Source organism: Gambusia affinis, linkage group LG19 (assembly GCF_019740435.1).
Source record: "Gambusia affinis linkage group LG19, SWU_Gaff_1.0, whole genome shotgun sequence".
Taxonomy (NCBI): domain Eukaryota; kingdom Metazoa; phylum Chordata; class Actinopteri; order Cyprinodontiformes; family Poeciliidae; genus Gambusia; species Gambusia affinis.
In genome coordinates this window covers 392,064-536,242 of record NC_057886.1, presented here as the reverse complement: position 1 = coordinate 536,242, position 144,179 = coordinate 392,064, and the positions used below count along the sequence as shown (strand labels likewise).

The window sequence follows — 144,179 nt, the reverse complement described above, 5'->3', positions numbered from 1 at the left end:
TGAATATGATACATTTTTTGTTGCTCTCACTAAATTATATACATTCATACGATTACACCTGTATGAAATTTACACACACACACACACACACACACACACACACATATATATATATATATATATATATATATATATATACACACACACACAACCCTAGTTTTCATTGTGCTGAAGTGAGCAGAACTGCAGTTTAACTGTACCAGAACTGATTTTACTGCCATTCTCAACATGTTGATGTGTATGCTCTTGTTGCACCTAACGTTGCTGGAGACCACAAGTTTCAGCACATTAAAAGATCAAGGAGGACCAGTGGTGAGTGTGTTGTGATACCTGGGGAGTTTACTGTGCACATAAAACCCAGAACTTCTGACTGAGGGCTTTCTGAGTAAGGTCAGCTTGAAACAGAAATCTAGAATTAAACAACTTACCCTAGTTTTCAAATGCAATATCTGTAACTTCTAAGTATTTGTTCCTTCCTTACAACTATAAGTTTTTTCTTCTGTAATCTTCTGCTTTAGAACGGAAATAATAAAGATACATATATTAGTAACATTATGAAAATTCTTATTTATATATGTACATTTTTCTAATATGGGATTTTAAAATTAATTTTGCGATTATAGAACCTACTAATTTAAGGGATGCAATGTGATTAATTAAGCAATCTTAGGTATACATTTTTATATGAAATGACATCAGGTTACTCAAAGACACCTTACAATGAAATCCGTCATTCTCATTCATGCACAGATTCACACTGATGATGGCAAGCTACTGGACTGTAGTCATAGCTACCCTGGAGCAGTCTGATAGCAGTGAGGCTGCCATATTGCCTCACCTGCCCTTCTGACCACAAGCAGCAGATAAGGTGGGTAAAATGTCTCTTGTGCCAAAGGTCACAACAACAGAGACTGATGGGGCAGGGTACTTGAACCAGCAACCCAAAGATTTTAGGACAAACTCCTACCTCTGTCGCTACCATCACCCAGGATGTTCTATACATTTAAGCCTGAAGAAAATATATTATGGTTCTGGTCATTTTAACACTGTTTTGTTTGAGAATGATTCTGACTTAACTTAGAGTTAAATTATAATGTGATTTCAAAATTATCACTGAACGTCCTAGCTTTTAGTTTTAAACTCTGGTTTTATGATATGGTTATAATACCTCTCATGAGCTCAATGAATTCCAGTGTGTTATTATGATAGGATGCCACCTGTGCAACAAATCCACTCGTGAAATTTCCTCGCTCTTAAATATTCCACTGTCAACTGTCAGCTGCATTATAAGAAAATGGAAGCTACGAAATGGTAGCCCACTTAAACTGACAGCAGATGCTGAAGCTCATAGTGCGCACTTTATAAGTTGCCAACTTTCTGCAGAGTCAGTAACTATAGACTTCCAAACTTCACAGGCCTTCATATTAGATCAAGAGCAGTGCACAGAGAGCTTCTTGGAATGGGTTGCCATGGTTGAGCAGCTGGAACTGGGTGATCCGAGCCATACATCACCAAGTGCAATGCAAAGCATCGGATGCAGTGATGTAAAACACGCCACCGCTGGACTCTAGAGCAATGGAGGCCTGTTCTCTGGAGTGACGAATTGCGCTTCTCCATCTGACAATCTCATGGATGAGTCTGCATTTGGCAGTTGTCAGGAGAACAATACTTGTCTTAATCCAGCCTCTACCAAACCTTTTTCTTGGCACAATGGTCAAAGTGTGGGGTTGTTTTTCAGGAGCTTGGCTTGGCCCCATAGTTCCACTGAAAATAATTCTGAATGTTTCAGCATACCAAGACATCTTGAGCAATTCCATGCTCCCAACTTTGTGGTAACAGTCTGAAGCTGTCCCCTTCCTCTTCCAATATGACTGTGCACCAGCACACAAAGCAATTTCCATAAAGTCTGGTGTGGATGAACTTGAGTGGCCTGCACAGAGTCCTGACTTCACTTCACTTTGTCCCAATGGTGTTCTTTCGGGTTGGAGACTGTGCTTGTGTGGCTAATATCGATTGTAGCAACCTGCACCACCCATTGGATGTAGGGAGTTGGATGGGTGAACAACCAACCTAATATCAGAAGGTTGTTAGCAATCAGTAGCACACTGCTGGCAGATGTTTACAATCAACAGTAGCCACACAGGAACACCCGCTAGAAGGAAACAAAAGAAAACAAACCCACCCAGTACAACACTTTCATTCTGTTGGATGAGAGGTTGCAAAGCGACGGTGCATTTTTGTTCCAGAAGCAAGCAGAGAATGTTTCATAAGCGAGCAGAGTCTGAGCAGAGAATATTATGTCAGATCGCGAGGAGACGTTTCGAGTACAAGCATTATAAGTTTTGAAAAGAAAGATATGAAGTCCTGTTTTCAAAATAAAAATGGAATCAAAAGTGTTGAAAGTTTTTAGAAAAAAAGACATGAAATCCTGCTTTCAGACTGAAAATATGTGCTCTTGGATTATTGCAGAAAAATTCCCCCATACAGTTTGGCAAAAAGTTTAGCTGAAAAAGTAACACAACATTTTTAGAAATCTAATAGATATATGTCAGACCACCCTTCTTCTCCCCAAAGAAAAGTTTATGATTGTTCATTAACTTTTATTTTGTATCACAAAGATTGTGATCAACCATGTTTAATTCTGCTATATAGAACCAAGTCAAACACAAGTACACATTCTGCCTGAAAATCAGCAGTTACCTGGCTGCCACGCTGGCTTCTTTCAAACCTCTAATTGTTTTTATGGAGAGATTTTAAAATGACCCCCTGTAGCAGTTTCCTGTATGACATCAGGGGGCCACAGGTCACCTCTACTCCTTTTTTTCTTTGTGTTTCATGTTCCTCTCTTCCTTTCAGCAATTTTTAACAGTTGCTTCTTTCCATATTAGCAGCCCTGAAAGCCAATTAGCGTTACCCCTCTCCCCACCCCAAACTGCTGAACACCTCTAAACCCACTGCTGGTTTCTGTTAGTACTTAGCCTTATTAGCAGGAGGATGCTGATAAAGAGGCTGTACCTTCAGAGGCCATGAGGTGGAACTGCTTACTTTGTATCTGCACATTTTTTTGAAGTTTTTTTTGTTAGTGTTCAAATAGAATTTCTGGGGCTTTAGGTTACAGAATCAGTAGTTTATGGTTACAGCATTTTAGCCTGTTTAAAATTAACTACTTTATTTTAGTTTCCTCAAATAAGGATGTTTTCTCTTGCCATTACATCATAAATCCAACAACTCAAGCTCAAAATTCAAACTTGTTTCACTATGCACTACTTTAAATTCACTATCATGTTGTTTTACATCAATTTTAAGATTAAAAGTGTCAATTTACAAGTTTGTGATTTTTTTGAAGAGTTTTGCTCATCTAGATATCAAGGTGGTAAAGAGCCACCAAAGATTTTCCTGAGTGAAACCTATACTGATACTTCAATGTGTAATTCCACCTATTTAGGTGGAAGATTATGAAAGATTCTCTCTCCCTAGCCACTTGGGCCAGCTCCTCTACAGGAATCCCAAGGAGTTCCCAGGTCAGCTGAGAAACATTGTCCCTCCAGCATCTTCCTCTGGGTCTCCTCATGGTGGTCAGGAGGGTTCCCAGCCATCGTGCCCAAGCCACCTCAACTGGCTCCTCATGAAGAAGCATTGGCTCAACTCCTAAACCTTCCTGGATTAACAAGCTCATACATGTGAGACATTATCAGTAAAACATGCATGTGCAGAATAATTACATAATTAATTTTGCCTTTGTTGCCTTTAATGGCATTAATACAGTCAGAAGAGGATGATGTTGTAGCAGACGTTTTGTATGTTACATCACTGTTAATTAAAATGAAATTGTTGTGTTTTCAATGAAAATAATAGTTGTGGTTGTCAATAAAATCAAGTTATTGTCTCTGTTTCTCTCCTTCAGTCCTCTAACATTCAGGGTTGACAGATGAGTCCGTGATTATGGCTTACAGGACAGAAGTTCACAGCTTTGTTGAAAATAAAAGGGACAAAAGTTGAAATGGTATTAAAACATATTTATGGCTGCATAATCCAGACAAAAACTCCTAAAGTTTTTTTCAGAAATCTGGTTTCCTGATATTCAAATGGACATGTCTTTGTCATTTCTCATTTTGTCTTTTGCTTTCTATATTTAACGTCACTAAAATCTATAGATCCTATAGATTCTATTTAGAATCTATAAATAACTCCAAACAGCCCACAGTAAACTTGCTTATTGCTTTGATGCGGTTAGTCACATGCATGTAAGCCAAAATGTTTGGATATGGTCTCATCTGAGCACATGATTTATTTGTCTCCAATGAAACATATTTACATTTGTGAAAAGGCTTAATTTTCCATAGACCTTAGATGACTTTTTGCAAATAAAACATCTTATGACTTATCTTCTCCAAAAGTTAGATCAAAGGCTAAATTTCAAGTGAACAACTGTCCTATCAATACATTCTCTGATAGGTGCACTTTTTACTTAAAAGTTGACCTTAGAGGTTATTTAGTGAAAACTGTATTTTTAAACGATTTTATTTGTTAAAAATGTTAAAATAATTTTTCTTCAGCTCCACATTTGTGTCAAATACAACTGCTTAAAAAGTTCAGAGTTTTAATGCTCATTGAAGTTGAAGATTTGAAATCTTGCCCGATGTTATGATGCTCATTTAAATGCCATTTTTAACTTTTGAGTTAAAGATTCTTAATTTTCATTCTTAACTTTGTAGGTTGAAGGATTTGTTGGACTTTTGGGGTTTGAAGTGAGAAGAAAGATTATGATGGTTTTTACAACTTTCAGCTGAATGAGAAGCAAATGATCCAAGATTAAATCTTTGTTCATGCTTTCAAGGAAATCAAACCTTCTCACTCACCTTCTCATTAAACTCTTTAAAACATTTACTGTGTTTTCATAACCAGGAATTACTTAAAATTGATTTTATCATTGATTTTAAAAATAGCAGACTTCTTTCACCAGTGTGCTTGATTGTTTCTCACCTTGGTGCTTCATTGTTCATAAGAAATATTTTATTGCATTATTTTCAAATAATGCAATAAAATATTTCTTACTATGTCATCAAGTAGTAAATATTTCTTACTATGTCATCAATAGGTGAGAATAACAGTAAAATCTTCAGAAGGATTTTTGCTGACAGAGAAAACCACAGAAGGTGGAGCAATAAGTTGAGTGGGTGTCATCCATTCTTACTGGTACAGTATGGTTTGCACCATCGTATATAACTGGCTGCCGTGGCAAAGACACATCAGAGCTGCTTGATCCTGACTTGGCTCTTGGTTGGTTGGAGCCACAGGAAGTCATCACACACAGACAATGTGTTACTGATTACTGGATACAGCCTGAGTAGTCTCAGTTTTCTCTCCGTTTTGTTCTTACTATTGTCTTACTCTTGTAATTTGCTCTAAGAGAACAGACTTCTACAGAGGAGTTTAGACAAATTTACATATTCTTACCAACAGAGCACTAATTACAGCTTTCATAATATCAGAAAAAATGTCTCAGGTTTGGTCTTTTGGGACATAGGGGCTTCAAAGCTTAGACTTTCAAATAATTTTTCCAGACTAAATAAAAACAAGGATGTGCCAGCAGCAACTGTTAAAATAGATGTTTAAGGGAAATCAACTATCTGGAAGATAATGCCTTTAGGAAACCAAAATCACCAGGCCACTCTGTCCTGTGAGTCTCTTTTTTTACTTTCTTTTGGTCTGTTCTTGTTTTTCAGGTACAGAAAATACCATATCCATTCTGAATCCCACCTACAAATCCACTGTGAAGATATCCGACTGTAACTTCTTCAAGGAAGTCCAAAACCATTACAGTTGTATGAAATCACAGTAGGTTTTGTAAATTACTTGTCTTAGAAGAAAAAAAGCTTAAAATCACAATAATGCATAATAGATCAGAAAAGTCCCATAGTCTTCATTGAGTCTGTCCCCAGAATTCATTCTGCCTAAAAAGGGATGTAGAGTTAGAATCTGCTTCTTTAAAACTTAGGTGGGGAGTTTGACCAGTTGAAGGAAACTCTGCTTATTACATCAGACATAACTGCTTCAGCATCACCTGGTGGTTGAAATGAAAAACTGCACTTTCCCAACCACAACTCCCGTTCACACACAGAGACCCTGACAAGTCTGGACAAGTCGTCCAGCCTGCTGTCTTACTGGTAATATTATAGATTTAACTTTGGGAATAATACAAGGATTGCAGGAACAACAGCCTACAAATTTTCACAATTAAAAGTATTTAATAATAGTGAAAATATGCTGTCAATTTGGGGTGGAGCAGGAAAAGAAAGGTGACTGTTAGTGGAACAAGGAGCAAGCAGAAGGAGTGGCTCACAAAAAGAAGGCGGGTTGAACAAAAGGAGAGGCTCATTTGTTTCTGCAAGAAACCAGAAAAAGATATGAAGGACAAATTTCACTACGATTGATGCTGTTGACTTCATGTGTTACAAAAAGAGAGTGCCATTTTAAATGTTAACATACACAAACATTGCTAAACAGTATCCATTTTAGATAGTTGAATAGATAAACTTATCTATCTATGTTACAGTAAAGTATTCACACCACTTATTTTTCCTCACACAATTGTTTATTTTGGGGACATAAACAAACTTTATAATATAGTGATATAATATATTATCCAGGTATGTAGTAAGTTTGTACTTAGGGTTGGAGCACAGCTCCCGTCTGCGACTGCAGAGCGTACACAATGTTGCAGCTTGTTTGCTGATGAAAACAAGGAGGCATGAATCCATTACCCCGGTTTTGTGAACCTTCATTGGCTGCCTGATTTTCGGGCATAATTTAAGGTTTCATCGATTGTTTTTATTTGATTGGCTTTATGTGTTTAATCTCTATGAGCTCTTCTTACTTAAATGAGTTCTTGCACCCCTACAGCCCACCCACACCCCTAGGGTCAAATGATCAGATTTTATTGACAGCCCCTAAAGCTAGGCTAAAAACTAGAGGGGACAGAGCCTTCTCTGTTAAGCTTTCTCAGTCAGTCACTCAGTTAAAGTCCAGACTGAAGACTCATCTATTCACCCTGGCCTTCAACACCAGTTAAAGAGAAAAGGTAAAGTTAACCGTCCTGTTGTCCTCAGGTCAAAATAACCCGCCACTGTGTTAAAACTCACCAAAGATCCACAAAATGTTAGTGGATCTTTGGGGAGTTTCACTAAAAGATCCACTAAATGTTATTTTAGGACAACAGGAGGGTTAAATTTAGCATTGTTTTAGTTTTTATTCATGATATTAGTTTTTGGTATCATTGCTGACCTCTAGTCTGTGGCTTATGGGGACCAGCCTGGTCTTCAGTGTCCTCTGCAGCTTCAGCTAGAGAGGACAATGAGGCTGGCCATCTCCCCTGCTCCTCCAGGATGACATGGGAGATACAGCTGAAAAACTCCTTGATGATGATGTCAGCCTCTGATCTCTGCCAGTACTCTGGTGTCAACATTTTTACCTCAGGAAATATCCATAATCAGATCAGCTATGAAGTTTAACAGCTTCAAATACAAATTCAAAAAAAGTGCTTTAACAGTCAGTATACTTTGATTTGCCCATGAGACAAAATTTGAGTCGTGACTCTACTTTGAAACGTGCCAGCTCTTCGTACTGTCCAGTTCAGCGGCTATGAAGTATTCATGTATATGGTCTGTAACAGTCTTCAAAGCTGTTCATAAGTAGAGACATAAAAAGGAAACATTATTTACAGAAATTTACATTTAAATAAGCTATGAATGACCTTACAATGTAACTTCATCTCATAAACAACACATATGATGTTTCTTTTGTGTCTGAACAGAGTTGTTATATTAAAATTATATATGTATAAGAATTCTAATTGTTTTTCCTGACTAATGTATTTCTTATTAATAATTGTATGGGTTTTTAAGTTTTTTAAGTACTTTATTTTGTTACTTGTTGAGTTTGCGTGAGCAAAGGACCATCCATTTTTCAGGATAGTCCTTTGCTTCCACCTAGTGGCCCAATATAGTAATTACACCCTTGTGTTGAAAGTGCAGAATAGAAGTTACGCCAGTTGACCTGTCGGTCTGTCCACACAGTGTGTGTAATGTACCAGGCAGTCGCAGCTCCCTAGGCTAATTGAGAATCATTTCTCAGCTCACTTTTGTTCTGTGTGGATTCCTGGTTTCCCTTTGGCCACCAAATAATCTCCCTATCCATGCTATCATTATTATGTTTGTGAATAAACTTTTTAAAAGTTACTGATGTGCTGAGAGTGCTTTGCAGGTTGGTCAGAAGTCTACCTAAAACTAAATCAAAGACATAATTAATACAATTTAATTAGTAGCATACCCTTCCATCCATGCTCCACCCGTTCACATATTGCATTGGTGAAGTGGATGCTTTATTAATGGATGGTAACCATGGTGACACTAGTGAAATTTTGTCTGTTTCATGCTTTAAGGTGCCACTTTTTTCACAAATATTTTTATTAGAATGTTTCTGTTATACAGACTCAAGAACATAACCAACAAACAATAAAAAAAACATACCTTCTTCCTGTCCAAAAAAACATTCTGTCAGCAAAAAACAAAATTGAGTTTACATGTCACTGTGTTTAACAAGATGCAGGAAGGGTAACCAGATGTCTTGTCTTCAAGCTTAGCTATGTACGGTAAGTCAGTTTTTCCAGTGGCAGGCAGGTTGCTGTTCATTAGTTTTGATTTATTTTTTGTCTTTCTGTGTCCTCTCAGTTCTGAAGGTGCTACTTTGATGAGAAGCTCTATTGTACAAGGATATATGGTCTTACTATCGACATAAATATTTTATTGAATAGATAGTATATATAGTATGCAGTCTCTAACAGTGGCGCAGTTGGTAGAGCTGTTGCCTTGCAGCAAGAAGGTCCTGGGTTCGATTCCCGGCCCGGGGTCTTTCTGCATGGAGTTTGCATGTTCTCCCTGTGCATGGTGGGTTCTCTCCGGGTTCTCCGGCTTCCTCCCACAGTCCAAAAACATGACTGTCAGTTTAATTGGTTTCTCTAAATTCTCCCTAGGTGTGAGTGTGTGTGTGGATGGTTGTTTGTCTTGTGTGTCTCTGTGTTGCCCTGCGACAGACTGGCAACCCTCCTCTCGCCCGGAACGCAGCTGGAGGTAGGCACCAGCAACCCTCCCGACCCCATTAGGGACGAAGGGTGTATAGAAAATGGATGGATAACCACGGTGGGGTGTTTTGTGGTGCAATAGTCCATGGTTACAGCAACCTATAATGATCAACTTATAGCCATAACTGGCTTTTATAAATAGTCTCTACGAGAGTTAGTAGAAGATGTATTAATGATTCGAAAGAAAACTGAAAAAGGATTATTCGTGGGTCTGTGTGCAACGTTTCAGTGTTGTAGTGAACAGAGAAACCAATAGGAGGCAGTAGTAAAATATGATGGATACCATGAGTCTTAACAAACCAAAGAAGAAGATGTGTAGCAGGAGGAAGTAGTAGAAGAAGACGAAAAGGTTCGTTTGTTGCTGAGGCCTGCACATCTCATCTTTTGCATTCTTTCATTTTTCTTATCTATCCCAACAATAAAATAAGAACACAGACGAACATCGGAAGATGCCTTTGCCTGTGCAAGTGTTTAACTTTCAGGTAGGTCAACGTTAGACATTACGATACTCAAAGTGGTTGTATTTGGTAATGCTCAGATGTACTGCATCATACTTTGTATTGATAACTTCTTTAATTTGTCGTAATAATAACTGATTTTATTTAACAGAACCTTTCAGTAAAGCTTCATGTTGAGTGTTACAAAGTACAATTTTTTGGTGCTTGGGTGACAACACGTTGAGCAGATGACATTAAAAATGGCAGCCGACATAGAAAAAAGGAGTCGTTTGTTAACAATTAGCATGGAAAAGACAACCCGTTTCCAGCTACAAGAACAGAAAGAAAAAAGCTGTTCTCATAAGGCATGTTCGCTGCGAGACTCCGATAATTAGAAGATGGGTTTTAGTATATTAAAAACCGAGTGGTTTCCCGTTTGTTGTAGAGGCTGAGCTTAGCTTCTGTCTGAATACAACGTTTACTACCTTGTTAATTAACTTTAACTAGAAATCTTCAGTTCTTAGACTGTTCACCACAGAACTGAATTCTTCTCAAAATTATGCATAATAGAAAATAAAACAAAATAAAATACAAATAAATAATTTGATTACAAAATAACAAATTCAGAGCAAAGGCTTTTCAAAATCTTATTTTTTGAAGGTAACTTGTATATATTAGATATTAAATACAATAACTTCCAATGAAAAGGTTTCCTACAGTGGAAATGCAACTTTTTAGCAGCGGCTCCTCTGACTTTTTTCTTCCTATGTTGGTTTTTTGGATGCAATATGGACTCTTCGCTTATGTACATCTGCAAGTAGGCAATGATGGGCTATTTTTAAAATAACATTTCATATTGTGTAGTAGGGTGATCAAAATAATACAAATTTGGCCATTTTGTCTTAACCCACAGCAATGTTGCAGAAACATAGGAAGCATCCTCTCTCCCCAACTTCCCAAAGGCTCATCTGGACTATAACAGCTGAGAATCAAAACACTGAAATATTGTAACTCCAGTAACATGGCAGGACATCTAAGGAAAGAGCAGTGTTCTATGAGGCAGATCAACAGTCACACCTGGAGATGCTGGGGAAACCCTGCCATTCATTAGTTTGTTTTTTAAAATGATTTTGTTGAACTACAATTTAAAAGCAATGTCTGATTTTCATTGGCTAATTTTCAGTAACTATTATAGGCTTTCCATTCATTTACAGAGCGGTATCAACAATTTTCTTCTTCTTCTTTTATTTAGAGTTTATCTGTTGCTTGAATTTAAATGCTCTGTATGTGGTTTTGTTTTCCAGGGCTCTGTTGAGCCCATGCAGATAGATGCAGATCCTCAAGATGACCCGCAGAATGCTCCAGATAACAGCTACATCGTAGAAAACCCAACACTGGTATTCATCTATTTTTTCTATACACTCCCTTTTTGGGAAGCGTTCATTACAAAGTAGAAAAAAACTTTAATCATTTCATTGCTCACTGATTACAGAGACAAGGAAGATTGAGATTACGGAGTCTTGTTAGAATTGAAGTTTTAAATACTATGTCCATGTGAAACTTGCACACACCTGCATTGCCAGAAGAATTCGATTAGATTGAATTCTGATGTTCCTATCCCTTCCTTGTCCACAGATAGATCAAATCAAACATCTTTGCTTGCAGACTTCTACAAGTATTTGTGATATAACTTTTTGCTTTCAAGTGGGGTTGGGCAATATGGAAGAAACACCCTATCACAATAAAAAAAATTCAAATCAGTTGGTACCAATGTATATCAAAAAAATTCCTTTCTTCTCGCTCTCTGTGTCGGGTTTACACAACCCGCATACTCGTTGCCATAGCAACTGATAAGAACACAACTTTATGTATCAGGATTCAGCACCAAAGATACTCAAACATTACTCTCCCCTTGGAGCAGAATATTCAGTTTGTTACAGTTTTATGTGTTTAGGCTTGATGTGTATTTTGTGATTATTATTAAGTGTTCGCTGTGGTAGATTAGCTGCCGCTGCTATTAGCCAAGATAACACAGCGGTGGGTGATGACCTAATTTAGACACCTGCTCTATTGATGATCTTGTCAGTTTGTGTGTAGGTCGGCTTTTTATTTTTAAGCTGAATTAGAACCCACCTTATTCCACAGCACATATGTGGTCAAGTTTTATCAATGTTTTATTGCGTATGTAAACAAAACCTTCCTCCTTTTCTAATAAAAAAAAAAAAAGACAACTTTTGATTGGATTTGTTTGGATAAGTTTGCTTGGTTGTGGATTTCTGTAGGACCTGGAACAATATGCTACTAGCTACAGTGGATTAATGCGGATTGAGAGGCTTCAGTTCATTGCTGAGCATTGTCCTCAGCTTCGAGTGGAGGCACTGAAGATGGCCCTCACGTTCGTCCAGAGAACTTTCAATGTAGACACATACGAAGAGATCCACCGCAAGCTAACAGAAGCCACAAGGTACAAACGCTAAAATTACATTTGCATTTCAATATTTTTTCTTTTCTTGTTGGATATGAACTGAAACCAAAACTTAGATTACTGCCAGTTTGTTAAATCCATACTAGGTCAGATTCAAAGTTAGTTTAAATATCAAATGTTTCTGCATGGCTTGTTACTACCTGTGTCAGGTTGAGGAAGAGACTTAAGACAAAAGAGAAATCCAATAAAAATCTTGATGCCACTCCATTTTTGTTTACATTTTGTGAAGAAGGAAGTTGTACTTATGTCATCTTCTGAGGTTTTCATGTCATTTTCTTCAGCGGTTGTTGGTGCAGCATCACAAGTTAGTGTGGGAACAGGTTTTTCATGGGGTTTGTCTCAGTTCATAAAGTGCAGTGTTACAGTGAACCACCTGAAAATGTAACAAATGCTGTGATTTTGGTCCCTAATTGAACTGAATGTACCAGACTCGAGGTATAATCTACAAGCTACATAGCTACAATCAGATGCTATTCTTGTGAGTGTATATTTATCTCAGGAATTTACAGTTATCATACAGAATACTTGTTTTGGTTGCTTGGGCTTTAAGGAACAGCTTTGAGTGCAAGTAGAAAAGACATTTGATATGGTGCAATTTGAAACATTGTGGCTCTGTTAAAAAACAGTCTGTCAATATGCTGCTGGACTACAGGTCCTCCATGACCTAACACACCAGCCAACTGAGGAACACATACATAAACTTTACATCAACACGCTGTGCAGTGCTTGGTTCAATGTCTGTGCTGATAAACACACACACAGCATACAAAGTTCTTTGTTCACAAAGATAAGTCATTGTCATTGCACGGCACGCATTCACATCCTTCAGACTTATCCTGGAAGTTTGACCATTCCTTTTCACTCGCTACACTTCAGAGTACAGTGCCCTGTGGTGTTCCTGTGCTGCTGACCACCTGGTCAGACTCACAGTTCTTCAGTCTGGCAAACTGTGGTCTGTTTGTGAGGCAGTCATAGATCCAGGTGATTGTTGAAGCCTCCGTCCATATCTTCTGGAGTTTCTGACATATCAGATGTATCCACTGCATTTAACACAATTTGGCCTAACAACATGATTCTCACAGTAAAGCATCCTTAGCTTGGGGCAGAATGAGGGTCCAGAACTTCGGACAGTGGAGGCAGTGCTAGTTTGTTGGTAGACTTGGAGACAGCGTCTCTTTTGGGGAATCTAAATTTCAAAGATTCTTTCTGGAGAATTTAAAATAAGTCAAGGTCAAAGCTTATATCTTTGCAGGAATACAGTTACCAGATACCCTGACAGTAGACTGAATATTTACTTTGGATCTACAGTTAATTTGAAGATGCAATGCATCTGTTCTCTTTGCCAGGAAAGATACGTTTTGACATTCTTGTCTCCCCTCTTTGTCTCTACTTTGTCACCACTTTATGTCCCTTGCAGGTTGTGAGGTGGAAACAAGAACAACTTCCTTTAAGTTGTTGTTAGGAACATGATGTCACGTAATCACAGTGAAACACCTCTTCCTCCTAGAAACTGAAAAGAGGATTTAATGCAGTGCAACTCTGAGGATTTCTCTTAGTCTCTGTTTGTTGTGTTTAGTTCAGCCCTGCATGGCTGGAGACCCAACAGTACCTAATGGCAGATGGTGCACTGTAGCCAGTTTGAATGGACGTGAAGGGTCATACCTAATGAGCATAGTAAAGGAGTGAAAAATAACGTCTCTCATAGAGGAACTTCCAGCTTCGACTTGGCAAAGTGAAGGGAACTTCTCGAGGTAGCTGACAATAACAGATCTTGAACAGATTATATTCTCATATACACGAGGCAGTAACCAAATGATGACCAAATGATAAATGCATTGATCCCAAGGTACAGTAAAAGCAAGAAGAAAGAGTCTGACAAGCTCAAACATTACTAAGAACTCAGTAAATAAAGATAAGAGTTCTTCTCTTCTTGTGATTTTAGGGATGTTCAGGGCGTGCCTGACACTGTTCCTGATGGAGGAGTTCTGCCTCCACTGGACTCAGCCTGGGCAGAATCCACCAGGAAAAAGGCTCTGCTCAAACTAGAGAAGCTGGATACAGATCTGAAGAACTATAAAGGCAACTCAATCAAAGAGAGCATCAGGTGATTATTGCTATTACAACCAACCTGATTTCATTAACATGAGCACTGTTATAAGAAAACCCTCATGATGAAGTAAACATCTGTCTTGTATCTGAAAGTTACAAGACATCTTCAGCTTTCTCTGACTGAAACATATCATAAATGTAGGTACTAAGTCAATGGTTTCCAGTGCTATGAAGCTTGTTGAAGCTTCGAGTTATTTTTTATAATTATGAAAAATAACTTGAGAATTTGATCAGCAAGTACCGTACTCAAACTATTTGGGGAGAGGAGGGTGGCATTCATGTTAACAAGTTTTACAGCAAACTTACCTTTTGTTGGCTGCTTAACAGAGACCACAGTCAGTGAATATAGAAGTAACTCCAACAGTCCAGCATTACATCAGACAAATGAATTAGAATGGCCCTCATAGAAAGACACTGATCTGGAAAGCCCTTCACTGTTTTCATACTTTATGTTCCAGTCTTATTACAAATTGTATTATCATAATATGACAATGTGGAGAAAAGTTTAAGATTCTTGCAAATTTATTAAAAGTACAAAAAATTAAGAAATTATTTTTATGTTAATATTTACAGCCTTTGTCCAGCGTATAATAAACTCCATGTCCACACTGTCCAGCGTCTCTCTGTTCAGTTGAGATCTCTGAAGAAAAGTCTGGAGTGTGGCTTTTTTTTTTTTTAGATTTACATGTATATTCAAAATTAAAGCTCAGTTTATCTGTCAGTTACTTTAGTCACATGTTTTTCATTACTAATCCTTTATGATTAGTTCTCACATTTGTTTCCTTTTCCCACTTCAGAAGAGGCCATGATGATTTGGGGGACCACTACCTGGACTGTGGTGACCTCAGCAATGCCCTGAAATGTTACTCCCGTGCCAGAGATTACTGCACCAGCGCTAAACATGTTATTAACATGTGTCTGAATGTCATAAAGGTATAGCAGAATGCTGCTGCAAAAACATTGTAGACAATGTCAAAATAATACAATTTCAAGTTTTGAAATACCAAGAACATAGAGCATAGAACATAGAACATTCATTGCCTTTTGTTTCCTCATTTGACCTGTTTGTGGAATGTGGAAGTTGTGTGCAAGGGTAAGAATGAAACAGGAAACAGTGCTTGTTGTTTACACAAAGTTAGATATTTTTTCTATGAATAAGCAATTTTTTTTTATTTAGAAACGTTTGTCTGTCTCCCATCTCGGTTGGAAGCTGCCATTTTGTTGGTTGCTTTCAGTTTTTATCTTAAAGTCATAAAGGTTTTAGAAACAATCTTCTTTATGTGGACATAATTTTAGCATCACCAGCTAATAACACATTATCACAAAGCAAAGTCTTCTCTTTTGTTTTTGCTAGGTGAGTGTTTACCTCCAAAACTGGTCGCATGTGCTGAGCTATGTGAACAAGGCAGAATCCACACCAGAAATTGCAGAGGTACACTCAGCTCAGAGCAATTACATGTTTCTCTTTTCATTTGTGTTCACTGTGCTTCTGTGTTTCTGTTCCTGGGATGTTATTTTTTTTTTTTACTATGCTAAAACTTTGTGCGCTAAATGTATTACCCTGTATCTGTTTCTTTGACAAAAGATACATTTTGTAAAAGAAAAAAAAAAAAAATTCTGCAATTGATCAATTTCCTTTGAAAGCTTCTGGCATTGTAACATAACCTTATTTATTGATTTGTTTTCTTTTTTGTAGCAAAGAGGGGAGCGAGACAGCCAGAATCAGACAGTCCTAACCAAACTAAAGTGTTCAGCAGGTATTGCACTATTTGATTATTATCCATTTAAACCTTAGAATTTATTGTTGCCAATCATGTACATATATTGCATATGTACATGTTTGTACATAGTAAATATTGTATTTAGCTGCAGAAATCCAATGTTTATCTTCTAAATTGTATAAAATGTCTCTAGTGGGCTTTTACAGTAGTAAAAATGTTTAGATTTTAGTAAGAGAAAGTTTCATTTCTCTATAGAAATTTGAATTAAAATCATTTACTACAGAACACTTAACATGAGTAGTATAAATGTGAAGGGTTAGGTAACTTTGCAAATGCATTTTCCTTCAAAGGTTTCTACTAATTTCTGAGCTGTATACCCAGAATAAATAGAATAAATAGAATAAGCTTTTTTGTCACTTTTATACTCAGTCAGGTTTTTAATATCCATTGACAAATGGACATCCAGCAGATATGAGTCATTGTGACCCCTGATTCCTAAGTAACTTCAGTAGATCTCCTGCTGTGAGGAATTCTATACTAACATCACACAATAACGTTTCCTCAGGAGATCACAGATACATACTTACTGATACTGGAGTTTATTATAGGTGGCTGGCGTGGTCAGAGTCAATTTTGTTACATTTGCCTATTGAAAGCGGACTTCCAGATCTTCTGACTTTTGTCATTGCATAATTTTTTATTTTTATTTTAAGGACTTGCTGAATTGGCTTCCAGAAAATACAAACCAGCTGCAAAGTGCTTTCTGCAGGCTTCGTTTGACCACTGCGACTGTCCAGAGGTGAGGTGCCTTTTTCAGTTGTGGAAGTGCTGTGCTGAAAACCGACATATTTTACAAGGTTCATTGCTTAGAAACAAACAGAAATGTGGTTTAATTCCAAATGATGAAGTATGACTGACTGTAAAATTCAACACAAAACATATGTTTCTCTTTCAACCAAATAGGTTTGAGAAGCACAATTATAGAATACAATGTCAATTGAAACCATTTGCTTGTATCATTTGACCAAACCTCGGTAAATAATATGGATGAGAGTTCAATGTTTGGACTGCCACCCTGAGGACCAATTCTAACACTAAGGGTTGACTGGTGTTATTTTGAGAGCTGCTCTACATTCCATTCTCAGCTGTTCTGACATGAATATAAAATGGTAAATGAACGTAACTCTGGGTACCGTCTCCACACAGACAGGCAGACAGGCAGGAACAGTCACTTCCTTTGTTTTGAAGAGCCTTTCAAAACATCCAAGTTAAATTAAAGGTATATTTAATGTGAGGTTTCCAGCTAACTTTATCATCTATATAAATAAATAAAAATGAAGTTTCATGTATTTCATAACTCAAAAATGGAATGCTTGAGTTATGATCTTGCATATTGCTACAAAGTGTCCATTAGTAGTTACACTAATGGTTAAGCAATTAACAAGACAGTTTTTAGTTCAGTTTATATTCTGCTGATTCACAACAGATGTTGTCTTAAGGCAGTTAAAAAACATCCACTTTCTAAGCAGAAATCTATAGTCAATAAACTCCAAGTTCTAAAGTCAATTCAGTTTGTCAGCGTCTCCCACCAGATAAAGCCCTACAGTTGCTTTGATTGATTGATTTTCTTCCCGCTTGAAGACAATTTTTAAAGCGTGGGAGAATAAAAATTGTCCGAGTGTAAATGATACACTAGTTGTAGAATGTGTTCAGCAGTTTTCAAAAAGGATTAAGTAAGATGAAGACTAAACTAGACATGTTGATTACTTAGTTTAAGCTGATTAAAAACATCTGTTGTCTGGATTGTATTTCAGCTCTTGTCTCCCAGTAATGTAGCTGTATATGGGGGATTGTGCGCTTTGGCCAGTTTTGATAGACAGGAGCTGCAACGTAACGTGATCTCTAGCAGGTAGGGTGTTGATGATGGATGTTATCTAAATGTATGTACATATAAATTTGAGGAAAATAAGTGTTATTTTTGTCACCAGCTCCTTCAAGCTATTTCTTGAATTAGAACCTCAGATTCGTGATATCATCTTCAAGTTCTATGAGTCCAAGTACGCATCCTGTCTCAAACTACTGGATGAAATAAAGGTAAGAGCACACAACAGTGTTTTATACTATAACTGAACTGTTGAGAGTTTTGCAAAACTTGCTTCTAACTAGAGATGCACGATTGAGTTTTTAGTTTTCTTTCAGTTTAAACTGTAGTTTCCAGGAAAATCTGAATATCCCACAAGACCAAATCATTTTTATCCAGAAATACACTATCTGTTCAACGACTGTAGGTTAACTGCCTTGTCAAGGGTGACATTGACAGCTGATATTCCAAACTGTCTCTTTACCCAGTTCTGTCTTCATACATGTAACCGTGATGTTAAGAGAAAAGACAAAATGTTAGACAAAGTTACACAATTCGGGATGATTGTGAAACAAACCTCAGTCCAAGACTTCTGAAACTCTCTGAACCTCTTGACTGAGAGGAGTCAGACCCAAGCATGGTGCGGTTTTTGAACAAGTTAATATTTAAATTAATTGCCCTAAGTATCATGCTGCATATTGTCTGAATATGGTTGTCTTTGCTTTGGAACAAATTGTGACCACAATTGGTCAGTTGCTACAAACCTACTGGATTAATTGACAATTGACCATGTAGAAACACACATTTGCTGCACCAAACGGCCCTCATCTGGACGACCTTTGGGCTCAGGATGTCTGAGGGGGATCAGCGGTTTGGCTGCACTAATCTGTCCCACTCAAAGTTTCTGTACAAGCTCGTATGAAACATCAATTTTTTTCTCGCCAATGTAATGTAGCGTTCATCAGATTCTTGGGCTTTAATGTCAATTTCTCTGGGATTCCTCGTAAATAACTTCATGGACCTGATGAATGACTTTAAAATCTTTTGCCTCTTTTCTTTGCTTTAATGTTGGTTGATGAGGCAAAAATGTCTCACCAAATGACTCGTGTAACACATTGAGCTTCACTACCTTTACCATAATGATCCTCCTTTGTTGGAGGTTTGCTCTACCTCAGTTACTCAGTACTTCCACATGGGTTGGAGCCATCTTGTCTCGGCATCATGTCCATTGCAGCCCTCAATGTATTGATTGCTCCCACTGCATCACAGTCTGAAGGATTTACTCATGTTGCTGGCCTCTATCTTAACAGTAGTCAATGTGTGAGTTTGCAAGTGTCTATAAATCCATTACAAATGTTTATTCAAATTACTACAGCAACAATGTTGGCATTTCTTTCAGGATAACCTGCTGTTGGACATGTACTTGGCTCCTCACATCAAAACCTTGTACAGTCAGATCAGAAACAGAGCCCTAATCCAGGTGAGACATACATCATGTGCATTGTCATAGTTGAGTTTTTTAGTGTAAATGTCTTATTTGTTGTGTTTAAGTCATTGACATCTATCAGTCGGTCTTGTGGAGAGCCAATATCCTCAACCAGAGAAAAAAGTGGGGGAATGGTAAGCCTTCCAAAAGTGTCACACCACTGCTCAGTTCACCAAAAACAATTTTGAAGAATCCTAAGAATTTGTGTTGTCAGTGCACGGAATATTTTCACCAAGCTGAACTTTCTTGGTAATGTTTGTTACATTTAGTGTAAAAAACAAAACAAAACAAAAAACAACTTTGTCACATGGTGTTGGCCGAACCGCTCAATGTGACAAAGACCAAGAACTGGTGGATCTGAGGAGGAGGACCAGGATTCCAGTGACCTCTGTTATCATCCAGGGTGTCGGTGTGGACACTGTGGAGGATCATAAATATCTGGGACTCCACATTGCTTTCTGTGTTCGGACCCAGTCCAGCTTATTGTCAGAGGGGACTTTAGCCCTTCCTGTCAGAGGCAGCTGAGATCCTTCGCCACAGACTCATCATAGTGAAGTGGTGGTCAGTGCCATCCTGTATACTGTGGTGTGCTGGGGCAGCAGGCTGATGGTGGAGGACACCAAACTGGTCCACAAGTCCAGCGATGTTGTTGGAATGGAGCTGGACACTCTGACAGCGGAGTCTGAGAGACGGATCCTCTTAAGGTTCAGGTCATCCTGGATAACGAGTCTCATCCACTTCATGTTGTGCTGTCTGGATACAGGAGCCGCTTCAGCCAGAGACTCATTATACCCAAGTAAAGTTATTTGTATTATTAATATTTAACACCTTAGATGGAGTAACTTGTCAACTAATAAGAAATTTCCCCTTGATAAATAAAGTATATTCTGTTCTATTCTGTCCTAAAAGTAACAGCCCCAGATCATCACACTGAGGTTACGAGGTTTCTTTGCTGAAATGCTGTTTTACCAACTCCAGGACTTGGACAAGTTGATGTAGATATGAATTCAGCTGACTGACGTTCTTCAGTCCTTAACCTCAAACACACTTATCTATATATTATGGTTATGGCTGAATCTGGACATCCGCTTGCATTGCTTTGGTATGACCTGAACTATATCTTTATGCCGAAAAACCTTCCAGAAAGGCAAAATGAAAATAATCCTTTAAAGAAGAGTTTCTCTTCTGACAAAACTCTGAGAAACTCTTCTTTTTCAGTAGGGACTGTACTACAAAGGCTCATTGCCAACCAGTTAGATTTATTGGTCAGTTTTATCTCTTAAGGTCAGATTGTCCTGGGTAGTATTTTCTCCTCAAGTTTTGTTTAAAAACTCCATACAAAACTGGAGTTTTCAAACAAAACTTATCTGATATTAAAAGTTGTTCTAAAACATTTAAGTCTGAAAAACCTGAAGTGTTTTAAAATTTATTTCAAGACAAGAAATAAATTCTTGTTTTGAATTTAAATGTCAGAAAAAAACAAGAAATTTATTGGAATTCAACTGTTTTTCACTGCATTTTATATGCAGATGTAAATATATATCTTTTTGTGTTCAGTATTTCAGTCCCTATGTATCGGCTGACATGACAAAGATGGCGCAGGCTTTCAACACCACAGTCGCAGCTTTGGAAGATGAACTTACTCAGTTGATACTGGAGGGCCTTGTTAACGCACGTATCGACTCCCATAGCAAGGTGAACATTTGCAGATACAAAACTTATGATTTTGTGATTTTTGGATCAATTCTGAAAATCTGCTGGTGTTGACAGATTCTATATGCGAGGGACGTGGATCAGAGGAGCACCACGTTTGAAAAATCTCTCCACATGGGAAAAGAGTTCCAGAGACGGGCAAAAGCGATGATCCTCCGTGCTGCTGTGCTTCGTAACCAGATCCATGTCAAGGTAAAAACATAAACTACAAATCAGATTTTTGCACCTACCTGTAAACCACAAGCTCTACTTAAATTACTTTGGAAAAAACGAAGCACTGTAAATACAGTCAGGGTACACACTAAAAAATGTAATAAACATTTAGTTTATTCATACAAAGTTTTTTAGTCTGTTCCAAAATGGATGATTTTTTTCTCTCATGACTAAAGTTTTGAAGTAAATTATTGCAAATATATAAAGCACTGACACCAAAAGCCAGACTGTGGTTTAAGTATTTTCCCCTTTTCAGTCTCCACCCAGAGAAGGGAACCAGGGTGAGCTGACACCAGCCAACAGCCAGACCAGGATGAGCACCAACATGTGAATAATCTCTGGTTATGTACAACCATCCCAGCTCTTCCTAACAAAACACACAAGTAGAATTCATTTACAAGTTATGTTCTCCTAATATGGAAGCTAAAAAATGATGTGGCATGGAAACTTATTGTGATCACTGTTGAAATTAAACCTGAAGACATCAGCTGTATATTATTACTGAATGAAATTCCTCTGGAAACGCTTGATGTTAAACCACATCATCAGAAACAATGTTTTAAAATAAACCCTGTTCAAAGAATCTGTGCCCTGTATTGTTTGAGCTGTTTGTGCTGTAAAGTCATACGTTATAGATGATGAAATATATCTATATCTAATTAAAGCTATATATATATATATATATATATATATATATAGACATACTTAGATATATCTCTATCTAGATCAATATAGAAGGGAACCAGAAATAGCAGGATGGATGTGCTGCATCTATATAGATGAATAGATATAGAAATGAGTTATTTTGGATAACTATTAGAAATAAAGATTTACATTATTTTAAGCCCCAAAGTTAATTTTTTTTTTAACCATGTCTTGTCTGGAAGTGTAGGCGTCGGGAGATTTGTACGATTCGATACCAATTTCTTGTGAAAGAAAAACTGCTGGTCTTCTCATTGGCAGTCAAAAGATTTCCCTGTTTGTCTCCCAGAATGACATGGGATTTCCTCCCTTGCATGAATACAAACAATAAGCCATGAACTCTGCTCTTAAACAATTTTCTTTTAACCCAAGAAACCCAATTTTGAGGGGTCGGCAAAGTTACAGTGAAATGTTGCGTAAAATGTGGTTTAAAATTTTTTGTGTTGAAGCTGCAAGATCAACATTGAAATTTGACTAGTTTAGTTTGCATTACTAAACATTCAGAGACCCATGAAAGTCAAACTGTGTGCCACTGAACCAAGCTCATACCTAGACATGATCTCTGGTAGAACTTAAAAATTTTAAAAGTTTTAATGAGTAACTCTACTTGATACAATTCCTCATAAATATTGATTTATTGTAGTGCTCTCAATACAAGTTATGCGTTATTTAAATTAGAACTTGCTAAGTTCCTTTATGTTTACTTTTTGGTTTTGCCATGACCTGGATGGCTGAGAACCAACAAAGATGTAGACTATTCTTTGAACACCAATGCGTGGGCGCATGTGTCAAGCCCATGGAGCAACTTACTAATACAGCAACTTGATGACCATTAAATGATTCAGTTGGCTTTGATCAATTGGAATCTAGCTGGCTGATATATCATAAAATATTTTTGAAAAGGCTTTCTGACATTGTTCAAAGGCTTCTCATGAGTCTGTAAATAAAAAGTGTTCCAGAATTTATTTTATTTACAAAGTTTTTAAATCAAAGGTGTTCCACAAGGTTCTATCCTACATCCTCCTCCCTGTTTTTGCAATCTATATTAACAGTTTAGATAAAAATTTCTCATATACTCATTTTCATTTTTATGCTGATGATATTCGTATTGTGCTGCCAATACCTTTAGTCCGATTTAGATCACCAAAATCGGACTGAATAACATCAAAAGCTGCTTGTACCTTCTCAAAGCAGCTTGTTAGAAAACGTTAAATTAGTTAGAGTGAGGTTGTCTCAATATAAATATTCAAACTTTCTCAACTTTAGAAGTAATGGGTTTCATAAATCTAGATTTGTGCCTACAGTTTAAAAACTCATTCATTCAATAGGCTGTGTTCCCAAAATTCAACAGCTTGTGAAGAAGCTGAAGTTTTTTTTTTATATTGCAGACTAATCTTTTGAGGCTCAGCTCACAGATCAGTGATTAAAAAAAAACTATATGTTTCTTTTACTCACCACTGTCTTCTGTATACCTGTTTATGACCACTTTGCCACTGGCATAATTTTATTTACAAGAGCTTCATTAATTCCATCTACTTTAGTGATGGGTAAATGAGGCGTTTCCACCCATAGCAAAACTGGATTGATACTTTTACTGAATACTGACACCTGGTGGACATTAAAGATCCCTACAGGCAACGTATTTGACTTTAGTTGGTTCTTGATGAGGGAGGAATAAACATAATTTGCAGTATAATTTTTCAAAATATGCAAAGTTACTTGAGTCTTCAGTGACTCAAATAGTATTTGACCCAAACCCAGACTGAAAGACACTTCAAAGCTCACAGAAAGGCAAAACAGATAAGATTATAGGATTGTTTTTATTATTCATCCAAAATAAACAAATAACCCAAAATACAAAGTGAAAAACACACAAGCAGATATTTTTTAGGTTTTTTTCTTTGCAACACATTTGCTCTTTAACTTAGCTGTTGCAGCTTTAAGCAAATAGTTCTTTACTTGAATTCACTGAAATACTAGAATTAATAAGGCTTGAATATGCACAACATAACCCAAATTATAACAAAAAGATCACAATTCCACAACCAAATAGAATAAAATATAACATGTCACCCTTGTATATATTTGCAGAATCCACTGTGCAGCTTGAAAGAGAAAAATAGTTACGCTACAGCACAAACTATCCTGTCCTAGACATGTTAATTGTATTAAACTTGAAAGTAAAATGTGTTCAATACAATTAAGATCAGACATAAAGATGGAGACAAGTTTAGTGAAAACAATGCTCCTATATAGATGGTTCAAACAAAAGATAATTTGGTTAATTGGTTTCATTGTTGCATCTCCCCTCTAATTTTTATACAAAAGATTCATTCATGTTTCTCTAAACAATCATACTATCCTGATTCCAAATGTAATAGAGGGAAGACACAGTCTTTGAGCCTCTGTAGACAAACACAGTGATGTGCCTCACTGGATTTACATCATGTCCCATGGGATTCAGGCCAGCTTCACACATCTACCACAAGTTTAGATTTTGAGTCTTTGAAAAACCTGGATCTTGGCGAATCTTCCAGTAAGTTCCGTTGTATAGCCACACCTCTCTGCCAGCCTCATCAAGCACATTTCTGGAAAACAAACAAAGATTTTAATACAACGTCAATTTTGGAAATTCATTGCAGTTAAAATGATAAAATTCCCTGATGACTTTGCGTTTTTGACATGAAAGAAAAAAACCTTTACTCTCGGATCCAAAAACTGAAGATGTTAAGAAAGTTGCATCATGATGCGAATATTTACCCATAGATGTTTTCTACATCCTTCTGATGGTAGACTGAGGTGTCAGTTTAATCTCAAGAAAGTATTGCAATTTTTATTTATTTTTTTTAAATGGGGCTACTCCAAATTCTTATTACTACTTTTATTTCTGGGTCTTAGCTTATGAAACAGGTTGTTAAAACCATTAATTTAAATTATGTTTTTTGCAATTTTTTTCTCCGTTTCTTAGGCCTGAGCATTGTAAAATATGAATAATCCATGCATTCTAATATGGATGTTTTGTGCCAGGGCCTAATATGAGCCAAATCTTTAGATTTTGAAAAAGTGCTTAAAATCTAGTTACAACCTGCCAGCTGCTGCCCTTTTCCCCATCTTAAACAAATGTAATTTAGACATCAGAGTTCAGACCTAATCTGCAGCCTTGAAGACTGTCATTAATGAACAGAGAAAAATAAAACATCAACTAGTACCAAATGATTGTAATTAAACAAACTAAACTTGAATGATTATAAATTAGAAGTTTAGTTTCTAACCTGAAGAACCTCGGGATGTGTTCCTCTCCTCTCTTGGCCATTTCCTTCCTCCTCTGCCTTTGCTTTTCTTCCACCTGATCTTTCTTTTTATCTGCCTCAGCCACTTTCCCCTCCTCCAAGAGCCTATATGACAATGAGTGGAATGGAGGTTGTCAAACTGCAGAAAAGAACTTAATATATATTTTAAAATTAAATATAAAAGTTGCTTGTTGGTTACTTCTGGTCTGGGCGGAAGCGTGTGTCTGTAGGGGGGAGGATGACTTCCAAGTCTGCAGTCATTTCATTTAGTTCTCTGGCATAGCGTGAGAAACCATAGTACTGGACGTGGTCATCAGGCTGCACATCTGGACAAAAACACACAAAAAAACATTGTAGAATGTTTAAGAATTTTGATAAATGAAAATGTGTTAAGTTCAAACACAATCTTGAAAGAAGCACTAAGCAGAAAGGTGTCTAAATATCTCTTTATAGCTCTAATATACTTTCACCACATCTTCAGGACTTTATTGCAAACACTTGGTTCTCACTAGGTTTCCAGATGCATGTTGGTGTGGCCATAGTGTCACAGAAAATGCCTTCATGCCAGAAGCCTCCAAAACGATGAACCACCTCTCCAGCCCGGTCCAGAACAACTCCCTGGATCTCATTCTTACTGTTCTCTGAGCTCCAATACCGAGACTAAAGGAACAAGAAGAAAGAGAAATCTGATAAATCACAGATAGAGTCAGTTACAGGAAACAGAAATGTGCATACATGACAACATCTTGCCTTGACAAAGGTCATCTTGCAGGTGCACTCATCACTCTTTGTGTTTCTGATGACCACCTCCCCATAATGCTCCAACCAGCGCTGTTGGCTCAGTACATTGTGGATGCAGGTGACGGCCTTATTCCACTCATAGTGATCCCCATACCTATGTGCATTTAATTTGGTTGTCATTGATATTCCTACAACATTTTTGACTTCATGTACATTTCCCCCAAAATGTGCATCCAATACCAAGATGCTGCACTGAGGATCCATTAGGTTTAAAAGTGCAGGCAGCTTTAATCAAAGTTTCAGAGTCCCTCATGTCTTCCTCCTTACCTGCTAAGTCAAACATTTTCATCATATGAGCTCAGACTTGAGCCAAGATTTTATCAAAACCTGGCATAAAACCCCCCAAAAATAATGGTGATGAGCTACAATGAGAGGTCAGCCATCTTCTGCTGTGGCCCCTTATCTCAACCCCCCCACCACACACACACACACACACACACACACACACACCATTTCCTTGTCTTGTGACAAGACCTTTTGTTTCTTTCAGAAAAGCCTTCAAGTAAAATTCACACAGCAGTTGCCTGTGAATTAGGTTTTTTTTCCTGAATGACCAGAGAGGATATTCGACCCATGAGCGTATGGAAAGCTACTCTCTCCTCTGATTGATTGATATGCCTTGCTGCTGAAATGTGCTATACAAATAAAGTTTGCTAGATGTGGCTCTCCTTGTCGGCTCACCACTATCAATCAAAGTGCTTTACATCAAATCAAACACAAAAACACAATGCAACATGGAATCAACATTAAAAGCACAATATCAAGTCAGATTCCGTCAATAAATTTACAATTGATTACGTTTCAAATACAACTCTAAACAAGTGGGTTCTTAGCTGAAACACTGACTTCCTTAAAATCTCAACTGTTTTACAATTTTCTGGAAGTTTGTTCCAGATTTTTGGTGCATAGATGCTAAATGCTGCTTCTCCTCGTTAGGTCTTCTGGTTCTGGGGATGCAGAGCAGAACCAGAACCAGAAGACCTGAGAGGTCTGGAAGGTTGATACAACAGCAGCAGATCTTTAATGTATTGTGGTGCTAAACCATCAATAAAAATGATCAAGATCTTTATTAACCAATTTTGTATTCACACCAGAATGTTACAAACCTTTTAATGCTTTGTTCTAAAACTGAACTTTACAAACTCAAATATATGCCTAGCCGTTTCAAATGGCAGAACTACAGAACTTCCACTTGCATTCATCACCTGTCCTGTTTTCTACCTGTTTGTTTGACTAACTAAAGTGACCCTACATGACTCACTTGTTGGTTTCAAATTTCTGATCGGCTGTGACTCACTTTGGGAGCGTAACGTTGACCAGACCAGAGGAGATTATCTCCAGCGACTTTCCCCAAAACTTGTTTTTCCATCTCTGATCTATGAACAGACACACAATAAATACAGCTCCTGACATATTAAGTAAACAAACTTTTTTTTTTTTTTTTTTAGGATAAATATACCTACCTTGCCAGAAAGTGAAATTTTCTGACTCTGCATGGCATGCTGAGATTGGCGGATGATGGCTAACCTAACAAAATATAAAAAGCAGCATTTTAATCTTTTCTTAAAGAGACAATAAGTCAATTATCACTTTACTGATTATTACTTGTTCACTGATGTAGTAGAATCCCCTGTCTTCCCTGTGATTCTCGTAGGTTTCTCCAAGGATGGGGTTGAATGGTTTGTAGCGATTTCTCCAAGATGCCCAGGCATACCCAGAAATGGAAAATGCTGCCACATACACCTACGAACATTTAGAGCTATTAATCATCAATAGACTATTGTTTGCTTTCATGAATCAAGGAAAACTAAACTCACCATTCTTTGATATGGGTCATCAGTATTATTGGCAATGTCCAGCAGCTCAGAGTATTCTAGCTCTTCACTAAGTCTTTGAAGCAAAGACAGCGGCTCATTAAGAGCCACTGGCATCGACACTCTGGACAGGTCCGTGCCAATGTTATTGTACAGGATGGTCATGATGCCAATGTGACTGTTGTCTGCGCAGGGGGAAGGGAGAGTGGTGCGACGCCCTGGAATGTTGGAAGACAGGAATAGCAGGTAGCCAGTGACTTACAAAGGGCTACTCAAAAAGAAAAATGTAATTGGAGGTCCAACAATTTGGGAGAAAAAAGGTTCAGTTATATTGACAGTCATGGTATTAAGATTAATAGCTGAATGGATGCAACAGGTTAAACTTTCTCATGACTTTGCTGCTTTTGCTTCTATCCAAAAGCAGCAGTTTCATTATTTTCAATTGTTTAGTGTTACTTCAGTAGTAGTTCATATGAAACAATACATAGGTCTGGGGAAGTTCTACAAATTTCATACCTCTATAATAAAGGCAGCCAGTTGAGGAAGGCGTTTTGAATTTGTGGAGCCATTTCTAATGAGACAAAACTAATTTCATGCAAGATTGAGCCAAATTTGGGGAGTTTTCCAAAAAGTTACTTTGTTTTCAGACAGAAAATCTATTGTAAACTGTGAAAATGTATTTTAAGTATGAATTAAGTCTAATTACTTTTGTTGCTAGGGATCAACTGTGATAGTAAAATTTTACCTGAAAGTTGGTCTGTATTTTTATTTTATCTGAAAATAAAAGCAAAATTTTTGCAATGAATAACTTATTTGTACCAAATGTACAAACTAAGTAGCTGTGTAATAATCAAAACCATAACAGTTTAAACAATTAAAGGTATGGACATTTTTGCACCATCTACTGACAGGTAAGAATATTTTGTAACAATTGTAAAGTACATGTGCATTCAGGTAATTCCAAGGCCAGATGTTTTTCCCAGGTAGCAAAGACATTTCTGTATTCACATTTGCATGCTCTAAATGCACTTCTGCTTTGAAATTGAAATTACAATTGCTGCATTACTTGGCAGAAACAAGAAATTTCAAAGAATTTAACTGAACTTCATCTCCAAAATAGAGAGAATTTTCTGTAAGGTAATTTTATCTGTAGATGACATTTGAATATGTATCTATATTCAAAGTGCTGTGAGCACACATCCTATTTAGAAAGACTTTAGATTAAAACCCGTTTTCCATTTGTCAGCGAACACACAAATATCTCACTATTTTGTATTTCAATTTTTCAACCAAAAATTAAAATGAAAGTATTTTAAGCATTTTGATATGTCTACTGTGAAGATAATTTTTCAGACCTCACAGTTTTGCTTGGCGAAAACCACAAAAATATAGAGTTCTAAATTATGGCCATGTAGTGGTGTGTTTCATTTAAAACCGTTTTTTTTTTGTGTGTTTACATGTGTTGTCTTTGATTTATTTCTGAAACGCTCAAGAGACAATGTGCCAATTTTTAAAAGGAGAAAAATAAAAGCCTCCTTTACCCGGTGTGAAAAGAGTGATTGCCCCTCCCTTGTCAAGACAACTGCAGAGAGTCAAAATGGGTTCGGATCAGGACCCCACCCTCCAAGGCTGAGGCCAACCTAAGACCATTTCGAAACCAAAACTCCTTCTAATTGTTAACTTAAACTAATTGTCACAATAAAGTAATATTTATTAAATGCTGTCATACATTGCACAATCGTGGTATGATTTAAAAAACAGTAAGCTGATTAATTTAGACAATGTAAGAGTAAGCTAATGAAGATTTGTCGTTAAAAAAAAAAAAAAATCTATATATGATAATCTGAATAAAAGCAATGCACAGTAGCAGATATTTATAAAACCTTACTGTTCCTAAACAAATATTCTAGAAATAAATTATTAGGCATTTTAATATTATTATTAGTCCATACAGACATACAAAATGCCTCATAAAGGAGACATTCCTAAAACCATCAATATCTGTGGGATTTCCAAAAATAATGTGACCAAGAGACAGGGATTCTTGACTGTTTTCGGCTTTTTCTGTTACACATGGACAAGAGATGGACACAGATTATGACCATAAAACTTTGACGCAAGAGTGAAATTATGTTTTTGGCGTGATAAAACAAAATTCAATGAGCCAGCCACCGATGAAGACGGACGATGAAGCTCGTTTCTATCGTAACATTGATCAACTTGGAAAGAGCAAAGTTTGACCCTTAAAAACAAGGTCACATGTGTTGCTAAATCAGTATTGCTGTGTGTTTTTTCAGGTTTAGCATACATTTCCATTGTTTGTTTTTTCTTTGAACACTGATTAGTTGTCAAATACTAATTTAACCCTTAAAGCCTGAGCATTGCTGGAACCAGGACAATTCAGCACAATCACCTACAAAATCAGTCCAGTTTCACTTTTGCCCAAAGGTTGATATTAGTAAATTAGGCACTACTACTCACTTTTCAGTTTTTTCCACCATCAGTATCAACAATGTGAACTTGCAAAGTGAGTGGAATGACATCTAGTTTTACTGGGCATTTATAGTGGACATAAGGAAAAGTTGCTCTGCATATTCCATGCTGTAGCATGACCTTAAAAAAAAAAAAAAGAAAAAAGAAAAAGCCTTTTGTGCTTGAAAACGCTCCAATGTCAAATTACAGTAATTCTGCAAAGATGTGTGGAGCAAAATTGCTCAACAGCTGGAAGAGACAAAAACTTGACAGCAGTTGCTGCTGGTAAGGTTGGCCCAAACAGGTTTAGATTTTTTTCCTTCCATTAAAAGCTCCATTTAACAGCTGCACACTTTTTAGTGTTCTTTTTGTCTAATATTTGATGTTCTGAAAACACTGCCCCCTTTTTGGTTTCCAACATATTTTTTTTATTTATTTTTTTTACGTTTTTGTCCCTTGTCAAACACTACCTGCATCATGGACTCGTTAAGAAGAGGCTGACATGTTGGATTAACATCCGGAATCCTCTGCAGGTTGTCAGCAACGAAGCATTAAGCAAACTTTTGCTATGTTTATAACAAAGAAACATTTTAATATGATAGAAATTAAGGTTACAGAAATATTATATTAAAAAGTGAGTCAAACTGCTGTTGCATCCATATCTTTTGGGAATAAAATAGGAATCGTGACAAATGCAGATTTTCCTGCCTTACATTGGGATTGCTGAAAACTTTGCATCAAGTTCCTTTACAACCAATTTAGTCACATTTAGGTCTTAGTTTCATATTTTATGGATCATGAGCCAGCTGTAACCACAGCAACAGAAGTCATCTCATTACCTGTATCTGACGGCACCAGACTAGGTTTGTCAGTTGCTGTCTTTAGACTTTCTCTGTAGTTTAGAGTGGCAGCAGCTACAAAGGGAAGAAAACAAATTAAAGGGAGGGGATATTATACTGTGGTTCTATTCTCATCTATAGATTAGCTATAACATAGCTATAGATGGTAACAGTAGCATTTGTTAGAGAAGAGAGTGGGGGGAAATAAAGAAACTTACAGTGACCTTCTTCAGGCTCAGAGTTGCTGGTAGTAGTGATGTCGCTCAATCCTGACTCATCTGACGCTTCTGCCTCTGAGGAGGTCTCACACATTATCACCTCACTGGCATCAAAATATTCTGCTGTAGATTCTGCCACTGAGGGAGCACGACGACTGTGACGAGCCATAGACGGTGTCCTCTGTAGGAAAGATCACCATTTTATTTCAATTCAAATTTCAATGAAAACTGTTGGACTGATGATTATCACTATGATTTCTATGAACAAAATAAAATCACTTGACATTAAGTGGATGTAACTTTTTCTTCTGTAGTTAAAACAAGTGATGTGGTGGGAGGGAACTAGAAGGATTAGATTTCTGCAATCAGGCAAGTTAGTCTTTCTTTGAGTGAATTGCATTTCACAAAAACCTGTTATTTTTTCTTCAAGTAAATAAAACACAAAATATATGTGCCTAATCTAAGGTTTTCACTTAGGTTGTGGGGGATGAAGAGGGAGAGGCCATAAAAACGTGTGTAGTAAATATAATATGTAGGGTTAACATTAAGAATGGGTTGGACCATTTTTATGGCTTCCAGTGAAATCTAAGGTTTGTACCTATTAGGCGGTAGAGCAGTTTTACTCTTTTCAAAATGTCTGCTCCCATGAGACTGGTCACAAATTTTATTACCAGGAAAGTCTTTGCCATTTTTAGAGGAGTTATGGTAAGAATAATATATACATTGTTATTCACTTTTTTGAATTAATGTTTTATATTTGGAGACAATGCACAATTACCTGGAATATAATAAATACATTCCTAAGTAAGTCATGTTAAAATATATGCATCATATTTGGTACTGCAGGTATTTAAGGTGCTTCATCACTGAACAGTAATGTAACATTTTCATAAAGTAATCCATTTCATGCCAGTTACAATTCAGCCACAAGTTTTATGTTTAATCAATAATTATTAAATGTCATGTCAAAATAAACTGGGGTCTTTCATAATAGCTACTCTAAAACCATAATCTTGACTAGTAATTTATGTCCATTTTATACTAGACAAAGAACAGAAAGAAAGAAAATACTTTGAAAACAACAATAATAATGTAAACAATAATGCAAGGCAATTCAAGCTACATATAGTAGTTAAGAGAAGATGATGAGGACTGGACTCTCCTAACAATGCATGACGAAGGAATTTCAGATAGTATCACCAAGACTATCTGGATCAAAGTGTAGTTCAGACCAATATTGTAGTTGAGGTCCCAACAATGACTGGACACAGAAATGAATCAGTGAAGACCAATATGAAAAGAAAAAAAAAATGTGGAAAAAGTCAATATCAAGCTCTATATGTTGATGTCATTGCCAGTGTGGAGGAAGGCACAGAGAACCATGAATAAATTTGTTCAAACAGTTTGGACAATATTCTCCAGGGAATTGGAGAACATTGTGAGTTGGTGTAACCAGCAGTGAACCTTATTTCCTCATTTGTTGGCACTGAACCTGTGGACAATTATGTTGTTGTTCTGATTCATTGTCCCTCTTTCACTTTAATTCTTTTCCATCCCTCATGGTGCAGTCTTCCATCAACTCCAAAACTCATAAAAATGGTTCCCAGACAAGCCATTCTTGACACATGAGTTCATGGGAGGTGTCAATCTCCTTGATAAGCGATCTGCACTTTTCATTTCAGCTTCAGATCCCAAAGATGGTAGAAATACATCTGGTGACATACTGTTACAGTAACCATCATCAATACTTGAAACCGCAAAGAAGAGTTTAGCTGAAGCTACAACACAAAAAGCTTTAACTGGTACTTCTACAAAGTAGAAAAGGTCAAAATCAAGTGTGGTAAACCACTTTCCTCTCCAGAGGAGACTGCAGCTTGGTCTTCTACAGGCTGCCGTTGTAGTCTGGAAAGTGATCATTCTCTCTCAAGAGGCAAACTCGGCATGTAAATAAGAACTGGACTGACAATCACTTTTCACACATCTACAGTAAAAAAATGGAAGATACATCTGAGCAAGGACAGAAACTATTTTGATGCCTGTTACAATGTGAAACAAATGGTAAGAAGTTGGTGGTAAAAGAAAACAAAAAAAAACTAGGAGAAAAACTACACAAGTGTTCTATACGCTCTAAATGTTATAGGCAAGATTTGTTTTTCCTTATATAATTCACATTGTTGTGAGCCAACATTGATAAGTTTACAGTATCAAATGTCAAACTATATGACCATTTTCTTTTGTTTCAATGCTATAAAAGGATAAAAGTTCTAAAAAACCCCAAATAATAATAATAATTTTCTGGCTATTTGATGAGTGTCTTTAAAGAGTCAAGACATACTTAAAAAGGTTAAATCTTTACATCTAAAAGACATTGTAATTAATCTATTTAAATTTGGCATTCATTTCAAAAAAATAAAACATTAAACGCTTTCATTTCAAAGAGTGAAACATCTCAAATACTCATTTGGTATTTTAGTGATTCTGGCTCACAGAAAACAGCCAAAATATGGTCACTTTAGTTTTCTAAGAAAAAAACCCACTAGGCCCAGTTATACTTTGTTCAATTAAAGCTGCAGTATGCAACTTTTTATAAAAATGTTTCTTTGATTAGTTGTCCCATATTACATTGGGACTGTTTTAACAAATATGTCAGTGAATAGATCAATCTTTTCTACCTTCCCTCTGTGCTGCCATGACTTTCTGAAGAAATGCACAGGTCCAACCAAAAACAACCAATCAGAGCCAGGAGGAGGAGCTTAGCCCCATCAATCAATGCTGCTCAGTGTGCTAATGGTGGAGAAACAACTTAAAAGTTAAAATTTTCCAATAAAACCATTTATCCAGTGTTGTCATGAACATGAATACAAGACAACTTAGGAAAGTGTGTTTGAAGTGATGCAGTGGCCTGGCTGATATCAGACAACATGGACCAGGAAAGTAACTCTGTGGATGAACTGTGATTGTGATGTCCTTTAATCCTGGAAATGTTCTTCAGGTGATAGAAGGCCGTCTTTGTGACTGTCTTTACGTGGCTCTGAAGGTTCAAGTCAGAGTCCATCACTACTGCCAGGTTTCGGCCTGATCGCTGGTTTTCAGTTGTAATAACTGAAGTTATTATTTTTGGACCTAAAGAGGAACGATCTAGAGTCAGTGCACAGCTTCAGTTTTGTTTTTGTTCAGCTGGAGGAAGTTTTGGCACATCCACACATTTAGCTGTTCTAAACATCTGTTCAGTGATTGGATGGGTTCTGAGTCTCCTGGTGACATCGTAATGTAGAGCTGTGTGTCATCTGCATAGTTATGGTAGCTGATATTATTTCCTGTTATAACCTGAGCTAGTGGGAGCATATAGATATTGAATAAGAGGGTCCTAGGATTGAACCTTGGGGTACCCCACATGTGACCTTTGACCTCTTTGATGAGAAGTTTTCAATTGAAACAAAGAAATCCCTGTTCTTTATGTACGATTCAAACCAGTTAAGCACTGGACCGGAGAGTCCGACCCAACTCTCCAGTCGATTCAGTAATATGTCATGGTCAACACTGAGGTCCAACAGAACCAGCACTGTGGTACTCCCACAGTCCGTATTTATATGGATGTCATTGAACACTTTTACGAGGGCAGTTTCTGTGCTGTGGTGAGACCGGGAACCAGATTGGAAGGAGTCAAAGCAGTTGGTTATCGTTAGGAAGCTATTTAACTGTTTACACACAACTTTTTCAATAACTTTGCTGATGAATGGGAGGTTGGAGATCGGCCTGTAATTCTGCAGTAGTGATTTGTCTAGATTGTTCTTTTTTTATCAGTGGTTTGATTACTGCCGTTTTCAAAGCCTGGGGGAAAACGCCTGATGAGAGGGTGGGTAGAACATCCAGACAGCAGGAACTGGAGCTGAGTTGACTTATAATTTCCTCTAGGGTTTTATAATTAAGTAGTTGAAATTGGGTCATTTTTCCTGTATTTGTTTTGTTTGGGCACAGTGTTAGTACTGACTTTATAGTGGATGTGCAGATTAATCCTCTGATTTTTTGAATTTTCTCTGAAAAGAAACTGGAAAACTGGTTGCAGGCAGCAATAGACTGAAATTCAGGTGGTAACGTGATAGGAGGGTTTGTGAGTCTGTCAACTGTTGCAAATAAAGCTCGAGCATTGTTAATGTTTTTGTTTATGACATCTGCAAAGAAGGCCTGTCTTGCATGTTTGAGTGTTAAATGATAGTAACGTAGTTTTTCTTTATAGATGTCATAATGAACATGAAGTTGAGTTTTACGCCATTTTTGTTCTGCTCTACGACAGAGTTGTCTTGCAGATCGAACTGTTTGTGCATTTCTCCATGGAGATTTCTTCTTACCAGACACAACCTTCATTTTAATTGGGGCAATGGAATCAATGATATCTGAAACTTTAGACTGAAAATCATTTACCAACTTATTTATGTCATTACAGCTTAAGGGTGAGGAAGACGAGTAGATTTGATTAAATGTTTCTGCTGTGCTTTCAGTGAGAGAATGTTTTGTGATGGTTGCTGTTTGTCCAAGTGGATTAAAGGATAAAGAACTTTCAAAGATAACAGCGAAGTGATCCGACAGGGCGACATCAGTTACAGAGACATTGGAAATATTCACACCCTTACTGATAACCAGGTCCCTTACTGCAATCTCCTCCTAAAGCTGATCTGGTGGAACATTGCAATGATTGATTCAGTTTTCCGTTATGCTTTTAGTAGAATATTGTGGTTTATTGTTTTGAATATCGAGTATGAATGATAATATTTACAGTGGAATTAGCCAATATGAATGGCCATAAAAAAAAAAAAAAAAAAAAAAAATTCATTCCAACAGACTAAAGGTAAATAGTATGAAGACAAAACGCTGGCACATTTGTGCTTTTTTTTTTGACGAATAGTTTTGTCTGACTACATAACTGCCAAGCACTTTGGCACCGTTTGCTCTGAACCACCCACTAGACACCAGCTGTAGGTGCTTGTCAAATGGTGAAAAGTCATTTGATGATGCATATTTTATGCATTATACCAGTTAAATGAGGTTTGTCTATTGATCCCGACTAACAATAAAAATTCAGACATTTCAATTGACAAAATCTCCCCCAGATGTCCCAATCTGAACATGAAGAGTGGACCTGTCTGGAGAAAAGAGGAATATATATATATATATATATATCTGCAGGAATGCATGTTTATCTCCATGGACTTAATTCTTGGTTGGGCCTCCTTTCAGCATGCATGTGGAACCCCATTTTTCCTGCTGGTAATTATGCCAGTCTTACAACAGGGGTTTAGCTCAGGGTGTTGGCCAATCAAAAACAACAACAACAACAACAACAACAACATCTAAATCACCATCCCTAAATCAGCTTTTGGTACCTTTGGCTATGTGGGCAGGTGCCAAGTTCCAAGTCAAATTTCCAAGAAATAGTGACTCAAAATATTTCACTATGTGAAATTAATTTATACAGTATTTCAGTTTCACTTTCTGAAATGACTAATTAAATTTTTTATAATATTTAAATTGTGAAAAAAATTCCAATTTTCTCCAAACTGATAACTTCAGTTTTGTTGTCAGACTGGCATAAGGAGTCTCAGTGACACATTTCACTGAAAGAGGTTTCATGCTGCTTGGTTGCATTTGTACCAGCTCTATACAATTTTCACATACATATAAATGTAGTGATGTGTATGCAGCAATATCTTCTCAGAAAGAAGTGTACCTGGTATTTTCACAGCAAAGATTTTTGAGATAGAAAATAGTAGAAGCAAATCCAAAATTAAAGACTAACAAAATACAGTACAAACCTGATCAGTACAGACAGTGCAGAAGGAATCTTCAGTAGAGCCAGAGGACAGGGAAACCGAATGGACTTTGGTCAGATGAGACTGCATGTCAAGCTGCACATGCATATAGACACAAAGTCATGGAGACATAGCCCCCACACAGGCAGAAAAATGTCAAGGAAACACAGAAGAAACAATAACTAAATAGACTCCAAAGGAGTTTCAGCAGTGGGTGTTAATTTGGAAGTCAGATATACCAAAACAAACAAACAAAAAAAAGCCCTGGAAAAGAAGAGCACATCCTGCTAAATCACAGATTTTACAAAACAGGACGGGTGAGGGGGACAGTTTCGAATGTAAACTGTACAAAACCTAATCAGTTATACTTCTTTGTATTCAACTTGGGTACATTTCATGTACCCAATTTTCATTTTAAAACCCAGAACTTTTTTGTGTCCTGACATGTCAAATTATAACTAAAATTATGCGCTTTTCCCTGACTGCATATACACAGATAAGTTAAAGAGTAGAAACCCATAGTCACAGCAACAAAGAATGGAAGGTTCCAACATGCAGCAGCATGTACATGAAAAATGAGGGCAGTCCATTTCAATGTGTCACAGTCATGTCTGTTCAAGGAAAGGGAAGAGAAAAAATTGACAAAGGGAGAGGTGTGTTTCTGCCTGGAAACAGCACAAACCTGCTGAACAGTTTCACACAGAACCTCCCAGAGACGAGGAGGGCTTGGCTTCCTTTGTGTCTTTAGGGTCAATACTGTGTGGCTATCACAAGCAGTACAACTGAAACTATATATATATATATATATATATATTTAAAGATGGACAAAATAATTTCAGTTGTACTGAAATTATGGTTTTTGATTTGAAAAAAAAAAAAAAAAAAATCATTTTCCTACTCAGACTATTATAGATCCTCCTCCTGCAGGGCAGAGTGGGGTCGGTGTAGAAAAGCTCCACGGGACTCATAGGGTAACCTGGGTGAGCGTCTCCCTGAAAGGTGCGATTAAAAACCTGTTGGCATGTAAAGAGGCAGGAAGGAGGGGTGCTGCAGAGTCCTGTTGGAGATGAATGGCAGGACGGTCTGCCTGGCTCTCTTTACTGAACTGGCTAGGTTGGTTCTGAACCCTGTAAACTTTGATGTAACGAGCAGTAGGGTAGAAAGGATCCAGGTGCAAGCTGGGACTTCTGGTTATTTGAAGTCCCAGCTAATAATATCAACCCCAAAAACTCAAAGGAAGCCAAGTCCTCCTTGTCTATATATAAATATTTTTTCCTGTTTCCATGTTTGACAGCATGCATCTGCTCTGCGTTTGTGTGCGCCCGTTACCTCAGACAATGTGGTGCACAGTGTCGCCAGCTGCTGAGACGTGTTCTGCCTCAGGTCAGGGTTAGTCCAAACCTGTCTCAGTCTCTCTCTTTCCATGGTCAAAACCTCATGAATGGACTTCAGAGAACCATATACTACAACAAAACATTCACAAGATTTTAATCACACTAGCCTTTTTCAGTTAAGTATTAATATGAAAACAAGCTGCATATATGTGTTGCTCTATTTGAATAAATCATGTTCTCCAGTCAAACTTCTTTAGAATGTGCAACAAGTGTAAATGTTACAGTGAACATTTTTTTAAAAAGTACATATTATGCAACACAAGTTAGGTAAAAGCTCTTACCCCTTTGAGAAAGCATACAAATGTCTTGGTGGAGCTTCTTTGCCTCAGGTGAGGTTACTTGAGGGTTTGACAGCTGTGAGTAAACATAGTCAGGAATGGACTGGACTGATGCAGCCATGTTGGAATTGTTTGTACTCAGGTGGCTTGATGTGAACTAGAAAAACCAAAAAGAGGCAGAGTAAGGATGTATTCTAAACATCACCATTTATTCTAAATGTTTCAGTATTAGTTAGTTTTGAAGATATTTGTGAATTTCCACAGGCAAAGCATATTTTGCAGAGCTTCAATTCTCTTCATCCAATTTGTATTTTAGAAGATTCTATGATACCAAGTTGTGTTTTTTTTTTGTATTTTAACTAGATTCCAGCACAATTGCACACACAAAAACCAAATACTAACCAATTAGACCATTACAAAGCAACAACACTGATTTAAAAAGCCTGTAAAGCATTGCTAATGTGTGTAGTTTTTGGCTCTTCTTTTTGAAGGGAGGTAAGACAGTTGGTCTTGATAACATAACCATTTGATTAGCTATTAAGTGAAAAGATGCCTTAGGAATGGAGGAAAAGTGTTCTGGTGCCAATTCTGAAGAACAAGAGAAACATGCAGAACTGTGGCAACTGTAGAGGAATAAAGTTGATGAGTCAGACAATGAAGCTGCAGGAACGTTAAGCTACAGGAGTCTCCATGGACTATGATGTTTACAGATGACAGTGTGATTAACAGAGCAGAGTGCAGAAGTAAACAAGTACTGGAAAAGACAGGAATGAAGATTACATCATGTACATCAGAGGGACAGCTCATGTTGGGTTAGGGCCTCTTGTCACTAACTCCAAATGTGTTGCTGCTGACCACGCCCCCAACTCAACCTACACACTCTCACTTTATACACATGAAAATGGCTGCAGACAGATGTGCATTTGTACAACAATACATTCTAGACCTCGAGATAAACATGGAAGCAGAAGTAGTAGAACCTCCTGCACAACCATCAGTCAGTTGGCTTCTGGTTGGTAAGTCAACAACAAAACACTCGTCTTTCCATCAGCCATTATGCAGCTCATGGAGTAGTAAAACCAACAGACTAAAACGGCCCGAGCTCCTCTTGGGTTGCTCAGTGAGTTCCTGGGCTCGGCTGTGGTTGCTATAGCTAACAGAACAGCGCCACCCAAATAACTTCATAATTGGGAGGTTTTAGAAATGGCTCATTTTACAGACACCAAAAAACATCAACTTCTTCTCAGAAAATAATTGGATATTTGTTTTATTTTCCTTAAGAACATGAACTGTTTTTAGAAGCAGTAGAAATCTAAATGGAAGTACAAAAACAAAATCTTGGTTAATAGGTCTCTTAAGAAAAAGAAAGTGTGGAGAGGGGAAGGGACAAAGAATGAATCTATTAAAATGGGAGAAAAAAATAAAATGAATATATTGGTTCTGAAAAGGTCTCCTGTTTCATGATTCCTCCTTGCAGATAGCATGCATGTCTAAAGTCTTACCATTCCACCCATGGCTTCAACACGGGATAAAGTTCTTGAGTGACCCACCTTCCCTGACTTCTTCTTGGGTTTCTCTAGAAAGAGATTCTTGAAAACAAAAACTACAAATCATTTCTTTTACTCAAAAATATTGAATCTACAAGAAGAAAAAAAAAAATTAAGTATTGAAGTAAAAGACAAGCAATCTTAAAAAATATTTTTGCATTATCTGTTTAATTTGGCCAAAAGCTTTACCAATTAAGGAAATGATTTTAAACAGATGTATAACATACATCTTAGAAGCTTTTCTATTCAGGTTTTGAATATCAATTGCAAGCAATATGGATTCTGTCCAATTAAAAGGCTGTGCACCAATCTTATCTCAGTCTCTGCTCTCCACTAGACTATTGCATGCATGTAGAGATTGGGATGTACACACATACATAATCCTGGGGTTGTTAGGAGGAAGATGAGAGATACCAGACCCAGTAAGGCAGATGTCCAGAAGGCAGCCATCAAAGTAATCTGGGCCTCCATTACAACTACAGGCTGCTTTGATGCAGTAATTTATGCAAGAGGAGGCCCACTGAGTATGAAGTGAATAGAATTGTACAGAACTTTTCAGAAGCCTGATACCACATACCATCTTATGTGGCATTTTCATTTTCCGAGACACAAAATTTTAAGTTATCTTTACCTATACAGCAACATTTGCAAAACATAAATTTGAAATATTTTATTCTGTGTGATGAATTTCGATAAAATGATTTTCACTTTCAGAGATGACTGGCAAGAAATATTGCACTTTTATTCAACGTTCTAATTTTTTGAGATGTATTGGTACAAAGCCTTTTTCCAGTAAAAAACAAACAAAACAATCACACCACCACTGCAGGAAATTTGACAAGTTGTGATCAGGGTACTGACCTGCATGCTGATGCGCATCTCTAGGTCAGTATTTGTGATAGGGACGCTTCCTTCGAGCCAGTGTAGTCTCTGTACGAGTTGAACCAGTTCTGTCAGTTCTGCTTGACTCCGAGCCAGGTCTGGTTACAGCGAGTGAAGTATGAAAGGTAAAAGATTAAAAATAACCAGTACAAGAATAAAGCCACGTTAAATTCACTGCTGAGGATTCATCTTAATGACGGTGTAAAACACAGGTTTTTTTTACCATTGGCAGTTGCATCAATGTTGTGGGTCTGCTGCAGCCAAGCAGACACTTTGTTGGTTACCCCCGGATACGAGGCAGGAGGAGCAGTGATTCTGATCTCAGGACCTTCTACTGATGTGGAGCTGGGGTAGTGAGGAGGCTGGGCAACCAAACAACATTTAACACCAAGAAGAAAATCTTTATCATGTTTTAAAATATTTAAGACCTTATAGAAATTTTAAACTCAAAATAAAGAGAATAAAATAAATGTATTGAAAAACAATAAACACTGGAACTTAATTGCTGCGACTACTAAGAAAAAGAAATTGCAACAAAAACTTTAATCCAATGTAAAAATTTTTCCAGACCAAAGAATTATAATACAAATCCATCAGAAAAGCTGAATACAAAATGCAATAGGTTTATAAAAAGAACACTATGATTAGACACAAGAATCCTTTAAGAAATCATTCACCTCCTAAACCCAGATGGGATTTATTCAGTTCTTCTGAAACTGAATAAATCCAGTTGGATTAGAAATGTAGGGTTGACTCCTGAAGAAAAAATACCTATGCAATTTGAACAACTGATTTAAATGCATGACCCATGGTAAATTATTTTTGGGACAATCACATTTTGCAATAATTTATACTCACAGTTGACAGGCTTTGTTGGGTCATGGTGCCCACAACTGGCAGGGTACTCTGGGTCAAGGAGAGAGCATGAAGAACTCCACGATGGACACTCATTGCTTCATTTTTTCTAAAAAGACGATGGGCACCCAGCTTCGTCAGCCAGATGTAGAAGATATCACTGCTCTTTGCCTAACATGGAAAACGAGAGAAATATAGAGAACCTGAGGAGAGTGACTAATGTCAGATTAGCTTAAAACTATGCTAATCATTTAGATTTTGGTGAAACATTTTAAAAGGGGCATGTTATTAGTAATTTAGATATCTCAGTTACAAATGTTTCGGTACCTTAAGATGATAAAGGTTGTCTCCAGCATCAAGGTCTATTCGTTTGGACTTCTTATTCACAGACATAACAGCCATGCTGATGTCAAGAGAACCATGGAGCTTTCCTTTTTGAATCTTAAACAAGAACAAATTTGCTCATTCTTTCCACTAGACTACAGTAAATTGAAAAGCAAACAATAATGCATTTCATGGCTGTGGTTCAGTGTGGTGCAAGGAGCTTTCACTCACATCTTGTTGAGTTTTGGAGTATTTAAGAACTCCCCGCTCCAACAGGAAGTACCTCTGAAAGAGAGAAATGAAACAGAACAATATTGAGATTAGCAATTTCAGTGTTCCAAGAAAAAAAAAAGTACAGCTCAGCCTCTTGCATGTTTTCTTTTTGTGTCAGTGTAAGAAAGATGATTTTCTTAGAGACTTTTGTGAATCTAGTCAGACAAGTATTTTACCATGAAATACAAAATATGCATGTGCAAGTTTTACCTAATTTAAATCAAGCTGTATAAAGTCATAAAATTACCAACAACATTTTTAGAAATCATTTTTTCATATCTTGGTCCTGGAGCAGCACAAAAGTTACAAACTAAGTTTCCATGAAGCTGCAGAACATTGTCATTTTCCCCCCGCAGAATAAATAAAGCATTGGTCTGACTTAATCCTCCAACTTCTCTGCTTCGTCATGAAGGATGCAAATGCATGAATGCCAGAAAAATTGTGTCAAACTTGATTTTAGGTTAGTTAGACTTAGCATTTTTGGCAACTGAACACAAATGCACTAAATGGCAGAAACTGAACAAAGTTTTACTTTATGACTGTGCATAAATATGCAACCAACTCACTGCACTTTTACCCTCTAAAACAAAATATTCCTGTGATATGGACACTTTAGATATCTACTGTGAGCTGAGAAAGCCTGTTTATTTTTACTATTTTGATAAATTACAATAAGATCCCTTTTGAATGCATTTGGCTCAGCTTTCTTAATTGCAATATATTCTTAGATGACACTAAAAGGAGCTGTATACACACATTGGAACCAGTAGAGAGATTACCTTGTGCCAGCCTTTCAGTGGGTACTTCCTTCTCTTCATCAGGTAACCCTCACAGATCCCAGGGATGCTGAGGTCCAGAGAGGAACCAGGAACAGAGCAAGCTTCTTCCATAACCTCCCAGTTACGAGACTGAGAAAAATATTTAGAGTGAAGAAATGATGAATTTCACAAAAGTGGAACCTTTGCATTGATTGTGGGTCAAAATTTTGTTTCAAGTACAATTTGGAAGATGCACTTTGAGGTTTGTTGCTACCAATACCATCAATAGTACCAGCTGATTGTGTCACTTTAGTCTTTGGAAATGTTCTAGCTCTGGAGACCTTTTAAATCATATCTTACAGAACTTCTGTTGTGAACAGCTCAAGTGACTAAATCTCACCAGATGCAAAATAAACATGCAAGTCGGATATACTACATCTATTTGCAGTCATGGGGGAAAAAAAAGTAAAGTATATGCTCTCTGGTTCCATTATACTATGGGAGTAAGCAGAAAGCATGGTGCTAATAAATCCCTACCCATGCTTATGGAAGCCATTACCCAGCCGTTTGGTAATGGCTTGGGAAAAGTCCATTCTTTTCCCAAGTTACATTGACTATGCTCCAGATTAAATATAGACAGCAACCAGTATTCCCAGAAGTGTACATAATAGAAAAATTACCCTAAACTCCCACTGTGCAAAACTGCAAAAATGCTAAACGATACAAGTTGGCAGACTACAGCTTTGGCTGCACACTTAGAAATCACCAATACAGCTTGTTTGCAAGGTTAGCCAGAATAATAACAATGTTCTCTAAAACAGTATATGTACTCTGAATAAATGGAAAAGGCATCTTCATAAAGCCTTCTGAAATAAATGTCACTTGGACAGAAGACGTTTATTAATCTTAGAGCAAGATTTTTATTTGTAACAAAAATAGAAGATAGGTTTCTGGGTTCCATGTCTTTCATCAAATATGTTCAAGTCAAAGGAAACATTTATTTTTCTCACCTGTTTTGAATATTTAGATGAACCTGTGCTGTTATTCCGTGAATGGGAGGGTTTGAATGTGCTGGCAGGAGATTTCTCAAAGCTGATGACAGACTGGGAGCTGCTCACCTGATGGTCCATCGGTTTAATTTGATGAAGATAAATTAGCAGAGAAAATATCTTTGGACCTCGTCTTGTTTTATGGAGACTTCTGAGAAACAAAAATATTTGATAAATGAATCTAAAGAAAATTTAAAAAAGAAAAGTTTAAGTAAAATCTCTATAAATCTGCTCTGAAATAAAAGGTTAGAATACCACCAATTTAAAAGGCTCACAAAAATCATTGGAATTACAGAAAAAGGTTTCAAATTAATTTAAAGTACTTGAAATCTACCTTAAAAAAACATTTTTGTGCAAATTTTATGACAGAATCTGATAATACTTACATTATGATATAGCGAATTCTTTAAATGTCAATTTTATTAATGATGGAAATACACTGCATGTAAGTGAATTTCAATGTACTTGCTTGGAAATGTGGATTTTGTAAAAATACATTAAAAAAATAAATCCACATAACTTTCTAGTGATGTTTTTAGATTTTATAAACATTATCCTTGGATATTACTTGATTTACCTTAAAACCACTTGAATACAACCCCTCCCCCTTCACTTTTTGTAACTCTAGTTTGAAAGTACCAATATTTTTCCTGTTCTTGTCAAAGTAATTGCAAAATGCTGTTTTACAGAACTGTATTTTATCTTCCCTGTTCCTAGGTGAATATTCTCAGTCTCACCTGAACTTAGGTGTTTCACAACAGTATAAAAGTTTCAAGTTTTTGGGAATCAACAGGAGTTAATTTAATGGATCTACTCACCAAGTTAAGTTATTAGATCAGCACTTTGGTTCACTAATTAAGAAACAAGGATATTTAAGTATTCCCAGAAGTCCTGAGGGGAAAAAAAAGAATATAGTAAAGACACAGAACAAGAGGTCTTCTATTACCTTGATGTCTATTAAATATTCTTCATAGTTGTATCAACAGATATGCAGACAGTTCAGCCATCAAAAGTTTCAATTACTAATGAAACTCACCTGTGCTGATCTAGATAACTAACAAGCTCCTCCACTCTAGTTCAAAAGGAACACCTCTCATAGAAGCAGTCCAAGTTTTTCTGAGAACAAAAACATCAAACAATAAAATCGTCTGAATTTAGCAAGACCTTTCAACAATTAGGAACTTAGCAGAAAAAAAAAACCTACCATTTTCTTGTCTGTTACACAAAACACTAACTCACCTGAGTGAAAACTTGCTTGTCAGTCTTTCCTAGCAGCTACCAAGTATCTGGGTGGAGCTAAATGAAAAAAAGAAATCTAGCTCCCCAGACAGGCTCATCCACTCTGCCATCACAAGAATGACGAGCTAAGGAACAAATCTTTTATCAGACGACACATTACGGAAACAACAGGCACTGACAGTTTAATAATCAAGCAAAACACACCCTAGAAAGTCTGGATATAGACAACATCACCCCTCCTGACTCCACTAGGGACAAGGATGTACAGAAAATGGATGGATGGATGGATGGATAATAGTAATAATGCATTTTATGTGTCAGTACCTTTTAAAACATCCAAGGACACTTTACAACATTAAAAACACAAATTAAACTGTTAAGAGAGTGTCTACAAAGACACAAAACCACAAAATAGCTAAAAAATTAAAGTGAGAAGGCAACCTTGAACAGATGAGCTCTGAGTTGTCATTTGAAGGTCAGTAGAGAGTCAATATTACAGATGTCAGGGGGAAGAGTTTCCAGAGTTGGGGAGCAGAGGAAGAGAAGGCTCTTTTCTCTGTGGTGCTGAGACAGACAAGAGGCACACTGAGGTGGAATGCCTTGAATGTAAACAAGAGGATTTTAAATTGAATTCTGAATGTAACAGGAAGCCAGCGAAGTTGTAAAATTGGAGTGATGTGACAAAATGAGGCCGTAATGCGAGTAGCAGAGTTTTGAACCAATTTGAGTTTACAGATATATTTATGAGGCAGACCAATAAGGAGAGAATTTCAGCAATCAATTTGAGAAATGACCAGACTGGATGGAGAATGCAGGGAGAGTGATGTAGGAAGTCAGTTAATATTACAGAGGTGGAAGTGCAGAGACCGGATAAAATGTCAAGGCAGTCTTCTCTTTGTATTTCAAAGAAACTTTGTCATAATGTTGGTCTGTGTGGAAGTGATGGCTGGAGCAATTCTTGCTCTTCAACTGACATTTTCTGGAGAAAAATAATTCAACTTAGTCTTTGATGAAACCCAGAAAGCGTTTTGCCGACAGTGCTTGTCTTGTCCCAGTTGACTTGTTTAAAGTAATCTAGGGTGTTGCATGTGTAGTGGCCAGAACGTGCGACCAGCACACAGAGGCTGCAGACGCCCACAAGGCTGTCCTGAAAACAACTCCCATCCTCAGTTCCCTTGCCGCATGTTTCTGCCTCCTTCTCTCCGACCACAGTTGCATAAGGGCCTCTAATGCTAAAAGTACAAACTAAAAAAAGGCAGCTTTAATTAAAATTGTCTATCAGTAAATATCAAATGCAGAATCTATTTTCTATACATTGAAATAATTGCCTCAACATCAAAACTGAATGTTTGAGTTACATTAAAATACCAAATTAAATAAAGCTAACTTTGACTTTTGGTTTATGCTATTTAATATATTTTTCTTTTCTCAATGACTTTCTGATGAACCTTTTAAATGTTTAATTCTAAACTTTGACCAAATTTGAACAGAGTAGTTTTGATTAGTCTTAACATAAATGATGTTTCATTGACTCATGTATAGATGTAACTTTGAAATCAGACCTATTGACAAAGGATATAAGAATACAATCTTTTTAAAGATTTAGAGGGCTAAATTGGGGATGCACGACATTAAATTGTTAGCTGATATCCGATATGTCGATATACTAAAACTCATTTGGCCAATAACTGATACCAATACCAACAATTTTTCCTAAGCCTTCCTTACATTAGATTTGTCAATTTAGAAAGCTACCAAATGCAAATGCTAAAAATGAGGCTAAAAGTGATGTAACACTTTCAACTTGCATTATGTTTTATGTCAAATTTATTCATGACATCTGCTCCCGCTAAGACAATGACAACACTCAAACAGTGCAAAATTGTAAATTTCCACTAAACCCAACCTGCTCACAAGTAACAAGTGAAAAGAACATCAGTCCTCCATTAATACTTGACAGTTTCTTACGATGTTGTGCTGTGCTGTTGTCATCATTCTCACTGCTCTGTCATATAAAAACAACACCTTTTATATTGTAATGGGGAATTATTTTGACAGAATGGCTGATGTCCAATATAAGATTTTACAGGTAATATCGGCTGATGCTGATACTGTGCCGATAATATCACATATCGCTAAGCTAAATCTTTAAAAAGATTGTCAACTCCTGTGAAGTTTTATCTGAAGCCCCACAATGTTTTTCATTGACTATTTTAGAAATAAATGCAATTAATGTCCTGTCCATGTAAAAGAAGTCATTAAATTATGAAGAAGCCTTGGCCAACAAAATAAATCTGCTGGCATGTCATTTCTTGAATAATAATGTGAGCATTATTATTAGTTGCACTGTTAACCTTTTTTTCAGTAATTGCATATTATGTGACACATAGTGTTCTAACAAAAACCCTTAAATTAAATTACCATAATTTGGTCAGACAAATATAGTTGTTGTTATACAGTACCAAAATTTGTTTTAATATAAAAAGTGTTTAAATATTTTACGAATCTCTAACATGAACAAATGTATTGGCTCAGGCACTGCGTGACAAGTTTAACAACCCAAAACTGCACTGCCTGGTTTTTGACTTCTAATGCAATTTTATTTGATTCTCATCTCCCTGTGGTGCTCTGTCTGGGATTTGTCCTATTGTACTTGATTTCTCAGAATTTCATCCTTGTGAATTAGCCAACAGAAAAAGGATTTGCAAACCCTCTCATTAATATATTCCTCTCCTATCCATCAGAGAGTGGAACGAGTTTCCACCTCAATTATGTGACTAGAATGAATGTAAAAGAGTGAACTGACTACAAACATAACAACAGCTGAAAAAAAATATTTGTAAGACAAAATATGGTGGATATTTGGCTATGTGTCATCTGTACAAGTTCATATTGTATTTTTTAGCACATTTACATAATCATTGGTTATTCATTGACATTATTAAGTTCAATTAATTTAAAATATTGTCTCAATTACATATACTTTGTCCTAGATTTAAAAGGAAAATTCCTTCATCAAAGTTTATAAAGTTATGCATACTGCATAAATGGACTTTAACTTTTGTTCTCAGCACATAAAATTAAGTATTTTACCTGTTTTTACATTCATTACTTGAGTTAGTCTCTAGTGGCTAAACAGTGAGAAAACCAGTTACTGTAGTTCTTGTAAGGTGTTCCCCTGCCTATTGTTTTCAAAGAAGCTACAGCAGAAGAAGAAAAAATTTAGTGAAGTCATAGCATTCCTTTTATGTTTGATGCTATGAGTCATTGTCTCAACTGCATATCCTGGTTTGAGAAAGAGCATTATGTCATATCACTGAATGTTTATTCTGGAAAGTTATAGTTTAACGTGTGACTGTTCTTGCAGGTAAGTTTAACTGAACTGTGCAATATAAAGGTGCAATTTCAAAAAGGTGTTTTTTGGAAAACACCGAGAAGAATCCCAAACAGCTGACACGGCGCACAACCCAAAGTCCGGTGGACATCAGAGATGATATGTGGAAACAACATTAATGTTTATTCGTGCAAAGAATATCCATAGAAATGACAAGAGGAGGAGTTGGAGCGAAAGTGGTACTGCAGTTGATAAACCCGTTAACTTTTCAGCTGTTCATAAATAAATGTGACATAAATAGGTTATAATGATCAGGTTATTCATTTAGTCAGGACTTTACGCTGACACTAGCATTGCACGTAGACTGTAGTAAAACATTGATTAATGCCTGGTTTTAAAATTAATTAACTGGACTTGTAGTCATTATTTTGTGCCCATAGTTCTCAATGAAATTTTAAACAGTAAAACGGCAAATACTAATTAACCGATTAAGCTCAAGCACACAAATGGTAAAGATAAAAAAAACCCAGAATAACTCACCTCCACATCATAGTGCAGCAAATAAAGCCCCTTCCTCAGGGCCGGCCCAAGCCTCCATGGGGCCCTAAGCGAAATTTGGTTTTGGGGCCCTCTAGTTCTGCTAACAATGTGGACTGGCAATCAGCCCGATCATTCACACACCTGCTATAAACTTATTGCATCTCTGCCAGTGCTGTTTACATTATCCATCCATCCATCCATCCATCCATCCATCCATCCATCCATCCATCCATCCATCCATCCATCCATCCATCCATCCATCCATCCATCCATCCATCCATCCATCCATCCATCCATCCATCCATCCATCCATCCATCCATCCATCCATCCATCCATCCATCCATCCATTTTCTTACACCCTCCTCCCTATGTGGGGACAGGAGGTGCTGGTGGCTAGCTCCAGCTAACGTTCCGGCCAAGAGGTGGGGTACACCTTGGACAGGTCGCCAGTCTGTTGCAGGGACTGTTTACATTGTGTAATAGGATACATTTATTGGCCAACTGATTTATCAACCAGTTAATTTCTGGGCATTGATCTCCTTAATTTTGGGGGATCGTGATTGGCTGATACTTACATGTGAAGCCCATCTTATCCTCTAATCTTATCTTCGTCAGCAAAGGTTCAAAAGTCAGTCTCTGTCCTCTGGTGCTCTACAGTGAGAGGTTTGACTGACAGACCAGCCCACCAGGTCAGGAGTGAATGTTTGCAGTTAATATTCACCCCACTGTTGCCAACTCACCGACTTTCTTGCTCTATTTAGCGACCTTTCAGACAAAAAAAATCATATCAGCCAAAATCAAAATCAGCAGGTCAAGCTTTTTAAAGATCAGTAACCAGGGATCGTCCAGAAAACTGCAATCAGTGTAGCCAAACCTAAGATGGAATACATACACATATTCATGACATTTTTTGATTTCATAAATTTCTCTTAAGTGTTGCTATAATAGTTAAAAATGTAATTTATACCAGGTGAGTCTTTCTCCCCTGAGAATGTGGATTGGTACTGGACTGATTCTGAGCCTTCAAATGATTGAAGTTGATGTAAAAATAATGCTTGTTTTCGCCACAAAATGATTTTCCTCAGCAACACACAACGTATCCCCAACTACAGCATAGGTCATCAATATAGCCTGACGTAAAAACGTTTTGCTAGACAATGTCAAACATTGAGAAGTTTTAATTATTGTTATCAAACGCTGCGGTTTGAAGCCAAAAATATCCAGAGCCAACCATGAGAATAAACTCATTTGAAGTTTAAACTCAGTTTCACACAAACACAAAGACGCTAGCATAAATGTTTGGCTGTTGAAATGGACCGTTCCAGGTCGCTATCAAGTGACTATTATTCTATTAGGAGCTTTACAAATCTTTTACAGGCTGCACAGCAAGAAAGTCCTGGGTTCGATTCCCGGCCCGGGATCTTTCTGCATGGAGTTTGCATGTTCTCCCTGTGCATGGTGGGTTCTCTCCGGGTTCTCCGGCTTCCTCCCACAGTCCAAAAACATGACTGTCAGGTTAATTGGACTCTCTAAATTCTCTCTAGGTGTGAGTGTGTGTGTGTGTGAATGGTTGTGTGTCTTGTGTGTCTCTGTGTTGCCCTGCGACAGTCTGGTGACCTGTCCAGGGCGACCCCGCCTCTTGCCCAGAACGCAGCTGGAGAGGAACCAGCAACCCTCCCGACCCCATTAGGGACGAAGGGTGAACAGAAAATGGATGGATGGACAAATCTTTTACATTTCATTACATTACCTAGGCACATTAAAAGAAACCTTTATCTCGGCTTTTTTTCTACTCTTCCTCTGTCTTTTCTCCCTCCCTGAAAGATAAGTCCATTTTTGAGACATTGTTTTGCTTAACCTCTGACCAGAGCTTTGGACGTTTGGATGTACATTGCATGGCAGCTCATATTACCGTGGAACCGTGCGCTACCTACCGCAGCCATCAGGGGACCCCCAAGAGCAATAATTTTTCTTTTCTTTTTATCAATAAAATAATTTTTTATACATTATCAAATTTAGATTATTGCAAAAACAAATCACTTTATAGTGAAATTATATGTTTTTGATATTATAATGACAGAAATTTTTACTAAAAATAAATACATAAAATAAAATATGCAGGGCCGGCCCAAGGTAATATGGGGCCTTAGACAGAACCCTCCAGCCCCCCAGAACCCTTCCTACTAAGAACCTCAGCATCACTAACATGTTTAAATATTGATAAGGTGAATCTGTGGGAGGGAGACCAGGTTTATTGACCGAGTTTAAAATCAATCACTGATTATTGGTTATTTGCTGTGATGTATTTGTGAACAAACCCAACACAAACACAAAGATTACACCATATTGTAGCCATGGTAACATAACAATCAAACTATCAAGATGCTTCTTTAAACTTTTATAAAGTAAACGTCCTAATTAAATCCTAAATGTACTATTTATTTTTCTCAGCTGAATACATTAAATAAAATTTAGTAACATTGTTATTCTCTATAAATGATGCTACAGCTTTAGATCTATGGCCTGTCTTACAATTTCTAGGGGCCCCTGAGTGTCTGGAGGCTCCTGAATGTCCCCTACCAGCAGCTACTGAGTTTTCTTTGCGTTGATATCCCAGTCTTATAATTCTAGATCTCTGATTTATAGATCAAAAAAGCTCAACTTTGCAACTCAGTCTGCAGCCAGGTTGTTCTAGAGGTTAAATAAATATTATTAGGGCTTCATTAGTAAAATGGCAGCAAATTAGCTTATTTCATAACTTCATAAACAGCAGCCTTCTCTCCTCTGGTCTGTATAACATCTACAGTTTCAGATCAACTCAGACCTCCAGGACTGTCAGCAGCAGAAACAGAAACTTTATACCAGTTGGGGAAAATATAGACTAGATTTGCTTTGCATTTCCCTGGATGATGGCAATAATATAGTATGATCCAATTAGATTATTGATTAATATGGGTTGTTGCTATGTTGTTGTACTGAGTTTTTGTTCAACGTGCCCCTTTTTTAAAATTTGAGCCCCTACCCCTACATAGGTCTCTGCACGGCCCTGATTAAAAAGGAGGTTGATAACTTTCATTTATCATGTGATTACTTGATTTATTGTTTATTGCGAAAGAAAGCAAGAGACAAAAAAAAATTGAACAAAAACAACTTTGCCTAATTTATCTAACAAAAATCACCCTAGCTATGTAAAACAGAATTTTTAGTCTTATTTATTGTGAAATGATGGGGGGTAATGCTTTAAATACCTTTTTACCCAGTCAAATTCAAACCCAATTTATAATAATCCTTATTCAACATTTTCAAAGGAACTTCGAAAATAAATACAGAAAATTCTAGACAATTGCATGAAGGGTCACATGAAAAAAATATGGCAGGGGATCAAATAATTATTTCCCCCACTGTAACTTTTGCTGACAAAAAACAATTTTAACTACAGCACTTCCTTCACAGCAGATGTAAACACACAGAATGCAGCAACGGTCTGTGAATTGCTTTATTGAGTTTCCAGACAAACTTAACAAGCCCACTTTAAAATATTAATTAAAAAAATAATAATAAATTGTCACAATAGTACAGTGAGTGTTTTAAAAACAAAAGGGCTTCATTAAAATGTCAGCAAACCCCTGAATTTAAACTGAGTGTGAAGAATCACAATAGTTACTTTCCCTTTTTTTAAGCTCTTGCAACATAATCCTTCATCAGGACAAGGAGCAAAAACAGGTTGAAACTTCAAAAAGTAGCAATTATCAATATTTGTCACAGTAACAGATTGCTTGAGTAGCGTGTATTGCACATGTGTACACAAATATGAACTTTATTTACATGTGAATCAGAGAACTAGACAGGACCATTGCCAACAGCAATCTGCAAAAGAAAAATGACACTATGGAGGGAGATAATTCAGGAATGTGTTTGTGATAAGTTCCAACAACAGCAACAACAAAAATAAATGCTGTTTTCTGAAACCTCTTCAGTGCTAGCCCTGAAGAAAGAAAGCAAACAGTGAAAATGTCTTCCTCCCCAGAAACTGGGAGAAAAGAGGCAGAGAATGAAGCTCTCTACCCAAAGCCTGGGGTTCCAATGTAACCCCCCAACACGGCTTTACAGGACACAACAGTTACACCACGGGCTCAAACGTGAAGAAATATACAGAATCAATTTAAGTAGCAAAAGAGTCAGTGTGTTTAGCAACATTAAAGCTGTGAAACACCTTCACAACATTAAACACTTCTTTCAGTCAATCCGCTTTTTTTCTGCATTCTGTTTGTCAGAAAGAAATGTGAACTGAGAGACAACATGTGCGAACACAATCTGTGGCAACCATCACCACATTTAGGTTTGGTGGAGTTTTGAGTTTTGGTCTCTGTGAACTAATATTATAATACACTATCAGGGTAAAACAATAAATATGTTAGTTTCCACTTGCAACGGTTCATAGAAATGTTGTCAGGTTGTGGTGACAGCAAACCTGGAAATGATGTATTTTAAAACCTTTACACTGAAGTTCCTTAAACAGCCATGAAGTGTAAGCAAATTCTCAGGAAATGTCACATTTGGCATATAAAGCCTTTGACTTCAGCAGGCATGGGGGGGCTCAACAGAATGTGGTGCTAATTGCTGCTTGCTGATCCACATCACTATTAAAGGAATAGCTTGTATCTTTTGAAGTGAGGTTTTGTGAAGTTGTCAGAGACACTTTTCTTACCTGGGGTGGCCAGAGGTCACAGTGAGGTGAAGGAAGTTGAATGAAATTCTTCCACAGATAGACACTTCAGAACCACTCAAAACTGAAAATATTTCCATCTGTTGGACACAATGCTGTGTATGTGCTATTTTTATTTTATTTTTTTACCAGAGATCAGTAAGCTTGTTCCTGTCGTCTAGTTGTCATAGCTGAGGCTGCCAGCTACATCGGCCAGTCAAAGTCTGCTAAGAATGATATCAAGCTCTGGAGTTTGTGTCATTTCTGCAAAGACATCAAATATGTTCCAGTTCTTTTCCAGGTCTTATACAGAAATGATCCAGCTGCACCAGCCGGCTGTCTCTGCCAATCACACTTTGTGCCGTCACATGGAAGTTCTTTGACTGAGCAAACAGTTTAACTTGATAATACATACCATATAGGGTAATTTCTCAGTGGGAAAAGCAGTCACCTTGTAATAGGGAAGTTAATTTTCCTTCCCCATCACATGTCAGTTTTTCACAAAAGGATGATGTACATTATTGGTACTTGATCATGCAGTTTAAGTTGTTATGAATCGCAATAATTTGCTGCAACAACGATCCATTTGACTATTAGCCTTCTGTACTCTCAATTGTGTTTGTTGTCTCAATCTGCTGTCACTAATCAATCAACTGTAAAGTTCACAAACGTAAAGTTAACTTTGCTGTTGAGCTGCCATTTGTCCAGTGGAATTAAGAATGATTATCAAAACCTTGCAGTTGTTTGGGAATTATCCAGGCAGATGTGCTACATGGAGCCTCAGATACTGTAGATGAGTTTGTCGCTTTGACAAAAGAACAAAAGTCTCTTGCAAAAGTGTAGATATGAAATATCTGCTAATATAGCATGTTATCTGACAGATATGAGCATTTTTATGTTTGACTTGTTTTAGCTGTTTTAGCCCTCACATTGTACCCTCTGATTAACTGCTAGCCATCCACCATAATGAGGTTTCCTTCACTTTTCTATGAATACCACAGGAACATGTTGTCTGTCAATCACAGTTTATCAAACTATAACTGACACTACCTTCACTTTAAAGATCCAAATTATCCCTTCAATTGATTTGTGCTTATTTAAACTTCAGTTGACGATTAATAGGTTCAGTATCCTGCACCCGTCATACTTGTTGGTGAATTTTAGCTTTCAGTTCCCAGGCCCATGACATCACCTGCCTCCTACACCCACACCCAAAAGTCAGGCTTCATATTAGTGACTGACAGTTTGAGAGATGTGGTTGCCTACTAGTGCAGAAAGACAAAAAAAAAAAAAAAAGTGATAGCGTGAAAGCCAAAAATCTGACCCATCAGTCCTACCTGATAAAAAATACAAACAGCATTGAATCAGGTATAAAAGCAGAGCCTTATGTAGGCAGTGATGCTATCTGTTGTGCACATCAACACTGAATTGGTCTGATATTGCTAAATGGATCTAACCCAAAGGCAGAAGTATCTATCGCAGCATGCCTAGTTAAGTGACTTAATGTGAGCTTCTCTATGTCTCTATGAAATGTTTTTACAGCACTGATTAATAGATCAGTCCAGCTTTAAGGTTTTGTAACTTCAGGAGTTAATGGGGTTTGTCAGTTTATGGGGTTACTCATTACAAACAAGAACTGGTATGTTTAAATAATACTTCGATCCAAGGAAGGGCATGTTTAGCAATTAGCAAGTAACCAGTATGCTAACTGCTAAAGTCAGCATGTTGAAGGTCAAGTTCAACACAACGTTGACCTTCGTTTTGACCTGAAACAAACAATAACGATTTGTGATTGATATTTTAACATCATCTGGCAGCTGAGGCACAAAGTCAAATTAAGGTTTTTAGAAAGTTAACATTTTTCCAAACGGTTCTGACAGTTTAAAGTCCTTTTAATGAGAGGCCAGTGAAAGTGGCAGAGAAATCAGTTTGTTTGTGGTACAGTGTACCACAGTCTCTAATCCATCTTTTTCTGTGAATTGATGCTCAGTTTGCTGTAACAAGACAACTACACTGTTCTCCCTGCTGAAAACAAAGACATATTCAGCTGTTTAAAAATATTTCTGCTCTGGGGCGTGCTCCGGTGGCGTAGAGGTTAGCGCGCCCCACGTTTGGAGGCCTTCAGTCCTCGACGCGGCCGTCGCGGGTTCAATTCCCGGACCTGACGACATTTGCCGCATGTCTTCCCTCCTCTCCTTCCCCCTTTCCTGTCAGCTTACTATGTTATAAGGGACACTAGAGCCCACAAAAAGATCCCCTGGTGGGAAAAAAAAATAATAATATTTCTGCTCTCATGAGGACGTTGTGTGGAAACAAACACCACCTTCAAATGTAGGCATAACTCTTACCTCCCAGTCTGCTCTTTTCTGAATGTGTACAGTCAAGCTGTGAGGCTGAGGTGAAAACTACGTCTCTGAGTCCAGATTCTGCATGAAGATGGACAAACATTGGTCCAGAATGTCCTAACAACTAGCCAGGCTGGCAAGGCATGTCAAAACCATTCAAGTTAATGCTGTCTTGAAACTGCACATATTCCTGAAGATTACTGAAGCAGCCCATTGCAGACTTGCTACATGAGCAAATTAACCAGATAATATCAAATTGTTATGCTTGGTTTATTCTATAAACATACAGCAAAGGCTGTAATATTATGGGCTTTTAAAAGGGAATGAGATCAAGTTAAATATTTTTGTTCAATTGTTTTGTGTAGTTATAATAACAACAATACTGTGGTATTTTTGCTCAAACTGGTTACATGGTTGCTCATGTAGAATAGAGCAGTATGGATGTCGAAGAGTTTTACAGCTAAAGTCTGGGGTCTAAATCAATACGTTATTTGGAACCGTTTTATTACTTAAAGTATTTAATTAATGAAAAATGTCTTCAGAAACCTTTACAAACAAGAATATTAAAAACCAAAGTGACCTGCTGACTATAGATTGGTACCCTAACTGTTTTTTACCTGCTTCTGCCTTCACATAAGTTGAAATAGTCGCTATCAAACTTTGCATTCTATATCTTTTGCACTATTGGTGACGCTTTTTACAAAAGCTGTTTCACTATGCTTGTAAAGCTGGAGTCAATGAGCATGTGTGTTCTACTTTAAAAGGACTAATTGCTTGTAAGAAGTTTATTGACACAAACCCTACTTTGAAGGACACATTAGTTTTCTGTCTATCGTGGAGAGGAGGTCTGAACATTGCTACCATCCTTCCATTCCCTCATGTATAACATGTCTGGGATCTAGGAGCATGCTGTAATAATCTGTTGGAATACAAAGCCACAGTCACTGGACCCACCTACTAAGTCAGTCATGACCTTTGATTTGAACACCTCCTATGTGCTGCTTGCCTGAGGAGGGCAGTACAGAGCAGTGGTCCTACCAGAGGAACGTGAGCACAACATTCTCCTCCAAAAAGATTCAACATCCTATCGTTCCTTGGCATCTGTAAACAAACAAACAAGCAGGCTGCGGTGACAGCGGGTGCCATCAAGCCGTGCACCAACTTTCTGTCAAATAGCCAAACTTTTAAAACACCAGATCCTCAAATAGAGTATATTCATAAATCTTATCTGATTGGATAAAACACAGTTTACACATTATTTTTGCTTGTCATACAAAAAGAGAAAGTATTCTGTAGTTTATACATACATGTATGTACAGATATAGTAAAAACAAAACAAACTATAGATGCTGTGATGTTGCTATGTGCAACTGTTTGGTGGACGGTATTTACAGCAAGAGGAAAATATTACACTTAAAATAAAAAACAAAGAAAGGATGGTAATTGCGGTATTTTAAAAGTGCCGCAACCTAAAATTCTTTTTGGAAGATAGAAAGGGGTGGGACTCAGGTCACATGACTTTCAACAGAAACAACAAAGTGAATTTGAAGGGCTGCAGTATAATGTCTAGTTTTGTAGAAGATGAGCTGATCCTGAGATTGTTTCCTCAGTATCATTATATTACATAGACTTCAATAATAACACTCAGATAAGCTTTTTGACAAAACATTTCCACTGGGACGACTCTTAGGAAACACCAAATAAGTATTTTGGGAATACCTGGAAAGATTACAGCTTATGAGCTCTGCTGATCCCCTCTACTCATCTTTGTGACAAAAAAAAGAAAAACTAAGGCATTCAGATGATGAAACAAATATACACAGAATGACTGAAACAACAGCAGTGTATGTGCGCTGTCTGGCCGGTTTTTCAGTCCTCGTGGGCTGCTCGTTTGGCTGAGGTGCACTGGCAGTGATGTGTGGATTCTGATTCAATTGTTTGTGTTAGACAGAAAAAAGGCACCTGGAGTTCTTGCTCTCCCGCTCCTTGTAAAATGAGTTACCCTTCCAACAAGTGATTGCTCGTTTTCTCTGACAGACACAAGAAGACAAGTCGTCAGCTTGTTGTCGGACATTTTGACCAGATTAAAGTTTTTTATTTCCACAGTAAAAGTCCCTTAGTGGAATCAGACGAGTAGATAGGAAATATAAAAGAACGACTGGACAAGGTTCAGCGATGCTGTGTACAGGTAGTGTACAGAAATTGCAACCTTGCTGACGCTCCCTGTCTTTGGTTTCCATGAAGATGCGAACAAGTCGTCTGCGAATCCTTGGATGGATGAACCAGAAGAAAAGAGAGGCGCCCCTGTTTTGTACAGGACTTGCCTTTGCCTGCCTTGGTTGGATGTTCTCAGCCAATCTGAGACCTCCACAATAATTCAGTTCCACACTGCGAATGCATATATGTGTGTGTGTGTTGGTGTACATACACACTCTGTGGAGGAGCAGGAACAGGAGGACAAGAAGGTGCTAGAAGGAGGTGAAGGTGTTTTTGGGTGCTTTAGATCAGCTCCTCTTTACAACACAGGCTCTTCCTCCATTGGCTCCTCTGCAGACCTGTAGAACGTTAGCAGTCAATCACATAATGACATCACCTCTTATGGAGATATTCTGTGACACAAGAACACACAGGAGGCATTGTTTTTATAGTATTCTGCTCCCTTTACTCTGACACCCCTAAATCAAAATGAATACAACCAATGTCTTTTGAAAGTGACCTACTGACTACTTGTAAATATAGTCCAGCAATTTATCCTCAGTATAAACACAGCTGCTAAGAAAACTCATAAGGGTTTGACAGTGAACGTATCAGTTAGTAATTTCCTAAAGAACAAGGAACACACTAAACAGAGGTAATTAAAAGTATTTTTCAATGAAGACAAAGGCACAAAGGCACAAGTCCTGTACTTGTATATCATTAGCACATAATGAAGTGGGCTGATGTGTAGGTCATCTAGTAAAGATGTTTCAGTAACTGAAGGATCCAGAGTTAGAAGCTAAAAAAACCATTTGAGAATTTGAAAGACCAACTAGAAACCATTTGCAGCCTAAATGACATTGAACCAATCACACACTGTTTGCTGTATTTTGAGCTAAAATATGATTCCTGAATAGTTTGAGTTGGCATGGTTAATGGTTCAAATGTCACAAACCGTCACGGTCCTTGTGTGTGGGACTGGACAATAAATCAATAAAAATACATGTCGCAATACACATGTGACCAATATTAATAGATGTTACATCTGTCATAATATTCAATATATAGAATTCACTGAACTCCAATCCAGAACTCACAGCATTCTGAGGGATGAAGGCCAAGGAAAGGCTCTAACTGCTCAACCTCTCAGGCCCCAGTAAGCCCTGCAAGGAGAGTGGCCTCAACTAACTCACTCACTCTGTGGTTACCTAGTAACAACTTGTTGGGAACCTGCACAACAATCTAAGGTTTTGACACCGTGCCTCGTAGCTTAGTGAAAGCTGTGGATAAAACAGGAAAGGTCACGCACCAGTTTGGTAGTATTTAAGATACTTAAAACAAAAAACTAATTAGAAATTATCTATATGTTTTTCTGTCATGTTGTCCAGCACTGTGGAAGACCAAAACTGACATAATTAAAAATAAAAGCAGAAATATATATATATATTGCTTCTTCTTGTCCTTATATATGTATTTTTGTCAAGACATATACATCTCTCTCTCTCTGTCTATATATATATATATATATATATATATATATATATATATATATATATATATATATATATATATATATATATATATATATATATATATATATATATATATATATATATATATATATATATATATATATATATATATATATATATATATATATATATATATATATATATATATATATATATATATATATATATATATATATATATATATATATATATCTGGGGTGAAGGAACCACAGTGTACAATTGTGGTAGGAAAAAACAAACATAATGAGAACTGAAAAAATTCAAGGGTCAATAAACCCATACAGTTTAGTTTTATTTTCCATCAATTCTACTTTTTATGCAACATTTTGAATAACATAAACTTGCTCAGGCAAATTTTCTGCTTTGTAGCTTTTTCAGATAGATAAAGGTACATGTAATGTTTTTTCCAAACATTTAGGATGTTTCACAAAACAGATCTAATTATCTGGGAAACACCCAGACAGGAAACTGCCTGGTATTGGTTAATGGTGAGCTACAAAAAAGATGTATAAATATTTCTGTCCATAAAATCACATTCAAGAGTTTTTGGCAGGTCCTCTGAAGTTATGTGAGATAGAAAATTAACAATAAGCATCACTTATTGTTAAGTGATGCTTAACAATAAGCATCAAGAGGCAAATGATGGATGATGGTGATAGTATTATGCTGTGAGGATGATTTTCTTCAGGCAATAAAACCTGAAGTCATGCACTCTATAAATCTGGACTTTATAGAAGAGTGACACTAATGCAGGGCAACCTTAAAAGAAAACCTGTGAGAGGTTGTAAAATGATTTCTAAAAACATGTTCTCATTTCTATATCTGAAAAGCAATAAGGTATTAACTGGCCTGTTAGAGTCTCTGTTTTCAGGAACAGAGCCTGGCTGGTCCACATCAACACTTAGTGAGGCCATGGCGCTGAGCGTTTCAGCTTCGTCCCTCTCAGACTGGCCTGGGGCCACAGGTGACCCTGCCAGGAGCGAGGGGCCACTGGTCTGAGACGCACTCTGGAGACAAGGCCAATGCTTACCTGGAGACAATCACAAAGACACAGTCAGAGACAGAGATAGACTACATGCTGTGGTGTTGAATGTGAACCATATTATGATTGTTCTTACTCTGGATGTCTATGACTCTCTCCAGGGAGGCGCAGGCCTTTGGACATGGATTCTCCTGAGGCCACTGAAACCCAGAGTCACACTGAATGACAGACAAAAATCTAATCAGTATATTAGTTGTGATTAGTTTCATTGTATTGGCAATGCAGTTTATTACAGATTTTCTCATGTAAACCAGTATTGAGTCTGTCTCTTACCAGATCTCCCAGGAGGGCAGAGACGCAGGCCTCTGATGCGTCACAGATAGCAGTTAGGTCATGGCCACCCTCGAGCGCCATTACAATCCGCCCACCTGCCAGTCCCATCAGCAGCTGTGTTAGCTTACCAAAACCTGCAAACACAGATTTATCAGGAGTCATGTTGGGAAAAAGTAAATACAAAAGATGGGTAGAGAAAAACCTCTGGTTGTTTGTGGGATTGCTACTAAAGCCGCCCTCACATTGTGCAGAAACATTGTAGCCACCCAGAGGAGACTGATGACCTTCCACTGCATCAAAGCCTGCAGACACCAGGACCACATCTGGACTGAACTGCTGGGCAATTGGCATTACCACACTCCTAAACACACAAAACAGGCAATGTCTTAGAGCATGCTTTTCCCTCACAGTTTAGCTTTTCCACAATTAGTTATGAAAACATTTACACTGCATGCAGATTATTATGATTTGCAAAAGTATTTTTAAATGATCTCCTTAAGATCCCAGACTCCAGACCAGCACCATAATTGTCCATGGGGATGTTGCATCTGGGCTAAAACGTCCAGGTGTGATGTCATCTGACAGAGGACCTTGTTCCACAGATCTGTAACCTGTTGCCTACATAGCTTACGGCAAACTGCAACAGGACTTCTTATAGCTTTCTCTCAACAATTGTGCCATTCTTCTATAAAGTCCAGATTTGTAGAGTGCATGACTATTACTGGGCTGTATGGTGACACACTGGTTACATGCTGGTTACATGCTGACCCTGCTAAAATAAGCAGGTACAGTATAGCCAATGGTTGTTTGACAAAAGGTAGTTGTAAATGTTCTTCCACCTGAGCTGTGGATCTATGTTCCTCCTCCAAAGTTAACAGGCATTTTGCTTTGTCTGCATGATTAAATTGAATTGACCATTTTTGTGAAGTGGCTTGAGACAATGTCTGCTGTATAGATCAACTAAATAAAAATGTTTATTCATGTCCTGTGACAATAAGAACAATAAAATGTGACTTTAACTTTTGTGCTAGTAATATCTGAGATACAGATTTGTTTGCAACCACAAGAACAATATTATTCACAAACATGTTTCTAAAAATATAGGCTCACACAGAGCCTATATTTTTACTTACTTATTTAAATAAATAAATCTGGATGGTTAATAGATAGAACTGCTGTAGAATCTCTTAATTACAAAAAAGAAGTAATGCTGGTTTCTTTTACTCTTTTGGGTAAGGCATTTCCTGCTGTTGCACTCACTTTAATCTAATTTCTCTGTACTGAGACTTTTCTGAGTTATTCAAATATATAAGCAAGTTAAAGTTCATTTTCTGTTGCTTCACTTTCTGTTTAGGGAACCCTTCGTGTTTCATAATGATAGGTTGCTTACTTGTTTAGGAGTTTGGTTTAGTTTGATTATTCTGTGTTCCTTTGTCTTTCCTTTGATTATGTCAGTCTAGATCTGTGTTATTTCAGTTAAGTTCTTGTTAGTGTTTCTCGGTTTATTTCTGGTTTCTAGTTATTCTTTAGTGCTAGATTTATTCCCCAATCCCTCTGCCACTTTCTCTCTCTCCTATGTCTACCTCCTGCTCTCTCCTCACACCTGCAACCTTCTTTTGTTCAGAATTTGACCTCTCCAACACTTAAGCACCTTATCTTCAGTCATTTCTTGCCAGTTCCTCTCGTCTACTCCCGCCACTTCCCCTTTCTGCACAATGTCATCCTCATGTCTCCCTGCTGGTTTCTTTTACATATCCTACATGAATCTGCTGACTAAGAATAAGTGTAAATACAGTAAGCTTGTTATTTACGTTGGCGGTAATGACACCCGGTTCCACCTATACAAGGTTGAAGGTTAATGTGGCTTTGGTGTGTACGTTTGCCAACACAATGTCAGACAGCATAATTTTTCTAAGGTATCACTGCAGAACAGTATGAGTTGGTGTTGGTTTTCAGAGTTATCCAGGTATTTCCTAAATGCTTCAGATTTAACAGTTTGGAATGCTGTATACTAAATGTGTAAAAACAGATTTTACTCTGAGATAATTGGCTGCTTCCAGTAAGGAAATGTTTACCTGAAAGCAGTGAGATATTCCACATCACCCATAGGAGGCTCTACTCCTCCAGTCCATGCTATATTTACATTAAAGCCAACTCCTGCACCTGAGCCCACCTACACAAAGCAAGCAGAGGTACATTTAAAAGACAGCAGTTTTATGTTGATTATTTTTAATAATAATAGTTTTGAATAAAAATTGCTGCTTTTGTTACACTATGTAATTGAAAACAGTGGTACATTTGATAAATGGTAAATTGATGATCCCTGGGTACTAAAGAAAAATTAAATAAATGTAGCCAAAATCTTGACTGGGTTACAAAGACTAAACAATTGAATGAATACATACTTCCTCTGGTGCTCCACTGCCAGGAAAGAAGTTTCCATCATCATACCGATGCAGAGATATGTAGAGCACATTGGGATCATTGTAGAAGGCTTGCTGGGTGCCATTGCCATGGTGAATGTCCTGCCGTGATAGTGCACAGTAACATCAGAGGCAAGGTCAGTGAGATACTTGGATACTATAAACAAAGTTGAATAGGTCAATGTTTTATCCCCTTCTACTTTTGACACATCTAGACTATGACGTGAAGTCATAGTCATTTTGGCCTCAAACGTTTCACACTGAGGCCAAAATGTTTAGTTCTTATTTCCTCAAACCAGAGCACCATGTTGAATGTGGCCCCCACATAGTGGTCAGTTGTAAAGTAGTGCCTTGCATCATATTTTGGAAGACATTATATCTTTTTAGATATGCTGCCTTGCACTCCTGTCAAACAAATGTTAATAAATGTGATGCCTTGTGACCAACTGATACAAAAAAGTGGTAATTTATGCTTTTACATGAGACACAGTACCCTCTATTAAAATGTCAAGTCATATTCAATATTTTGAATAATTTTAATATTAAATAAAATAATGTTTACTTCAATAGCTTCCATATCGTGTGCCACATTAACTAGAAATCAGTGTGTAATTGTTCTACCAAACTGTATATATGAGGCACACATATTTTATTCCATTTTGACAAATTTTTTATTTATCAAATTTATATTTGTATAGCACAATTCAGCCACAAGGCATTTCAAAGTGCTTTCCATCATCAAAAACACAAAGTCATGTAACAAAAGAAGGAGAGCTTGTATAAGGAAAAGACAAATCAAAATATCTACTTTTCTTGACAAAAACGCATGTTTAGGGGAAATGAAAAAGAAAATACATACATTTCTCGATGGAAACGTATGTGTAAGGACAAGGAAAAATTAAATATTCATTTATGCTTTTATTTGTTATTATGTCAGGTTTGGTTCTCCATACAAAGCTACTCAGGCCTAAAAATCAAACTCAGTGCTGCCCATGTTGCAGCAGCACAGATGTCCCCAACATTCCTGATTCAAAAAGGACTTTATGAATTGAAAATACTGCTTATTTTGTCTGTATATGGTTTTTGAATAAATGTGATTCATTAATTACAGACCCAGCAATCTCTCTACCGTTTTAAAATTAATGTAAATTAGTAGAACATCCTCTGTATGGGATACTTGTGTTTTTGTGCTTCTCACCCAGTCCACAATGAGGATCTTCCCTACTCCAAGCTTCTGTTGCAGCAGCTTGGCGGTGATGGCTACTGAGTTGAAGAAGCAAAAGCCCCTGTTTCCACACAAACAGGCACAGATCTGTCAGAACCTAGGCTTGCAGATCTGATAAAACATGTAGATTATTTTTTAAATAAAGAGGTGGAGGTACTGACATGGCTGTGGATTCCTCTGCATGGTGACCAGGTGGACGCACAACTGCAAAGCCGTTCTGGTAAAAAATATATATATACTTAAGAGTACAGGTCAGTTCGGATGGTATATGATATTGAGGAGAATCTTTGTGTGTGCTACCTTCAGCTCCCCTGCAGCCACCTTAAAGGCCAGCTCAATAACTGAGCCCACTGCCATGCGAACTGCTGCTGATGAGTGCATTTCATTCCACACAGTGTCACTGTCCACCTGCAGAGGGCAGCATGGAGCCTAGGTTAAGACCTCTGACAGAGGTTAGATAAACACAGAGTATAGAGAGCCTCACCCCTATTCCTCCACAGGGCAGAACAGCATACATCTTCTGACTGATAGGACCTGAAAAAGAACACAAACAATCCACTAAAACCTCCCGACAGCAACAGTTCATCAGATTAATTGTAATGAATCGTTAATTGAAACAATCAACAAATTTATCAGTTGAAAAATCGTTAACTGGAGTATGCAGACTCTGAAAAATGCCATTTTCTGAAAGAACAACACCCTTAGAGCAGTAATTAAAACAATACTATTCAAAAAATATAAAAGTTTTGCATTTAACATAAAAAAAAAATCTTCCATCCATTATCTGAACACCCTTCTTCCCTAAATGGGGTCAGGAGGGTTGCTGGTTCCTCTCCAGCTGCGTCCCGGGCGAGAGGAGGGGTCACCCTGGACAGGTCGCCAGTCTGTCACAGGGCAACACAGAGACATACAAGACAAACAACACACTCACACACACTCACACCTAGGGAGAATTTTAGAGAAACCAATTAACCTGACAGTCATGTTTTTGGACTGTGGGAGGAAGCCGGAGAACCCGGAGAGAACCCACCATGCACAGGGAGAACATGCAAACTCCATGCAGAAAGATCCCCGGCCGGGAATCGAACCCAGGACCTTCTTGCTGCAAGGCAACAGCTCTACCAACTGCACCACTGTGCAGCCCCTAATAAAAATCTTGATATCCAGATATGACAGTTTTAGCTCCACTTGGTTCAAATTTTTAAAAAAATCAAAAAAAATAATCTCCTATTAAGTACTTTTGCTGTACTTAATACAGGTATGAATTGGTTACTAAAATATCGACATCATTAACCCTGCAGTGTATTGATGTAAAGTCCAGCAGAAAGGCCTGAGATTTCACATGTTGATGTTAGAAGGAATTTTTAGCTGCAGATGCATCCTTTGATCCAGATGGCTAAATGTTCACTGAACAAGCTGTTGTTGCATTTTAGGCAATAAAATGTTTATTTCATTATTTTAAAAAGGAATTGAATTATTTGGATATTTTTGCATATCTTAATGTATTCCTAATATTTTATTAAAAAGGTTAAATGGTTCAATAAAAAAATTGCAGAATGTAAAAATTTTATTTATCCAATTAATTGATTGGATATAAGAATGATCAATCGATTAAGTTAATTTACTAATAACTAACTAAGTAACTAATTGTTGCAGCAGTAATCACCAGACACAAATATGGAGGCACAAAAGTCCTTAGAGATGAAGAATATAACAATTAAAAACAGATAAGACACCAAACTACTGCGTAGGATAAGTGAAACTATGAACATAGACTGAGGTAACCCAATACCCAGAAGCTTCTTGTGGTCCAGTTTGTGCCGATTGAGCGGGCTGGTTCCATACAGCAGGGTGTGGAACTCTGAATGGACCGACTGGATTTCATCTAGAGATGCTTTTCTCCCACGAATCCTCTGCTCACACACAGGTGGACAGACAGACAGAAAATCTTGGTAACATCCTTATTTATGAAGGTAAAAGCAATCCAGTGAACAGCCTGCCTTATGCACCGATCAGAAACCTTTGTGAGTCCAAAGGTTACGCTTCCAAACTTGTGTACCTCACAGCGGCTCAGTAAGCCTGTTTCCTGCAGTCTGGACCAGATGCTTTGGACTCTCCCAGCATGCTCTGGGTGAATGTGAGCATTGCCACACACACATTGATGTTTCAGCATCAGGCTGTCATACACCAACCCTGCAGAGAGGCAAAGAGAAGGGGCCACTGTCAATATCATGCTTATCACACATGGTGAACTCAAGCATTGTTATGAAGCCCTGCATAAGTATTCAAACCATTTTAACATTTTTCACAGCTTGAACACAAAGAAACGTTTCATTGCATTTACTGAGATTTTAGGTGAGAGACCAACACAAAGTAGGGTATAATTGCAACAAATGAGAATAAATGAATTAATAAATATCTAAAGATTCACCTTCTCACATATAAAGCCCTTAATAGCCAAGCTCCATTATACATCAGAGATCTGATTATTTTATATATTCCTAACAGAGCACTTCTGTCTCTGCAGCTTTACTACTGGTTCCCACAGGTTCTAAAAGTAGAATGGCAGATCCTTTAGCTATCAGGCTCCTGTCCTGTGGAACCATCGCCCACTTTTAGTGCATGAGGCAGAAATCCTGTCTACTTTAAAGACTGTGAGTAAAACTTTCTTTTTGATAAAGCTCATAGTTAGACTGCTTTACATTAACTAAAAATATTGCTGTAGTTACCCTGCCATGGATTTAAGCTACTGGAGGACAAACCGACCACTTTTTCTCACTTTGCATGATATGTTGTTACTTCAACTGTTAACCTTTTAACATTTTACTTGCTGTGAAAATGTGCAGCAGCCCCAACTCATTGTAAAAGACCTGTCTTTTAGTCCACAAACTTTCTTTGAGGACAAGAACAAACTAAAAAGTGCAAAAACTCACCTAAAGACACTGAAACCTGACTCAATTCAGTGTTATCAAACCCAATATTTTTTTATGATTTTAATCTTTTATTGTTTGGATTTTAACCTTTTATGAAGGTACATTGGTCTGTGCGCCGAACCGCATTAAATACATGTTATCTGCGGGGTAATTTCATTTTCACTGAAAAAAGGAAATGGAGTCAGATCAGCAGATTAACTCCAAACAGGTCAGGTTTGATTGTTCTAAAGGTAGTTGTACAAAGATGAGCTGCGTAATTGTGGAACACCTTGAAACTAATCTGATGGAGAACATCGCCAATTGAAGGATTAGGAGAGAGCTTGTATTCAGAGACCATATTGATCTGCTGGGAAATGTTGATGATGGCTTATTAGCATTTAGATTGCACAGACTGATCATCCTGGAGCTCTGAGCAGAACTTAAAGAAGGATCCATGTGTTACTGGTGATGTGCAACTGGAGCTGCTGACAGGTTGAGATAACCTATTTCTGACAGGTTGAGAAATAACTAAGAAATAATCTCATGCCCGCTTTGTGAATGCCTTTATGAATAGAAAGCAGCTCCATTCTGAAAACGTACAACATATATGTGCAACAGTGCCTAATACATTTAGTGGCAGGTTGGCCACTAAATTTACTATAAATTATTAGAATTCTTCTATTTAGCATAAATGTCCACATTATGTAATTATTATTATTAGAACTACTTATACTACTACAAGCAAGTAGTAATATAAGTATACTTATAGCAGATGTACTGAGCCAGGTTCCGGTTCTGCTGGAGGTTTCTTCCTGTTAAAGGTGATTTTTTTTCCTCTGCACTGTTACTACATGCATAGTCAGAATGAGGGTTTGATGTAAAGTCAAAGACACAATCCAAACGATTGTCACTACGTTTCCGTCCAGGAAGAGAGAACGCTGAAAGTCAATGACTCCATGCAATCTGCTGGATTTCCTTAGATAGAAACTTTTAACTACTTTGAATAATTATTTGAGGATACTGTACTGTTTGATAATTGGGATCAATTGGAATATATGTGTGATTGAATTGAAATTATTTATTTTTTCTTTGTGAAGTGCATTGAGACACCATCCAGAGGATCCCAAAGCACTATACACTACATTCACCCATTCACACACACATTCAGATGCTGATGGCGGTGAGCTACATCGTAGCCACTGCTGCACTGACAGCAGCATGGCTGCCGTGCACCTTGGCCACCGGCAGTAGGCAAGTCAAGTGAAGTGACTTGCTCAAGCACACAATGACAGAGATAGACAAGACAAATCAAATCAACAATCCACCAATTACAGGATGAACTTCTACCACCCATAGCAAGTCTGTGGAAAGTCTTCCTACAGACTTAAATATATGCCTTGTTAATTTTATTTAAATGTGAAGTTTGACATATGTTCAGATCAAAGCACATGAATATGCTTTGATCTGAACAATCCATGTTAGTTTCTAGCAGTAGGAAGTTAAGACAGCAGCTCCTTCAAGAGTTTGTTGGACAAATACCATGTTGTGTACTCTGCTAAAGAAACTATTTTTTTGTACCAGAAATTTGATTTTTTTTTTTCTCACCAGGCGATCTTTTTGTGGGCTCTAGTGTCCCTCATAACATAGTAGGCTGACAGGAAAGGGGGAAGACATGCGGCAAATGTCGTCAGGTCCGGGAATCGAACCCGCGACGGCCGTGTCGAGGACTGAAGGCCTCCAAACGTGGGGCGCGCTACCCTCTACGCCACCGGAGCACGCCCCAGAAACTTGATTTTTAAGGGAATTTGAGCAGGTGGTAGATTAGATTCAGTGTAAAATTCTGATAAAAGTCTGATAAAATCCTTCCAAAACACAGAGGTTCTCCACATTTGTTGCATATACGGATTGTGTCTTGGTGAACAGCTGCACCTTCCTATGGCTAATCTAGCACAAACAGCCAAATGCTGGCATCAAGTCAATGAGAACCTAAAAAGTATACATGTCAGTTTGAAGACTATTTCGTACATGAAAGTAAAACAGATCAGGACATGATTAAATATTAGGAACAAGGACATTTGTCACAAAATATCACACACTATGAGCTTGTTACTAGGCAACAATCCCAAAGGCTTACTGACACCAACCCACACTTATCCAGTCAGAAACCAGATGTGCATCCCTACAAATACATCAGTAAATAAGTAGGAATCTGACCGGTGGTGAAGAGGTGTTTGATGGGGTTGACAGCAGTTGCAGGGGATGACTTGGCTCTTCCCAGAGGTCTGTGGGACAGCGAGGATGAAAACACGCTCAGATGCTGCAAGGACTGCTGGGAAAGAGAGGGAGATATGTTCTGATTCACTGCAGGATGATTCACAAATCAGCCCATTCATTGCAGAGGAGGAGTGTGTGCATAGTTGTATGGGAGCTTAAAAAGAGACACGTTGCTTAACACCACACACAAGTACACGCCCACACACACACACACACACACACACCAAGAGATAAGAGTATAATTTAAAGCTGGCTTCATTCATAAAGCTATGCTGTATAACACGGTGAAACTGATTGAGAAAAATTGCTGCCATTCCAGCCCATTTAACCCATCACCAACCCCTTCACTCCCCTGTGTGTGTGCGTGTGTGCACATATTTGTGTGTGTGTGTGCATGTGAGATTTCAAGGATCCTGTGAACACTGCAGTCATCCACACATAAACACACAGATGCACGCATATATTCTGAAGTGGCTATATATAGGGAGGTGTTGCTGCACTCCCTGCTGCGCATTGGGTGACTCATCATGTGTGGGTGGACACTCAACACACACACACTTCAAGACATACAGAGACACACACAGCAGTGAGACCAGTGGTTGAGTCACCACATAGTGATGTAACTGCAGCATCAATACGTGTGTGTGCATGTGTGTGAATGATTGTCTTGGTTCAAGTTTGAAAATGTATGGTCTTTCATCAATGACAGTGTTACCCAAAAATTTTTAAGGAGTTCTTTACCACAGCTATGTTTTCTACAGAGCCTTGCAGAAGCTCCAAACTTTACTGAAGTGACTTTAGTAAACTCCCATAAAATCACCATTTGGTGTGTGTCTCTACAAACTTTTCATATCTAACGACCTAACATTTCTTGCTCATTGTTCTTCGTAAAATAGATCTATCTTCATCAGATTGGATGGATTTAATCTGCAATCAACACCTTTTAAATGTGGCCACTTAGTTTAGATCTTTTGATGAACCAATGGAACATTCTAGAACATGAATATCATTTGACCAAAACTATTCCACTGCTAAGGTTTCTTGTTCTACTAGAAACTGAACATCCACCCACTGTTTTAAAACTTTTGCAGCTTGTAACTGTTTTTCTTAGACGATTGCTCTGTAATAGCTCTGATCAAGTCCCCTGGTTGTGCTAAAGACATAGAATCCCCACAGCATGATGCTGACTCCACCGTACTTCACCATGGAGATGGTGTGTACGGATTTCAGCAACATACAGTATCTTGCTAAAAAAGTTCAGATTTGGTCTGACCCTAACACAGTGTGTTCTTTCACTTGTGCTATATGTATACTCAGATGGAATTACATAGAAGTGGACACAATTTAGTAATTCAGTGTACAGTGAGGTAAACAAATCCAATGTGCTTTTCTGGAAAAAGCTTCCCCAAACCAGGATGATAACAACATTGAAATGAAAACAGGTTTTAAATACTCAGATTTATTTTTTCTTTTTGCTACTTTGTCGATCTCATAAAATTCCAAGAAATGGTAAATAACTTGTACTTGTCTAGTGTTTTATCAAGTCCAGAGGATCCCAAAGTGCTTCACACATTCACCCATTCACACACACGTTTACATGCTGATGGATAGTAACCACAACTACTCTGGGGCAGTCTGACAGAAGCAAGGCTGCTGTGCACCGGCGCCCCCTGTTGGGCCCTTTAAAGTGTCTTGCCCAAGGACACAATGACAGAAGCATTCTTTGTGCTTCTGTCATAATTCAATTCCGTAATGGGATTGAATTGCAGTTTAAAGGAAGAAAAGAATTAACTCTATGGCGATAACTGACATGCACCCATGCCTGGATATCTTTCAGCCAACATTAACGGTTGTGTCTCTTTGCTTATACACCACAGCAAGACACAGAAATATATGACAGGTGAGGGTTTAGTTTCACTTCCCTGCATCACTTACAGACAGGCCCAAGCCAATAAGATAGAGAAAGTAAGAAGGAAAGAAAAAAGGAATATGGATGCATATTCCTTTGGATGGATAGAAAGTTCAGTTCACACTAATCCAATATATATTTTGTGTTTTTATTTTATTTTTAGCTTCACCTGTAAAATTTCAGACTTCTCCAGAATATTCCAGACTGCCATAGGATTATGTCATGGACTTTGGAATGAATGTGTGTGTTCAGTGACATTTTCACACCAACCTGTATGTAGCTGCCCCTTTCCTCTTCCTCGCTCTCCCTTAGCTGAATGACATCATCATCCTCTTCATCTTCATCTAGCTCACTCTCTGTGCTCTCGCCTTTGACCTGGATGACCCTGGATTCCTCCTCCCCCTTCAGGTGGCTGGCCAGTCGTTCAGATGAGTGGCTGCTGTCTTCTGATCCCTCTTTCTGCAGGCTACTTTCCAAAGAAAACATGAAAAATTCTTACAGTTAAAAAGCAACAGTTAGGGAATTAAGAGATTTTAGCTTGGATTTCTAAAAGCTTTCACTGCACCTGTTAGGAGTCGTGCCTTCATCCTCCTGCATGTCATTGGTCTCTGTTAGCTCTTCCTCCGTCTCCTCAGGGTGAGTGGGTGGTGGTCTAGGGAGGTCTCCCCCCTTCGATAGCATCTACCAACCACATGTTATGTTACTGTGTAGACCTAAAACAGGTCATGCTCGAGGTGTGTGAAGTGGTCTACCTTGTAGTGCTTCTCCAGGAAGTGCTGGTGCTGCTGTTGGACCACCAGCTGCTGCAGCGCCTGGGGCGACTGGGGTAACGGGGCGCTCTGTGTGCGAGCCAACGGTCGGTGGCGGGGCAGCTTGTTGACGGGCCGCATTCCAGTGGCTACACCTCTCTCTGCAGTTACCAGCGGTGACTGATTGTACATGGGCACTGAGTGGGTGGATGGTCACAGGACAAACATAGTAAGAGTTGTATTCTGCATTGCAAATGTCTGACTAGTTTGGTGTTTGTCTTACCTAACATAGCGGTCTGTTGTCGGGCCTGCTCAAGCAACAGGACGTGTTGCAGCAACGAGGAATGGGCTGAATGGGAGCCGGGGGGCGGAGTCTCCACATCATGTGCTGCACCTGCACAGGAACCACATCAATTCTTCTGACAGTGTACATGAAGCAGCTTTCAAAAATATTTACACCCCTAAGACTTTGTCACATTTTGTCACATTACAATTACCAACTTAGTTTACTCAGGCCGTGTGTTATGAGCTAAACGTAGAAGGAAAACAATACATCCATCTATCCATTGTGCATAGCAATTTATTGGTGCAGGTGGGGGGTGAAAGAACTAAACCCTAGACATGTCAGCATTCCATCACAGAGACAAATAATGAAGCACACCAAACTCATAATTACAATTTAAAGAGACCAATTAACCTAACATCTTGTTTCTCAACCATGGCAGGAATCTGGAGGTCTGTATGGAATAACCTACAGAAAGACTCCAGGCCCAGATTTTAAATCAGGACCTTCTGCTACCAACTGCAACAGGAAAATGATAAATGGTTTTTAGGGTTGTTTACAAATGAAAATCTCAATAGCTATGTGTGCATGTGTATTCAGTTGCCCTGAGTCAGCAGTCTTTTACTGCAATTGCAGCAGTAAGCCATGAGGGGCGGGCAATCAATCAATCAATCAATCAATCAATCAATCAATCAATCAATCAATCAATCAATCAATCAATCCATCCATCCATCCATCCATCCATCCATCCATCCATCCATCCAACATCCATCAATCCATCCATCCATCCATCAATCCATCCATCCATCCATCCATCCATCCAACATCCATCAATCCATCCATCCATCCATCAATCCATCCATCCATCCAACATCCATCCATCCATCCATCCATTCAACATCCATCCATCCATCCATCCATCCATCCATCCATCCATCCATCCATCCATCCATCCAACATCCATCAATCCATCCATCCATCCATCAATCCATCCATCCATTCAACATCCATCCATCCATCCATCCATCCATCCATCCATCCATCCATCCATCCATCCATCCATCCATCCAACATCCATCAATCCATCCATCCATCCATCAATCCATCCATCCATCCAACATCCATCCATCCATCCATCCATCCATCCATCCATCCATCCATCCATCCATCCATCCATCCATCCATTTTCTAACATTTTTTCTAGCCCCTAGTGGGGTTCGGAGGTGCTTGTCCCTGTCTCCAGCTTGTCTCCAAATTTGCAGGCTGAAATTGTTTTTGGCCAGTTATTTTCTCTCTGGAGTTCTGCAGCATCTATAAAATTACAATAAGTTTTTTACCTCCACCTTTGAATGATGTTCACCTCACACGACCTGATAGTTTCATATGAGGTAATAGCCATGCCATGGCTGGTTTGGTGCCTTCTCTGTGCCATACTCACTCTATGTTCAGATGACAAATTAAACAGAATTCAACTGAACTCGGAATATTATTTCAGAACCTAACCGTGCTGTGAAGAATTGGACTCCAGTCACTACTCATATAACTTTTGAATGCAATTGGTTGTTGTGAATGTTATTTATCAGAGTTAAAGTGGTTGAATAAAAAATTAGATTATACTTTTCAGATTGTTTTTAGCAACATAAAAAAAGGTACTGTAGATGCTGATCACCTAGTTAAATTGTGTGTGAATGTTACCTGCTGGTAGGGAGGAAGTGGAGAGAAACTTCCCAGTTAGAGCTCCTCCCCCTCGTAGGGACTGGATGGACTGACGCTCTGCTTCCTGCTGGGTGGACAGTTTCTGGGGTGGCTGGAAAGAAGAGACATTTTTATGCAGTTTTCCTAATCAGTGTACATTATCTGTGATGTCACATTGAGAAGCGATTAAGGGAAAAATGACAAATTATTCCAAAGATTAGGAAAATAAATCAAGTGGGAAAAGTTGCTGTCAGACAGTCGGGTCATGAGTCTCACAGGTAAAACTAACACTAATCTTTTCACTGAGTAGAAAAAATCTGGTTTGTTCTCTGCAGGACAATCCAAAAACATTAATTGCAAAGATGAACCATGGACTTACTGTGATGTGTGTGTTGGCAGGGAGGCCTAGGGAGATATTGGGCAGGGAGGGTGATGTGTAGAGGGTAAGAGGACTCAATGTCCCATCAGCCCCCAGTGTCTGATGGAGAGATCTCAGCTGTACGATAAACACAGAAGGCAGCTGGTTAGAAAATTCAATACTAAATGAAAATCTCATTGTTTCCTGTTTTCCAATGTGTCCGTGACAAAATATAGAGGAGATCCTGTAGTCTTTAAAGGTATATAATTTATTGTTTTTATCCTCAAAAAATAGCACATGACACCATGGAGCGTGGTAAAAAATAATATTTTAGATGTTGTGTTTTGGGACTTCTGCATCAATGTAGAATTGAAAATAACAATGTAAAAAGATCAGACATTGGCAAAAGTCCAGTATATATGTTACACTTAATCAAGTCCAGAGGACCCCAAAGCGCTTCACACACACACTCACACACTCACGACAACAAGCTATGGATAGCAGCCACAGTGGCCCGGGGGCAGACTGACAGAAGCAGGGCTGCCATGTACCGGTGCCACCGGACCCTTTGACCACCACCAGCAAGTAAGGAGGGTGAAGTATCTTGCCCAAGGACAGGAATTTAACCAGCAACTCACTGACTGAGGGTCAATCTAAATCTTACCTCTGTCGCGATGATCAGATTTGGGTACAGTTTTCTTGTGTCTAAAGATAATCTCAGTCATTGTTGAGAAGATTTATCAAACCAATTCCTACTTTAACACTACAGCATCCACCGGCAGGTCATTTTACTGAAGTATTTATACAAGGGGGAATCTTATACATGCATTGTTTGCATCATCACATATGCTGTAGTTGCTAACTCTCAGCCATCTCAATTGTTAGATATAATTTTCCATTACAAATGACATGTTTTGTTTTAACTGAAAGGTATTTAGGAAACTGACTCTATGTAATCATATTTCTGGAAATGTTTCATACAAGATGTTTATAACAGATGATCATATAGGAGTCACTTTTTACTTTTCATCCTTAAACCTGAAATTAGACATTTCACATTTGTCCAACAATATTAATACTAACACTTGGTATCAATATCTCACATAAAGTTATTCTAAGCCAGCCCACCTGGTTCAAGTAGCAAACACTGACAGCTAAAATGAATTCCAAAATTCAAAGATGTCCATCAGAAACACTCAAAATGACTAAAAAAAACACTGAAAACATCAGATTAATTGTGTCTTTGTTACCATGGCATTTGCTGAGTCAGAAACTATGAGTGAAGTCGATCTGTCCCACCGTGCTTAAACCATCTGTAACCAGCAACTGTCTGTCCATCAAACTCATTCATAAGTAGAATCAAGTCTGAATGTGATCATTTAATTTATGTTTTTTAACTGCTGTGTTTTATAAAAAGAAAATTTGATTTTACACACTAAAAAATGTGAATTAAAAGGTCTCATTTTTATTCACATTTTCAGAAAATATTACGACGTATAAATATTATGACACAAAGTATTAGTTATATTTTATGAATAAGTGAAACATAAATTGCTCTTCATAATTAATGTCATTAGTAAATACAGTAACCAAATAATTTTAATTAAATGAAAAAAAAAATTATTTATTAAAACCCCTGTTTTAAATCATTGCTTTAATTTTTGTAGACAAACTTTGAGGGTGTAAAGCTGTAATGAAGCTTTGAGCTGTGTGAAAACAGTTCATGATAAGACAGACTGACAAAAAAAAGTCATGAAAAAGAACTTCTTTAAATGAAGTTTGTGCCTGTTAAGCTGTGATTCTGCACCTCGGTTTGTATGTTGGGGACTGAGCCCGTGTTGCCGTTGGCAATGGCCGTATTGGAACTGTTGGGGCTGCTGGGACCTGAGCCTGGAGCACTGTTACAAAGGGAGGAGACTGGGACAGAAACACAGAGAAAAGCTGAAATGTTGCTGATCATGCTTGGCTAACTTTTTCATTTACTCTCCTGTAGAAATGAAGAAATCTTTGTTCACCTGATATCTCAACAGCCCTTTTCTTGAAGGTGCTGATGACAGTTCCATCCTTCCTGCGCAACAATGGTGAGCTGCGCCTCTCTGCCACTTTCTGCTTGAGTCTGGATCGAACCTTCAGGTTCGGCTCTGAAACTGAATGAGTCAGATATAGAAGGAGACACACATCTTTCAGCCATTTAAAGCCATTTCTCCTATTCATTTAAGGCAGCACAGTTGCTTGTCACAAAAATTGCAATGATTGGAGTGGCAGAAAACATTTCAAGACAGTGTCTTGCGTAAGTATTCAGATGTGTTGAACTTTTCTACATTCTGTCATTTTACAAAAACATAACAAACAAACATGTACATGAAAAAACACAGAATGGCAAAAGTTTCAGTCTCTAGATGTGCAAAGCTCATAGAGACGTACTCCAAAAGACCTGCTGCTGAAACTGCAACTACAGGTGATCCTGCAATGTATTCAGGATCACCTGAATTTGAAAAACATGATTTGTTTTTCACAATTGTCCACTATTTTATGGAGGTCTGAAAGTCCCAGTAAAATACACTGAAGTGTGTGGTTCTAAGTTCAAGAGGCATGCATATTTTTTAAAGGCTCTGTTTTGGTGTAGCAGTCAAAAACACGGAATGGTCATAAATGAGTTTTAGACATTGAACTTTGTGTCTTCAGAGTCTTTCCTTTCACTCCATATTAGATGCTATCTGGGTTACATCTGCAGTGATGAGTCACAGTGAATCACCAACACTACTGAATAAGTTATTTTGTGTCAATCTGACTAGATTGACACAAAATAACTTATTCAGTAGTGTCTTCTGTAACTATATGTCTATATACATTTGCAAGGGGTAGTAAGTAAGTAAATATCGTACACACACTTAAATGTAAGCAATAGTGAGCTTTTCAGAGCTTTCAATGAGGAACCGGCTCCTGTCATTCACTTCATAAAGGGCTCTTACAGCCAAAACATTTGTGATTGAATAATCATATCAATAATCATGTATTAGATAACTTTTTTCACCATATTGATAAACTGTTTTTCTTTAACAGACCATTATAGACTTGCTTACTAGTGATGGGTCAGTGTGATGGAGATCAGGGGTTCTATTCCTAATAAAAATCAGAATATCATGAAAATGATCAATTCCAGCTGATCATGTTTGATCAACCTCCGAAACTGGCAACAACTCAGGGTGGTTACGTTTGTTGTTTGAACTATATTTTTCCTAATAGTGTCGGTCAGGTCATTATGTTTGAAAATATTATTCAATGCAACTATTATGTTTGGTGCAATCATAAATGGTGTACATAAGGCCCCTGCTTGGTAAGGTAGGTGTACTCTTACAGTGGGGTTGGTGCTTACTGGGCTCTGACAGGGTGTACAAACACATGCATGGGCAAAAAGACAATGATGATGTTAATTCACTTTTAATTATTTTTTTAAACTTGTTGACTCATGTTAACAGGAGATGATGCAACACAAAGGAACAGATGTGTGCTGAGAAGGCTATGGGTGTGTCATCAGAACTGATGTTATTATGCTGCTGTTTTATAACAGTCCCTTTGACACTTATAATACAAAAGGGAGTTTAACAGCATTATGTGTTATTGGTAAATAATGCTGATACATAATCACCATTAATATATCAATAATGCAGATTAATTTAACAATAGAGCTGTTTAATGTCGACTCTGTGTTTGAAAGTGTTTTATTGCAGATCCGACAGAAAACACTGTCTTAGCTCAAACAGGAACATCAAGAATGCAGGAATTTTTTCTCTCCATAGAAGAGACATCTGGTCTGACTTTCTGTAGAGGTGTGATACCTTCCTGGAGGAGGGCATCTGCTGACACAACTTTTTGTTTTTCACTCCACATCTGCTCTTCTTTTTCTTTTTTGTGCATCTGCTCTGTCTTCTCAAACCCTCAGTCGGATATGAAAATGGCTGCTTGTTGCGATCTGCTAGAGGTTTCTTCCTGTTAAAGGGGAGTTTTTCCTCTCTACTTTTGCTACATACATGCTCGACGTGAGAAAGTCAAACTCAACACAAGCACTTAGCTACTATAACTACGTGCTCATCCAGGACGAGTGAATTCAAACGATTTAAAGGGACAGTATTATGCAAAATCAACTTTCCTGAGCTTCATATCATCTTACTCCCTCATCCAAAACATACCTACATTCGGCAAAACCCTTGGGAGGACCTAACGCCGTCTACGAGGTGCAGATCCTCCTCAGAGCTGCAGCTTCCAAGCTTCTAAGCTTCTGCCTCACAAAGCACCGCTTCCCAAAACAACCTCCAGCAGCTCCTTCAGACTAGTCAGCAGCAAATAGCAAACTCTTGGTGGAAGTGCATATCAACTGTGCTCATTATAGAAGCTACTTCTCAGTGTAATGCTTGTAAAAATATTGTTAGTAGGTTAATAGAGAACCAAAGTTCAAACCAAAGGTTCATTGTTGGAAAGAGCAAGAGTTTCTTAAAGACACAAAGACCCAATTTCAAGGGGTTAAATTATGAAGTCACATTTCTTTTTAAGCCATACTTGATACAGCATTTTTCTGAAGTTAACATAGTTACTTGACTGTTCTATAAAATGGCACTTTGTGCCTGGAAAACATATAATATTGCCCCTTTAAACTAATTTGAGTAATTAACAACTTGATGCACTGTTCAATAACTTGAATCAACTGGAATGTATGTATGACTGAACTGAACTAGCTTTTTTTGTAAAGTGCCATGAGACAACATTTGTTGTTAATTGACACTATGAGAATAAAACTGAACTGAAGTGAGCAACTTTGTATAAAGACTGCATGTTATGGTCTCAGTCTCTGCAGCACACTGTCTCACCTGTCTTCCGAAGTGGGAAGTCATCTTTGCCCTCGTAGTTTCCGAGAAGGGGGGGGAGTTTGTAGGAGGGAGGGGTTCCGGGGGCATTACTCTGAGGGGGGGAGCTTTGCTCTAGAGACGTGTGCTGGCCTCCCCTGTAATTACAAACACACACATTAGATAATTGACGCAACTACTACTGTTGATTTTCTATTAACGTTCTTTGTATACATTTTCTTGAGTTCATTATTTCCTAGAAACATTTGCTGTTACAGTAAGCATGAAATTAATTCCACCATGTCGCTCCATCCCGTAATTTTCCCCTGCAGTAAAGTTAATGCTGAATGCTGAATGGGTTCAGGCAAAAGCTTCTGATACTAGCAGCAGACCTTTTCTCTTTCAGGCCAGTGAACTGTTAGCAGAAGCTGCCGGGGAATCTGAAACTGACCAAACGTGGCATTAACTCACTGCAGCTCCTCTGAGGCAATGAGGCTTTACTACATCTGTGCACTTTTACAAACTTGAAATAGTGACACTTTTTGGAACAAACTTCTGACATGAAGAAGAAAGTCAAATGACAGCAGGTTTAATGGTGTGATGACAAGTAAACTTGCAAATAGCTGAACACTCACTGTTAGCCTTTGCTGTATTTTCTACAGCTAAATACCGCAAAATGCCCAGTAAAACTAACATAAAACATCTTTACAATTAGTTACTGTAATTTGCATTGCATTATGGGTAAAGGACATTGTATTACAGTAACTTACTGTATGTTTTGAAGTTGCAGTAAGTTACTGTTTACACATTGCAGTAGTGGTACTGTACTTAGAATGTCTTGTACTGTTAGCCTTTGCTGTATTTTTTACAGCTAAATACCGCAAAATGCACAGTAAACTAACATAAAACATCTTTACAATTAGTTACTGTAATTTGCATTGCCTTATGGGTATAGTACATAGTATTACATTAACTTACTGTATGTTTTGAAGTTGTAATTTACTGTTTACACATTGCAGTAGTGGTACTGCACTTATAATGTCTTTGCGCTGGCCATGTAAGAATTCTATTTGATTTCCAACGGTCATCATAGATGTTTCATCGTGGTTCCCTGTTTCTGTATTTTTACTCCTTTAGTGGTTAACATATTTTTAAGGCAGAAAGAGAGTGTACTTTTGTTTTTTCACATCCTAGCTAACATTAATATGCAGTTTATCTGGCTACGTCATCAAGGGTGGCTTCGCTTCAACGTTTTTCTGATGACGTTTGTTTTAAACTCCAAGCTTTTTCCGTCAAGTGCAAGTGCAGCTCTGTCGCCGTGCTGTGGGCTCACACTGCTTCAGCTCTTCGCAATACAGGTAAAAAAACACTTCTTAGAAAACTGTTTGAAGCCAAAACTTAATCTGGATATGTACATTTTAGATGGAGCTAACGTAACTTATAGCATCATGCTGTAATGCTATAACTTAGCATGAGGTGAAAGATAGAAAAATATGATGGTGTTATTTTTTGAGCTGGTTCGGAATTAACGTTAGCTAAGGTGCTAATTTTACCGAAGGTTTTAGCTTGACTTTTGCCGCTAAATCTTCCTCGACTAGCTTTGGGTTGAGATAAGCTCCGTGCTGAGTGTCTGTTAGCATTGTTGTTACATCCTTTGTCGAACATATAACGTTAACTGATAATTGACCCCTCCCCCACTTTTTTAAATAACTAATAACTAATTATCTAATTATTTTATTAGATAATAAAATAATCTAATAACTGTTCATTTGTTTAAACCATGACCTTGCAAATGTTAAGAGTGCAGATTAGCTAGGTCAACAAGGATGAATTCTAATTTGTTCTTTTTTTTCTTTTTGTCAGATGACTTTTTTTTTAACTCCCAAGCTTTTTCCCTCCAAGTGGCTGTGCAGTTCTGTCCTGCTGAGTGCTAACATAGTTTCAACTCTTGAAAAGACAAGACAACAGGTAAAAAGACAGCTCTTCAAACATATTTGAAGCCACAAAATAGTCTGGAAATGTAGAGGAGCAGCTAACCTAATCTATAACTTTGAGCTTGCTACAGCTAGTTAGCCTGCTAAAGTAGCATTACATCTCCAACATAGTGTATAAGAGTCTGTAAATGAGGACAAAGGTGGAAAACATTCAAGTGGTTTCTGTTATTTTTTGAGTTGGTTCAGCAGGTGGACAAAAAAGTTAATTTCCAACCCTGGTTACATATAAGGACTGTTCACCTGTTTAAACCATGCTCTTGCAAATTTAAAGTTAAGTCAGTACTAACAGGTGCAATTATGTACAGGTGTAAATTCTGCAGTATTTGTACTTCATAATTTAGAGAATTTTGTAGTCATGTGAAGAAACATCAACACACAGCTAATTATTGGTTTCGTTGTGGAATACAGCAATGTCCTACTTCCGTCAGAGAAAAAGAAAACATTTCAAAGAAAAAGACTCAATCTTCATCTTGGTTGATGTAATTTTATATCGACTCTTAACTTAAAACACACATCTTAAATCAGAATTGTTCAATTAATTTGTTAAAGGTATCACTTCACCCAAATCACAAACATTTTGTTAACCCATATTGTACTTAGCCATTCAGATACTGTATTTGTGGAATGTAATGCTTTAAAAAATTCATTTAGCCTCACAAACTGTCATTCACATCCGCTGTTTCAGAGTGGTAGCAGGATGTAGGGGTAAAGTCTAGTCTAGTCTCCGGGGTGAGGTTCTCAAAAACCTGTTGTAATCTGGGTGAACTGGCCCTTTAAATATAAATTACTACCAGTAATTCATATTTAAGAGTTTTCCTTTTATGTTTTAAAGGTATCTTCCACCAAGATGTCTGTTGAGATGGAAATGACCTTACCCACTACACCAAGGGTAATCATGCTTGGTAAGAGGAATATTTTCTATCACTATAATTGTGTATATAGCAATGTATGTAATAGTTATGGTAGTCTGTACTTTTTCTCACTAGCGTTAGCCTGACAAGGGTTTGTCTATTTTAGGAAATAGCTTGATGTCTGCAACCTGGTGGATGGTCAGTATGGAGGAGAAGGTATTTTTCAAGCCTGAGCAACTACATGACTTTGCCAGTGTCCTTGCTGTCTTTTTGGGTCATATTATGACTTCAATCTGGAGTATCAGGAGTCAGCATCCACCACACTGGAGATGATACAACGGTAAGTACTTTACACCAAACCATTTATGAATTAAATTTAATGACAGTTTGACTGATGATGAAGAACCATAGCTGATTGCTGTATTGCATGTCTTAATTTTAAAAAATACAATTAATATATTTTATTTCTGTTAAAAGATTCTTTGTGAGGATCAATCCAGATGTTGGTACCAAATGCACAGCCAAAGTCAGTACAAGCTGCAAGACGGGAAGTCTTGTCAAGAGGAAAGTAGTCAGTGTCAACTCCCGGATCACCACCTTCCTCAAACGACTCGCTGAATTTGAATAGAGGACTTCCAACTAGGTAAGCATTTTACCAAATGTTTATTATTTTATTGTCCACCAACAAAATGACTAAAAAGATTGTTATGACATGTTGTATTTCATCGTCTCCTTGGGGACATTTGCAGGGTCTCAATACAGTACGCAATCGTTTGAATTAGTGAAGACTGACTGACTGCTTTTGCCATAAACAATCCAAAAACCTGAAGTGAAGCCAGTCCTGCTCATTCTTTATGCAGCTTCTATTATCACTTCAGTGTAATTGATTTTTTTTTAAACAAATTATCAACTTAATGCTGCTTTATGCCAATGGTTTTATGCATTTGGACATTGTCACTTCAGCTTAATTTGTCAGCCTTCCTGTCGATTTGAAAATGTAGATAACTTCCTGACCATCTCATGACTTCCCACATCGTCTTATTCTTTACAGTTCAGCTTCCACAAGATGGATCTCACTGATTTTGTTTGACGAATGGAATAAAAGTTCTTCTGATGTAGGAAATGCATCTGATATAACAATATTTATTGATATGAATGTCTACCATACAGTACATTATCACACTTGCACTGTTTTTGTGATGTATTGTGTAACAGAGCACATTTAAGCTACTGTTAACTGTTTTCTGACAATGCAGCCTCTACTGGTTTTTGACTGTTCACCATTTGAATGATATACGTGTTCATGTTGGTGCATACCTGATATGGTACATAAAATTTGTAGTGCCCAGTTTTTTTAGTTGTTCTTTTGTTGTACAGTGTGGAACAAATAGAAAAGGTTATGTAAAGATTGTTACTGTTATTGGATCCAGATGCATTCAAGTGTCCATATTGAATGAAATACAGTTCATATTCAAATGAAGTTAAGTATATTCTATATATTTTTTAAAAGTCAGTCTTTTAATAGTTTATGGCTGGTACTTGATGCACACGTTCATGTTGCTACATACATGTGCCATAAAAATATTGACATGACCTGTAGTGTGTTCTATGGTTTTGTTGTTTTATAGCACATTATATTGTATTGTGACATTGTTCTTTATGACATTGTGAATATATAAATGGATTTTATTTCAACAAATCTGCTGAAAATAAATACCTGTTTTTATTCACAGTACTTGGACTAAAATTTCTTTTATGAAATTTTTCGGTTTATGGTAAAATATTCTTGTATTAAAAAATGTAAACTTTAATTTACAGTAAAACTGACATTATGTTGTGAAACAAGTTTACAGTAGACCAGCTTTACTATAAAATACATTTACAGTTTTATGCTATAAACTACATTTACAGTAAAGCAGTTATAACTGCAAATCACACTCACAGTAAAAATTAACTGTGAAATATCATGACAGTAAAGGTACTGTAGAATGTCAATTACAGTAACTTACTGGCAACACTGTTGCCAGCAAGATACTGTAGAATGGCAATTACAGTAACTTACTGGCAACAGTGTTGCCAGTAAGGTACTGTAATTGCCATTCTACAGTAACTTACTGGCAACAGTGTTGCCAGTAAGTTACTGTAATTGCCATTCTACAGTAACTTACTGGCAACACTGTTGCCAGCAAGATACTGTAGAATGGCAATTACAGTACCTTACTGGCAACAGTGTTGCCAGTAAGGTACTGTAAAATTACAATAAAAAGTCTAACAGTGCTGGCCACATGAGGAAGACAACAGCAAAATCCAGTGACTAATGACTGAAAAATGGCTGATTGGTAACAGGCTGCAGCTGAGAACAAACAAGAAAACTAGGAAAATAAATCTAACTGTAACAAAGACTAACCAAATACAGGACCTAAATAATAAGCATAAGAAATAACTAAGTTACTGTCTTTGGACATAAAGAAGAACTATCTAGAGTCAATGCACAGCTTCAGTTATTACAACAAAAAACTAGACAGCGCACAATGGTAATTCAACAAAGAATTATAGTCAGAATGGTTGATTTCTTTTGTTGAGTTCGACAACCGACAGAGGATCAACCATCAAACTATCATCCAATTGTAGCCAAGTGACAAGATGTCATTGAATCAATGTTGCTTTCTGGTTGAAATCTAATGAATGAAATGCCGATGTCTGATCAACGGCAGATCAAAGTTGAATCAATGTATGCTGTTTGTTGCACTCTTCCCATCGTCTCCACCTCCTCTGTGCTCTGGGTGACAACTTTCTATTATTGAGCGGGAGATAAACAATTAAATTAAGCACTATATTGAGAACAGTGGGTTGTGATTCCTTCCTGTACTTTTCTTACTTGTTTGTAAATATTATTACTGACTGTGCATATTTTGCTGACACAAAAACATCTACAACTTACTACAAGGAGTGAAGCGGCCCACCCCCACTATTTACATGAGTGGGATGTCCCAAACACACAACCACTTTGCTGTTGGCTTGTTTGCAGAATATGTTAATTCAATGTTGAATTATCAAAAAATTTAAATATAATCAAAAAAATTATTTCAGTCAGTCAAAAAGTGAAACTTGTATGTTATGTTCATTCATTACACACAGACTGATATACTCCACATGTTTATTTCTTTTTATGTTGATGATTATAACTCGCAACCAATGAAAACCCCAAATTCAGTATCTCAGACAATTGGAATATTACATAAGACCAAGACAAAAAATGATTTTTAGAAATGTTGGCCAACTGAAGATTGTGAACATGAAAAGTATGAGCATGTTCAGCACTCAGTACTTAGTTGGTGCTCCTTTTCGCTCAGATTACTGCAACAATGTGGTGTGACATGGAGATGATCAGTCTGTTGCACTGTTCAGGTGTTATCAGAGCCCAGGTTGTCCTGATGGTGACCTTCAGCTATTCTGAATTGTTGGGTCTGAATATCACATCTTCCTCTTCACAATCGCCCATAGAATTTCTATGGTGTGGAGGTCAGGCGAGTTTGCTGGCCAATTAAGAACAGAGATGCCATGGTCCTTAAACCAGGTACTGGTGCTTTGGCACTGTGTGTAGGTGCCAAGTCCTATTGAAAATTAAATCTACATCTCCATAAAGTTGGTCAGCCACAGGAAGCAAGAAGTACTTCCTGATAGATGGCTGCTTTGACCTCAGACCTCAGAAAACACAGTGGACCATCACCAGCAGATGACATGGCACCTAAACCATCAATGACTGTGGAAATCCTAGACTGGACCTCAAGCAACATGGTTTCTGTGCTTTTCCTCTATTCCTCCAGATTCTGCGACCATGATTTCCAAATGAAATGCTATATTTACTTTCATCAGAGAACATAACTTTGGACCATTCAGGACCAGTACAGTGCTGCTTGTCTTTAATCCAGGTGAGACGCTTCTGATGCTGTCTCATGTTCAAGAATGGCTTGACACAAGAAATGCGACAGCTGAAACCCACACACAGATGTCTTGCATACATCTGTGTCTGGTGGCTCTTGAAGCACTGACTCCAGTTGCAGTCCACTCTTTGTAAATCTCCCTCACATTTTTGAATGGATCTTGTTTCACAATCATATTCAGGGTGCGGTTATACTAATTGCTTGTCCACTTTTTTTCTATCACACCTTTTCCTTCTCTTTTCCTCTGTATGAATGTGCTTGGACACAGAGCTCTGTGTACAGCCAGCTTCTTTAGCAATGACCTTTGTGTTTTGCCCTCTGGTGCAAGGTGCCAAAGGTCATCTTTTGGACAATTTTCAGGTCAGCAGTCATTCCTATGATTGTGTAACCTACAGAACTGGACAGAGAGACAATTTAAAAGCACTTGCAGGTGTTTTGAGTTTATTATCTGATTAGTGTGTGGCACCAGGGGTCTTCAATATTGAACCTTTTCACAATATTCAAATTTTCTGATACTGAATTTGGAGTTTTCATTAGTTGTCAGAAATTATCATCAATACTAAAAGAAATAAACAAACACAATTTATCAGTCTGTTGTTATGGACATATATTATATAGATATATTTTGTCAGTCTGTAATAACAGACTGTTCCTGCAAAGAAAATAGGCCAATGAATGAATATACTATACAAATTTTACTTTTTGGGATTACTGATTTAAATAAACTTTTCTGCGATATTTACATTTTTTGACCAGCCCTGTAAGTTATCTAACCTGAACTGATGCAATAAGTAGCTTCTCATTTCTTAAACAACTATTTTAGACAACACGTTCTGTGGTCTTGAAAATGATGTTAGTCTCTTTAAGAAGGCTTAGATTATTAGCTTGCAATCAAGCAGAGAAAACATTTAAGGAGATTTCTGAAACTAAAATGGTTGGGATTTGCCCAATGCACTGTGGACGGACTTGAGGGAAGTGGGGAGTCATCGTCTTCGTGGAAGAAATCCTGACTTACGATGACCAGTGTTTGATGAAATTATGTTTAAAAAAATTCATAAATAGGAATCAACAACTCAAAGCTATATTTAATAGTAAAAGTAAGAGCATTTTCACATGCACAATGTGAAGGGAACTCGAGGAATTGAGATACATCTGTGTAGCCATAAGAAAACCAATTATCAGTGAGGTTTACTGGAGAAAAGTGTCACAATTTGCAAGGGAGCATAAATATCAGATTCTGGTGGTATGGAACAAGGTCATGTGGTCTGATTAGAACAGACTGACCTTCTTCAAGAGTGATGACCGGGTACCTTCATCAGTGGATTGTTCTTCCCATTTTCTCAGAAGACAATGCCAGGATTCACTGGACTGAAATTGTGAATGAGTGAAAAATGATGTCTCACGCTGGTGGAGGGAGCATGAGACATCATTTTTCACATAAAGATTGGCCACCACAGAGTCCAGGCCTTAAACCCAAGGACCATCTTTGTGATTGTTACGGCCCTGGGCCTTGTGAGCTGAGTTGGGGTGGTTTTCTTGTCTGCCTTTGTGTTCCTCCCCTTTGCAGGTGCTGCTGATCTGTTGATTTGGAACGCAGAGTATTTGAACCTGGCTGTCTCCATCTTCCGGGTCGCCTTCGGTGTCCACTTGAGGTGTTCTGTTGCCAGGCCTTAGCTCCCCTCCTTTAGCACATTTGAGTTTGTCTTTGCACTTCAATACTTCTATATGCACTCATACACAACATTCAAGCATTTGCCTTACACCACTAATACTGACTTTCACAATCCATTATAGTTTTTGTTAATAAATATTCCTTTTCCTGCACTTTAGCCTCTGCATGGTCTCCTGTTTTTGTTATGACCTTGAGCCAGTCGTAACAGTGATGTTCTGGAGAAGGCTTTTCACAGTAGTCAGCCTCTACCATCACCAATGCAAGATCTTAGTGGAAATTGAATGCAACACTTGATGGAAATAAATCTAATGGTATTGAAAAGAAGCCGCAGCAAATGAGTGACATGATCACGATTAAAGGCCTGGTCTGTTGGCGTAATTGTTTTTTAGCATGTTGAACATGGATACAGAGGTGAAACTACCAAAAACGTTTACCCTGTTCACCCTGTAAAGAAAATAGGCCACTCTCACCAGCACTTTGGGGAGAAGGAATGGTTGAGTCCTCCTGGACCAGGTTCTTTCTTACTGAGAAGAAACTCCTGAAGCTTCAGCTTCACCTCTGTGCTGGCAATGGCACCTTCCATAACACAAACACATGCAGACAGGATCAGGACGCTACACTCTCTGTACATCATGTACATTTCAGTGTAGTCACTGATGGCAGCACTAGAACCTACTCTCTTTCCCTTTCTCTTTGTTTCTCAGCAGCAACAGTTGTTGCTCCAGTCTCTGTTTCTCCTGCTCTTCATGTCTTTGTTGCTCCAGTTTTCTCTTATGCTCCAACTCCTGCTGCCGCTTTGCTGCCAGCAGCTCCTGTTGTTGCTTACACACATATACAAACACGTTAACTTGGGAAAAGACTGCTTCTGGAGATGAGTGATAAACCATCAAAGCAGTGACTATAAAGAAAATATGAGCTACCTTTAAGTGCTCTTGCAGCTGGACTTCGTGCTGCCTTGTTAACACTTCATGTTTCTTCTGAAACTCTGCAAATAGCAGCTGCTTCTGGAGTTCCTGTTGCTGTTTGAGAAGCACAAGTTCCTGCTGAAGCTGCTGCTCTCTCAGGGCTGTATCCACTGCTCCCCCTCCAGACACAGAGCCCAACCTGGGCTCCGTCCTCAAGTCCACTGGGCCTCCGCCTCCACCTGGGCCTTCTTCAGGAATACCACCTGGACAAAAAGCAAGACATCACGGTCAACTTTCCTCCCTTTTTGGCTTTACGCAGTTTTCTACAGCACAACTGATTTGGGATTTTATGTAACAGAAGAACATGAAATACCTTTATTAAAAAGTAAAAGGTAATACATAAACAGTTTCAAGATTTTTGCACATAAAAACAGAAAAAGGCCCTTGACGTCAAGCTTCTGTAAAGCCACTGATCACTGCAATTACAGATGTTGTATGCCTATGCCAGTTTTCCTGTTAGCCAAACAACTCAAGCTCACTCAGACTGGGTCAACAGCATCAGTGAACGTATTTTCACCCAAGAGTGAAAAAAATGTTTGGAAGTCTGCCAAAGCCATTTAAGGGGACAAAAATTCAACTTTTCGAGTTACATGCTAAGCAATGTTTTGAGGAAGACTAACATTATTTCACACTGAAAACACCACCCAAAAAGTAGAACATTGTAGTGGAAGCATTATATTTGGGGATGATTTTTACTAGTAGTGACATTAGCTGCATTTCCATTGCAGATGTGTGCAAATATTTGTCTCTATTCTACTAGTATTGAAAGAACAAAATTTTAGAATTGTGATGTTTCCAATAAAATCATGCGTAAGTAAGCCTGTTCATATGATAAGTCATTAAAATCATGGCAGCGATGGATGTAAAGAGTTACATTATTCATAATTCAGTCGTGGTGCTAGTGCTCATCATCGATCAGAGACATCTGTCTTTTACTCAAGTGTTGGAGCAACAAGCCTTTTGTACTTGGGAGCAGCTACATATGCAGTATATAGGAGAATTGTAATTAGTGATTTTGCATAAGACCTCTGGATTCAACAAGTTGGAAGGACACACAACTTTTCAACTGTGTGATGCTGTGAAGGCTCTGGTGGAGCCAGCTGGACACTGTCCGAAAAAAAACCAAACAAAAAAAACAAACAAAAAAACTACAAACTACGAAGAACACCACTTACTGTCATCTTCACTGTGGTTTTTGCCAGTAGTAACATCCTGCTGTTCAACAAGTGTGATGCCAAAAAGTGTTTTCATTGCAGTTTTGTGACATATTTTTGTTTCAATACAGTTGGAAAACCATGTCATACCAGGGCAACAACTTTTTCTTGAGTTTTTTTGAAATTGGCATGTTTTCATTAAGTACATTTATTATCATAATTTCAATTTCTGCAATTCTATGGCTAATGGCAGCACCGCTAGTGAAGCTAGAAAGAGTTGATGGGAAGATGGATGGTGATAAAGAGAGGATAATCCTGGAAGAAAACCCATTAGAGGCTGCAGAAGACTTTCAGCTGAGGAGGAAGTTTACCATCCACTAGAGCAGTCAGATTTACAACAGAATGGTTTTGATCAAAGCCCGTACATCAAAACTGGCTTAATCTAGTTTTGATCTACTGGCTTTGTCACAATCTAGCCCTAGATTTTTGAATATGTGACAAGCCTTGAAAATTAATATTCAGATGCTTTCCATCCAATCTGACCAAGGACGAGCTACTTAGCAATGAAGAATGGGCAAATGTAACATAGTTAATGTATAGAATTCCACTTGTCATTACTTCCAAGTTTGGGTTCATGTGTTATGGGTGAACCAGCACCCCCTTCTGGTGGCTGTCAGTGTTAAATATAGAGGACAGACATCTCGTTGCCAGTTGATGAGAAATGGGCGCGAGGTAGGTTCACTGAGTTTAACGCTCTGGTAAAATGTTATGTTAGCTTGATGCTAACATGTAATGCTATCCCTCGTAAGGTGCTGTACCCACCGTGATGAACCTGATTCCTGATCAGTCCTTATCTTGTTCCATACACATAAACAGCATTTCATCTCATCCTGTCTCCTGGCCCTTACTAACACAACGCAGAACTGATTTGAAGTACCCGATCACGATTACTGAGATTACACAAAGATATATGTTTATACTGTAGATGTGCAAAGCTGGTAGAGATTTATATGGAAAAACATTTGGCTTTGATTGTTCAAACAGCTTTGACTCAAGGAGGGCTGAATACTAATGCACATTATACTTTTCAGATTTTTAGTAGTGAAAAAAATCTGAAACCATGTATTCAAGTATGTATTGGTATTTGCAACGTTGGAAACTTAAATTATGCCTCCTAGTTTATTTAAAAGGAAGAAGCTTTCTCCAGGCAATACTTTCAAACAATCATTCATTTTATAATTAATGAGTTTTGAACTTTGACATTAACCATGCTAACTGAGACAAGGTGTCCTGATGCAGGCGGGGTATAAATAGATTTTTAAATATAGTTTCTTAACTTGGCTTCATTCCAATTTGATAAATAACTACACTCTGTCATCCACAGTGTAATGAGCATGAGATTTAAATCATCTAGAACCATGTTACAATGAGCTGATATTTATGATGTCCTGACATTTGTTGGGAGGCAATCTTGACTACTTTGACTATATTTGTTATTTTTGTAAAGAAGACTCACCAACCCCTTCACCACCACCTCCTCTCTGCTCACATGTTGCTTCAACTGGACTCTGCATGCCTGATGGGAGGCTGCTCTTCACCTCCAAGACTGCAGAAAACAGACAGAAAGACGAAATGATTGATTAGTCCTGAACACCACAGTGTTACATCACTTAGGGACATGCACACTAAGTGCATCCAATCAGCTTCCACTTCATTCACACACTCAGTGGTAGTGAAAGTCAGGGACACAGTGTCCTACCCCCCTAAAATAGCCACAAGCCACATTAGCCTTAGCAATAGATAGTACAGACTTGTAGTGTTATCTTGGCATTGGTCTATGTATATTCAGCACGGTTCAGCTGAAGGACACAGAGAAATATTATTACAAGAGCTGAAAATAAACCTGAATGATCACAGTGGATGTTGAATGGCTGAATAAAACAACAAACAACTTTGTTTGCAGAACTCTGAGTTAAAAGAAATAGCAGAAATAAAAATGTCTTCAATGTCACAGATTCATATCGATTTCCTTCAGCGGGTATTGAAGTTTTTGGAGTTGGACGTTTACCTGGTCAGATGATATTTGTAGGAACTCATCACCTTGTCATCAAGACTTCTGACCAACAATATGAAGCTTGATAAAACATTTCTACAGTTGCCTGTAGGATTAGGCCACTTCTTGGAAAATGGAACAGTCTTCCACAGACTGAGACGTCAGGATTTCCTCCCTACTAGCCAGGGGTGGATTCAATTAGGACTTACTCACAGGGAAGTTTGACCTATGTAAGGTGCTCTGATTAGTCAGCTGCCACTGCTTCCAGTTCTGCATCCTAGATACCGTCTAATCTAATTAAACTGTAACATCAAAAGCAGTGCAAAGCTGGTTAGCTCTATCCAAGAGGATCCAGACTAGTTGAGCCAAAGACTACACAAGTCGTGAGGAGTGAGCCTCAAGGAACATGTTCTACTTCCATACACAGACATATCCAGGACATGAGCCACATCTGTAGACGTTACTGTGTTAAGTCATTCCTGAAGCAGTCTATATCAGGAGCACAGCATTTTCTGCTATAAGTCCAGTGTGAGGTTCTTCCCATCAGTGATGGCTTTGGGATCCATGTCCTCTGCTAGTGTTGGTCCACCAGCAGATAACACATGAACAAACTGGAATGAGAAATATGAAAGACAAAAGAGCAAGACGAGCTGAAGTCTGCTACTACAGGAACCTTGGGCTTCCTGAAAACCTCAGCAAAGACTCAGGCTAATTACCTCCAAGCCACACCATATTGATGCAGTGATTGATGCAAAAGGAGTCCTGATCATGCACTGAGTGTGGCTACTGTATAGTCAATGCAGCATCTGTATAGACGACAATAGGTAATGGCTGAAGAAAACAACAACCAACTTTGTTTGCAGAACTCCGAGTTACAAAAAATAGAAGAAATAAAAATGTCTTAAATGTCACAGATTCATATAAATTTCCTTCAGCAGGTATTGAAGTTTTTGTATAGTCTGTGCCACAGACTATGTCAACAACTAAAGGTTGTTGATAATTGTTACTCTTTCTTTATATTGTCTGCTTATCTTGTGACAATGCTGTTGGCTCTGACCAACTTCAAAATCTAACCATAGACAGCAGCATCATTTAATACTTGTCAACGTTCTTCTCTGCATGCAGGTCGGTTTAGGGTCATAAACAGTTCACACAGAGGTCTGATTTTTTATTTATTTTTTTAATGCATTTAGTAGTAGGAACAGCCCTGCAGAGTGAACAAACCTCTGTTTTATTCTGATAGAGCTGACTGACCCAAATGGGGATCAGAACCACAATCACTTGAAATGAAATGAATAAAGTACAAATAGAGCACATTGGTGCAACAAGGTTTATTTAGGGGTATAAAACAGATGTGAGAAGGTACGGATGGCAAGAGCCAAGCATAAAAATGATATAATAACATAAAATGCAAGCTAACTGGTAGAAGCTCATCCTTACAGTCGCTGCTTTGTAACGATTTCCCTGCCGCAGTAGATGTTGCTGCTCAAAAAAAACATTCCGAAACTGAGAACTGTAGATAAATAAGACCATGTGTATATGTTTTTCTCTTTATATGTGCACATGTGTGCAGCTGCTTGCATCTAAATTACCTAAACAAATATGCTGGTGCTTCACTGTGACGCACGTGTCTCCCTTCTACTACCACACACCGCCTTTGCATGTGTGTGTGTACATGAGAGACTGCTCTGTGAGTGTGTGTATAACAGTCTGCTTGGCAAGAGGGCAGCATTCCACAGCAGCAAGCGTCTGACGTCAAAGCGGGGACATTTATAGTCTGGTAAACACACACTCACATGCAGGCTGACAAAGAGGTGAAACTGAGGAACTGTTTCAGTTAATCGAAGAAGTTTTCTAACTCACTTCGGACCAACTCTGATTGCAGTTGTTCATTATTTCATGTACCAGTATACAGACTGTGTGTATGGACACAAATAACTTCTTATTAACACTTAGCTCCAACACAAAAATATTTGCTATACAGCAGAGCTAAAATGACAGAAGAAATGTTTTATATAGCACTCATAATGAGGCAAGAAACTAGCAATGTGGCCATGTCTTATTCTCAATTAGCTTCACTTCACTGAGGAGCAATTTTATTGCTGTTATACAGACTTTCATGGATTTTAATGGGATTCTATGAGGTAAACCAACATAGAGTTTTCAAACATTCTTTCACAAAATATCTGAAAAGCATGGACGCAGGTTTGGGTATGGACGGTCGTGACATGTCACGACCAAAATTCAAGGGATATAAAATAGTCCCGACCAATTTTTTGCCATATTAATAATAAAAAATAAAAAAAATGTATTTTTTAACAAAAACAAAATAAATAAACAAAAATCTACATTGATTAGTTTAATATTTCAATATACTACGCAGTGGTAGCATTCATTTTAAAATTTGCTGTTATGAACTATGACGACCCATTCCGCTATTGGCTCAAAGAACGTGGATCTACGTTCTTTGATTGGCTGCAACAGGCGGCGGCCAGCTGGACACACGCGGAACGGAAGCTTGGTCCATGGAGATGAAAGTGAACGTGTCTCCTTCTGAGTTTGACATTTATTATGAGTCTCCGAGACCAAAAAAGAAAAGGACGACAGACATTAGAAGTTATTTCGCTACCTCGGCTGTAAGTACAGTGAGTGGACCCATAAGTTAGATATCAATCACGCAACGCATTTGTTGTAAAGTCCAGTGTTTAGTAAGGTCAGCACTGAATGTGAGGTAGAATAGGTCTGTTAATTATGTAATATTTTTTCACATAGGATGCTCAGACAGCAGAGCAAGGGGCAGAGCAGAACGATGGAGAGGTGGCTGGAGCTTCAGGGCTCCAGGTGAGGTGTTAGTTCTCAGATATGTAATATACTGTGAAATTATCTCAGTAAATATGGCATTTGAAGTGTTAGTCTTAAATTAAGTTAAGCTGGTGTGAAGTCAAACCAGGTTGCCACTGGTCAAAAAAGGGGGGCGGGGGGTCAGTAAGTTGTAAGGTCCCACCAAAACTTAGACCAAACCTACGCCCTTGCTGAAAAGTGTGGTGTGTAAAACCCTGTGCCACAGCAATTTTAGCAGGCTTTGGCAGTAGCTATTTTGGGGTGTCACCACCACCTTTGCACATCTACAGTCATATTCAGTAAAGTAGAATATATCTTCTGATGAGGCTCGGTTAAAAGTACTTTTGAAAATAACAACCTTTAATCAGGTATTAACCGCTTAACTGTCATGATGACACTGGTGTCCTCAGGTGGCACCTGGCAGGGTACGACACTGAATCCATTGATTAACAGCTGACCGCATTCATTGATTGACTCGTGATTTACATCACTGACAATTCCAAAACAATATTAACGTTTAGCTGTGGACTGGTCTAAAAATCAACAGTTGTATTACTGAGAAAGAACAAATACATATGGCACACAATAAAAAAAATATAAAATAAAAATAATAAATTTTAATAAAATACATTATGTAGTGTGGATTTTCCTTAAAAGCATGCAGTGGAAATCCAGAACCTCTAGCAATTCACAATACCGGTTCTGACCAATTACTTGACCAAATTAAATTCCAAAAAAATGAAGCATAGACAGTTTAGAAAGGTATTGGTACTTTGTGTGGGCAGAACCTTGTTGCACTGTTTACCAGGTGTGAGTTGTTAGCATCTAATTAGCGCCTAATTATGTTTTCTTTTTATGCTAAGTGGTTGAGCTGGGTGTTGTTGAGGTAAAAAAAAATGCTGTTATTATTTAGATGAGCTTTTACCCTTTACATAGATATGCAATATGCCTATATTGGTTATTGTATAGCATGTGCTTAGCATTCTAAGCACATGTCAGCAGAAGTGCTGCATTGGGTCTATTTGGACTATAGTGTTAATTATGAATTTAATCAGGAGCAGCACCAGGAACACATGCGGTAAGTTTTGGAGCAGAATGATTGTGAATTAGCAGCACTGCTGCCATCTAGCCGCTCTTAAAAATGGACAATAATAAAGTAAAAACACTGCAACAGTGGCTCCGTGCAAACGGGCCCTAAGAAGCTCCTTTATCTTTCCTTCCTGTATCCAGCTTGTGGAAGCTGCTACACTGTGACACAGAGCTGAACAAACTGAATACATGTAGTGATGAGAAAATAACCTGAAATCAGTCAGTCTGAGCTGTATTGGCTTGTCCTTTACCAATTTAAAACTTCTTTGACATCGTCCCTCTGCCAATCTGACTAGCCACCTGTCAAGCGTGTTACCTGTCTTCTGCTTATTTAACTAGGGTGACCAAACGTCCGTATTTCACGTCCTGTCCCGGGCGTCCCGGGATATTTTTAGAAAGTGAGGAAATGTCCTGTTTTTTTGCAGGACCCGGTCCAACGTGTCGTGAAAACGGTCTCCCCCCCCACCCCGCTGAAAGGTGTCCCGGTTTTCCCAAATGAAAATATGGTCACCCTAATTTAACCAACATGAAGTGCATGCATACACAAAGTGCACAAAGTTCCATGCATTAACCTGTAACATTTATCCACACAGGCCATATCCTTGGCATCCTGTTACTGCCCTTAAGGTATTTTAGAAAATGCTTGCTCCAGTGTATATATAAAATTTGATTCAGCACACTTGATCTACTGGCCTTATAACAAGAGAGTGTCTTGTTGCTATGTCTCTCTTGTTATAAGGTGTGTCTTGTAGATCCTGAAAAGTTGGGAGTCTGTTGTTCTGCAAGAAAGTGAATCTATGTCCCACCCTTAAGTTTTTTCAGCCATGACTGCCATTTATAGCTCCATCCATCTCCCCAGGATTTCCAAGTTTCCAAGTGACCAGCTTCCAAGTTCTTGCTGAAGGAAAGCATCCACACATCATAATACTGCCACCACCATATCTAGACCACAAAGCTCAGTTCTGGACATCCAAGCGGCTTCTTACATATCTTTCTGACTTTTGCATGTCTTTCAAACTTTAATGGGACGTCTTCTCCACAAAGGCCAGCAAATGTGTTGGCACATGTTGGCACCTTGTAACATAATCACTATGTTTGTTTTTTTCTGAATAAATACATTATAGAGTAAATGTATCAAACTGTTTTGCAGAACAGTTGCTGTTATTTCATTGTTAAAATTATTCCTCATACTCAACAGTTTAAAACTGATTTTTAGACAAAAATAAAGACATAAAACAACATCAAAGTTCGCCCCAGCGCCGCAGATTGCACCCAAGAAACGCCGCCTGGCGCAAGAGGACGCCACCGAGGGGAAAGAAAGTCGCTCCCGGTCAGATCAGAACTTTACTTTTCTTTTCGGGGATTTTTGGTGGTACCACTCTTTTTTCTTATCTTTCTTTTGGGGTGCGGGGAAGGACTTGATGTTTTGGATTATTCTTTTGGATTCGGACTTTGGATTAAAACAGAGAAATACTTCCAGGAAATCCTTTGCGGACATTATTCTCTTTAAAAAAGAACACAAATTTTTGAACACTTAATTATTTAGGGTTTTTTTGCTGATAGAAACTAAGTGATTTAAATCTAACCTATAATTATTTCTTGAGGGATTTTTGGTTACAGATCAATTTATCAGAATAACTATTATTTCTTAGTATTGTGATTTTTGAATAAATAATTGTTGCTAAAAATCAACATGGTTCATATTGAGCGGTTGGATATTTATTTTCTTATCAAGTTAAATGGTATAACATATTTTACCTGTTTCCTTGCAACAGATCCCCACTGGGTGTATTATGAGTTCCGTTTTAAATCAAGCTGAATTGTGCAACCCGACTTGATGATCTGTGCAGTTCTTTCTTTCAGATCTCACAATTCTAGAATTGTGCCGCTGAGGGTGGCAACATGTTGAAGTAGTTCTGTGTTCCTTCCAGACTTTTTCTTTTTTTCAAACATTCATTCCTGCTTTTTTTGAAGAAAATAGCTTTTTTGGACAGCTATTCTTTGTTTTGGATTTTGTGTGGTTGGACTATTCTTAAGGCAATAGTATTTTTGCGATCTTGTTATGCTGTGTAACCATAGCAACAGGGTAGTGTACAACAAGGAGCAGCTCATCAATGTCAGAAAAGCTCAAATAATAGCACAACTGAAGCCAGAAATCCCAGAGGAGTAGAAAAGGAGGCGTCGTGGATGCAGAGCAGGAGCAAAAAGGAAAGAAAGAAGGAGGAAATTCAAGCTATCTCTTCCATCCATCATAATGGGCAACGTAAGATAGTTAGCAAACGAGATGGATGAACTTCAACCCCCAACAAGGACTCAGCAAGAATGTAAGGAATGCAGCACAATGTGTTTTACGGAGACACGGCTGCAGGATTATATCCCCGACTCCAACGTCTCTCTGCCAGGCTTCGTGTGAGCAGACAGAGATTTAGAGAGCAGCAGGAAAAGCAAGAGAGGTGGATTAGCAGTGTCTGTGAACAACAGATGGTGTCATCAGGACTTTACTGTGAAGTAAGTAAAGTCCTGTTCTGGAGACGACTGTGGAACCTCTGGAAATGATTATGCAAAGAAAGATTCTTATAGGATCAAGAAAATTATGGACAACCCTGACCATTCTCTTCATGAGACTGTGTTGGGAAGGCAGAGCAATTTCAGTCAGAGGCTTCTTCAGATTTAGTGCAGTACAGACTGCTACATAAGATTTTTCCTGCCAACAGTCATCCCCATCTTCAATAACTCTTTGAAGAATCAGAATTCTTATTTAATTTCCTTTTGGGATTAATGAAGTATTTTGGAATTTGAATTCTCTGCAGGTTTTTCTTAGCTACTTCTCTGATTCAGGCCACAATCTATATGTCACACCCAAGTAGAGTCTGTTCTACTTACAAGTGAGACTTTCTATTTGTTGTGGAGCAAACTACAATAAGCAATAAAAGTTGTTTATTAATTTATCTTATATTATGGTAAACACCTTGAACAATAAAAGATCACAAATTTAGCCATAAAAAACACTTTTCAGACATTCTCAGGGTAATCAAAAGGTATGAATGTCTGTTTTTCTGTTTGTCTTTGATGCCCCAATTTCACACTATTGCTACTGCTGGGAAGTATTTCTGGAAACCAGTGTTCATTCCTTATTTTCCCTCTCTCTTTTCCTGTCTTGTTCTTTTTGCAATGCTAAAAGAAAATAGGCTCCATGACGTCAGCTCTGCAAAACACTCAGCTAAGGGGAAGAGAGGAAGAACAGAGCAAGCAAGCAAGAGAGTGAGGTAAAAATAGTATAATGGCTGCGTGTACTTTAGTCAAATTAGAAGCTGAGACACAGAGACAAGAGGACCCATGAGTGGTGTTGCTATAGAGACTTAAGGGTAGGTTGGTAAACTGTGGTTCATCCATTCTGGATAACAACTGCAGTATTAGAGCTCTCATGGCGTCTTAGTAAACAACAGTTTTCATTTGCTAGATGAGTATGACTGGTCTTCTCAACTCCATTTGCACAGTAAAACCTCAGACTTCATTGTGCTATTGGGAAAAACACAGCTGAACATTGCCCTGAAAAAATATCTCTATGCTGAAACATGGTGGTGAGGGCTTGTTGCTGTAGTAATATTTTTCTTCACAATGGACAGGGAAGCTGTACAAAGTTGATAGGAGTTGAAAAGCTCCAAAAGACTAGAAGACTAGCGCTCCAGAAGAAAATCCAGACCAGAAAGGTCTAGATCAAAGCATAGTTATGTATTAGAAAGTCCAAGCCAAACTCTCAACCTGAATTTGTTTATGAATTATAGAAAAGCTAGAGGTAAAAAAAGCATTTTTGGAAGACCTTGTATGTGTATCTTATCTGTGTAGTGTTCATGCGCTAAAGTGAATGCAGCCGGTTGTGGTTACTCCTCTCGATGTTTTACTTTTTAAATATTTTAAATATTTTTTCAATTACTTTAACACTTTAATTATTTTTTTTTTGCCAGAAGAGTATCTTCAACAATGTTGACTAAGAAAGTCATTAAGTTTTTATTTGTTGTTGAGATACTTTTTATACTCTTCCGAGCGCAACAACTTGTCCGCATTGTTTACACAAGAGATCAGCTGATTGCGCAGAAACAGGCCGGCATGGAGTCCAGATCCAATGAAATCCCCGAGGAGATCTGGAGAAGGACACATCAGGGTTGCAGAGGAAGAAATAAACAGCGGAGGAGAGCAAAAAGGAAGAAACAACAGAGGATTATGGAGAAAAGAGGTTATAAGCCGTTTCTCCCCTCAGTTACCATGGTAAACATTGATGATTTAACATCGCTGTCCAGGAATGTAGTTTAGAGAGTTTTATGGACACATCGCTGCACCCAGACATTCCTGATGCCAATGTTACCATCGAGGGGTAGCGGACTGTTCAGGCTGATAGGGATTGCACCCAGAGCAGTAAGAAAAAAGGAGGTGAGCTTGCCGTTCTAGTAAACAACCGTTGGTGCAATCCTGCTCATATAACGGTGAAGGAGAGAATCTGCTGCTGTTGGCGTTTGGTCTTCGTCTGTTTTACCTGCCCTGTGAATATTCCCATGTTGTCGTGGTGACTGTTTACATTCCTTCCTATTTTTCTTATGTTCGCTATACTGACACTACCACCCCCTAACCCTAACCATCACATACCTAACCCCTCACCCAAAAACAGCATTTCTCCTCATGGGGGCCAGACTTTGTCCCCACAAGTCCCTACAATGTAGACAGAAATAGGTCCCCACAAGGATATAAAAACCTGGTTCACACACACACACACATGCACACACACACACACACACACACACACGCACACACACACACCCACGCACACACACACACACACACCCACACACGCACACACACACACGCACACACACGCACACACACACACACGCACACACACACACCCACACACACACGCACACACACACACACACACACACGCACACACACACACCCACGCACACACACACCCACACACCCACACACCCACACACACACGCACACTGTTTCTAATGTTGCTTTCATCAGTATCTGTAATGTTGTAAATATAATCCAGAGCAAGCAATTACATTCAAATGTCACAAAAGTAGTAAATAAAGCCCATCTAATTTCAGGTTTGGTCAAAAATTCTCTATTCAATTGAATAGAGAATAGAGAACTTTAACTGGACCATTCATGTACACATGAATATGCATGGGTTCAAATATTCCCATTTCAGCTTTGTATGTACGTCTACGGTCCCCGATCGCAGGAAGATTTTGAGTCCATTTCAGCAGTAGGTGACTGAACGCCACCAGTAGTCCGAGACCCGCACGTCCTCTTCTGGGAAAAATAACCCAACTTCAGAAGATGTGCTTTTAACAGTTCTCTTTGGCTCCTCCTATCTGTCTGCAATTTCTCATATTGAGGTCATCAAACTAAATTTCAGATCTATCATAGCTGATTAACACCTGCTGGCCTCAGGTTTGCAACCAGCTCCTGACTGAAAAACCAGCAACCTCCTCCCAGTGTCAGAATTTCACTGAGGAAAAAACTGGATTAGATTTTCTATTGCTTTAATATGTCTGTTATAACTGATGTATATTCGCATATAAAATATGTCAATAGAGTTTCATTTACAATTTTTATATTTTTGTCTTATAGATCTTAGCCGGCTGGTGAGAGAAAAAGTAGATCTTAGTCTAAAAAAGGTTGGGGACCCCTGGTCTAAGAAATATGTCTTTGAAGGCCTATCAGGTTTTCTTGCCACATTGCCATGCATTAATCTTCCCATCAACCCTGACCAGCTACCCTCTCTTGCAGTAGAACTCAAACAGCATGCTGCCGCCACCACCACCATGTTTTGTTGTGGATGGTGTGCTCAGAGTATATGCAGTGTTATTTTATATAGATATATATTGTTTACAACAAAAAAGTAGGTCACACCTGAAGACAATTGGTCGAGAGATTTTCTTATCCAGAAAACACAAAAATAGTTTTTTTTTCTGCTTTCAGTTTTTAAAAGCAAAACCCCTGTTTGGGGTTCAGCCCTCTTTGGTTCAGCAAAGAGGGCAAATGCAAATCATACTGCAAATATCAGACTCTACATCATTACTTGTACATCCTCACGAGCATCTATCTACTTCACAGACTATGTTAGCTTTACAGCTCCTGCAAATCTCCCATTCTCTTTTAGAGCACTACCAGCCAGCTTATAGATGCTCCGATCTTATTCAATAAACAAAACATCCAAACAATTCCTAAACCCACATATTAAATAGGCTTGCTTACAGAAAGACCAAATAACGTATTAATTTCATCCAACCACAGCATCCTAGTAAGCCCCACCTCTGCCTTCCCAGAGATGACTCACCAGCAGCGGTCATGTCAGCACCGGAGCCCCTGCTGTCACTCAGGAGCTCCAGAGGCTGGTGGTGGCTGTCTGTGCTGGCAGAGGAAAAACACGACTCAGTCTCGTAGATGGTCTGCAGCATGGTGCACAATCCTGACACGGTGGGATGTAACAGCATGCCAGGACAAGAGCTGCTGCTTAAGTTTGTGAAGAGAAAAAAAAAAGTCAGCTCTTTAGATGTACCAGCATAGCTTAGGAAGAACTGTCTGCCACAAATTGTAAAAAAATACAAATTATGTGTAAATTGTCCTGTTAAGTGTGAATAAATAATAACAATAATCCAGTCTCAGTTGAGATAGCAAATTTCCTTAGAGCTCTGGTGGCTGTTCAGTTTCAATTGTACTAACGGGCCAACATCACCTTGAGTAAAATCCTCTTCTCTGTCATAGTAGGTGTGAGTTCCAGGAAGTCTCCTCTCCAATAGGATTGAGGGATTTGAGTCCAAGTAGATGAGAAAACACCAAGCTTGCATAGATCTTCTTAAGTCCTTTGCTGGCTCCAGAAAACAGAAACACTTTATCAGGTACCTGTCAGCTCAGGAACAGAAGTTTGTTTCTTCTGTTGCAGTGGCTGCTTGGAGTCCAAAATCCCAACAGAAGGAAACCATCTAGCACTGCGTAATCCCCATCCTGCTGGGCAATTCTGAGAGCTGAACAACCAAAAAATTCCCAGACGACGGAGATGCCGAGTTTTCTGTGTTCTCTTACATCAAAGGATCGTCTCACTGTTCACCTCCTGGCTGACAAGATGGAGAGAAGAGGAGGAGTATAAAGGGGAGGAAGAGCAGCAAGGATGTAAATAGCTTCGGGAGAGCACTCCCTGAGGTTCCATGTTTCCAAAATTAGAACGAAGCTCTGAGAGAAAGGCAGAGAGAGCGAAACAGGATGGAAGCAGAACAGGACAGCTTCGTTACAGAAGAGCAGTGGAGAATCCTGATCCGTCCCCTAAAAATCTGCAGAAAGAGTCAATCTAAACCAATCAGGAGGCTAATGCTTACAGCCTGCCGTGTATGCGGTATGTGTGTCTGTGACGCTCTCTGAGCTGGTGAATGAACTGTGAGAGATAGATGGAGGGAGGAGACTGAATGAGAGAGAAAGAGAGGGAGAGAGAGAGAGCGGTGCTGAATCACTAGGGAAGTTATACGGACAACAACTTGTTTCATTTCAGGAAGGGTCAGAAGATGACGAAGGAGACAAGGACAACTGAAGACCGTCCAGAGAATGAAGAGAAGAAAAGAGAGGAGAAACCCATGAGATGGATCTTGATGGAGGGATTGTGGCTGAAAATAGTCTGCTGTAGTGGAGGAGGAGCCATAGATAAAAATAGACAGAGGCAGAGAGACTGAGGGTTCTACGTCCAGCTCTGCTCTGGAGTTCAGTGGTGGAGGGGGGTTGCATTCAGTTCTGTCATTCCTCTCCACTGCACTTCTCAAAGAAGATCCATTAATCATGAAATTGAGTCATCTTCTGATTTTGTATTTCTGAGGTTTCGTCATCCTAACACAAAGTGTAAAACTATACACAAGTGTTCATGTCAACTCAAACTTGCTGTTGTGCCAAGGAGCTTATGACAGAACTCAGGTTTTATAGTGATACTCTCAAACCCCTGATTGTCATCCAGTTATAAAACCCCTTTTATCCAGTTAAATAAAACTGCAACTACAAATCTGTTGAATGTGACTACATTTTCTTCTCAGTTCAACTGGAGAGTTTGACAGCTTGTCCCATGAAAGACATGGAGATGATTTTTTTTCCATCCACATGCAGAAAAAACTAACAGCACAAGTGAAGTCTTCAGCCTCAGCATAGTCAATTTTAGCCAGCTTGTCAGGCTAGTGTCAATGAAATTAACTGACTGCAGAAATATTGACAAATAACACAAAGTTGGGGCATCTTGTGGGTAAAAGTAATGCTAAAGTAGGCTAGGAAAGTTTTGGTGATTTCCTTTTAAAGTGCTCTGGAAGAGAAAAGTTATTAACCACCTTCTGCCTAAATTTGATCAAATTTCAAAGATTCACTGATTGTATTTGTTGTGTAAGGCAATATGTTAAACTTGGCACCTAAAAACTCTGAACGGGGTGTGCCGTTTCAGCTGATGCAACATTGAATGAGGGTGACAGGACTGGTCAGGAAAGTTGGTGATATTCTAAGCAGACTGAGGCACCTGCAGGCTCCAGCACATCCCCAGAGACAGCATCTTTGAAAAGCTTGCTGGATGTGGACAATGGTGTGCAATCATCTTTCTGAGTCGAGGTGGTGATGCTGCTTCTTTCTTTAAGGGAGGAATGCACATGTCCATCTCTCAAACAGCAAGTATAATGTAACATTCTCTTTTGAAAGTTTATATCATGTTATAATGTTATTCCCTCATCAAAAAACATATCCTCAGTGTTGCTTTGGTTCTTTCGTACGTTTCACAAATCCTTTAAATCTCCGTTCAGTTGTGCAAATTCGACAAAGGTTCTCCTCGGAGCTGCTGTCCCCATGCTTCCAAACTTCCAACTCACAGAGCAGCCCCCACTCAGCTCCTTCAGACTTGCACCAGCAGCAATTAATAAACACCTACTGGAACTGCAGATCTGCTGAGCTCATCATATCAACTACTTCTCAGTGTAATGCTTCACAACAACGTTAAAAGCTTGAAAGAGGAGTAATGATTTTATGATGTGCTGAAGGTGGAGTGTCGGAAAGAGCTTCTTAAAAGACAGAGGCCCAATTTCAAGGCATTAAATTACAAAGTCAATTTTTTTATGGGTACACTGGCATTTTTAACCCTAACTAAAGATAAGATAGTTAAATGTTTGTGCCAGACACATGGAACTATGTGCCTGGAAAATACTTAATACTGCCCCTTATTTTCACTGGCATAGCATTTGGAGAGCACTAGCTCTGGTTGGAGTCACACTTTGTTACTCTCGGTACTGTGGATTACCTCTGAATAGGATGAATGTGAGCCATAGTTAGTCTGGTTTTGATGTAAACAACAGTGCCTGGGGCCTATTTGTCATTCAAACCCACCTGAGATTTGTTGGAGCTTGCACAAGCTCTGGTGGAACCTACTCATCAGTGTTGCCTGGTGTTGATTGCTAGACTCTGTTATCCTCAAAGGGCAACAGAAATCTCTACAAATGTCTGCCTGTTCTTATAGTCTGGCCTAACGTGTGTGGATCTTCTTGGGATGCTGGTAACAGTGAGAATTAAGTAAAAGACAATGTCAGCTTTTTGGTGTCTCACTGTGTGTCTCTAAAAGTAGACAGAAAGTGGCACCATACGTCATGTATGAATAAGCTGTCTATACTAATACAATAATCACATTTGTACACTCTGAAGTTTAGTCATTCTCTGATTTTTTTCCTTTATTCATGTAATGCCCCTTTTCCATTGTCAAATCTTACTCTATCTGGTTAATATCTGGCCTGGTTCTAGCCATGTTAGGCCTGTCTCACAGTATATATAGACAGGCAGGAACATGGTCTTTGCTCTGATGACGTTTGCAGTAGAGAACCTTAAGGTTGTGGTTTTGATGGACTGAAATAAATCCAGATATTTTATTTTGTCTTATAGAAATTAAATGCTTGCTAAAACATAATGAAAACAATTCAGATTAGCTGCTTAGTTTGCTATACACGCAAATCTATTATGTAGCACTTTATTCTTTAAAATATGTGCAACCTTTGAATGTAAGTAGTGCAGTAGAAATTATGCACTGCATTACTGCTGTACAACTGATGGTCATGTATGTCAATATCCACACATGAACTTTGTTGTAAAAGCACCCAGAATAATATGCATATCACACCAAATTAACATTATGTAGTTCCAGTGTCTCTCACAGGCTGGTGCTGAAATATAGCTCCGACAAAATGTTGACCAGAGCTGCACCGGTTTTTGCTTATGGCATCATTACAGTTGCTTCTTCATTTCATGCCTATTCTTCAGAGAGATGTGCTGCTTGCAGGACTGTGAAATCACAGTCATTCCTCTTCAAAAGTTGACACTGTTTTTCCTGATACTGCTTGTAATTACGCTCCTCCACACTGAGCTGCTCTCTGATAGCAGACGCCATGTCCGCCAGTCCACTTGCAAAGTCTGACTTAAGCTCATGCAGTGACATAAATTATGTGTCAATCAAGGGATGCAGTCTGCTGTCAATCAAATCATTGTGCGCAGTAAACAGCTCGCCGCAGCTTGGACTATGCCTGAAGTGGTTATGAAAAACAAGAGAGAAACCGCATACCGCACAAAGCCACGCCCGTAGAGAAGACGTCTTAGATATTCAACCACAAAAGGTAAAGTGCCTAAAATCCATTAACATTATGAATATTCTGTTGCTCCATTAGAACAGGTTTAACAAATCTTTCAGTTTGGATTTTTTGCTTTGCAGTTGAGAAACGTAATAATTCAATGTAAGGTCTCTTTTATTAAAAAGCTGTAGTTTTCACTTTGCTCAGTCTGGACAATTAAGAACTGAAACTGAACAGTTATTCTTATTCTTATTTTTACTGTTTGCTTGTTCGATTCAGCAGTTCAATTTCAAAAGAGGCTTTGCTTTAACACATTTGCTAAAGCATATTACCATGTAATTTTGATCATTATTGGCAAACACAGCATGCAAGGGTTTTTGGGAAAAAAAGAGTGACTTAGTGTTTTTTCCCCCTAAGTAATGAATGAAAATACATTTTAACAACTGGAGAAACATCAGCTCTAATTCAGTTTGTAACTCTTCACTTGACACTTATCTTTTCACAAATGATGATATTTGCATCATCATCAAAATTGATCAACATTAACATCTCACCTCCCCCACATCACCTTTTCTCCTCATCATCCTCACCTCCTTAAGAAACAGCTCCTTGCGTCGTAGAGCTCATTTTTAGGGCTGATTCAAGAGCAGTGTCCAAATAAACAGAAATAGGCAGAAGTATAAATAGCACAGGATAACGCAAAGTGCCCTGCACTGCTGTATCAGTACCTAAACTGCTTTGTTGTGCTTCTATTATCCAGAGCTGTCATAGCTTACTCAAGACGTGTGCTCCAACCATAAGTTGTGATCTGAAACAAATTTGATGGTAAAACAGATGTGACTGAACATCTGTTTTACATGTAGGCCTTACATGTGAAGTCTAAAACACATCAGCCAAAGGTGTGAGTGTACGTGTGTGTACTGCTGAGGTTCAGTGGATGACTCATCTCTGCGTTTCTATTAGCGGCGCATCAACCCCTAGAGCTACAATGCTGTCTGTGTGTGTGCATACTATAGCTGTAACCATGACAACCAAATTACACTGAACTAATCACTAACATTTCAGAATTAGGAATTATCAGTGGCAGACCGTGCATTTGGTACCTGGGCCTTCAATTTAATGCACCACTATAACCTTACAAGTATACAAGTCACAAATACTACAGTAAACAAAACAAATATAACGAGGTCTGGTATTACAAAGGTTTGTTCAGCTCTGGCACCATTACATGTAATGAACATGTTTTACTTAGCCCAAAGACCTGTCATATAGCTTGTTCAAGTAAGTGTGACAGTGGACCTTTAAGAAAAAGTCTGAAAAATGGATGTTAAATTTTTTCTGAGATCAGATCAATTTCTCTATTTCTAGCCATTGTATTTAAAAAAATAAAAGTAAATTTACACATATTACTATGAGCATCGCAGGTTGCTGACAAGTGCCGCTTTGTTAACTAAACTTTGGGGTTAATGATTCACTCTGAAACCTCCTCACTTAGGCCTTCAAGCAAGAGTTGGGAGGCGAATCTGAAATCTAATTGGTTAAAATAACCATTCCACTGCTCTGTTGTTAGTTAACGTAGGTACTAAACAATGTCTAAAGGCCCGGGGCAGATTAAGGTGCAGATCACACAAGCTGCACTAGTATGACTGCTGCTTTCTATGCAGCACTGACAGTTGTGTACTGGCTACCCTGGTGTAAAAGAAATGGGGCGAGGCATTCAACTAGCTCATCAACCCTACTAATAGGTTTGACCACTTCAATTTCATGGTGCATTAAATAGAAGGCCCTAGTTGAATGGGGCGAGGCATTCAACTAGTTCATGAAAACGGCTAATATCTATTCAGACTGTGGGAAATTAAGACATTTGTCCTGAGAAATGTGGGCGATTGATACACTTGACTATGAATTGTCTGCAGGCAGTCTTGCAGAATCTGCACAGTTCACAGAATACACACATTATGCCTGAGTATATAGATAACTGTGCAGTGAAATTAGAAAATGAACACAAGAGGAAATTGGGGATAAACCAGGAATGGCCACATCACTGGTTTAGAATCATTTTGGATAAACAAAAAAACTAATAAAATAAGACATCTTAAAATTCTCACATCTACATTTGATTAGTAGATACAGAATGAACAAGATATTTCTGTAGGTAAACTGAATAAAAGTAAACCCAGCTTTAGGTGATTTCACCGTAATTATAATAGGTGTGACAACAAAAAAAACTAAATGATGAAAATTAACAGTGAGATGTTTCTCTAAATATGCATATTTATATGATATGCAGGTTGTTTCACAGTTTCCCCCATTTAACACTACAGCTGGGAAAAGTACTGCAAAAAATACTTACTGGATTCGTGGGGTGAATTCATGAAGGCTGAGCCTGGACTTCCGTCCTGCATAAGCTTCTGTTACAGTGGGTCTTCTGAATCATCCATGAGTTGGACAGCAAAAGGATGAACAGGTAGATTAGAAGGCCTCAATGTGAAGTTTACCTGTGAAATATGCACAAAAACATGTTGAATCATTTTGCAGCACTTACTGAGTCTTGCATTTAAGCAGCAGGAACCTAATCAGCGTCATAATAACTGTTCAAACCTGTGTAAGCTCTAACAACATTAAGATCAGCAAATGTCCAGATTAGCATGTTCCTTCAAGCTGCTACACCAGAGAGCAGATAATGGGAAGCTGAACGCAAGTTTACAGTACAACAAAAGGTCAGTTAAATCTTTTTATGAAATCCATATGTATCAGTCATGGAAAGTGCTGAACAAGGAAATATGTCCACTAAGGTAAAATTCTACCTTTCTATCCAGAATACAAACACTACTGTTAGCAACACTAAACGTGCTATTGCTTTTATAGGATGCAAAAGACAGATTTTTGTTATGCTGCCTCTACTATCATTTTTACAGTTTTCATTTTTATCTTTAAAATTTTACTAAAATTGTCAGACTGCCCCAGGACAGCTGTGGCTACTAGCCAGTAGCTTGTCACCAGCCGTGATAAGCCAGTGAATGACTGAATGTAGCTAAAAGCGCTTTGGGTTTCTCTGGACTTGATATAGTGCTATACAAGCACCATTTAAAATCCCTCTTAACTCCAGAGCAACATCAAATGTTCTCTTATGCACATAGTGTAACAAACCTTCTGGCCCTATAGACTCTATAGGCCCCTATAGACTCCTGTTTAGTTGCAATAAATGACACAGTGATTAACAGTAAATCAGGTCTTTTAAATAATTTTTTTGATGATGTTGTTTATTCAATAGTGAGTTAGAGCAAAAAAGCATAAGATCTTGTGATATGGGACCCTTACACCTCTTCAGTTAAGCAAAAACAAGTTAGTGAGCAATAATATTCCATAATTTAATGAAGTTTATTTTTTTTATATAAAGATAATTTTGTAGATTTTCAGGAATGCAGATAAGTTTTATTTAGCTATTAACTCACTGGCCACTTTATTAGGTACACCTGTCCAACTGCTCATTAACGTAATGGTCAAATCAGCCAACATGGCAGCAACTTAATGCATTTTGGCATGTAGACATGGCAGAAAGGTGATTTAAGTGACTTTGAACCAGGTATGGTTGCAGGTGTTAAACGGGCTGGTCTGAATATTTCAGAAACGGCTGATTTACTGGGATTTTCACACATAACCATCGCTAGAGTTTACAAAGATTGGTCTGAAAAAAAAGAAAATATTCAGTGAGCAGCAGTTCTGTGGACACAAGTGCCTTGTCAATGCCTGAGGTTAGAGGCCAGATTGGTTCAATCAGATAGAATGGCAACAGGAACTCAAATAACCAGTTGTTACTACCGAGGTATGCAGAAGAGCATCTCTGAACGCACAACACATTGAACCTCGAGGCGGATGGGCTACAGTTGCAGAAGACTACACCGGGTGCCACTGCTGTGAGCTAAGAAAAGAAAACTGAGGCTACAATTTGCACAGGCTCACCAAAATTGAACACTAGAAGATTGGAAAAACGTTGCCTAGTCAGATTAGTCTCAATTTCTGCTGTGACATTCAGATGGCAGGATCTGAATTTAACATCAACAATATGAAAGCATTGATCCAGCCTGGACCATTGATACAAATCAATGGTCCAGGCTGGTGGTGGTGGTGCAATGATGTGGGGGATATTTTCCTGGCAAACTCTGGGCCCATTAGTACCAATTGAGCATTGTGTCAACACCACAATATACCAGAAACAAGCCTGACTTTTACTGCTGGCAATGCGGACCAGACTCAAGCACCGGTCATACAGAAACTTAACAGTCTGTATCAAAGGGCCCGGTACCCCATACTCCTGGAGAAGCCCCACAGGGTTCCCCAAGGTACACGGTCGAACGCTTTCTCCAAGTCTACAAACCACATGTAGATTGCTGAACTCCTATACACCCTCCAGGACCCTGCTGAGGGTGTCGAGGTGGTCCAGTGTTCCACAATCAGGACAAAAACCAAACTGTTCTTCCTGAACCCGAGGTTCAACTATTTGACAGACCCTTCTCTCCAGGGCCCCTGAAGAGACCTTGACAAGGGACGCTTAACCCTCCTGTTGTCCTAAAATAACATTTAGTGGATCTTTGGGGAGTTTTAACACAGTGACCTCATTTTGACCAGAGGACAACAGGACGGTTAAGAGTGTGGTCCCTCTGTAGTCCTCATTTTTCAATAAGGGTCCACCACCCCAGTCTGTCAATCCAGGGGAACTGCACCTGCTGTCCATGCAATATTGCAGAGTCACATCAACCAACACAACATTATTAAGACCACCCCAGGCGCCTTGCCACTGAGGAACTCTTTGACAACCTTGGTGACATCATCGCCAGTGATTGGAGAGCCCGACCTAGAGTCCCCAAGCTCCGCTTCCTCAATAAAAAGCATGTTGGTGGGATTGAGGAGGTCTTCAAAGTATTTTGCCCATCGGTCCACAACATCCTGAGTTGAGGTCAGCAGCACACTATCACCACTATAAACAGTGTTGGTGCTGCAATGCTTCCCCCTCCTGAGATGCCGGATAGCGGACCAGAATCGCCTCAAAGCCGTGTGGAAGTTTTTCACCATGGCCTCTCCAAACTCCTCCCATGCCCGAATTTTTGCCTCAGCAACCACCCGAGCTGCACACTGCCTGTACTGCCAGTACCCATCAGCTGCTTCCAGAGTCCCACAGAATTAAAATCACAATAACACTCCTTCTTCAGCCTGACAGCGTCCCTCACCAAGGGCGTCCACCAATGGGTTAGAGGGTTGCTGCTAAGACAGGCACTGACAACCTTGTGGCCACAGCACCAATAAGCTGCCTTGACAACAGTTGAACATGGTCCATTCAGACTCAATATCCCCTGGAACGTGTTCTAAGCTCTCCCATAGATGAGTTAAAGCTACGTCTCATGGGAGACTCCAACAAACTTTCCAAGCAGACCCTCACAATATGTGAACCAACTCGCCATCAGGTTATGGTAAGTGGACAGCTTGGCACCTCTCTTCACCCGAGTGTCCAAAACATGCAGCCACAGATCCAATGAGATGATTAAGTTGATAATCAAATTGCAGCTGAGGATGTCCTGGAGCCAAGTGCACATATAGACACCCTTATGCCTCAACATGGTTTTTATTGTGTCCATGATGGGCACAGAAAGACTGTTTCTCGCCAGAACCTCTCAACCTCACACACCAGCTCAGGCTTCTTTCCCACCAGAGAGGATCGCCAAGGTCCCCGCACTCAGCCACCATCCATCCCACACTGGACCCGATCCCTTTAATCCCTCCCACAGGTGGTGAGCCCATGGGAAGGGGGACCCATGTCTCCTCTTTGGGCTGTGCTGTGATTAAGCCCATCCACCAGCCCCTCACCAACGTGCCCCGATGACCCATGTCCGAGCAAGGAATCATTATTTCCAATGATTTTGCTCATCATAAGGAGTCTTCGGGCTGCACTTTGCCTGGTCCCTCACCTAGGACCAGTCTTGGGTGCCTTGGGTGACCCTACCAAGGGTCAAGAAGCCCCAGAAAAGCAAACAGCTCCTAGGATCATTGGGACACTCAAACCCCTCCACCATGATGGAAGCCCCCTTATGGTTTGATACAGTCATATGAAAAAGTTTGGGCACTCCTATTAACCTTAATTATTTTTATTTCTAAATATTTGGGTGTTTGCAACAGCTATTTAAGTTTGATATATCTAATAATTGATGGACACAGTAATATTTCAGTATTGAAATGAGGTTTGTTGGACTAACAGAAAATGTGTAATATAAAATATTAAAACAAAATGTGACAGGTGCAAACATTTGGGTACCCAAATCATTTTATTGATTTGAATACTCCTAACTGCTTTTCACTGACTTACTGAAACACAAAATTGGTTTGGTAACTTCATTAATGTTTGAACTTCATAGCCAAGTGTAGCCAATCATGAGAAAAGGTATTTAAGGTGGCCAGTTGCAAGTTGTTCTCCAATCTGAATCTCTTCTGAAGAGTGGCATCATGGGAACCTCAAAACAACTCTCAAACGATCTGAAAACAAAGATTGTTCAACAGAGTTGTTCAGGAGAAGGATACAAAAAGTTATCTCAGAGATTTAAACCGCCAGTTTCCACTGTGAGGAACATAGTAAGAAAATGGAAGACCACGGGGACAGTTTTTGTTAAGCCCAGAAGTGGCAGGCTAAGAAAAATATCAGAGAGGCAGAGAAGAAGAATGGTGAGAACAGTGAAGGACATCCCACAGACCACCTCCATAGACCTGCACCATCAACTTGCTGCAGATGGTGTCACTGTGCATTGTTCAACAATTCAGCACACTTTGCACAAGGAGAAGCTGTTTGGGAGAGTGATGTGACCGAAGCCTTTTCTGCAAGCACGCCACAGACAGAGTCACTTGAGGTATGCAAAAGCACATTTGGACAAGCCAGCTTCATTTTGGAATAAGATCCTGTGGACTGATGGAACAAAGATTGAGTTGTTTGGTCATAAAGAAAGGCGTTATGCATGGCGGCAAAAAAACACAGCGTTCCAAGAAAAACACTTGCTACCCACTGTAAAATTTGGTGGAGGTTCCAACATGCTTTGGGGCTGCGTGGCCAATGCCGGAACTGGGAATCTTGTTAAAGTTGAGGGTCGCATGGATTCCACTCAATATCAGCAGATTCTTGAGAATAATGTTCAAGAATCAGTTACGAAGTTGAAATTACGCCGGTCATGGATATTTCAGCAAGACAATGATCCAAAACACTGCTCCAAATCTACTCAGGCATTCATGCAGAGGAACAATTACAATGTTCTGGAATGGCCATCCCAATCCCCAGACCTGAATATCATTGAACATCTGTGGGATGATTTGAAGTGGGCTGTCCATGCTTGGCGACCATCAAGCTTAACTGAATTGGAATTGTCTTGTAAGAGGAATTGTCAAAAATACCTTCCATTAAAAGCTGTTATTCTTGCAAAAGGAGGATCTACTAAATATTAATGTCTCTTTTCTGCTGAGGGGGCCATATTTTTGCACCTGTCAAATTTTGTTTTAATGTATATTACACATTTTCTGTTAGTCCAACAAACCTCATTTCAATACTGAAATATTACTGTGTCCATCAGTTATTAGCTATATCAGACTGAAATAGCTGTTGCAAACATCCATCCATTTTCTTTACACCCTTCTTCCCTATATGGGGTCGGGAGGGTTGCTGGTGCCTATCTCCAGCTGCGTCCCGGGCGAGAGGCGGGGTCACCCTGGACAGGTTGCCATTCTGTCGCAGGGCAACACAGAGACATACAAGACAAACAACCATGCACACACACATTCACACCTAGGGAGAATTTAGAGAAACCAATTAACCTGACAGTCATGTTTTTGGACTGTGGGAGGAAGCCGGAGAACCCAGAGAGAACCCACCATGCACAGGGAGAACACGCAAACTCCATGCAGAAAGATCCCCGGGCCGGGAATCGAACCCAGGACCTTCTTGCTGCAAGGCAACAGCTCTACCAACTGCGCCACTGTGCAGCCCTTGCAAACACCCAAATATTTAGAAATAAAAATAATTAAGATTGATAGGGGTGCCCAAACGTTTTCATATGACCGTATGTTGTTTTTACATGCATTTACAATCTAATAATGCAAATCTAGTTTCAAATGTTGGAGATAAATTGCAAGTTAACATATTTTCCTATTACATACTGCAAAACAAACTAAAATTCAACTCAGTTCATTTATATAGTACCAATTCATAACAATGTCATCTCACAGCACTTTACAAAAAAATTATTTCAGTTCAATCATAAATATATTCCAACTGATTCTAGTTACCAAAAAGAATGCTCTATTAGATATTCAAAGTAGTTGTCTAAGTTTCTGTCTAAGGAAACCCAGCAGTTTGCATTGAGTCATTGACTTTCACTCTTGGATGAGCATGTAGCGACAACAGTCTGCTGAAAAAATTGTTTTCCTAGTTATTACATACTACAAATTGAGTAATCCATGACACACATACAGCGCCTCCTGCAATAAATATAAATTACAACAAAAATCTACTTTTAACCAGGAGTTATGTTAGATATGTTGTTTTTACATGCATCTACAATCTAATAATGCAAGTCTAGTTTCAAATGTTGGAGAAAAATTGCAATTAACTATTTTAATACAAATCATTCTTGATTTCACACAACATATCTCAGTAGATATACAAAGAAACTGGACTGATATGTATACAAACAAATTTAACTTGGCAGATTTCAGCACTGAACCATGAACATAACTTTTTTCTGATTTATATTTGGTTTATGGCAAGATTCTAAATTGCAAAACAAGATGTACCCTGAAGCTTACTGGAGATCCCCCTGGTCCTCTGGCTCCATCTACTGCTAAAGTAATAATATGGTGAAGAGGAAAGATACATGGAAAATTGACAAAAATTGACATCCTGAAAATAAAGCTACACTCTCCTTGAGTATATTAAAACACACACAGATAGCCTAGGTGCATCAGTGCAATCTAAGGCTCTCAGACTAAACTCTGGTCAGAACTGCTTAATGCTCCTATCTCCCTAAGGTTTTTCTATCTGGATCATCATGTCACCTTGATCCAGTATTTGCAGAAATCTTACTGCAGTTAACTTACTCTGACCTGGTGCACACATTAACAGTCTCCTGCTCTGCGTACTAACTGTGTTGCCTTTATGGCATTAAACTGTATTTTTAATATTTTTCTCATTAAATAGGGTTACATTTTTAGTTTACATTAATTTTCCATAAAGTCTTTTTGACAAACTGCAAATAGGATTGTTGACATCATTGACAACAAAATTTGAGAGTTCAAACATATACGTATAACAGTCCACATTTTATATTTTGTCAATTATGAACAGTCCAAGAAACAACTGTAACAATGGGTAAAGTGACAGCCATTCACTCTTTTCACACAAGTTTATATAATACAGGGTCTGCAGCCTGACTCTTTGGACTGTGAAGGTTGCAGACCCTTGATAAAACTTTCGATTATATAATGCTGATGACACACCTCAGTAACTCGACAAATAAACAAATTGTTTTTTACGTTCTAATTTCAATGTTGCTTAGCAGAAATTCTGAATGTATCTCATAACACTGATTTACAGATGACTGCATTCACCTAAACAAAGGTTAATACTAACAACTATTTGTTTGGGGGCTTTAGCAGAGTTTCTTCAATTGTTTGATCAATTTTTATATAACATATGGGGCACTTGAGAAAGATTTACCAAGTTGGGATATATTATATGTATATTACATAGAACCAAAATTCCAGGACAAATAGTGAGTCTTTTTAAAAGTTGTAAAACTCTCAAGGGTTAAGGCCAATCTAATATGCATTGACAGGCTGTCCTAGAGCCTAGAAAACCCAAAAGCTCTGTCACATTTCAGTCTTCAATTTAGTATTTTTGGGACTTTGACCAGTAGCTGGTGACCAGACCTGAGCATTCTGGCTGGATTATACTAATTCAACAATTTGGACACAAATTGCATTTAAAAACCGACATTTAAAAACTGACAAAATCAGCCCTTTAGTACCAGAAGCTAGTGAAGTAAAGCCAGTATTGGTGATATGTGAAAATGTTCTCACTTACAGATGAAATGCTGGGTTGCTGCTTTCTGAACTAGTTGCAAATAATTAATTATTTTTTTAGTTTTGTCAATCACATAGTAAAGTGAATAACAATAAACCAGATGCGATTATATAGGGGCATAAATCACTCTCTCCAGATGCTTGAGAAGGAGGTAACCTTTGACGTTGGCAATAAGTCTGAGTCGGTAAAAACTTGACTTTTACCAGGTAAAGCTTACCTGCTTATCCAGCGTAATATCTCTGTCAAATATCACGCCAATGCTCTTGACAGATAAGTGGATAAAAGTGGATTACAGACCTATGAGACCAGAGTGACCTAGGACCAGAGTCTCTGATCATATTTATGATCCCTCATACTTATGAGTGATCATAAGTATGGCTGTACCTGAACAGAATGATGTGTTTTGTTATCATTTATATGTTAAGAATTACAAGTCATCTAGGTTTTCAGTCCAGCAAAGCTGAATGTGACTGAACGACATCTATCATTAACTATACTTATTTATTATTAACAATCACCCTCAGTGGTAGTGTCATAAAAACAGCACTGGATCCAAGATGGAACCTTGGAGCACTTCAAAAGAAACATGAATTGTAGCTAAAGAGAAATCACCTAAGTGACTGTTATCCCTACTCTCGCTACCTTTATGATTTGTTTTGTATCTTTAAGTACAATAACTTACAATAATGTTGACTAAGTATGTGCCACTGTGTCAGAAGGGACACATTATTTATTTTAGAACACATTCAAATCCCTGGTCACTGTATAGTGTGTTTGGTGTTGCAATAGTTCTGAGTATAGTCTGCTGCCCAACTGCTCCATTAGCCTAATGACCTAATGACATGACACCCAAACTCATGTTAGGAAGAAACACTGTAGCATCTTTTTTTCTCCTACCGCTGCTAAAGTACCCAGAACTGGGAATTGGTCCTCTTTCTACTTCTCTACCACCTCCTCCTCCTCTTCACACCAGCATTTCCCAAAATACCTGGCCCCTCCCATTCTGCAGAAGAGCAGGAAGTGCTGCCTGGCAACTGGGGGTCTGGCTGCCATGGTAACAGTTCACCTGAACACCTCCTCCCTAAACAAATAGCAAGTGTGAGCAATAGAAACCGGGAGGGAGCACAGGATTTAGAGGTAATTTCCCTGCTGGTCCTTCTGTTTTCGGATAGGCACAAATCTGATGTAACGTCAGCCCCTCTGTACATGTCCATCTTAAGATGCCAACAAAATACGTGACATACATGTAGGCCTACTGCTCTCCAAACACACACACACATGCACACGCACCCCCCACACACTGCTGTTCTAGCTGTTCTTACATAAGTAATCTCAGAATTAATTTTACTCATTGGCGACACAATTAAGTGACTATTTTATAAGCAATGAAAACCCAGAATTTAGTCTCTCAGAAATTAGACATTTTTAAATTAAAAAAAATTATGTTATCGTCATGTTATTGCTTAGAGCAGGGATGCCCAAAGTTGGTCCTTGAGGGCCAGCATCCTGCATGTTTTAGTTCTTTCCCTGGTGGTAGTAACAACCTTTACAGCATGTCAATGTTCTCCTTAGGTTTTCTAACAAGCCATCATTGGATCCAGGTGCGTTAAACCAGGGAGAGAACTAAAACATGCAGGATGCCGGCCCTCGAGGGGAAGTTTGATGATTTGACAGTTGTGTACACTGTAACAAATGGCTATAAAAATCAGGAAAATGCAGTAAGGTGGCTGGGTTTTGAAAACACAGCTCCTTACTGTGATCTGAAATGCGAACGGAAAGTATATAGGATGCGATTGGACTGCTGGACCATATGTGGAAATTTACATCTGTACTATACATTTTATATGTACAGTTGCATTATGGGATGCTTACCGGCTGGAGGCGTTCACAGGCCCTCTAGCCATTCACGGGTCATTGTTTACCTGGTGAAACAATGACTTTCACTGGGTAAGTACTTTTTAAAAAACATTGTATTACAGTTTTGTGTTTATTTGAGGATGACAATATATTTTATGTGGTTATATTGAGCTACTCTCACTTCTATAAAATTGTTGGGTAAAGCTAATTTTGATTATTTCTCAGCTAGCATTATGTGCAACACAGGTGCTTTTTAGACAATATTTTTCACCCAGAAAATGCAGATGGCTATATTTTGGTCTTTCTTATTTATATAATGTACAGTGTTTTTTGTCACCAACTGTGTTTGTAACGCGTTTCGTGTGCTGTGGAGCAAACATAATCAACATTTTGACTGATCTGAATCTCACATCAAGTTCTGGTTCAGCTACTGTCTGTCTGTTTGCCGTTCCTCCAAGCCTGTACCCACCTGCCCAAAAGAAGCATGTCCTTGATGAATACCTGGATTTCAAACAAGTGTTCAGTACATCCAAAGCTCTCTCTGCTTCCCCATCGATTGTTTGACTGTGCCATAGATCTTCTCCATTGTGTCCTGTTGTCATCCAGTCGACTCTTAAATCTGTCCTATCCGGAATGTGAGACTATGAAAAAGTACATCCATTAATCTATGAATACAGGTAATATCTACTACTTATCTTCACTTCTGGGAACAGGTTTCCTTTTGTTGGTAAAAATTGGGTTCCTTGATCCCTGTGTTGATCATAGAGGGCTCAACCAGATAACAATAAAAAATAAACCCCCTTTACTTCATCTTCTCTGCTTCTCAACCGGTCCATGAAGCCACCATCTTCTTCAAGCTCGATCTACACAACGTCTATCATTTAGTCCACATATGGCATGGAGTTGAGTGGAAGACTGCCTTTCGGACCCCACTGTGTGAAATGCACCTGTAGTTTTTCAAAATCTCATCAACGATGTCCTCTGTGACTTTCTCTATCAGTTTGTTTTTGTTTACCTTGATGGCATTTTGATCTTCTAGAAACCACAGGAAATACCACAGGAATACCACACCTCATACTTTAATTCCTCTTGGGGAAAAAAATTATCTGAAAGCAGAAAAATGTGAGTTCCACAAACTATCCGTTATCTTTTTGGGCTACATTTTTGAGGGCAAACAGGTATGTACAAACCAAAGCTTTTCAGGACTGGCTGGCACATTTCCAACAACCATAAACAATTGCAAAGTTTTCTAGGATATGCTAAGTTATACCACCGTTTCATTAGGAACTACAGCCAAACAGCGGTACCCCTTACATCTCTTACTTCAACCGAGAGCACCTTCATCTCTAACCTGGATGCCGACAAAGTCTTGCTTGAAGTCAAGAAGAGATTCTCAGAAGCGCCAGTCCTTGTTCAACCTGACCCCCACCTTTAGTTTATTTTTCAGATGGATGATTTTGACTTGGGGGTTGAAGCTGTGCTGTCACAAAGATCTCCTGTTAATAACTAATTATACTGAACAAAAATATAAACACCCCATGTTAAATATTGTTGCCATCTGGAGTTAACTGTAAATGACATTTTATTGTACAAATATACTTCTTTTGATTTGTGTATAATTTTTAATCCAACCTGCTGTCAGTGAGCATTACTCAATGAGTTGTTTTTTTACTCAGTGCATGGGTGGGGCAGATCCAGTGGGTGATCAGACAAAATGAACAACAGCTGGACAATCCTTGGACTGGGGACAACAAAAGGCCACCCCTAAATGTCAAATTTTGTCACAAGTCATAATGCCTCAGATGTTTCAAGTTATGCAGGAGCGTGACATTGGCAAGTTGGATGCAGGGATGTCCACCAGAGCAGTAGCTTCACAGCTCAATGTCCATTATTGTACTAAAGGCCATTTAAGGGTTGTTTTCAACAGACTGGCACGACTGCAAGATGTTCAGTGTACATCCTTGTGCTTTTTTTCTCCCTGTCTTTCTCTCACAGAAAGCAAATACAATGTAGGTGATTATTAACATCTCACCAGACTCCAAGGATAAAACCCTGGCTCTCGTCCTTCCACCCATCTGTTCTGTTGGATCAGGTTCATTCAGCTAAACTGAATGAACCTGATCCTCCTACTGGCCTCCCTAACAAGATCTACTTTCCCTCCTGAATCTGTGCCTGACTCATTCATCAGGTCCACTTAGTAAAATTCTCCTTCCACCCTGAAATCAGCCAAACCATCGCCCTCATCAACTGGACGTTCTGGTGGTCATCCATCCATAAACACAAAGAATATTTCCCTTGCTTGTCACGTCTGCGACTGCAATAAAACCAGCAATCAACCATTTTCTGGACTCCTTCAGCCTCTCCCCATTCCCAAATAACCTTGGTCTCATATTACCATTTTGACTTTGTTACTGGATTACCACCATCCAAAGATATGATCACCAGTCTTAACAACATTGATCGTTTTTCCAAAGCCTGCCAAATATTTCCCCTCAGAAAATCTTTCACTGCCTTCCAAACTGCTCAACTCCTGGTCAAATCTGTTCCATTTCCACAGCATTCTCCATACTGTCCGATCATGGCCCCTAGTTCATCTCTCAAGTCTGGAAACAGCTCTGAAAAGCTTTCAACACCAAGGGCAGTCTCACTTCCAGTTTCCATCTACATTTCAATGGTCAAACTGAAAACATGAAACAAGAAATAGAATCTACCTTGCATTGCCTCACCGCCACAAATCCTTATGACTGGGTTGATTGTGCTCATAACGCTCACACCTTTTCAGCCCCTGGTTTTTCCCAGTTTGAAGTCTCCCTAAATTACCAGTCTCCTCTGTTCCCTTCTGACAAGCAAAAAAATTTACTCACTTTTGTACTCTGCCTGGTGGTGATTGCTGATGGGGCTGTTGTAAGGAATTTGGTTTGTGATGTCCTTGTGCGGTGTTAGGTTTATCAGAAACCACTCGAAGGTGTCATGGAGCACCTAGGCTCATTTAATGTCTAGCAGGTGTGGCCTGAAATGTGCATTACATCAAGATTATCAGCAGGTGGGATAAGAAGAGTTGGCTCCCACCCCTTCGACACCTGAGTGTTAGCCCTTTGTGGTTTCTATTAGGGGTGGGTAAAATAATTGAAGAATCGATGCATCGCAATAATTTCACGCAAAATTCATAATCGATTAGGGGGCTCCTCAGAATCGATTCACCTCCTGACACGTAGGGGGCGCTGCGAGTTTGGTTAGTGTGCTGAGCACCTGAGCGCATAACAACAGTCATGGCGAGCAGCTGTAGAAAGCTAACTCCGTCAACTTTTAAGTCAGATGTTTGGGCTCATTTTGCTTTCCCGTCTAAATCTGGAACTCAAGAAGTCGACAAAAGCAAGGTGGTATGTAAGCTGTGCCAGAGAGAATTAAAGTACTGCAGTAACACGACAAACCTGCGCAACCACTTAACCAGATACCACGCAGATGCGCTACAAAAACCCGAAGCACAATCTGTTGACTCCAAACAGACACAAATCGACAAATCATTCATCTCTAAACTTCCGCCAAGCTCTGCCCGCGCACAAAAAATCACAAAGTCTGTAGCCGTGTTTATTTGCAAGGACCTACGACCGTACAGTGTTGTTGAAAACAAGGGTTTTAAGAATATGCTAAAGATACTCGAACCACGATGATGATCAGTGTGGATCAGTTGCTTTTTCTGAACAAGAATTTCCACGTGCCCACTTAGTCTGTAACCAGAAATGAAGAACTGTACTGTTACAGTACAGTTCTTCATTTCTGGCTACAGTACTATAGTTCAGTTCAAGATATGTTCAAAAATTAGAGGTTAATCACTACATGTTCAAAAGCTAAGAATGTTTACAAGCACTAAACTTTTTCAGTGCAATTCAGTTGAATACAACCCTATGATTTGTTTTTAAATCTGCACCAATATGCACAGATGTTATTGAAATGCATTTTTATTTATATTAGACTTTCAAGACATAAGCAATGCATAATTTTATTTTACATGCACTTTATTTTTTAGTGTTTATTAAGAACAGTTTTTTACTTTAAGCACATTGCAGAAAGAAGTTTGTTTCATTGCTCAGAAATGTGATGTTACAGAAGTTTGTATGAAAATAAATATTTTAAAAATGTCACCATTTTCTTAAATCATTTGTGTCTTCACAACTTTAAATCAATATCGAATCGAATCGAATCGCAACAGCAATAATCGAAATCGAATCGAATCGTGAGATTCCTAACAATACCCAGCCCTAGTTTCTATGTTCACCTGGGTTACATGCCTAAGCTCTCCTAGATTCCCTCGCTCATATCTTCAAACAAACATAGATTTTCCGTCCATCTGAATGTTGAATGAAATCGTGTGTGGGGTCTTGCTCCTGCTGTGGGCTGTACACACACACACGCACACACCCACACGCACACACACACACACACACACACACACACACACACACACACACACACACACACACACACCACAATCACACCTGATATACCTACGATTTTTTATTGTCATGTGTGGTTTCTAACAATTTTAAAATCTTGCTGTGTGAACCAGGCATAAACAGCATTCCACATTCTTGAATGTCAACTAACAATCCAAATAGTATGTTACTCAACAAATAAAAAGCTAACCCAAAAAGCTGACATTTTAAGTTTGCAAGCACAGGGACAGTGTTGCTGCCTTTTCTTTATCCCAATCTCAAAGCATTTCAAAATTTTCTAGAATTATGCAGGTCATAGTGGCAGTATGTTGAGTAACTTTAATTCATGAAGTGACATTAATTGTTTTGGTTGTTATTCCTTCTGGTTTTGGAAACATCCGAAACTTGCAGCTTGAAGATTTTTGTTTCTTCTTTTACTTTGAGACAGTTGTTATGTTGTGTGAATGTGACAAGATGTTTTGCAAACAGCTGACTGGCATATCAAAAGCTCAAATAATTCCTAAACTTTGACTCTAATTTTCAGAGGAGTTAAAAAGGAGACTTCATGGATAGCTGAACCAAAGAAAAGAGAGAGGACAATACCCTTAAGGTCATCAATCATAATGGGTAAGGAACATATCACGACTCCATCTCTCTGCTCAGTTTTTGACCCAGAAGGCCACACAGAGTGGCAAAAGCACTTTTGGTGAAGAATAATAGGGTACCCAAGTACCACTTAGATGATATGAGACATTTTATATCCTGGTAGGATAAATTAAGTATTTGTACTGAAAAATGCACTTCTTACACTGGCTTCAGAGCTGAGAAGGTTTTGGTTAAGATGCACAAATTGTGCCATCAAACCTCCTGCTCTACAAAACGCATTAATCCAGTTGAAGGTTTCATATGTACAAAATTGCATCGAAAATGATTCCCACCTGTCACAAAGATCTTGCAGTGATGATGCTACCATATTTTTAAGAATTCAAATATTATGACAATTGCAGTTGTCTTTGAAGATCTTTTTGTATTCACTAAATAGCCATCAATCATGAGCAACCTAGCAGCTAATTGTACCAAATATCTAGCAAATCTGCAATAATGCAGATTTGTACTATATATATATATATATATATATATATATATATATATATATATATATATATATATATATATATATATATATATATTTATTTATATATATATATATATATACACACAAGGGTTTAGTTCAATGACTCATTTTTCTCTAAAGCATTGGTGTGCACAACTAGGTGCTTTGGCTGGGACATACATTTCTTCGTCACATCATTTAATAAAGGTCAGTAGTCAAATTTTGTTAGCATTTCTTGTGTTTTCGCAAGTACCGGATAACAAAGGTTGTCAGTGCTGAGTACATCATACCAAATGCTAAGAAGACAGACAGTTAAACATCTCTTCATTAATATAGTAGATAATGGCCAATGAAAGAGTAAGCTTTTGTTAATATCTCTTGTCATATGCCATTGTTCATGCCACTGGTATTGTCTTTAAGTCGGACCGTTATTTATACAGATGATCCTACTGAGACATGGGTTCATTCTGAAGTAAAAAAAGTAATAGGATGTAATAGGTACAAAAGTTTGGGTTGATACGAATATTAACACTGCTGTTATGGCCGCTTCCTGATATTTAGTGAAATCATATATATTTATGACATCATAAAATGACCACACCATTGACATTGCTTCTCTGCTACTTTTTTTTTTTTTTTTTACATATTTGTTGAAACATATATGTCGTGACAGTATGAGACACTGTTCTCTGCATCCTCCCAGTGCTACTATTGCCAACTGATGAGAAAAGCACCACTCCTGTACAAAAACAGCTAATCAGAACCAGAAGGGTCTTAGCAGTGTCAATCAAGCTCACGTACTCACTGCTCAATGTGCTGATGGTAGAGAAACAACTTACTATTACGGGAAAACTGTTTATCCACCGTCATCAGTGGGCATGCTAACTAGTTTGAACATTCACGACAGAATCAGCAGAATCATATATTCTAATTCATCCTAGTTGTCACACAGAAGAAAGGGTAAAAGCGCACGGGGGATCAGTGCGAGCCCCACTGGGACGTGCCTGCGGTAAACTTGTGGGGTCTAAAGGATTGTGTCTTTTAAGATCCAACGAGGGTAAAACAGTCAGACCAGGAACAGAAAATGTAATCTGCAAAGTATGTGGAAGAGAGGAAACACAAGCAATTTGTTTTACCACCATAAACGAAGTGTGGACTTGAATACCAGAAGTTCCAAGCGATTCTGCTGACTACAAGTTCCAGTCACAACACTGGGAAGAAAAGGCAGTGTAGCTTTAACACAATACCTCATTAAGTTATTGTATATTTTTCACTTATTTATTTAAGTTTGATTTAACCAGGTAGTTATCATTGAGCTTACGCTGCTGCCTGTCATTGCCAATGTTGTTTTCTTGCATTTAAAAATGCAAAAAACTAACAAAAAAAGAAGGAAAGTGTATTTTCTGCAGGTAAAAACAACACTGTTCAAGTTCTCCTTGTCTTCAGACAAAGTACTGCACAACTTGTGATGAAAAACACAAACAAACAATTGAATGCTTCAGTTTCATATTTTGTTACTAATCATGGGAATAAAAGTTGAATGTACAGATAGATGTTGATGTGAAATAGTTTTTTAAAATGTCATGTTTTATATTTAGATACTATAAACATTGGCATTTAATAATTCTGAGAAAAAAAACCTGTGCACCGCTGGAGATGGGCACCAGTCCATCTCACAATCCTACTAGACTAGTGTGTCTTAAATGGATGGAGGGAGGTTAAAAAGTTTGGTAGCACTTTATTTGACAGGATGTGCATAAGATTGACATGACACTGTCATAAAAATGACTTAACATTTGTCATGAGCATGAAGGAGGCTCTATGAATGTCTGTGACTGTTGTCATGAACTGCCAACTTTGCCTTAAGTTTTTATATGACACTTTAATGCAAAGCTGGCACTTTGAATGGACTTTCAATGCAACTTTTAGAGCAATTTTGCATTAAACGTGTCATTATTTACCGAATGACACGTCATAACATTTGGTAAATAATGACACTGAATGACACTTCATGACAACAGTCTTAGACATTCATAAAGACTCCTTCAATGTTTATGACAGATGTTAAGTCATATTTACGACAGTGTCATGTCAGTCTTATGCACACACCGTCAAATAAAGTGTTACCAAAAGTTTCTATCTAGGGACGTGCTCTCTGGGGGGAGAGGAGAATTAGTATGATTAAATCAAAAACAAAGATTGTAGGGAGAAAAAAAAACACAAGAACTAGCATACCAAGAAATATGAAAAAACCAATAAGAAATAATCAAGACTGAAATTAAATCAATCTAAAACCCAAAACACCAGTGGACCATAACAAAAGGACAGTAAACGTCTGTCCACAGGGCTAAATATGTTATTCTCATCAGAGTTTCTCCACAAATATCCTGGCTTACCAAATATTACATCCAAACTGTCCTTAGCCATTCCAATATTGGACACATTTGTATTGCAAATATGATTACAATTCAATGTATTGTGTAGCTGAAGTACAATAACAGATATTTTATCTTGATAATTCTTTGCCACTGCAACACAATGATAGTACGATGGCTAGAAAATGTGCTACAGCAGTAGCTTAGGAAGTCGTTTGCTCAATTGATGCTAATTTAACTTTAGAATTGTTGTCCTTCAAGAAGGTAAAACAGGTCTTAAAACCTTTTGCAGTCGCTGATAGATGTTCTTTTAGAATTGTCCTCTATCCCTAACATGTTGCTGCTACTATTATGTTTCATCTTGGTGATGGAGTGTTTAGGTTGATGTTCAGGATTTATACTGAGATTGATTTACACAGTGTTGGACTCTAGTTATTCAGTATCTGAATACTGTTGATAGCATTGAATTTTAAATAGGGGTATTAAAGTAAAACCATGTATCATATGGTTCTATATCACATTATGTACTACAATGTAAAAATATATTCAATTTTGTGTTTTTAACAAGACTAAAGTGTACAGATTCATGGGGGGGTAGAGATTTTTGTAAGGGACTTAATACAAAGCGCAATCAATTGAGTGAATTTGAAAATTTCCATTTTTTTATTTATCAGAATTATCTTTACTGGTCAAGACTGTGTGCATAAAGAATTTGACTTCACTTTTACACACTCACAGCATACAGACATTAAGTAGAACTATATACGCTTTAAAGGAAATAAAAGACAGAAACAATATGTACATATTTGTACATATTGCATAACTATTAAAAGAATAATAGTTATTATTCTTTTTAAAGGTAGGTAGTGAAAATTTGCTTATTTTCTTTCAAAGTAGAAGTGGACATAGGGCTGAGCAATATGGCTGAAAAATGATATAAGGGTTTGATAGGAGTTGATATCAGCAGTTATTAATTTGTTGTTTTAAATATCTTAAATACTGTCAAACTGGTGACGTGGCATTTTTTTTTGTTTGTTTTATGCACAATTTCCTCTCAAACTGTTGCACTCTTTTTTCTACATTCACTCCAACCCATTCATTTTATTTTTAAGCAGTTATGAGGCACTGTGATGAAACCCAAAATTGCTGTTGTTAAAAGTTAGTCAGTGAATTGTAGCCAGTTTACCAATGAATGCAAAATAATGGTATCATTATTATAACAAATAATAAAGTATTAACTATTTAATGAATCAGCTGATGCCACCAACCTTGCTTAGCTGGCTGTGAGAGGTTGAATGAAGAATGCCCTTCCTTGACCTACCCCCAGAATGCTGTGTGGTTCTGGATCGCAGTTTACTGAAATTAGAACATTCTATTGGACATGTTTTCTAGTTATATTGATCACGTCTCTATTGCAATATACATTATCAATTTATTGCCCAGTCTTATAAACAATGGGTTCAGAAATTGGGACTTCCATCTTTAGAGTCAGTGAAACAACCTGGAAACAGGCTTTAAGTACTAAAGACTTTGTGCTTCTGTGTTAGATTCTTAGGCACCACATTCATATATGCATGTGTAACCTACACTGTCTCCTTGATCTGGTAGCTGCACATCCTACTGATGTTAGTGACTGGAGACTGCGATCTATTACATGTTGGCTTATAATCAGCTCTAAGCCATCAAAAGAGTTAATTGCTCCCATCTGTTAGCTGCATGCTTGTACTGTAGATTCTGGTGGTTAACCTTTGGCTGTCAGTTGTTAGATGCATTATAGTTAGCTGGTGTCTCCACGGAAAGTTCCCAGAGCGTGTCGCACCAGCAAACACCTGTACTGTTACCTGGTTAACAGCTGGTTAGTTACTAGATCTTCCAAGTAAAAGCTTCTGTCCTTTAGCTAGCTGTAGCATTTCTGTGCACACCAACACATTTAGTCTGTAGTAGCAGCCCATATCATTGCTTCCAACAGTAGTCAGAACAAACATTTAATTAACGAAGCATATTGTAGAACGGCCACACGCATTCACGCTTGCACTCCCTCTTGGAGACCGCACAGTACCGTGAGTTTCGGCGGAGCTCTGGTCGCTTCCTATCGGATGCGGTCACTGCCGAGGTTCGGTGCGCGTTCCCCCCGCCCCCTAACTCTCTCCGCCACCGCAGAATCCTGTGTTCCTTAAGGTGGCCACGGAAAGGTGTAAAGCTAGTTGGCAGGATGCGTTTAACCTCCTACCATTTCACCTCCTCCATATTTACAGTCTTCGTTCCTTCTGCCTCGCGCTTTCTCTCCCACCAACAACAACATTATTGACGTCCTCCCCCTGCCACGTGACCAGTCTGCTGGGGTTAAAAATAGACTCGGTGCAAACCAATGGAGGGAGACAGACAAGGCAGAGATAGACAGACAGACAGGCAGACAAACGGACAGACAGGCATACGCCTACAGACAGAGGCGGATTTAGTCAGACAGTGGCCCGAATCAGAACAGAGGCACGTGACTGACCACCTCCATAGTAATTCAATATTTTCTGTATTTTCATCTCAAATCTACCCAATTCATTGTTGTTTATTGCTGGAAGCACACCTTTGCATCTACATTTTATTTTCTGAAGATCTATTTCTGCTCTTGTCTCAAAGCATTCATCCATCCATCCATCCATTTTCTTACACCCTTGGCCCTAGTGGGATTGGGAGGGGTGCTGGTGCCTATCTCCAGCGAGGCAACATTGAGGTCCATAGTGGCTAAATTCAACTTTTTGAAAACTGTGACTGTCATGATTGCAACAGTAACCTTCTCTGAGTGTTCCCAGTATTAACTGATGAAATACAATACTTAGTCAAAAACAACCAATCAGAGCCAGGAGAAGGCTTGTAGCTTGTGTAAGCCCTGCTCCAGGGCTGTGCAGAGACCTATGGAGGGGCAGGGGCTCAAATTTAAAAAAGGGGCACGTTGAACAAAAACTCAGTACAACATAGCAACAACCCATGTTAATCAAGAATCTAATTGGATCATACTATATCATTACCATCATGTGGGGACAATGCAAAGCAAATGTATATTTTCCCCAACTGGTATAAAGTTTCAGTTTCTGCTGCTGACAGTCCTGGATCTGAAACTGTAGATGTTATGAGGAGAGAAGGTCTCTGGTTATAAAGTTATGAAATAAGCAAAATTGCTGCCATTTTGCTAATTAAGCCCTAATAATATCTATTTAACCTCTAGAACAACCTGGCTGCAGACTGATTTATACACTGTAAAATGTAATAGTATATCTTACTCAAAAAGAAAAGTGACCTTAACTCATTCCAGCTTACTCTGTTGACTATACTAACTTAAACTTAGCAAAGACAACTTTCTACTGAGGCAAGTAATCAAACTCATCAGCAGCAAGTAACCCGAACTTGGAGTTATGAGTGAGCAAAACGCATCTGCATAACCAGCAGAAAACTCGGCATCATTTGGCAGCTCTCGTTGAACGCACATGCGCATTGGACACTGACGAGTGACGACGTGTTTGAAAGAAGCGCCAAACTGTCAACAATACGGCGGTTGCTGCAGCTAAGTTTTGTCACGGTAAGTCCCACTGTTTTTTAGCAAACTTATATTCATTATCTCGGCCGTATAATTCATCCGTAAGTCCAGGTTTTGAGGTTAACTTTATGTGTAATGATTTAGCGATGCCTGGGACTAACGTTAGTCGAAAATATCATGTTTATTTAGTGGCAACAAGATGGAGCAGCAGAGCAAAAAAGCTATCCGGGGCGCAAAACAAAAAAGGAAAAGGGATAAGGATAAAGATGTTGGCGGGTTAAAAAAGCCGCTGTACTGTTATAGAAGGCTTATGATGAGTAGACTGCCATAGGTGGGACAGCTGTAAACTGTAGGAGAAGCAGCCATGAAGAAGTGTTATGTTGATATGTAATTGTGGTGTTGCTTCTATTGTTGTTAGGACTGCGAAGACCCAGACGTGTCTCACACCCCCATTGGGATCCTGACCATCATTCCTGAGGACAGGCAGGCCTCCACTGACTCACTGCACCTCCAGTCTTCAAGTACTGCCATCATTTTGGAAGGAAGTCTTGTCATGAATGATCTTGGGAATCTTCCACATGCCATGTGTTTGCTCTTTGGACTTATTTATACTCTGAATTTGGAGTACCCTGAACAACTGAAGTACACCTTTGATTTCATCCAAAGGGTGCTTCTCTCACTTGGACATAAATCCCTAAAACCAAAAATACAATCACTCAAAAATCTTCTGATGCAATGAGTGAATGTGATGTGACATTATGGATCAACGTTGATACCTTTACCGTTATTGGAAAAGTGATTTTTATTTCTTGTTTGATTCTTTTTTTGTTGGAGAGAGCATCATTGCACTTGCAGACTACTAAATGGTTTTATGTTAATGAGGAGAAACATTACTTCACTTCACTACTTCATTATTTACTTTATCAATGTTATGATAAATGTTGGGCTCTAGTATTGAGAATTGAGTTTTTGTTTCACACCAGTCAACAAAGACATTTAAGCAGGGATTCTCAAAGTTTTAAAGACTGAGGGCCATTTGAAGGATTCAATATTAGATTGAAGGCTACCCTAGAAAAAAAGTCATGTCATTTTTTTTCCTTAAAAAAAGTCTATGGAAAACTTTGTTTCCAGGTTAGTGTGTATGTAACCACACTTGAGAACCTTGTATTTAAGGTAAACTTGTTTAATTATTAAACATTTTTTTCCATTCAAACTGTTGTCTGTTGGCTCTTCATTCCAATAACTTAACACTTTTGGTTCATCTTACTTGAACATATCAAGGCAATTGGTTTCCTGATATTTTGCAAGTAATGTGAACTCTTAAACGTGTAAGCATAACTTATTTTTATGAGTACTGCTTAATTGACATAACTCACAATTTGAAGTAGTCATAATTTACATTTTATAGTCAACTTTACTAATGATTTTGAGTTAACGGCACTCAAGTTTACTGCCATTGCATGAGTTGTCTGAATGAATATTTTACAGTTAACCCAATTAATGATTTTGAGTTAACGGCACTCAAGTTTACTGCCTTTATCTGAGTGGTCTAAACATAGTTATTTTTAGCAATAACACCTTAAAATGAATTAGCTACTTTACTTGAAGATTTTGAGGCAATCGGTTTCCTAACTTTTTTTAAGTAAAGTGAACTTATTACATTTTACAGTGTAGATCAAAAAAGCTCAAAGGGGTTAACTCTATATAATAGTTGATGTTAGCACTCTGAGATCTAGAATTATAAGACTGGGATATCAAGGCAACGAAAACTCAGTAGCTGCTGGTAGGGGCCATTCAGGGGCCTCCAGACACTCAGGGGCCCCTAGAAATGGTTTAATTGTTACACAGACCATAGATCTAAACCTGTAGCATCATTTATAGAGAATGGCATTGTTATTGCATTTTATATAATGCATTCAGCTGAGAAAAAAAAGTACATTTAGGATTTAATTAGGACGTTTACTTTGTAAAGGTTTAAAGAATCATCTTGAGAGTTTGATTATGTTACCATGGCTACAATATGGTATAATCTTTTTGTTTGTGTTGGTTTTGTTCACAAATACATCACAGCAAATAACCAATAATCAGTGATTGATTTTTAACTCGGTCAATAAACCTGGTCTCCCTCTCACAGATTCACCTTATTAATAATAAAACATGTTTGGATTCCAGGGGGCTGGAGGGTTCTGTCTAAGGCCCCATATTACCTTGGGCCGGCCCTGCATGAACAGCCACTGCGATGCGCATCTCTGGAATCTACCTGGAATCCCCCGGTGGCCCCTGTGTCAGTCCGCCGATGCTTTGGAGACATTTTGATTCATTTTATTGTGGCATGTTTGGCTTTATGCTGCGGTTCTAATTATTGCTACAGTATTGTCTTTGATGTTTATTTTGTGAACTCTAAATGCTCTGGGCCGAATCTTCCTTTAACACTTGAGGTTCTGCAATAACTTCTATTTACAGCCGAGAACCTCCAGCCCAGATCCCATCAATAGAGGCTTTAGCCCGCGGGTGGTACCGGGTGGTACCGCGTTTTTTTTTTTCTTTTAAATTTGTAGTAATGCCTCGACAACAGGAAGCTAAAGATGAGGCGCAGAAAAAACTCCGGGGCACAAAACAGAAAACGGAAGAGGGGGAAGGATAAAGATGTTGGAGAGACGAAGAAAAGCTTTTCAAAGTGGTTGAAAGACAGAAGGTAAGTAATGTCAGTGTATCAACAAGAGAGTTGTAAATATTCAGGTTAGCTTAAGCTAGCCTAAAATGACAGCTGGTTGTTGTTGTCCAACACGGGACGCGATTTATTCCGTATTGCTATAAATGTCTGACAGACACACCGATCACACACATCTCAACAATAAGTGTAATAATAATGACCAAAACAAAACACGCGAAATATTAGGGTCAGCTAAATTGTCGTTGCAGGACCTAAATAGGACTCCACGAACTGACGCTGTTGTCATGGTTACCTAGCGGACACTACGCAGCCGCAGTGAGCTGATATCAACCAGTGTCTTTTTAAAATGTCCACCCGATACTACACCCTCCTTAAAGTAAAACCTCTGGCAAAAATATAGATAGTAGTGGGAAGACAACAATCACAGTGAAGTTTAATAGAGGCATTAAAATAAACGTGTCGGCGATATTCAGTGGCACCCAGTGGGTTTGATGTCAGACAGAATGGATCAGGAGAAGAACCGCAGAACCAAAAGAACCTAAAGAACCAGACATCAGACTCTTCATTCCTCAGTCATTTCCTGAGACCAAAAAATAATATAGATGGCAATTTAATGAACAAATCATACAAATAGATTAATAGTAAATAAATAAATATTGTGAAGAGAACATCAATAACGTTTAGGATCGTGTAGGAAAAATGTTGATATCTTTTATAAATAGTGTTTTGTGGTCAATATTATTTCACCATTTTATTAATGTGGGTTGCCAGTTTGGATAAGACTTGCTATCAAGCTATAAAAATGATAGAAAACATGCTAACAAAAAGCCTCAGACCTGCAGCTCATAGGAGGTTCTAGACAAGCTAACAGAAGCAGCTCTTTGGCTCACTGGTACAAGTTTATGTCCTGGGAGGGTGGGAGGCACCGGTGAGATGTTCGCATCCACCTAAAACATATGCCGTTGCGCCCCTGGGTACCTGGTGGTACCAGGGCTTTGAGCTGCGTTTCGACTTGCGGTGACAGTTGGTACCGTGTCTTATATCAGGATGTCTGATATAAAGACAGGTATTCTTTATATCTGTCAGTGGGACCGACTCAGTCTGCCTGAAGTGAACCAGGCTTTTAGCAGAATTATTAAGTTAAAGTCAGAAGTTTTCTTTGCAGCTGAATCATTTCTGTGTTTAGGGGCAAGGTGGGTTTTGTCCCGCTATTGCAAATACAATTATAAAAATATAAATAGAAACAGTTTTTCTTACGTCAACATCAGACCTACGTTTTTATTCACAAAACAAGGTAAAATAAAAAAATAAATAAATAAAAAGAATAAAATAAATATATATGTTGTTTTTCTTGCCCATAATTTGATAGTTAGAGGGCACAGATCCGGCCCCTCCTCGTCACCATGGACCCGAAGTCTGAACAACATGGAGGCTCTGAGAGTCATTAAACTGAGGGCAGCCAGGCAAGTTTATTATTTCTAAATTATTATATTTAGCTAAATATTATTGCTGAGGGGCACAAATAGGTCTTCTGGCATACAGATTAAAAATAAAAATATATATATTTTTTTAAATAAAATAAAAAAGGGCACTAGGGGCATCAAGGATAAAAAGGGTAGGGGCTCAAGCCCCCTTTGCCCCCACCTCTGCACATGCCTGCCCTGCTCACATCATCTACCTTGCTCTCTGCACTCAGGGTAGTTAGCATGGGCACCGATGATGGCGGATAAAGTTTTCCTGTAATGATAAGCTGTCACTAGTAGCACCGTGAGTAGCACATACACAAGCCTGATTGAAAGAGCTCAGAGTGATTAGTTGTTTCTGACTGGAAGTGATGTATTTCTACAGATCACAGTAGTATCTTGCGGAGGAGTTGGAGGAGCTTCAATTTATTTATTTATTTTTTTAATTTATTTATTTTTTACAGATTCTTGTATTATACCACACTATATCTCTATGTCATGACACAGTGACAGTTTTAATATATACAGTACAGACCAAAAGTTTGGAAACACCTTCTAATTGAATTTAAGTAGAAGGTATATATATATACATATATATATATATGCTGTATATATGCTGTATATATACTGTATATATACTGTATATATACTGTTTAAATACTGTATACAGCAGGGGTCCCCAACTCCAGTCCTCAAGGGCTACCGTCCTGCAACTTTTGGATGCATCTCTGCTCCAAAATGTCTGAATTCCCTCACCAGCATCCAATCAGCTCTGCAGTAGGCTGGTAATGAGCAGTTTATTTGATCCAACTGTGTTTCAACAGAGATGTTGAAATATCGTCCTATTGGTAGGAAACTCGGTCATGACATTGATGCTCATGTCTGCGCCGAGAAAATGTTTTCGATTTTTTTCTACGACGTACGGTTTTCTGTCAATGTGCTTCAGAGTACAGTCATGAATTTCAGGAAAAACAAAGCAGCATAAACACACATTTGGATGAGTCACTTCAGCACTGACCATTAATTACCATAGCAACGGCCCCCAGGTGTCAGAGACTGACAGACATTGAGTCTGGAGCATAACTTCTGAAACTCATTGTTTTTTTTAATAGGGCTGAAACGCTTTCACACTCTCCGAGAGTTGGTGAGTAATGAACTGACTGGGTTTAGTTTAATAAAGTTAATAAAGTTTATTTGACTGGTTTATCCACAGCACTGTTGCACATTGAATTAGTGTGGCCATTTAAGATGAAACTTACTGAAAATTTCTAAATAAGAGTCTCAATATCACACTCAAGTTAGTGCACTGCTGCAGGTGGTGCAATAATAGTATTCTGCATTATCTTTTTTTTTCAGGTTAAGGAATTTACCTAATTAGCACTTAGCTAAAATACTATTTAGCTAAATTATCATTTTGGCTAATATTAGCTAAACTGCCAAACGTCTTTGCGTAATGCTAACGTTTGCTAACGTTTAGCCGAAACGTTAGCATTTTGGCTAATTTTAGCTCGTACGCTCATTTTGACACGCTGGATCGGTCAGGACCGACAGGCGCGCTCTGGCAGGCCCCGTTTAAATTTCTTGCGAAATTTTCTAGTTCCCTTTGCTGTTCAGCATAGCACTAAATTAATAATACCTACATTTCCAAAGTTTGTTGAGTTAACAAAATAGTTCTGCCACGCCAGCACGGTTATGGATAATATGTAAAGAAATTGTCTTTTTGCCCTCAATGTCCGCATGTGCGACATTTGGGTATGTAAACAATAACATGCAGTGGGTCTATATTTGTAAATCAGATTATGATTAAGTCAGTGCCTCACCGTCTATGAACCTCACGTTACTGATTGAGTTCACAGCATAGAGCCGTTCAAAATAATAGTATTGTTCGTTAACGTCACGTAATATTACACTCCACATGGTCGGGTGAAATTAATGCTACATTAATGCTAGCAGATTTGGTTCGTGCTTACATACATGCTAAAGGAAGGCTACACAGTGGTGCAGTAACAGTTATTGGTTGCCGGCCCGTTCTCTGCATGGAGTTTGCATGTTCTTCATGCATGGGTTCTCTCCATGTACTCAGACTTCCTCCCACAGTCCAAAAAATATGACTGTCATGTTAATTGATCTCTCTAAATTCTCCTTAGGTGTGCGTGCGTGCGTGCTTGCGTGTATGTTTGTTTGTCCTTTCTGTCTCTGTGTTGCCCTGCCATGGACTGACAACCTGTCTAGGGTGACTCACTTCTCACCCATTAACTGCTGGAGATAGGCGCCAGCAACCCTCACACCCCACTAGGGATAAGTGTAATTGATGGATGGTGTTGAGGAAATATAACTACTTTGAGTGTTTAATATAGTTAATCTCACAGCCATGTGCATTTAGGTAGATTGAACATTCTTATCTGGACAAAAACTAAACAGATGTAAGCTAGGAGACAGCCAGGAGGCAAGAGATAAACATTCTCTTGGAGGAGTTTAACCAAAACACTATTCTCTTGAAAGGCTTTAAATTAGGAGGGCCATAAACCATATCTCCCCGGCTCAGAGGTCGAAGGTCGGGGGTTTCTCAGAGAAGAGGGCTGCATCTGGAGTTGGTTACAGCCTAGTACAAACGTCTAATTTTAATACATCTTTAAATACTAATCGCATGTTTTTGATTAAAGTTTATTACCCAAGTTAGAAGTATTAATCTAGTAGATGATGAATGTATTTGAAAATGTATTATCAGTGACAATTTCGGAATCAAAGGAAAATTGTTTGAATTAGAAAAGGAATTCTACCTTATTTTGTTCTGTGAGAGGACAAAGATTTAAGTTTTTGGAGATGCTGAAATCAGAAAAGCAGAAAACTAAGTTTGATGAAAATAACTTAGAATTTTAACAAGTAGTAAACGACTTTTGATTTCTGCCTAAACTGAGGGGAAGGTCTAAGTCTTTCCAAGGTAGCTTTTGGTTGGTCAAAACCAGGGCGTTCCAGGGAACGCCCTATTTGCATATATTAACAAAAAGAAACGCCTTCATTAGAAAAGTGAATGCTCAAGAATACGAAGTCAGATTGCTGGTATATTTCTGCCGTTTTGGCATCAGCCTTCTCCAAAGACGTGTCTTTGTCCTTCTTTCTGTCTTTGTTCTTTTCTTTTAATTCTCTGACTCAGGTAAAGAATGTACTTCTCTGTAATCTGCAGTTTCCTTGTTAATTCATATGGTGTTTTCCAATTGGATTAAACTCTGTAACACTGTGACGTCAGCACGCCTCGTTGCTTTCATTCCAGCCGTGGAGTCATCTGCCCAGAGCCCGGGAAATAGGAAGAAAAGAGAGCCAAGCTTTTTTCCAAAATTAAGCTAATTTAGAGTTTTTCTTCCAACAATGGACATACAATAGGGCTACAATTGAAACTTAGGTAATTATTGGTCAGCAGGGGCACTGCCAGGAATCTTGAGCCCCATGACAAAAAACTTAAATTGAGCCTCCCCCCCGGTCCCCACGCAGCTGCTGTTGCCGTTTCTTGAGTTTGTCTGACCCATCAAAAGCTTCACAATTTTAAAGGTTTGCAACTGCCTTGCTTTCATTGGTCCAATACTGATAACTAGCACAATATTTACTGCTCATGAATTTTACATGCAACAGTACGCATACAGTATGCAAGTTGCTTACATTTTTTCTATTAGTTTTAGATTACTGAAATATCTGTCCCCATGAGCAACAGTCTTAGGCAGCATCAAAATATATATGAAGCAATCTAGACTTCAAGCTGCAGTATATAACTTTAATAAAGAATATGTTTTTTCCATATTTGTTAAAAATGTCACCATGTCGTGCCAGTTTGTTGTGAGACAGATAATCTGTGAAAACAATCAATCTCCTCCACCTCCTCCCTGAGCTACTATTACTGGCTAAAGTAATGCAACGTTCCAACCAAAACAACCAATCAGAACCAGTAGGATGCCTTTAGCGCTGTCAATCAACTTTATTCATTCACTGCTAAATGTGCTAATGGTGGAGAAACAACTTATCATTACAGGAAAAATGTTTATCTGCTGTCATTGGTAGCTATGCTAAGAAGACTGAGCATTCACAACATCCCTATGCTGCGCTAGCTGCAGCATAGGGATGAGCAGCCGCATGAGAATATGATTGATAGCACTAAAACTCTCCTGTCTCTGATTTGTTGTTTCCAGATAGTACTGGGAGAAGGCAGAGGAAATACATTTTTCATATTTTATTTCTATACCATACTATCACAACATGACAGTTTTAAGAAATATGTAAAAAATAAATAAATAAATAAATAAATAAAATTATAAAAGTTATATACTGCAGCTTTAATTTCACTTTAATTTCAGGGCAGGTCAGGGGGGACATGGGTTAGAGCTGCTGCTGACTTACTCATCTGTTAAGTGTGGTAAAAGGTACAAGGGCAGGTTTAAATATATGAATATGCTGGTAATCTTTTTCCTTAATTCATTAAATGTTAGTGAAAAGGAGGCAAACAGTAGTCTGTAGTTAAGCTATCTATGCTGAATGGTTGATAATCTCACACAGTCTACTCACCTCTTGGAGAAAATCTGGGTTACAAATGGACACTTTTACCTTTTTCTCTCTCTGTCTCTCTATTTTTTGAAAACATACTTTATAATTTTTCTCAACAGCATAGTAACAGACAGTCATTCGTGTCTTCTACTGGCTGCTGGTGAATACCATCACCTTCAAGCGCTCCAAGCAGGAATGAACCATTTCATGCAGGTCCAGGGGGGGTTCAGGGTCTTGGAGGGGTAACATTTAATTTTTACTGCTAAAAACAATTTTAGAAAACACAATATAATTAATTTTGTAATTGACAGGGGTCTTTCTTTTTAAATTTCTATGAACAAAAAAAATGTAAATAAAAAATTGTGGAGGCCCCCTGTTGGTTAAGGGCCCTTAGAATTGTCATAGCTTTTCCCTCCTTTACAGCGCCCCTGTTGGTCAGAGCTCTTATCATAGACAAAATCTTTAAAGACTCTCCCTTAGAGATAGTGAGAAGCTCAGTCATCCGAGAGGGACTCAGAGTAGAGCCTCTGCTCCTTCACGTCGAGGGGGACCAGTTGAGGTGGCTCGGGCATCTGGTCAGGATGCCTCCTGGACGCCTCCCTGGTGAGGTGTTCTGGGCACGTCCCACCGGGAGGAGGCCCCAGGGAAGACCCAGGACACGCTGGACGGATTATGTCTCTCGGCTGGCCTGGGAACATCTTGGGATTCCCCTGGAAGAGGTGCCTGGGGAGAGGGAAGTCCGGGCCTCCCTTCTGAAACTGCTACCCCCACGACCCGACCCCGGATAAGATGGATGGATGAAACAATAACTAAAGCAGTTTTAGCTATTGTTGGCCTCATATGCCTATGCTAACAATAGCAAATACTTTTAGGCATCATCTTTTATAAGAAAAATAAACCTGTAACAATAAATGTGAAAGGCAGATATGGCACTTGAAGACTCACCTTTAGAGAAGCTCTGCTTCTTCCATTGTGGAAGTCCACAAACACTCTGGAAGCTTACTGCACTCAAGCATTCACTCCAGTAACAAAAATATTAATGTCCACAATAACTTATTGTTGTACCTCACTCAGGCTAAACATGTACATTACTCACATTGCTTGAGTTGAATCAACAGTTTAGTGAGACAGACATAATTTAAGTAAGAATAGGTATTGCTTTTTAGGGTGTGTATAAATCTGGTTTTTGTTTTACCAAAGTTACATTCTGCAGCTTTAATAATTTACACAAATCGGAATATTTGTGTGGACTACGTGGACCTGTTATGTACAGATCAATCAATCTGTACATAACAGATTGATTGATCTGTACAAATTGTTCAAACTTTATTTGTATAGCACATTTCAGCAGCAAGGCATTTCAAAGTGCTTTACATCAAATCAAACACAAAAACACAATGCAACATAGAATCAACAATAAAACACAACATCAAGTCAGATTCCGTCAATAAATTTGCAATTGATTACGTTTCAAATACAACTCTAAACAAGTGGGTTTTTAGTTGAGTTTTAAATGAAGTCAGTGTTTCAGCTGTTTTACAGTTTTCTGGAAGTTTGTTCCAGATTTTTGGTGCATAGATGCTAAATGCTGCTTCTCCTCGTTTGGTTCTGGTTCTGGGGATGCAGAGCAGAACCAGAAGACCTGAGAGGTCTGGAAGGTTGATACAACAGCAGCAGATCTTTAATGTATTGTGGTGTTAAACCATTCAGTGATTTATAAACTAACAACAGTATTTTAAAGTCTATTCTTTGAGCTACAGGGAGCCAGTGGAGAGACTTTAAAACTGGTGTTATGTGCTCTATCTTCCTGGTTTTAGTCAGAACTCCAGCAGCAGCATTTTGGATCAGCTGCAGCTGTTTGATTGATTTGTTGGACAGACCTGTGAAGACGCCGTTACAATAATCAATACGACTGAAGATAAACGCATGGATGAGTTGAAATGTTTGGGTTATGTTCAGTGATGGAGAGGAGGTGGCAGACAATCAGCTGGACAGTCAAAAACTCACAATCACACTGGTACTGGGAATTCCACAGTGTTTGTCCTTTAATAAACACATTCTACGTCCACCTTACAAAGCCTGGTAGAACAGCTGCTGTATTGTCAAACATAAAATAAGCAGAGTCCAAACACACTGTAAAGTTACGAGAGTTAGGAAGTTAAAATATATAGGCCCATCTGACACCACCCAATTATGATTGTTACAAGTTGCTCTTTTACTTGAGCAGCAATCAAAATGATTCACATGTTTGTCCCCAGCTACCTAAATACAGCAGTGATCCAGTATTATGCTTTAAATCAGGGGTGTCAAAGTCAAATGGACGGAGGGCCAAATAAAAAATTTAGCTACAAGCCGAGGGCCGGACTGATCGAATGTTCATTGAAATTTTTTTAAATGACGCATATAGTCTAGTGCAGCGGTCTCCAACAGTACAGCGGACTGGCCCAAGCCTTCGTAAATTTCCTGCGGACCGGGGGGGGGGGGTGCGTGCGTTGTGAGGATCGAACGGGGTGGGGGGGGGGGGTGGGGGGGTGGGGGGGGCGTTGCGTACATGGGTAGGTACATATTTTTTTTTCAGACGGGGTGCCGGCTTGCTGCGGTCTGCGGGCCGGTTCTAATAATAAATCAAGATCATCCCAGGGGCCGTAGAAAATCTTCTCGCGGGCCTTGACTCTGACATATGTGCTTTAAATGCACTTTGTAAAGAAAACCGGGTTCCTCCCACCTCCTTTTATTTATAGCAGCTTCATAATTTATATATTTAAGAAGATAATAGAGAGAGAGGATGAAACATTTGAATAGGGAGTTGAAGGACTTCTGACCTTCACATCTCAACCTATGCAGAGCTGCACCAAGCAGGAACTCCCTTTTAAAATGTGCAGAAAGCACCTGTAGAGCAGCACACTGTCTCTATGGCAACAACATCATTTTCTAGAATAGCCCTTCACATCTCACTTACTCCCTGTTTTTGTCTGTCACTACATCCTTCCTTCCATTACACTCCATGGTTTTGCTTTTCATTTCACATAATTCCTTGTTTCCTTTGACACTTTCGTCCCTCTCAAACTCATCTTTCCTTTTTTCTATATTTCACCCTGATTTTCTTTTCATAATTTTTTCTATCATTTTACTGCCTATAGCTCTTTTGCAAGTTTATTTTTCTAAGAGTGAAGATCTTAGATCTGTTTCCTCTGATTTAATTTGTACCTATCTTTTCATACTACATTGTATTTGTGATGAAAACAGACTGGGGAGCCATGGAATTGCAGTTTTGTGGGCTACATGTCAGGATCTCTTCCTTTTCTGTGCTTATTTTGAGTTTCTGTGTCTCTGTGTTATCCTGTCTCCCCTCGATTGTTCCCAGGTGTTTCTTTTCTCCTTGATTACACTCTGTGTATTTAACCCCACCTGTGTTCTTTGTTCCTCATTGGGTCCTTGTCTGCCTGTCACCAGTTGTGAGCATTTGCCCTGTGCTCATTTGTGCTGCCTGGTCTTTTGGTTTTAGATTTTCATTAAAACTGTCTTATTCATGTCTCCCTGGATTTGCTGCCTCTGCCTCGCCACCAAATCTTGACACTGCAGTTCTTCTTTCTATCAATATGAATAGTTTGCTAACATATACTGGTTGTTCATGGTTGTTTATCCTGTCTGTCTCTGTGTTGCCCTGCCCAGACCAGCAACCTGTCCAGGGTGACCCCGCCTCTCACCTGAATCTTTAGATGGAGATAGGCACCAGCACCCCTCCTGACCCCACAAAGGTGTACAGAAGATGGATGGATTTCCTCTAAAGTCTACCTACTGTTTTTGTAACTTGTATAAAATAATCACCCGCATTTTATTTTGGCGGGTCAAACGGGAAAGTACACTTTAAGTTCTGGGTCGAAGGTGAACTCGGATCTCCTCCATTGCTGTTGCTGCTGTTGCTGTGGCTAGCTACTTATGTTGGCATTTTCCTGAATCGCTGAAGAATATTGCGAAATCGACTCAAATTAAAACAGCCGAAGCATTACATTGAGTGCGTTGTGACAACCACTCGACAGTGAGTTGTTGATCCTGTGTCATTTGTTCTCTTTTTTCAAAGTAGAAACTCGGTGGCGACACGCCCACTTATAACTTTTGTATCGGCGTTTTAAAATGGTTTTAGAGTCTAAAAAACCATTTTCTTTTGTTAATTATGTGGCCGAATGAAAGATATGCCGTTAAAGTGTTATATAAGCCCTTTGATTCTGTCCTTTAGGGATAGTTTGTTGTTTTTCATTTCATTTTGTGAACGACCAACAGAACTCTGCACTTGGTTGGTTTCTCCGTAGTTACGCAATAAAACCAGAAACCAATTAAATGTTTATTGAAATAGTATTTAAGTAAATTAATTTTAATTGACGTTAGTGTCAATTAAAATTGGATAGAATTTAAAAGTGCACTTTACTTTGATATCTTTACTTGATCTGTAACATTAATGTGATTAACTTGAAACTTATTTGAATGATTCCTGACAAATATTATTTGGAATATAGCTATGTATGTTTTTGAATGTTTAGTTGTTGGATAGCAGTTTAACT

General features: G+C 38.5%; 3 protein-coding genes and 1 long non-coding RNA gene across 24 annotated transcripts; 2 read left to right on the top strand and 2 right to left on the bottom strand.

Moving 5' to 3' along the window:
• Positions 1-9,425: 9,425 nt before the first annotated feature.
• Positions 9,426-21,747, top strand: gps1 (G protein pathway suppressor 1). Of its 2 annotated transcripts, XM_044099002.1 has the most exons (15): positions 9,440-9,621; positions 10,881-10,973; positions 11,859-12,040; positions 14,004-14,165; positions 14,968-15,103; positions 15,525-15,602; positions 15,867-15,927; positions 16,605-16,690; positions 17,706-17,800; positions 17,880-17,985; positions 19,152-19,232; positions 19,304-19,372; positions 20,796-20,933; positions 21,009-21,143; positions 21,421-21,747. In XM_044099002.1, the coding sequence occupies exons 1-15, from the start codon at positions 9,589-9,591 to the stop codon at positions 21,493-21,495; spliced, it is 1,530 nt and encodes a 509-aa protein (XP_043954937.1). In that variant the 5' UTR covers positions 9,440-9,588; the 3' UTR covers positions 21,496-21,747. The 2 variants fall into 2 exon arrangements, with proteins under 2 accessions (XP_043954938.1, XP_043954937.1); XM_044099003.1 differs by lacking the exon at positions 19,304-19,372 and having other exon boundaries at positions 9,426-9,621.
• Positions 21,748-23,659: 1,912 nt separating this feature from the next.
• On the bottom strand, positions 23,660-45,819 carry LOC122821245 (oxysterol-binding protein-related protein 6-like). 10 transcript variants are annotated; one of them, XM_044098992.1, is made up of 25 exons: positions 45,707-45,819; positions 45,504-45,583; positions 45,286-45,358; positions 44,429-44,618; positions 43,440-43,568; positions 42,619-42,672; positions 42,391-42,504; positions 42,067-42,234; positions 41,432-41,570; positions 41,188-41,306; positions 40,282-40,368; positions 38,783-38,936; positions 38,437-38,570; positions 37,111-37,203; positions 31,301-31,481; positions 31,083-31,157; positions 27,775-27,989; positions 27,563-27,700; positions 27,421-27,484; positions 27,255-27,333; positions 25,907-26,051; positions 25,666-25,816; positions 25,356-25,482; positions 25,139-25,261; positions 23,660-24,454 (listed from the first exon to the last, which is right to left on the bottom strand). In XM_044098992.1, exons 4-25 carry the CDS (start codon positions 44,546-44,548, stop codon positions 24,346-24,348), a joined length of 2,718 nt encoding a protein of 905 aa, XP_043954927.1. In that variant the 5' UTR covers positions 44,549-44,618; positions 45,286-45,358; positions 45,504-45,583; positions 45,707-45,819; the 3' UTR covers positions 23,660-24,345. The 10 variants fall into 10 exon arrangements, with proteins under 10 accessions (XP_043954927.1, XP_043954930.1, XP_043954932.1 ...); XM_044098995.1 differs by having other exon boundaries at positions 44,429-44,615; positions 45,707-45,793; XM_044098997.1 differs by having other exon boundaries at positions 40,330-40,368; positions 44,429-44,615; positions 45,707-45,793.
• Positions 45,820-53,063: 7,244 nt separating this feature from the next.
• hdac5 (histone deacetylase 5) lies at positions 53,064-129,736 on the bottom strand. Of its 11 annotated transcripts, none has more exons than XM_044098981.1 (30): positions 129,655-129,736; positions 109,888-110,032; positions 103,253-103,425; positions 92,440-92,529; positions 89,725-89,972; positions 89,481-89,625; positions 89,275-89,380; positions 80,368-80,501; positions 77,518-77,649; positions 77,310-77,419; positions 75,524-75,640; positions 75,145-75,256; positions 73,450-73,560; positions 73,170-73,363; positions 72,983-73,098; positions 72,688-72,886; positions 70,449-70,563; positions 67,382-67,515; positions 67,115-67,235; positions 65,807-65,856; positions 65,623-65,730; positions 65,484-65,539; positions 65,296-65,383; positions 64,080-64,199; positions 63,750-63,847; positions 61,917-62,035; positions 61,675-61,808; positions 61,478-61,559; positions 61,209-61,389; positions 53,064-59,186 (listed from the first exon to the last, which is right to left on the bottom strand). In XM_044098981.1, the coding sequence occupies exons 3-30, from the start codon at positions 103,407-103,409 to the stop codon at positions 59,147-59,149; spliced, it is 3,417 nt and encodes a 1,138-aa protein (XP_043954916.1). In that variant the 5' UTR covers positions 103,410-103,425; positions 109,888-110,032; positions 129,655-129,736; the 3' UTR covers positions 53,064-59,146. The 11 variants fall into 11 exon arrangements, with proteins under 11 accessions (XP_043954916.1, XP_043954922.1, XP_043954921.1 ...); XM_044098987.1 differs by lacking the exon at positions 103,253-103,425 and adding an exon at positions 128,693-128,780 and having other exon boundaries at positions 129,484-129,730; XM_044098986.1 differs by lacking the exon at positions 103,253-103,425 and having other exon boundaries at positions 129,484-129,730.
• LOC122821244 lies at positions 98,111-103,957 on the top strand. Its single transcript, XR_006368980.1, has 3 exons — positions 98,111-99,414; positions 100,088-100,172; positions 103,859-103,957. It is a non-coding gene; the product is annotated as an uncharacterized LOC122821244 (long non-coding RNA).
• Positions 129,737-144,179: the final 14,443 nt, after the last annotated feature.

What these genes read in the sequence shown, in the direction of transcription:
- hdac5 (XM_044098981.1), bottom strand. Translation starts at nt 103,409, where the DNA reads ATGCTGTTACATCCCACCGTGTCAGGATTGTGCACCATGCTGCAGACC. An exon ending in TCCTTCTCCCCAAAGTGCTG is followed by an intron (nt 80,502 to 89,274) that starts GTGAGAGTGGCC and finishes TTGTAATTACAG; the next exon opens with GGGAGGCCAGCACACGTCTC. An exon ending in CTTCCCACTTCGGAAGACAG is followed by an intron (nt 77,650 to 80,367) that starts GTGAGACAGTGT and finishes TGACTCATTCAG; the next exon opens with TTTCAGAGCCGAACCTGAAG.
- gps1 (XM_044099002.1), top strand. Translation starts at nt 9,589, where the DNA reads ATGCCTTTGCCTGTGCAAGTGTTTAACTTTCAG. An exon ending in TGTGTCTGAATGTCATAAAG is followed by an intron (nt 15,104 to 15,524) that starts GTATAGCAGAAT and finishes TGTTTTTGCTAG; the next exon opens with GTGAGTGTTTACCTCCAAAA. An exon ending in GAAACAGAGCCCTAATCCAG is followed by an intron (nt 19,233 to 19,303) that starts GTGAGACATACA and finishes GTTGTGTTTAAG; the next exon opens with TCATTGACATCTATCAGTCG.
- LOC122821245 (XM_044098992.1), bottom strand. Translation starts at nt 44,548, where the DNA reads ATGGACCATCAGGTGAGCAGCTCCCAGTCTGTCATCAGCTTTGAGAAA. An exon ending in AGATGCGCATCAGCATGCAG is followed by an intron (nt 40,369 to 41,187) that starts GTCAGTACCCTG and finishes TTTGTTTTCAAG; the next exon opens with AATCTCTTTCTAGAGAAACC. An exon ending in AACATGCATCTGGAAACCTA is followed by an intron (nt 25,483 to 25,665) that starts GTGAGAACCAAG and finishes GTTTTTGTCCAG; the next exon opens with ATGTGCAGCCTGATGACCAC.